General features: G+C 44.1%; 4 protein-coding genes, 2 long non-coding RNA genes and 4 pseudogenes across 21 annotated transcripts; 2 read left to right on the top strand and 8 right to left on the bottom strand.

Annotated features, from left to right (window-relative positions):
- Window positions 1-13,031: 13,031 nt before the first annotated feature.
- LOC110283687 (tetratricopeptide repeat protein 32 pseudogene) lies at window positions 13,032-13,472 on the top strand (annotated as a pseudogene).
- A 6,780-nt stretch (window positions 13,473-20,252) lies between these two features.
- On the bottom strand, window positions 20,253-20,643 carry LOC110312226 (cyclin-dependent kinase 2-associated protein 1 pseudogene; annotated as a pseudogene).
- A 2,233-nt stretch (window positions 20,644-22,876) lies between these two features.
- LOC110312206 (non-histone chromosomal protein HMG-14 pseudogene) lies at window positions 22,877-23,148 on the bottom strand (annotated as a pseudogene).
- A 3,336-nt stretch (window positions 23,149-26,484) lies between these two features.
- Rpp21 (ribonuclease P subunit p21) lies at window positions 26,485-28,739 on the bottom strand. The gene is made up of 5 exons (XM_021149192.3): window positions 28,579-28,739; window positions 28,401-28,501; window positions 28,237-28,319; window positions 26,767-26,892; window positions 26,485-26,616 (listed from the first exon to the last, which is right to left on the bottom strand). Exons 1-5 carry the CDS (start codon window positions 28,633-28,635, stop codon window positions 26,531-26,533), a joined length of 453 nt encoding a protein of 150 aa, XP_021004851.1. The 5' UTR covers window positions 28,636-28,739; the 3' UTR covers window positions 26,485-26,530.
- A 921-nt stretch (window positions 28,740-29,660) lies between these two features.
- On the bottom strand, window positions 29,661-42,293 carry Trim39 (tripartite motif containing 39). Of its 4 annotated transcripts, none has more exons than XM_021149171.3 (7): window positions 42,213-42,288; window positions 39,472-39,929; window positions 37,978-38,073; window positions 34,522-34,752; window positions 32,904-32,926; window positions 32,253-32,368; window positions 29,661-31,698 (listed from the first exon to the last, which is right to left on the bottom strand). In XM_021149171.3, exons 2-7 carry the CDS (start codon window positions 39,922-39,924, stop codon window positions 31,127-31,129), a joined length of 1,491 nt encoding a protein of 496 aa, XP_021004830.1. In that variant the 5' UTR covers window positions 39,925-39,929; window positions 42,213-42,288; the 3' UTR covers window positions 29,661-31,126. The 4 variants fall into 4 exon arrangements, with proteins under 4 accessions (XP_021004830.1, XP_085689283.1, XP_021004828.1 ...); XM_085833157.1 differs by having other exon boundaries at window positions 39,472-40,781; window positions 42,213-42,271; XM_021149169.3 differs by lacking the exon at window positions 42,213-42,288 and adding an exon at window positions 40,613-42,091.
- Window positions 42,294-42,549: 256 nt separating this feature from the next.
- Window positions 42,550-85,687, top strand: LOC147000424 (uncharacterized). 7 transcript variants are annotated; one of them, XR_015045959.1, is made up of 4 exons: window positions 42,550-42,832; window positions 81,264-81,491; window positions 82,620-82,799; window positions 84,377-85,687. It is a non-coding gene; the product is annotated as an uncharacterized LOC147000424 (long non-coding RNA). The 7 variants fall into 7 exon arrangements; XR_015045958.1 differs by having other exon boundaries at window positions 42,779-43,373; XR_015045957.1 differs by lacking the exon at window positions 42,550-42,832 and adding an exon at window positions 55,549-55,741.
- Window positions 51,293-53,102, bottom strand: LOC147000425 (uncharacterized). The gene is made up of 2 exons (XR_015045968.1): window positions 52,355-53,102; window positions 51,293-51,514 (listed from the first exon to the last, which is right to left on the bottom strand). It is a non-coding gene; the product is annotated as an uncharacterized LOC147000425 (long non-coding RNA).
- Window positions 53,409-56,817, bottom strand: LOC110283729 (class I histocompatibility antigen, Gogo-A*0201 alpha chain-like). 2 transcript variants are annotated; one of them, XR_015045954.1, is made up of 7 exons: window positions 56,689-56,817; window positions 56,178-56,447; window positions 55,672-55,947; window positions 54,837-55,112; window positions 54,612-54,714; window positions 54,348-54,400; window positions 53,409-53,697 (listed from the first exon to the last, which is right to left on the bottom strand). XR_015045954.1 is itself a non-coding variant. In XM_021149184.3 (6 exons), exons 1-5 carry the CDS (start codon window positions 56,756-56,758, stop codon window positions 54,614-54,616), a joined length of 993 nt encoding a protein of 330 aa, XP_021004843.1. In that variant the 5' UTR covers window positions 56,759-56,817; the 3' UTR covers window positions 53,413-53,697; window positions 54,612-54,613. The 2 variants fall into 2 exon arrangements, 1 of the variants encoding a protein (XP_021004843.1); XM_021149184.3 differs by lacking the exon at window positions 54,348-54,400 and having other exon boundaries at window positions 53,413-53,697.
- LOC110283727 (patr class I histocompatibility antigen, A-2 alpha chain-like) lies at window positions 53,652-93,233 on the bottom strand. 6 transcript variants are annotated; one of them, XM_085833180.1, is made up of 7 exons: window positions 93,106-93,208; window positions 92,840-93,013; window positions 92,599-92,739; window positions 92,088-92,363; window positions 91,241-91,516; window positions 91,012-91,114; window positions 89,851-90,243 (listed from the first exon to the last, which is right to left on the bottom strand). In XM_085833180.1, the coding sequence occupies exons 2-6, from the start codon at window positions 92,883-92,885 to the stop codon at window positions 91,014-91,016; spliced, it is 840 nt and encodes a 279-aa protein (XP_085689306.1). In that variant the 5' UTR covers window positions 92,886-93,013; window positions 93,106-93,208; the 3' UTR covers window positions 89,851-90,243; window positions 91,012-91,013. The 6 variants fall into 6 exon arrangements, with proteins under 6 accessions (XP_085689303.1, XP_085689306.1, XP_085689304.1 ...); XM_085833178.1 differs by having other exon boundaries at window positions 92,599-92,868; window positions 92,963-93,013; window positions 93,106-93,160; XM_085833179.1 differs by lacking the exon at window positions 93,106-93,208 and having other exon boundaries at window positions 92,840-92,868; window positions 92,963-93,013.
- LOC110283875 (cell division control protein 42 homolog pseudogene) lies at window positions 76,806-77,704 on the bottom strand (annotated as a pseudogene).
- Window positions 93,234-116,545: the final 23,312 nt, after the last annotated feature.

Below are 116,545 nucleotides of genomic sequence, written 5' to 3'. Positions count from 1 at the left end.
TTACAAATGAGTCCTGACAGAGTCAAGAGGCTGCTCAGTGCCTCCTCACCCCTCACCCCCTTTTTTTTTTCAAATATGACTTTTTTGTTTTGTAAGATTTGTTCATTATTAATTTATTTATCATAATTATTTTTTATTTTATCGAGACAGGGTTTCTCTGTATTGCCCTGGCTGTCCTGGAACTCACTCTGTAGACCAGACTGGCCTCAAACTCAGAAATCCACCTGCTTCTGCCTCCCAAGTGCTGGGATTAAAGGCCTGCAACACCACTGCCCAGCTAGATTTGTTTATTTTATGTATATGTATATTTATTTTATCTATATGACTACACTGTTTTCATGCACACCAAAGAGGGCATAGGGTCCCATTACAGGTGGTTGTGAACCACCAGGTGGTTGCTGGGAGTTGAATTCAGGAATTCTGTAAGAGCAGCTGCTGGGTGTGGTGGTGCACACCTTTAATCACAGCACTCAGGAGGCAGAGGCAGTCTGGTTTCTGAGTTCGAGGCCAGCCTGGTCTACAACGTGAGTTCCAGGACATCCAGGGCTGCACAGAAAAACCCTGTCTCAAAAACCAAAAGAAAAAAAAAGAAAAAAAAAAAAAAGAAAGCTATTGGTCTTAACTCCTGACCCATCTCTCCAACCTCCTGGCCCACACTGCTATCTACTGTCTTTGGTTTTCTTTCTTTCTTTCTTTTTTCTTTTTTTAAAAATTTATTTATTATTATATCTAACTACAGTGTAGCTGTCTTCAGATGCACCAGAAGAGGGTGTCAGATCTCATTTTGGATGGTTATGAGCCACCGTGTGGTGGCTGGGATTTGAACTCTGAACCTTCGGAAGAGTAGTCGGTGTTCTTAACCACTGAGCCATTTCTCCAGCCCTGTCTTTGGTTTTCTTGCTGATAGCCACCTGCTTCTCTTCATGTATTATTTCCTCTTACATCCTTGCCAGAGCTTCGTTTCTCTGTTATGTCCTCCTGCCTGAGATGACCTCCTCACTTAAGCAGCACACCCTGCTGCTTCAGACATCTCCTTTAAGCCTCCCTGTGGGAGCTCTTCAATGTCTCTGAGCCAGGCCAGCTCTCCTAACATTATTCACACAGCAATGTTTCCTGTCCCTGTGAGGTTCAGTTTGTGACTCTCCATAATCTTTGATTCTATGGCATGCATGCGTTGGTCTTGGTTTATTTTCCTGTGGTATGACAAAATCCTCAGACATAAGCAAGTGTGGAAGTGTGTAGTTGGGCACAGACCCAGGGCATGGCCATGGAGTTGGGAAGCTGGAGCAGCTGGTTTCAGTACATCCACAGGGGGCAAAAAGCTCCAAAGGCAGTGCTTAGGGAACTTTGTTCCTTCTATGAAGTGCTGTTGAGTTCTGAGTGGAGGTGGGGAAAAGCCAATTCAAGCTTAAAAATGAAAACTTTATTTTCTGAGTGCTCAGGGAGTTGGCCAGTTCAGGAGGCTGTATTGCTTATTTAAAGGGCCAAACCACAAAAATAGGTCAGTGGGGTGGGGACTAGGGAGAGCTTCCAGGTCATCCAAATCCCAGTTTGACATTAAGGGTTATGCAAGATAGCATATGAAGTAGACTGGGCCTTTTCTAGGACAACTATCTTCAAGGCCTTTAACTCATTCCCTTAGACACTCCATTGGGAAACAAGATCCTTAACTCATCCTCATAGTTCCTCATCCAGACCTCAAGATGATATCTGAACAAAAGCAGGTCAGCTGTGTACAGTTAATGATGGCTTGGCAAGCCATTGACTCTATTCTTACAATGTAGACATCTTGATAATAATGACATTAGGTTCTACATTCATTTACTGGTTTATAGACAATTAAGACAGTATTTGGAGGGCCAGAGTAGGAGCAGGCCCCTGAGTCTGGGAATGTAAACTCAACTTGATCCTGTTAAAGGAAATGGGGAGCTAAATGGGAGAGTTGCTGGCAGCTGTCTCATGACAGTGTAAGACAGGGCAGAGGTAAAGTCTGTCCATATTAGGAAAGAGGCTTCCAAACTCAACCTAATGAAGACAAAGCCTCCCAGGACACTACTTGTCCGTTGCTGAGCCTGTTTCACTATCAATATTTTTCCTACCTCTCCCTGCTCTCCTGGTGAGCCTGTTCACTCTCTCAGGGCTATAGGAACACCTCCATAGATCTCAAATCTTTGGTTGTTGTTGTTATTGTTTTGCCTATTCACAGCTTTGTAGAAAAATATTTCAATTATCTGAAATCATACTAGTTTAACTGGGATAATGTGGTAGGAAGAGGTAATGTTCATGGTTTACAATATTGATATTTCTTCCTCATTTACAGGGAAGGATTATCAACCGGAGATTACCTCATGAGCAGAAACCACTGGCGCTCCAAGAAGAGGATCCAAGCCAAGGGCACAGCAGCCCTCTTGATGAACAGAGGGACTAAATCTTCCCCAGGGGTTCCCCAGAAGACTGGAAAAAAAATTAGAGGCTGCTGGGGTGACTGCAAAACTCAGGGACATAGTCAATGTCCTCTACTACATTTACAGAAGATGTTGAATACATTCTTAAAACATCTCAAGATGCTGGCAGTTCTGCTTTTTGGGAGTTGGACAATAAGAGGAAATGGAGGAGAGACATAAGGAAGGACTAGAGTGCAGAGAATAGGGAAAGTGGAGGGGAGCCGAATGGAGGGGAGAGAATGGAGGGAAGCAGAGTACAGAAGAGCAGAGTGGATGGGTAAGAACAGCTGCCTGGCCTTGGTGACACACGCCTTTAATCCCAGCACTCCGGAGGCAGAGGCAGGCTGATTTCCGAGTTCAAGGCCAGCCTGGTCTACAGAATGAGTTCCAGGACAGCCAGGACAGCCAGAGAAACCCTGTCTCCAAAAACCAAAAAAAAAAAAAAAGCTTAACTCCTGACCCATCTCTCCAACCTCTGCTCGGTCTCTCTGTATACTCCTCATATCTCTGTAGCCTCAATGTCAGGGGACCCTCCCTGCATTGAGCTTGAGTGTCCTCCACCCAAGCCTGTGATCCTGGCCCACACTGCTATCCACTGTCTTTGGTTTTCTTTCGTTTTCTTTTTTTTTTTTTTTTAAGATTTATTTATTATTATATCTAAGTACATGCACCAGAAGAGGGTGTCCGATCTCATTATGGATGGTTGTAAGCCACCATGTGGTTGCTGGGATTTGAATTCTGTACCTTCGGGAAAGTAGTCGGTGTACTTTTTTTTTCCATTTATTTTATTTTACTTTACTTTATTTTATTGAGTGTATGGTGGAAGAGTGAAAATGGGTCAAAAGGGAGGGAAGGAGGGAGGGAGGGAGGGAGGGAGGGAGGGAGGGAGGTCTTTCTCATGCTGGGAAAGATCTGTGCCTTGGGAAGGAAGGTTAGTGCTAGTGCCTAGTCCATTGTGGTGCTTTATCCAAAAGACTTTGGTTCTGGCCTCTCATTTTATTCTCAAAGGGCAGTCTGGGAACCCTTTTCCTCCATGATTGTTCCTCACTGTGGCTGTGCCTGTGTACGTGGTTTATGAAAAATAGAAGGCAGGAGGAACTGGCCGACCTCCTTATTGCTTAAGAATTTAAGATGGGCTGGAGAGATGGCTTAGCGGTTAAGAGCACAGATTGCTCTTCCAAAGGTCCTCTTAACCATTTCATGCCCTCTTGAACTCTCTCTTCAAAGTTCAACTTTCCCTTACTGTACTTGTTGACTATCGGGCTCGAGACGGATTTTAGCCTTAGATGGAGTTTATCACCCGCTTTGGGCTGCATTCCCAAGCAACCTGACTCCGGGAAGACCCGAGCCCCGCACGCCTGGGGCCGCTACCATCCTCACACCGTCCAGGGCTGGGCCTCGATCAGAAGGACTTGGGCCCCCCACGAGCGGCGCCAGGGAGTGGGTCTTCCGTTCGACACATTTCCCCCGCGGCGGGATTCGGCGCTGGGCTCTTCCCTGTTCACTCGCCGTTACTGAGGAATCCTGGTTAGTTTCTTTTCCTCCGCTGACTAATATGCTTAAATTCAGCGGGTCGCCACGTCTGATCTGAGGTCGTGGTCCTAGCCCCGGGAAGAAGAGAGCGAGGAGGTGGGCGGTTAGAGAGGGCATCTGGCAGCACGGGAGTAGGAGCCCGTCTCAGAGATCCCCGAGAGGCTGGCGGGAGGGGAGGGCGGCGGGGGTGGAGGATCTTACTCACACGCGAGCCCCGGGACGCACAACCCACAGACGTCGCCCCCATGCCCCAGGGAAGCCGGGACACAACGGGTCAGCGAGGTCCTGTCCCTCCCCGAACTGGCAACCCCCGGAGGTGACTCGCTTCTGCACACGAAAGCCGCGGCGTACCGCGGGCCGGCGCCTGAGCGGGTACCGCCCGGGCGAAGGAGACCCGAGACGAAGAAGAGCCATGGCGGCCTCGGGCCCCCTAGCGGCCGCATGCGGCGCAAAGACGCCCACCGAGGGAGGGGGAGGACCGCCTAGTCTGTGTTCTAAACCACTGAGCCATTTCTCCAGCCCTGTCTTTGGTTTTTTTTTTTTTTTTTTTTTTTTTTTTTTTTTTTTTTTTTTTTTTTTTGGTTTTTACGAGACAGGGTTTCTCTGTATAGCTCTCTGGCTGTCCTGGAACTCACTTTGTAGACCAGGCTGGCCTCGAACTCAGAAATCCGCCTGCCTCTGCCTCCCGAGTGCTGGGATTAAAGGCGTGCGCCACCACGCCCGGCTGTCTTTGGTTTTCTTGCTGATAGCCACCTGCTTCTCTTCATGTATTATTTCCTCTTACATCCTTGCCAGAGCTTCGTTTCTCTGTTATGTCCTCCTGCCTGAGATGACCTCCTCACTTAAGCAGCACACCCTGCTGCTTCAGACATCTCCTTTAAGCCTCCCTGTGAGAGCTTTTGGATGTTCTGAGCCAGGCAAGCTCTCCTAACATTATTCACACAGCACTGTTTCCTGTCCCTGTGAGGTTCAGTTTGTGACTCTCCATAATCTTTAATTCTATGGCATGCATGCATTGGTCTTGGTTTATTTTCCTGTGGTATGACAAAATGTTCAGACATAAGCAAGGGCGGAAGTGTGTAGTTGGGCACAGACCCAGGGCATGGCCATGGAGTTGGGAAGCTGGAGCAGCTGGTTTCAGTACATCCACAGGAGGCAAAAAGCTCCAAAGGCAGTGCTTAGGGAACTTTGTTCCTTCTATGAAGTGCTGTTGGGTTCTGAGTGGAGGTGGGGAAAAGTCAATTCAAGCTTAAACATGAAAGCTTTATTTTCTGAGTGCTCAGGGAGTTGGCTAGTTCAGGAGGCTGTATTGCTTATTTAAAGGGCCAAACCACAAAAATAGGCCAGTGGGGTGGGGACTAGGGAGAGCTTCCAGGTCATCCAAATCCCAGTTTGACATTAAGGGTTAAGCAAGGGAGCATATGAAGTAGACTGGGCTTTTCCCAGGACAACTATCTTCAAGGCCTTTAACTCATTCCCTTAGACACTCCATTTGGGAAACTAGATCCTTAATGCATCCTCATAGTTCTTCATCCAGACCTCAAGGTGATAACGGACCAAAAGAGGGTCAGCTGTGTGCAGTTAATGATGGCTTGGCAGGCATCTTGATAATGATGACAGCAGGTTCTACATTTACTGGTTTATAGACAATTAAGACAGTATTTGGAGGGCCAGAGTAGGAACAGGCCCCTGAGTCTGGGAATGTAAACTCAACTTGATCCTGTTAAAGAAAATGGGGAGCTAAATGGGAGAGTTGCTGGCAGCTATCTCATGACAGTGTAAGACAGGGTAGAGGCAAAGTCTGTCCATATTAGGAAAGAGGCTTCCAAACTCAACCTAATGAAGACAATGCCTCCCAGGCATTCTAGAGAGTAACTTACTCTTGATAATTCCTCCAGGCACACCTGGAGCGGACTTTCCTTTAAGACTGGACTCAGGATTCTGTCAAGTTTTAGATCAGTTCTGACCATCACAGTGTCCTTTAGCATTGATCTGAGTAAATTATTTCTTCAATCCTGATGGTGTTTCTGAAGGTCAATTTTTGCTTTTCCCTTTGCCTACACTACTTGTCCCTTGCTGAGCCTGTTTCACTATCAATATCCCTCCTACCTCTCGCTGCTTTCCTGGTGAGCCTGTTCACTCTCTCAGGGCTATAGGAACACCTCCGTAGATCTCAAATCTTTGGTTGTTGTTGTTGTTATTGTTTTGCCTATTCACAGCTTTGTAGAAAAATATTTCAATTATCTGAAAACATACTAGTTTAACTGGGATAATTGTGGTAGGAACAGGTAATGTTCATGGTTTGCAATATTGATATTTCTTCCTCATTTACAGGGAAGGCTTATCAACCCGAGATTACCCCATGAGCAGGAACCACTGGCGCTCCAAGAAGAGGATCCAAGCCAAGGGCACAGCAGCCCTCCTGATGCACAGAGGGACTAAATCTTCCCCAAGGGTTCCCCAGAAGACTGGAAAAAATTAGATGCTGCTCGGGTGACTGTAAAACTCAAGGACATAATCAATGTCCTCTACTACATTTACAGAAGATATTGAATACATTCTTAAAACATCTCTGTCGCTTCTGTCTCTGACCAGCTGAAAAGAGCAATGACACAGCGTTTTTCTCAAAGCAGTTTATTCAGGAACCTTTCAACATGCAAGCAGGAATCTCTCTCCAGCCCCCAATCGCAATCCCTTATATAACCCCTCAACCCTGCCCTATCAGCCCAGTCCACATAATCTCAGTTCATTGGCCTTCGTCAAATGGCCTGATCTTGTGTCATGGTGCGCCTGTGCAGCTCTCACGATGGACGTGGCTTATTTTCGGGTGTATGAGGAAGTCAGGTGCAAGTCATAAGACATGGCTGCAGTCCTGGGCACCATCTTGGGACTACTGCCACACCCGTTCCCCACATCTCCCCCTTTTTTCTTTTTTGGCAGAGAGAATGTCTGTCTTAGGTTGCCCACTGTGGCAATGCCCCTTACTGTCATTGGGATACAAACAGCTTTGGTTTGATCCCTGTCTTAGGTTGGTGACATGCCCAGGGAGTCTTACCTGTCATTGACTACTTCTCTAGCATGCCAAGCCACACTTGAGGAGACTGTCCTGTCTCCACTGCTGCAAAAGCCTGTATCATCAAGACTTGGGTTCTGCGCTGACGAAACTGTATACGGCAAATGCACCAAAAGGCCAGAATGCTGATTAATATCAGACACAGGGCAAGTCCACCAATTCCGGCCCACTCTTTCAAGTGGGAGACAGCTGTAGATCCAGCTGGTAAGTCCTTAAGGTACTGAGATATCGGCAACACCTGCGGATAAATTACTCACAGCCACGGCAGTTTGTACCACAGAGGTAAAGGATATGGCCGCAGCTGTGGCTGCGGTGGCAGAAATTGCTATAGCAGTGACAATGGCCGCAGTAATGCTGAAAATTCCTCTTAGGTCTAAACAAAGTCATAGCAGAAGGAGCTTGAACAGGCCAAGGTACAAAGTGAGGCATCCTAGTAACAACAGCTAAATGATATTCAGATGCATTCCAGCACATACTATAATAACAAATATCACTACTACAATTAACTACATTATTCTCATTAACTACCATTATAAACAATAAACACAAAAGGAAGCCACAAACAAACAGGCGTAGCCTTAAAGGAAGCATTGCACCCTCCAGCAAGTTGAGATACAGAGGTTTCAAACACACTAGACCCATTCCAATAAAAACTTGCATTACCCATGCCCCTCCCACTAGCATACTCAGAGGAGAAAGATCTATGCAACTACCATTCACACCACACAACAACCACACATTTCTGAGAAATATTTTTGAATCATTTGAAAGCACAGCAATCCCCTCAACTGAAGCTGCATCGGTTCCTGCACAGGCGCTATTTCCCCATCCCATGGTAAAAAGGGTAACTGCAGCAAAGCATTAGATGTGAAAAATCGGGGGAACACTTGTGCCAAATGCATCAACGGCATGGGTTTGGGAAACACAGATAAGATTCCCCAATGTGGATCTTCAGTCATCACCACGGGAAGTATCCTCAGCACCAGGAACATCCACGCTGTCCCCATCCCCACTCTGCTCATTTTGGACTGCTCTGGTCAACCGCTCCGGGACCCACAGCGGCTGTCAATGACCCTGAGGAAACACACAAACAGACCCTCTCGCCCAGACCAATTGAGAGTGCTCCTCTCTTACCTGATTCAGCAACTCATTACCTCTCTGGAGTTCTGCGCCACATCTTTATCTTCTATGCAATTTCTCACTAACTTCCAGACGGGCAAAACCCCTTTTGGTAAAACCCCCTGTTCCTCTGCAAATCTCAAGTCCCCATGGTGCTTGGTGCAACTTGTCCCCAAACTGGGAACCTTATAGTCTCAATCCAAGAACTTAACTTGTCCCCAAACTGGGAACCTTATAGTCTCAATCTGAGAATTTAACTCGTCCCAAAACCGGGAACCTTACCTGCGAGCTGCCTTGACTGCGATGAGTTCTGAAGGAAGAGAAGGTTACTGTACGGGCCACCACTTGTCCCTTCTGTCTCCAGCCAGCAAAAAAGAGCAATGACACAGCGTTCTTCTCAAAGCAGTTTATTCAGGAACCTTTCAACATGCAAGCAGTAATCTCTCTCCAGCCCCCAATCGCAATCCCTTATATAACCCCACCACACAGTGTGGGGCTCCATCCTCAGAGTGTGTGGTTCACTAAACTGACTTCCATGATATGGGGCCGGTCCAGAGGCTGTGATGAGGGAATACCACAGTGAGTGTGAGCCTGTGACTGGCGGGACTCCTGGATGTTGCTGGCCAGGAGGGGAGCAGGGCATAGGGTTTGGGACCAGCCAGGTGGAGAAGGGGCTGAAGGTTCAGTGGGCGATGCAGGGGCGGGGCTTCCCCAGTGGAACCCCACTCCACCCAGCTGCTCCTCCCTGCAGAGGCCAATTCCATCAGGACCCTGCAGTCACCAGCTGTTGTGGGGGCTAGAGTGCCTGCCAGCCATAGGAGAAACCCACAGAGCGCCATCAGGCAGATCTAGAGATTCAGGGCGGGTTTGATTCCTGCGGATCTGTGTGGACTTTATAACTAGTGCCCTCAACCGCGGAAGTCCCAAATGTATGCTGCTGAGTGCCACACTGTCCATGCTGAAGCCAGAAACTTCCAGGCTGAAGTCCTAAGGGCGTGCTGCTGACTATAAAGGCCAAGTATGATTTCAGTCTGAGAATGAGAGACATAGAAGGCTTCTGTGACAACCTCCTCCTTATCGCCCCCCCCCCAAAAAAAAGAAAGAAAGAAATAAAGAAAAGGGAAAAAAGAGAAAGAAAAGAAAGAAAAGGAAAAGAAAAAGAGAACTTTTAAAAATTGTGATAAGGGGCTGGAGAGATGGCTCAGCAGTTAAGAGCACTGACTGCTCTTCCAAAGGTCCTGAGTTCAAATCCCAGCAACCACATGGTGGCTCACAACCATCCATACGAAATCTGATGCCCTCTTCTGGAGTGTCTGAAGACAGCTACAGTGTACTTATATATAATAAATAAATAAATATTAAAAATTTAAAAAATTGTGATAAGGATGCTGACCTGACACAGTTGATGGCTTCTGTCAGGGGCGGGGTGAGGAAGGAACCAGGTATCTTTAAGCCGCTGGCTACTGGGAGTTTGACAACATTTCAGTGAGTATATGGGCAACACAAATTAAACTTGGTATTTTTTTCTTTTTTCTTTTTTTTTGTTTTGGGGGAGACTATAAGGGAGGGTCCACTTGGGGGACTGGGACATGAATGGGATTGTGATACATCATGTGAAAATTTCAAATAATCAATAAAAACATTAAGTTATAGTCCTACTGAGTCATTTTTCATAAGATTGTATGCAGAAGAGCTTTCCAAAGCTGTTGAATGTGAAGGCAGCTTATCTGAAAGCTTCCTTTGATCATGGACAGTTGAGGTATGGACCTTAGAATTAGCTTTTATTAAGTGGAAGAATTGAATGCCATGAGAAATGCATGGCCAAATGAACTAACGTGCAGGTCCCATACCCAGTCAGGTGGTAGGCTATGTACAAGGTTCCCTTGTTCATAGCATCCTCATATGTCTGCCAGTTTGGGAGGCACAGAGTGAAGAGTAATTGCTATCTGCATGTCTGTTCTTGGAGACTTTTAGGATGTGGTGCAGACTTTGAAATCTTCCACAGGGCAAGAAAATCCATCCCCGACAGGTGAGACAGGAGGAGTACTCATCTTCCCTGTAGATAAGGAGGGTTTTCCTGGTCAGGTCTACACAGCCAGAGGCAGAAGCAGCAGGTTGCAGTCCCATGCAACCTGTAATGAGGCTAGCACACAACTTACTCCTGTGTGACTGTGCTCCATCGAAGGGAACTACTTGGACCCGGAGACATCCTGCCATGCAAGTGTATTGCACATTTAATCTAGTTTACTCAAGTATTCAATTTCTCATAACCAGTTTGTGTGTGTGTGCGCTTGCTTCCTTATTTTTGTTTTGTTTTTAGAGACAGTTTCTCTATGTAGCCCTGGGTGTTGTGGAACTTGCTCTGTAGACCAGGTTGGCCTAAACTCAGAAATCTACCTGCTTCTTCTTTCCAAGTGCTGAGATTAAAAGTGTGTGCTGCCACCATCTGGCATAACCAGATTTTTTTTTTAAAAAGTATTAATTAATTATTTATTTAATTAAATGTATGTGATTATGCTGTCATTCTCTTCAGACACACCAGAAGATGGCATCAGTTCCCATTATCCCATTACAGATGGTTGTGAGCCACCATGTGGTTGCTGGGAACTGAACTCAGGACCTCTGAAAGAGCCCTCAGTGCTCTTGACTGCTGAGCTATTTCTCCAGCCTGCATAATCAGTTTTTTACACATCCAATTTTGAAAATTATTTTATGTTTAACAAACTTTGAGGTTACTTGTTTTCAGTTACTTTCTTCAGGCTTCACTCTGACAGCAGAAACAGAAGACTATGACAGGGAGATGTAAATTGATCTCTCTGCAACTTTGTCTCTCAATGAAATACACCTTTTCTTAGCGTGAGCACAAATATAATTCTGAGCACATTAAAGAACTGGATCATTTTTAAGGTGACAAATTATTTGTGTATCTACAAATTATTAAATATAGTTTACAATAAACTAGTAACTTGTATAAGATTAAAATGTTGTTCTTACTCTTGCTTCCTGCTTGCTTCTCTCTCGCCCTCTTGGGCTCTTCTCTTCCCCTTTCCCTTTCCTCTCTCTCCATGGTGCTCATGGCTGTGGCCAGCTTCTACTTCTTTACTTTCTCCCTCTCTCTGCCTTTCTCTGCCTCTGTTACTCTCTTGACTCCCTTTCCCATGCCCTGAATAAACTCTATATAAAAAAAATTAAAATTTCATAGTTTTATCCCTGTTAAGTTTGAGATTTGCAAAGTATAATTTTTGAATTGAAGATAATTTAGTATCAAGATACTTATTATTATATCTTTTTGAGACAGGTTCTCTCTTTTACATAGCTCTCACTATCCTGGAACTTGCTATGTAGACCAGACTAGTCCCGAACCCACTGAGATCTGCTGGTCTGCCACCCAAGTGCTGGGATTAAAGATGAAGGGCTAGGATGCCAAGACCAGCCTCCTCTGGAATTTTCCCCAGGGAAAGTTTTCTGGACACGGGTGGGTGGCTCACCGCTCAGGCCAACCTTGCCACTCTCATAACCTTCATGGTGCCAGAGATTTAGCAGGGGCTATCAGCGGCCCCAAATGCATCTCCTCCTTTTTTCTTGAGCCTTGTTGTTACCTTGTCCACTTAGCTTGTTCTGGATACTTAAACTGACAGTTCTAGAAAGCACCTGTCTCCCTTTCAAAGGGCAATCAGGTGTTCTCATCTGGCCTTGTCACTGTGTCTTGTCCTCCACTTTGTTGGATTGGTAGCCTCTCAGGCTCAGAGAACTACCCACACCCCTCAAAAAGGCGGGGGTGGGGTGGGGTGGGGTGGGGGTGGGGCTTGTGGGTACCTGCTGGACTGGTCCCTCAAGCACTCACTTCCACCGCAGGGCAAGGCTGTTGGGGTTTGTTGAGGTCCTCTGGGCAGGCATTCTGCAGGCAAGAGCCTTCCCCACACCACTCTCTCCAATTCTGGTCTCTGAGTTTGGCTCAGTGTAAGAGCCTGAAGACTGCTTACTGAGAGGACCACCTGCGAGGAAGCCCACTGGGGATCAAGTTACATTTCTCCAGACAAGCGCCTCAGATGTGTTTTGCACTCTTCTTTTGGCGTTTCAGAGCCAGAAGTGCAGGTTTATCTCTGATAATCATTTGCAGAAGCAGCAGCTTTTGGGTCCTCTCAGGTACAGCAGCAGACACTGGGCAGACAGGTTCCTACTATAGGCTGGAAATTTCTCACCTCTGTGCTGATAGACTGGACACACAAAATATCAGCAAACACAGACCCAAGTGTCCCCAGCATGCCCTACATTCCGGTAATTGTAGAACAAGGCAGTGCATGAGACAGATTAACGGCTCAATTCCAAACCTCATCTGGGTGTGGGGGAAGAAAAAGAGAAACTAAACTAAACAAAACAAAACAAATTTCTGGATCTGTCTAGAGAAAGTTACCGTCTTTTGCAAATTTTGGTAAAATGGAAATGCTGAAGTTGAAATAGCGAAACGTAAGGAGGGTGGGAAGGGAAGAATGAAAGACAGAAAATTACCGAGAGGAGTTCAGCAGTTAGCACACATCTTGGGGCTGGCGAGATGGGTCAGCGGAAGTCCCACCGGGTAAGAGCACTGCTCCTGAGTTCAAATCCTAGCAACCACATGGTAATGAGCTCTGACACCCTCTTCAGGTGCATCTGAAGTCAGCTACAGTGTACTTATGTATAATAATAAATCTTTGGGCCAGGGGACCCAAGATCTTTTAGCCTTTATGGTCACCTGGGCTCGCGTGCGCACACAATTAGAAATAATAAAAACAGTTAAGAAAGAAAAGAGTATTACAGGCAGTCATCACCTCAGATTGTAGACACAAGGATCTTTCTTGAGCTTCCATCAGGGCGAGGCAGAAATGGCCATGCGGCTGGGCCGAGAGGGAGGAGAGAGCCTGGCCATCCTGGCCATGGCACAGGCTCGCCAGGGGCGAGTTTGCGAAGGCCTGGGAGCTGTACTCTGCCTTCATTGGCCAGTGCGCGAGTCGCGGGAGCAAATGTAGCCCAGAGGATTTGGCCACTGCATATAACAACAGGGGGCAAACTAAGTACTTGAGCGTTGAATTTTATGAAGCCATGGACGACTACACATCTACCATAGAAATCCTGCCCAGCTTTGAAGTTCCCTATTATAACAGAGGCTTAATACGCTACAGGCTGGGGTATTTTAACGAAGCTTTGGAAGATTTTAAGAGGCACTAGACCTCAATCCTGGATTTCAAGATGCTGTTTTGAGCTTAAAACAGACCATTTTAGACAAAAAAGAAAAGCAAAGACGAAATGCCGAGAAAAGTTACTGAAACCTTTAGCTTATTGAGATTTTAACTCAAGATCCTTAAATCTGCGTTTGATTGGCTCTAAGATAGGCATGGAACTATTTTGATTATATGTAAGAGACTGAATTTTAGAAGTGAAAGTAAAATAATGTGCTCATTAATTTTAAGAAAGATCATGTTTGATAGATCTCTTAATAGAGTAAATAAATGATACCGGTGTATGTATGCTATTACAGCAAAATATTTAAATAAATATGTATTATTTTTAGGAAAGGTTTTATTTTTACCACGTGGGGGAAGGGGAAAGAATCCTTCTTGAGCCTGGCGTGGTGGCGCACGCCTTTAATCCCAGCACTTGGGAGGCAGAGGCAGGCGGATTTCTGAGTTCAAGGCCAGCCTTGGTCTACAAAGTGAGTTCCAGGACAGCCAGGGCTATACAGAGAAACCCTGTCTCGAAAACCAAAAAAAAAAAATTCTTGAGAGTCTGTTTGGAGGTTTTAGCAGGTGGACCATAGACTGGTCCGCTTATATTTATGGAGGGTCATCATACTTGTCCTCTGAGCCTGCAGCTTGGGGATAAACCCAGGCTCGTGGAGAGGTGATGAAGGAAAGGAACATCTGCTGAGCTAGCCAGATCAGCAGAATCAATCAACCCTGTGATCAAAGGGTTGACAGATGTTGCAGTGGAATCATCCTCACAACCACAAAGTTCTCTCTCTCTCTCTCCTTTTCTTTCTTTCTTTCTTTCTTTCTTTCTTTCTTTCTTTCTTTCTTTCTTGCTTGCTTGCTTGCTTGCTTTCTTTCTTTCTTTCTTTCTTTCTTGCTTTCTTTCTTTCTTTCTTTCTTTCCGTTCCTCTCCCCTTCTGTTCTTTCCTCCCTCCCTCCCTCCCTTCCTCTCTTCCTCCCTTCTTTCCTTTCTTCCTTTCTTCCCTCCCTCCTTGTCTTCCTCCTCCCCATCCCAAAATGACTTATGGAAGAAAGATGTTCTTATGGTTCCAGAGGAAGAGGGAGGCACAACCTCAGGCAGCCAGAGTCTAAAGCTGAGAGCTCAAATCTTCAGTCATTAGAGCAACCTGGCAATGGGACAAGCCTATAAACTCCCAAAGCTTGCCCTCAGTGACTTACTTCTTCCAGAAGGCTGCAATCTAAAAGTCCCATGACTTCCCGAACAGTGCTACCAACTCGGGGCCAAGTGTTCAAATGCTTGAGCCTATGGAAGCATTTCTGAATCACTGGACAATCATGCTGCTATCGAGCTAATGGACACATCTCTCCTGAACGGTTGTATTACACGAGCCAATGGACACATCTCTCCTGAACGGTTGTATTACACGAGCTAATGGACACATCTCTCCTGAACGGTTGTATTACACGAGCCAATGGACACATCTCTCCTGAACGGTTGTATTACACGAGCTAATGGACACATCTCTCCTGAACGGTTGTATTACACGAGTGCACAGATTCCACCTGGGTGGTCAATATTACAGCTCTCAGGGTCTAAAGCTGGGACGACTGACCTTAGATGACACAGCAGCTTCCTTCCTGTGATGACACACCCAGATGGTTGTGAGCCACCATGTGATTTCTGGGAATTGAACTCAGGACCTTCTGAAAAGCAGTCCGTGCTCTTAACCACTGGGCCATCTCTCCAGGATGTCTAGTTTTAATGGGAATATAGGTAAATATTCTCTGTTGTAAACTTCTTATTCAATTTATGATTTGAATTTATGTTCGAACTTTTAGAGAAATTTAGTTAAAAAAAAAAAAGGATGCTTCGAAAAAGCATGTACTCTATTCCCCTAGAAAAATACAAAAAACTGGGAATGATTACATTGCATGGCATTAATACATCAAAGCAGGAGGAGAGAGCAAGATTGGGAGGAGAAAGAGTAGGACATCAGAGTAGAATAACTTAGAAATTAAAAGGGGACTTAGGGGCTGGAGAGAGCAGTTAAGAGCACTGACTGCTCTTCCAGAGGTTCTGAGTTCAAATCCCAGCAACCACATGGTGGCTCACAACCATCTGTAATGGGATTTGATGATCTCTTCTGGTGTGTCTGAAGACAGCAACAGTGTACTCATATACATTAAATAAATAATATTTTTTAAAAGAGGGGAGGACTTAAAATTAAGATAAATTATTATTTTTTTTTGGAGGATTTCTGGAGAGAGAATTTTTGGAGAAGTTTTAGAGAAGAGGAACTTAGGAATAAAGATTAAGAAACCCTGTTGCTCCTGCTGGGCCTGTTGGCACACGCCTTTAATCCCAGCACTTGGGAGGCAGAGGCAGGTGGATTTCTGAGTTTGAGGCCAGCCTGGTCTACAAAGTGAGTTCCAGGACAGCCAGGGCTATACGGAGAAACTCTGTCTCGAAAACAAACAAACAACCCCCCCCCCAAAAAAAAAAAGGAAAGAAAGATTAAGATAACTTTTCAGTGTTTCTTTTTCTTCCTTACACTTTCACTCACAGTCTGAGCTGCTAAATTACTTCAAGATAAGAACAAAGGCTACTTAATCTACCGCTGTTTTATACCTAGGTGCTAAACACAAGAGACTTGCGGTTTCTGGCCTCAAAGGAATTCAGTGAGGCGTGTCAGCTATCGCTGCAAAACCACTTAGACATAAGACAGGTAAACGTTTTAATATTAAAAAACAACCCTAATTATCTCGCTAGACCAAGTCTTGCCTCCGCTGCCACGCCCTCCCACCACCACCCCTAACCCCGCAACCCCAAAACGAGAACAACAACGTTGGCGCTGGACTCCAGCATCTAGTATTGAAAACGATGTGAAGATGAAGTATGTCACATTGAAAAATTTAAAACATGGTGCTCACAACAAACATACACGCAAACAAACCTGAGGCTAGAAAAGAGGTGGGTCAGAGGTTAAGAGCACTTGCTGATCTAGTAATGGACCAGGGTTCAGGTGTCAATTCCCACATCCAGCAGCTCACAATTTCCCATAGCTCCCGTTTTAAGAAGTGCTCCAGACATAATCTTGCTTACCTCCATTGTGAAGAGGTAATCCAATTTCCCCATGGTAATCTGGATCTATCACTCCTCCTAACACGGTTATTCCTTTTTTAGCCTGTTGGTTTAAGGGCATTAGAAGCCCAAAATGACCAGGGGGAAGTCTGAGCTTCCAATTCAATGGAATATTTGTTGTAGCTCCTGGTAGGAGCACTCCCCTCTCTGGAGCCAAAACTTCTAGGCCAGCAGAACCTAGAGTTATGGGGACAGGAAGCAAAAATTTTCCTAGAGGGTCACTAGGAGTGATAGTAAGTGGAACTATTCCCTTTTCCACCCCTTGATTCCTGGACCCATGAATCCTGGCTATGGGTGAAACTGTACCATATATCGAGCGCTGATTCAAAGCATATACTGCCTTCTGAAGCATATACTTCAGCATATACTGCCTTCCTTGGGCACACAAGGTCACACTGTGCACATATACTCAAGCGGGCACACACACTACCCATAAATACAATATTTGTTTTTGTTTTTGTTTTTTATTTCTCTGTGTAGCCCTGGCTGTCCTGGAACTCACTCTGTAGACCAGGCTGGCCTCGAACTCAGAAATCTGCCTGCCTCTGCCTCCCAAGTGCTGGGACTAAAGGCGTGCGCCACCACGCCCGGCTCAATACATAGGTTTTAAAAAGCAGTGTAGCCATGTCTTGAGTACGAAGTCATTTCCGGTGAGGGTTAGATCAGAGGATTCTGACCTAACAATATTAACCTCTTGATTAGTTCATACTATGATGGCATTGTTGAGAATTAGGGGGTGGTAGGAAGTGGTGTTGTAGTGCCAGGGAAGGGTTGAACACCCCAAAAATCATACAAGAGCAAATCATAACAGGGTTTTTTTATTTGAGCTAGCTCGGGCCCCAAAGCACACCGCTGTCACGCAGGACCGTTTTGGTGATGAGGAGCCCCAACCACCTATTAGGCCAAGGCTTTGTAGAAAACAGCAAGTCAGTGTGTGTGTGTGTGTGTGTGTGTGTGTGTGTGTGTGTGTGTGTGAGAGAGAGAGAGAGAGAGAGAGAGAGAGAGAGAGAAAGCATCTAATTGGAAAGTTGCTATGGTCTTCAGCATTGTCATGTCATAAACTTAATTTCTGTTTCCCTCTGCATTGGTCGTTGTTAGGCAGGGGGTGACCTTATAACCTGGGGGTAATAACCTGGTCTTGTTGGGGGTGTAACCTGGAGACACAGGTCTTGTTGGGTGTTAGCTAGAGACTGGCGCTAGGCTTGGGTTCTCTTAGCAGGTAACTTGGAAACTAAGTTAGTTAGAAACTAAGTTAGAAACCTGTTAGTTTGCCCGAGTTCAAACTGAGGCCAGGCTCTCTAAAATGGAATCTGAACTAAAAAGATTTGGCCTTTCATTGTCTATTTGGAGGAAGGATGCCTTTTGCCCTGGTCTCTTCCTGTACCTTTCTGGCCACCATGCTGTGAACTACTTGCTTCAACCATGACAAAACAAAATATTTCAAACCTTGAGCCAAAGACAAATAAATTCCTTCCTACCTCGGGAGTTTTGTCACAATGACAAGAAAAGTAAGACGCTTATGATTTCTTTTTTTCTTTTTCAAAAAGATCTATTATTATGTATACAATATTCTGCCTGCATGCATGCTTGTACACCAGAAGGGGGCACCAGACCTCATTACAGATGGTTGTGAGCCACCATGTGGTTGCTGCGATTTGAGCTCAGGACCTCAGGAAAAGCAGCCAATGCTCTTAACCTCTGAGCCATCTCTCCAGCCTGATGTTTATGATTTCTAAACCTGGGTATGTTTTGTAAGAACCCATCATGATGTCATTTTGTTTTTATTTTATGTGTTTATGTGTGTTCACGTGCATCTATGTTGTGTGGTTGTACCGATGCACATCAGGTACAGGGATGTGTGTTTGCTTAAAGGCTTATTTATTTATATGAATGTTGTCTGCATGATCGCCTAAATGCCAGTAGAGGGCATAAGATCCCATTATAGATAGTTGTGAGCCATCATGTAGTTGCTGGAAATTGAACTCAAGAGCTTAACCACTGAGCTATCTCTCCAACTCCCTTGTTTTGTTTTTTGTTTTTGTTTTTTAAAACAGGGTCCCAAATTTGTTGTGTAGGCTAGGGGCTGGCCAGCCAGTGATATCTAGGAATCCACCTACCAGAGATCCACCCATCTCTGCCTCCTCAGTGCTAAGATTACAAGCAAGTTCTATTAAACTTGTTCTTGCCTCCCCCAACTCCCAAACAGGATTTCTCTGTGTAACAACTTTGTAGACCAGGCTTGCCTTGAACTCTGAGATCTGTCTGCCTCTGCCTCATGAGTGCTTGAATTAAAGGTGTGTGCCATCATGCCTGGCCACACCTGGCTTCTTGTCTGTCTGTTTCTCTGTCTCTACTATCTATCTATCTATCTATCTATCTATCTATCTATCTATCTATCTATCTATCTATCTATCTATACTTGAATTCTGGGGACTAAATTCAGGTCCTTGTGATTACAAGTCAAGCACTTTACTGAGTTCTCCCCAGACCTTGTTTTGCATGTTGAGGTCGGCCCCCCTAGCATAGCTGTAGCCATTTTGTTCCATGCCTGCCAGCTATTTCAAATTGTTGCTATAACATGCTTGCCAGTCATTGACACAGAAAAATAGCTTGCCCCAGAGCAGGGTCTTGCTGACCTCATAACCTGTTAATGTTCTGTATGTTCTGAGGTTTGTCAAACTTAAGAAATTCAACAACCATAAGCTCCACTTAGGACCAATAAGAATACAGGCCAGTTAGAACTGTTCTGTCTAGTTAGTCAATATAGCCGGAGTCAGAGCTAACCACTGGGCTGCACTTCCTGCACATGAGCTCAATGTCGGTTTTTTTTTTTTTTTTCCCTTTATAACCAGGCCCAGAGAAATGTTTGGGATTGTAGCTTCAACCCCTGAATTCTGAGCTGTGGCCCTGATAGATCAGTCTTAGAGTATGTGTTCAATAAACAAACCACCCTTGTCTGACTGAGACCCGTGTTCATGTGGTTTGTGGGATGACTCCTGGACCCCAACAGCATGTCTGTCCTTTGCATTTTAATTTATAATAAAGGGCCAGCAAATTATCTTAAAGAGGAGAGATCAAGCAAATGTACAACTTAAGAATACCACTTTAGGGACTGGAGGGATGGCTCAGAGGTCAAGAGCACTGACTGCTTTTTTTTTTTTTTCCTTAATGAAAATAAGCGTTAATACATCAAGTTATAAATACAAATTTGCAACAGTTTCAGTCGTTTTCTTCCAGATGTTGTGATGGGCTCACAGTAAACATGAAACTGAGATCTACAGTCTCAGGATGGACATCTGCACGGTGCTTGGTAAGTTGGGTAGATTGCTCTTTCTTCTGCATGTGTAACCTGTGCATTTTAAAGACTGACTACAAAGCACTCAGTCATACAAACGCTTAGGCAGAGAAGCTCCATGAAGCAGGGTCTACATTGTACACAGGAGGGCCAGCTACTAAACTGGGGTTTGCACTCAATTCCTCGGAGGCTCAATTCCTGAGCTCAAGGAAAGGAAGTCAACAGGGGTGATACAAATGGAAAACGGATCCAAAGGGAGGTTAAAGGGGGCACTGGTATTTGGGGACAAGCAATAGCTTGCTGTGAAGTGGCTTCACAAAAGTCTTTCAAATGTTTGGAAAGAAAAAAAAAAAGAGCTGGGTCATTCCTAACTACTTAAAATGCACATTGTCAGTTACTGAAAAATGTCTTCCCAATCTTTTGAGTGTGGGCTTTTAGCTTAATGACTGTGGTAGAAAAATTACTGCCGTTTTGAACAAAGCCTCTCATCTCCATGGGGTAGCGAGAGATGGACCTTCAGTTCCGTTTCAGCCAAGCACTCCTGAACCAGGCTTCCGACATGAATGATGCCTAGTTTTAGCCTTTCCATGGCGCTCTTGCTCCCAGCATCCGTGGGTCTGATCTTTTCCCCCAACTTTTCAATGACCACCAGCAGCTCTGCATATTTACTCTGAGGCATCTGGTTATTTTCAGTTCCCTGGGTGTAGCCTAGCGATGGAGGCCCATAGTCACTCAGCACCTGGCGATATTGATTGGGAGGAGGTCGCCATGCTAGTAGACCGTGAGTGGACACTTCGGGCTTTGAGGGCGGCGGCGGGCATTTGCACGGTCAAATAAGGCTTGCACGACATTCCGGCGGGCGGCGGGCGGGCCGGGCAGAGCCGGGTCAGGCCCTGAGCCCGTGACTGAGGCCCGGGCCAGGCGGCCCCATGTCCCTGTCTGAGCGCCTGCCGGGAGACCGCGCACTCGGGCCATTCCTTACCCTGCAGCTGCCGCCACAGTATATCACCCATACATCGGGCGCGAGGCGCAGGGGCGGCCGCAAACTTTGAGCCCAGCCGGTGCCCGGCCTGGGAGCTTTGGGTTTTTTTGTTTGTTTGTTTGTTTGTGTTTTTTTTTTGGGGGGGGGGTTGTTTATTTCGAGACAGGGTTTCTCTATAGCCCTGGCTGTCCTGGAACTCACTCTGTAGACCAGGCTGGCCTCAAACTCAGAAATCCGCCTGTCTCTGCCTTCCGAGTGCTAGGATTAAAGGCGTGCACCACCACCGCCCGGCTTAACTTGTCCTTTCTAATATATTTTGCTGTTATTACTCTGAAAGTATTATGGTTGCTGCCGAGTAAATAAATGTCTTATAGCCAGCAGGATATGGTGGCTCAGTCTATAGTCTCTGCACTTGACAGGCTACATGAACAGGAGGCTATCATGAGTTCAGGGCCTCCCTGGACTCAATAATGAGTCCAGATCATCTAGGGCTAGTGAAACCCTGTCTCGAACACCATGCTCCCAGCCCCAAAGGAAAATCCCTACCTATTTCTAGTATGTACACATGCAGTATTTGATACTTCTAGGTGAGGCAGACAAAAAATGAAGTTATTTCCTTTGCTGAGAATTCAATTTTCCCGTTTCTGAATAGCAGTAACATATGGCCCTTCTCACTTCTGACAGTAATGACGCCCCTTTCACCGGCTCTCCCTCTTCCCCATCTCGCTCCACACCCACTTCAGGACTGGGGACTTAGCCCAGTCTTGGTCTTCTCTTTCTTTTTCTTCTCCTCCTCCACCGTTTCCTCCTGCTTCCCTCATTCTGTAGCCCTGGTTCTTCTGGAACTCATGACATAGATAAGGATGCCTCTGCCTCTCCAGTGCTTGGATTAAAGGTATGCACTACAACACCTGGCTTTTTAATACCAGTTTTCAAAGTGAATAAAGGGTATTTAACGGTTAGATAGTGATCAGTTATGTATAAGTATTGAGTGAAATGTTCTTCACTTGATCTAATTTAAATGGACTAATCTTGTTATCTTTTCTTTTACTTCTGAAGGGGCATACATCTTAAATTATTGAAGATGCTATCATATGCCAGGTACTTGTTCTCATAGTTGGTGCAGGAAATCCACTTTTGCACGCCATAACCTGTATCCTATGGAGTTGGAGCTTCTGTGTTTTTTTTTTGGAGATAAGATCTGGTTGTGGTCAAGGCTAGTCTCAAACTCCCAAGCTCAAGTGCTAGTCTCGCCTTAGCGTATCTCTCTCTCTCTCTCTCTCTCTCTCTCTCTCTCTCTCTCTCTCTCTGTTTCACAACAGATTTTATTGGTCGAGGAGCAGAGTACACAGACATTCCAATTCTTATCACGCATACCCCAAAAGAGCCATATACTGTGTTCATATACCCAAACTCTAAAGAGTAACATTATGTTCATGTACACAAATGAAGAGCTACGTATTGTTTTTCTTTGAACTTATTCCAGTGATGTTCCAGCCTCAAACTTGGCAAGTTTCCTAAGACCTCTCCTAACAACCAAGTGTTCATAATCCCAACTCACAGTTTCATGCCACACAGAGAACGTACTCAGAATTTCCATCTTTCACAGCACATTATCACAACTGTTAGGAAAATGAACTGCCACGGCCACAGACATCACAGTTCTGACAGGGCAAGGACCAAAGACTGGCTTTCTTATAAAATGGTTCTACAAGAAACACAGGACCAGATATAACTGAAAATATTCCAGACACAAATGCATGACTGAGACTCCAAATTGCCATTTAGTAGGTTTTTGTATTATAGGATATAAAACTAGCCCCCTCCATGGAATGTTATGTTGACTCCCGAGACAGTCACAGCCTCTCCTGATTCTGTATCCTGTATTTTCTGGTTGTACCAAAAATAAACAACCAGCAAATGATTTAAACTCTTAAAAAAAAAAATTCACACTTAAAAAAATGAGATGAAGTGGGATTCCCTCATCTTTTAAAAATGTTTCTAGAGCTACTAAAAAAACTCGCATTCACAAAATAGTTGATAAAAATATTCCTCTGGACTGTACAAGAAGGGAGGCGGGACCACTGACAGGTGATGGATGCTTAGTCAGACTTGGCTTTTTTCTCTTCTTCAGAGGCTGGACTCTGGTTTTCCGTCTCTCCATTTCTGCAGGCAGATCTGTGGTTTGCTGGTCAGCCGCTTCAGCCTGTTGTTTGCCCTCTGCTCACCTCTTCCCTTTTATCTGTACTTTTTCTTTGATGCTTTATCCTTTCCCGTGGCCTTTTTCGGCTTGGCAGGGGCGGGTTTGGTCCACAGCCTCGCGGAGCGGCGCTTGGGTTCCGCCTCCATCCCTGTTAACCTTTCTCTTGGGCATCCTGGCCGCGCGGGGTGGGAGACGCGTGTGTCACCGGATCTGTCCGGAGCTGTACTGCCAAGCCACCACCACACTAACTGCTGCGACCCATCGCGGGGGCGATGGGAGAACCGGATCGCCTTAGCCTCTTGAAAAGCTGGGACTACAGTGCTGATCAGGGTGCCAGGCTGAACCAAAGGTTTATTCTATTTGAAGTACTCTTTGATAACCACAGCCTGAGAGTCTTTGCTGTAGTCCTTAGAATATGCATATGACTGCAGCTGGCTCTTAGAGGAACCAGAACACGTGAGCAAACCACAAAGATTTATGAGGGAACTACATTCATGTGTATGTATGAGAGTATGCTATGTGCACTGTGTGTGCAGGAGCCCAAAGAGATCAGATGCTAGAGCCTCAGAACTGGAGTTATGGGCAATTGTGAGCTGCTATGTGGATACTGGGAACCAAACCCTGGTCCTGTGCAAAAGCAGCAAGCGCAGTTATCTCTCCAACCTTCCAGATTCTGTTTTTCCCTCCTGGAACTCTCTCTCTTAAAAAAAGTATATCGTGCCGGGCGTGGTGGCGCACGCCTTTAATCCCAGCACTCAGGAGGCAGAGGCAGGCTGATTTCTGAGTTTGAGGCCAGCCTTGTCTACAAAGTGAGTTCCAGACAGCCAGGGCTATACAGAGAAACCCTGTCTTGAGCCCCCCCCCCTAAAAAAAAAAAACCACTATATTGTAGCTGTTTTCAGACAGACATCCTAGAAGAGGGCATCAGATCTCATTACAGATGGTTGTGAGCCACCATGTGGGTTGCTGGGATTTGAACTCTGGACTTTCAGAAGAGCAGTTGGTGCTCTTAACCACTGAGCCATCTCTCCAGCCCAGGGAATCTCTTGATTGAACCATGGAGTCAAAACTCAAGTTTTCCTGCTCCCATGCTGGGGATGATGCAGATCAGTTGATAGAGTGCTTGCTTAGCATGCACAGGGTTCAATCCTCAGCACCACGTAAAAACTGTGCAAAGCTTTTGGGGCCACTTCTAGAAACGTGGCAGGAATTTGACCTTGGGCCAGGATACGGAAGTAAGCTCAGGCAGGAATTTGACTTTGGGCTAGAACAAAGAAATAGACCTCAGGCAGGAAATTGACTTTGGTCTAGGACTCCGAAGTAGGCAAAAGATGAATACAGCTGAGGAATGTGGTCTTTGTATCTTTTTTTTTTTTTTTTTTTTTTTGGTTTTTCGAGACAGGGTTTCTCTGTATAACCCTGGCTGTCCTGGAACTCACTTTGTAGACCAGGCTAGCCTCGAACTCAGAAATCCACCTGCCTCTGCCTCCCAAGTGCTGGGATTAAAGGCGTGCGCCACCACCGCCCGGCGGTCTTTGTATCTTGATGGTTCTTGTTAAGACCCTGTATACAGTAATCATGAAACCTTTCATCTATGTTTTGTTTGCTCCTTACCTACCCAGTCCATGCCTTGTTTGTTCCTTAACTACTTTAGGTCTTAGGACTGACCCTATTCTTTGTATATACCTAGAATGATATAAAAGCAGACTGGAAAAAAATAAATCTGCTTCAGCCTCTGAACAGACTGGGGTCAGGCTACAGTGTTGTCCAATGGTCTTTTTCCTTTTTAATCCTTCCTTCCTCCCCAGAGAACCGTTGACTGACTGAGCTGACTTGGTAAAAAAAAAAACAAAAAAAACCAAAAATACTACGTGTTTTGGTAAATGCCTGTAATCCCAGAACTGGAGGCAGGAGGGTGAGAAGTTCAAAATCATCAGTGCGTCATAGGAAGTTTAGGATAGACTGGGCAAGAGTTCCTTGAAAAAAAGTTTGGATATTATCCTATTTGGAGCATGTTCTATTGTGTGTAGACACACACACACACACAAAGTTATCCACAAATCAGATTTAGTGTGCAAGAGCCAAAGACCATCAGCTATGAGGCTTACTTGAAGAAGCCAAAAACCATGAGCTAAAGATGCAGGCTGCAGGTATGAATGAATTAGGTGTGCTTTTAGAGCGTATGCTCCTTGATGGCTGTCAGTTGATCCAGCTAGGCACAACTCTAGAAATGAACGGTCAAATCACCAATCAACATTGTTACCTGAACACTGCGAAGTACTTTTTTGTTTTGTTTTGTTTTTTTTTAGATAGGGTTTCTCCATATAACAGAGCCTGTCCTGGAATCTATTTGTAGACCAGGCTGGCCTTGAACTCAGGGTCCTGGAATCTGTCTGTAGACCAGGCTGGCCATGAATTTAAGAGATTCACCAGCCTCTTCCTCCAGAGTGCTGGGATTAAGTGTGTGCCACCACACCCAGTTTAGTACTTTTTTTTTTTTTTTTTTCTGAGATAGGGTTTCTTTGTATAGCCTTGGCTGTCCTGGAACTCACTTTGTAGACCAGGCTGGCCTCTGCCTCCCGAGTGCTGGGATTAAAGGCGTGCTCCACCATGCCCAGCGTCAGTTTAGTACTTTTAATGCAGAGAATTTACTGATTTGTGGAGTGAGTGGAAAGACTGAATTCAGGACATAGATAAATCTAGGGTAGACTGCTACAGCCATGGTCCACAGGAGACTGAGAAAGTTCATGTCCTGATACAGCCTCTTCCACATGAAACCTAGCCTTGGAGATGCATCTTGCTTTGGCCAACGGAACCCTGAGTTACTGAGTCTTCTGGAGCAGTTAGGGGACCATCTCCTTCCAGATCCCAAAAGCAGAATCATTGTTGCATTTTCTTATGCAGTATTAGGTTAACTGCAACACAGGGTTAAAGGGGAAGAAACTTCATTTCAGGAATCGTGAATTTTGTTTCCATGTCTCTTGGGGTAACATTGTAATCTGCAGGCAGCAAAGAAGTCAGTTCAGAAACTTTGTCCTGGAGTAGGCTTTCTAAAGCTATCAGAGGAGACATCTGAGTTTACCTAGAGAGCATACTTCAGGAGCCTGCCAGTGTTTAGCACCTTTTACTTTGTTAGCTCAGGCCTGAACCATTTACCTTATGACTTTATAGAAGACAATTCCTAGACGAGGAAAAGGTCAAGGCTGAGTAGGCCCAGGTTTATGAAGTGCCTGTTTCTCCTCAACAGCCAGGACCACCTCAGTATGGAGGCAATGAGCTTATCAGAAATGCTGACTCTTGATTTCCAAACATGGCATTGCACTGAGGATGCAGGGGTGGGGTGAAGGGGCCCTACAGCCTTAGACAGGGGCTGCTTAATGGGACCAAGTGGTGTATGGAAATTGGGGATTCCCTATGTGGTGGAGTACAAAGATAAAAGGAGACGTTAGGTGACCAAAACAAGAATACAGAGGAAGATGATATAACCAGTTGAAATACCACAGAACACAAAGTCAAACAGTGGAACTTTATTTATCTGGCAAGTGGAGTGAATTCATTCACTGGTGTTCAAAGCCTGAGTCTGCATGTTCTCTTTAGGGAGGTCGGCTATGTTTGGCAGGGGCTCTGATGGATTGATGTCTACATAGGAGGAGAATCAGAGAAGAATTAGTTGCCTAAGATTCCGACACACCTTATATTAAGCAGGCTTCCCCCCTTTCCTTTCCTACTCTCGGCTCTCCACTGTCCCATCTCTTGGAGGCTCCTTTATCTTTCCATACCACTGCTCACCTGCCTGATTTTCCAGCTGGGCTTCAGGCCGGTCACCCCAGAGCAGATGCTTAGGGTCATTGAGGAATCGCTGGCTTCGCTGGCATGTCAGACAGGTCTGCACTGTCCAGCGCTGTCCCTTTCGGCCTGGGGCATAAATGGGAAAGAAGAAAGTGCCCAGGGCTTCTGACATAAAGGTTTTGCTCTTTTTTTTTTTTTTTTTTTTTTTTTTGTATGTCTGCAGTCTTCCTTCCACCATCAATAGAAATTCCATCCCATCTGCACTTGGTTTGTAGATCTGATGTGTGTGGGAGGCCTGCATTCATATCAATCTCTTAGAACTCTAAGGTGAAGTTCAAACTCTTTAACACAGCCTAGCTTCTCGTCCAGTCTCACCTTTCTCCATCTTGCCCACCTCAAACTCCAGCCTCCTGAGCATTCATTTTCTTATAGCAGCACAGATTTTTAAAAATTCCTATTTTTATTTATATATTCATATTGTATATACACATATGTGTTACTGTTATATGCATGAGTACCTGTGTTTGTGTATGTGTGTGTATGCACACAGGAACACTCATCTAGATATATATGTGGAGGACAGAAATCTAGTTTGGGTGTCTGTCTTCCTTTACCACATTCCACCATGTTTTTGTAACAGGGTCTCTCACTGAACCTGGGACTAGATGTTTTCAGCTAGACTGCCTGGCCAGAGAGTGCCCTGGGATCTGTACGCCTTCACCTGCTCCCCAAGGCTGGCTGGGGTTACAACCTGCTTGTACACAGGTGTTAGAGATCTGAAGTCAGGCCCTCACACTTATCAGGCACAGTACCCACTGAACCATCTCCCGAGCCCCTACAAAGCACACATTCTCTCGTGTGGGAATCCCAGTGTCTAGAGTGTTTGACTCTTGTTTATCATGATAGACCTACCTCCCTGCTACTGGTAGGAATCAGCACTCTACCCCTACCAACTGAAGCATTTAAAATTACGACTCCAGTAGCTGGGTGTGTTGTCTCATGCTTGTAATCCTAGCTAGGGATGTGGGGGCAGGAGACTGCAGGGAATTGGAGGCCAGTCTGGGCTACTGGTGACATTTGTGAAAAAAAAAAAAAAATGAAGCCCCAAAGCAAAGAGACACAGGGTTTCTTTATGCAGACCTGGCCAGTCTGGATTATGTAGATCAGGATAGGCTTAAACTCATGAAATCCACCTGCTTCTACCTCTCAAGTCCTGGGATAAAAGGCGTGAACCTCCACAACCCACTCAGCTAGTTAGCAGTACTTAATGCACCCTAGGAATTAAATAATAACGAATTCGCTTTGTTTTTTGTTTGTTTGTTTTTTAAAAACTAAGGAGTGTCAAGTAGTCCAAGATGGTCTTAGGGACTAAGTCAGCTGCAGAAAGTCTCCACCTCTAGGTGGAGCTGCTGAGCCCTGCCCTGTCCTCTAGTGTCCCCACCTCACAAATGTCTCTGGGGCAGCACTCACGTCTCTGGCGCTGCGTGCAGGTGAGGCCCGGAATGAGGAGAGAGGAGCAGCTACGACAGAGCGTCCTCTTCACAGAGGGGTCCCTGGGTGAGGAAGAGAGGAGGTCGCTGCCTGCCTGCCTGCCAGCCCGAGCCCCGGGTCCTGCCCGCCACCCTGTGCCTTACTGCCGGAGGACCAGACGCCTCGCGATGGTCTTCTCTGTGTGGCAGTAAAACCTAGCCAGCTCCTGGTTCTCGGGGTTCTGAGAGAGGACGCAGTGTGCAGCCTGGGAACAAGGACGGCCATCCAGGTTACTCTGCGGCCGCAACACCGGGCTGCCACCCACCCCGAGCGCCGTCTCACCTGGTACAGGAAGCTGAGTCTCTGGAAGGCCTCCCGGTCCTTCACTGGGCCCGCCATGAGTGTCTGCCCCTCCTTGCGGATGTCCCGCCCCAGACGTGCGCAAGGTTTGCTGGGAACTGTAGTGCGGGGGCCCGCAGCCCCACACCAGCTTCTGTCAGAAACCAGACAACCCCACTGGTCTTGTGTGTGCAGGCAGCCCTAGTTTGGTATCCCTCACGTATTAGGTAGGGCCCAGCGTCTAGTGGAGCAGGCAAAGGATCTTAAAGCACATAAACATAACAGGACCGAAGTCCTGTCTTTTATGGTTGGAAAGAGGATTGTTTGCGGTGGACATTGGGTTAGACTTTGTCTTACTCTCCTGAAGCCAAGGGTAGATGCTTGGGACTTCTATGGACTGATGTAACATAACAAAACAGACAATGCCCAGAATAACTGGTGTTATATTCTGGCTATCACCATTGGAGAGGTTGAGGTAGGACTACCATAAATTACAGGACCCTGTCTCAAAAATAAAAAGCATTAGTGCCCATGGACCTGAAAGTATGAAAGATCAGATCACAAGGGAGGAAATAAGTTAACAGGACAAAACATCCCTAAGCAAAGAGCTCCTTGCCTTTCTCCCACTTCTCCTCATTAAAGGCACTTGCTGTTCCAAGGGCTAGTAGCTACAAGAACAGCACAAATATTTTATAGCACAAATAACCAAACAGCATGGCCGGTCTCCTCGGCTATTTATTAGTATCTACTTCACCCTCCTTCCTCTGACCTTTTCTCATTTATTCAACCTGGCTTGGTGTTTACTTCTGATTCCCAGTTACTGGCTAAGGTCAGAAGCAGAGAGATCCAGGCCCCTGCCGGGATCTGTGGAGAACCAGACCGCTGGCTCAGAGTTAGGCAATTAGTTGAAACGTACCCTGGGTGTTTTATATGGGCCTTCAGAGGCAAATGAGGGGAGTGTATTAAAATGTGGATTCCTAAGCTTACCCAAACTTCCATTAAGGACAGGTGAGTTTCAAGAACAGTTTCCACACCCATCCACTCTCATATAAGACCACTGCCAAATTACCACGCAACTCAAGAGATCACATTAGTGGATCCTTTGTTCCATATTTTCACCAACCAAATTATCTTGCCACAAAGAACCACAGTCAAGGCACAAAGGTAAGAGGAGAGTGGACAAAGTCCTGTTGAGGTGGTAGGAGGAACTGAATGCCCTCACTGCAGTTTCTTGTCTCAGTCTTGTGTGAAGATTACCCAGGCAGCAGATAATCCAGGTTGTTTGGTTTGGCATGCACTGGTACCTTTTGTGACAAAATATGTACCCTATGGGTTGTTTATTTTGGCCTAAAATTAAAATAATTTACATTCTCTGAAAAGGGGAATGTCAAAGGGTGAAGGATGGAAATAGAAGCTTAGCTGTCTTCTGGCCCTTTGCTACACAAACCACCCTCTTCTACCCTGTTCTCATGGGTGAGAAAGACTCCATCACTTTCCCTTCTTTCCTTAGATCTTTGAGCCAGGGGGCAAGGTGGACAACTTGTGAATAACCACTTAGTAACATTCCTTAAGACAAAGGCTTTGGCTACACCTTTCTCTCTCCTCTAATATCTGACTCCTCTCCAAGTTGCCTTGGGAAACAATGGAAGGACAGATGTATGTTTTTTTTTTTTGTTTTTTTTTTTTTTTTGAGTTTTTTGAGACAAGGTTTCTCTGTATAGCTCTGGCTGTCCTGGAACTCACTTTGTAGACCAGGCTGGCCCTGAACTCAGAAATCTGCCTGTCTCTGCCTCCCGAGTATGCCACCACGCCCGGCTCAGATGTATGTCTTGCAGAATTGCTTCCATCTCACCTTTAGAAGGAAGCAAGAGGAGCGTACTTTTTAGAGCCAGCCAACTGCAGGAAACAGGAATAACCCAAGCCTTTGGGACATGGAGTCTCCTTTTTCCCTATCCTTTCCTTCTCCCCAAATCTGAACCTCTGGCTAATCCTATGGGTAATGATAGCATTACCCTAAGAAGAAAAGAGACCAAAGAAATCCCCCTTCCATTCATTCATCCTAGAAACATTCCTTCAGCCTCTTCCCTGATCCTTCTCCTAACTTTAATGCTCAATCTCTGGCCCCAGAAAAGCCCCTCAACTTCTAGACTCATGACAGCAACTGCCACTCATCTTTCCAACACAGAGGTATACAGATCCCTATGCGCTCCCACAAGGAACAAGGCTATTCTGCGTCACAGAAGCCTTTTAAAGGTTTCTGTTTCCTGCATTTTAAGCAAGTTAAGACCCTTTCCTATAGACTTTGTTTCTGGAAAGCTTTTGCTTTCTCAACCTGTCCCCGTGCACTAGGAAACCCGCGGGACACTCATCTGTGCTTGGTCATGCAGCCCAGTCCTATCTTTACTCCTCACACAAACCATCCCAGATGCGAGGTGGTTTCTCAAGATGGCTCAAGACTGGAACCACGGAGACACCAAGATATTCTAGCAGGCCAGTTAGGAAGGCCCACCGCTCTTGACCCTGCCTCACCCCAATTACACTGCATCTCTTGTCATTCCCAATCTGTTGGGGGCCTAATGGTAAGTGGTGCAGCATTCTTCCGACCGGCCCGGATCCCTGGGTAGAAGAGGGGCCAAAGTTTTTCAGTAAAAGTATCAGTGAAGGTGTAGATATGTGAACGGTCTGTGACGTTGTAAAAGGACAGTGTGCCAGCCTCATAGTCTAGGAATATGCCTACCCGCTTGGGCTTCACCTTGATGTGCAAAGGGGTAAAAGGCGTGGTGGTGGCTGCATATTTGTCCCCATTCCACAGCCGCACACGCCAGTAGCCAGTCTCAGGGAGTGGAGTCAGTTCGCCCTTTCTGCTCACAGAGTCCCGGCATACTCCTACTGCCCAGTGGGTCTTGTCACCCACCTCCACCTCCCAGTAGTGTCGACCTGAGGTGAAGCCTTCAGTAGCTAAGACACAAGGGTAGAAAGTGAAACGCTGCGGTGTGTCAGGGAGGTCTCGGAGTCTTGTCTCCACAAACTTGACACTTTTCCGATCCTCTGACAGGACGAGGTTAGGATGAGCCGTCTCGGGGTCCAGAGTCACATCCGCTGGCGGAAGAAGCCAGAGTGGAGCTAGATGAGGATGGGAATAGCTAAACGTCCCTGCCTCACTTCCCCAGCCTCCCTGTGCACAGCCTGCAAGGTTCCCAGAACACTGTGGGTTGGTTGACCTCAAACCATGCTTGCTTTTGCTGAATGGAATAGTGAAAGGTACTGCCTGAGTGAGGGCCAGAGAAGGATCCATATCGAGTGGGCAGTAGGGGCTGGGGAGAGGATGAACAGGAACTTGCATCCTGAAATAGTCCTGCTTTGTGACTGTTCTTCTCTGCATAAATATTAACGATGAACGATGATGTTCCCTTTTATTTTCCTGGCTAAGATGGTAAATGCGGTCCATGCTCACTCCTCCTAATGAGTTAGGAACCCTTTACCGTGTTTAGGTCCCTATTTAGAGCAGATGACACCTAAGGCTTCTTCTCTGAACTCTACGATTCAAGGTGAGACAGAAAGCTGGTAATGGGGCAGGTGGAGTGGGCCTAAGAAGAGTGAGTGAAGCTCACTGGAAGGATCTGAACCTTTCACTCCTCTACATGCCCTCTGCCAGTATCCTTTTGGGAACAACTCACCAATTAGCTGTTTAAGAATTTTCCTTAGGGCAAAGTACTGCCGGGGGAAATTGCTGAAGTTCTTTTCCAGCTCTATGGATACTGAAGTCACCTCCATGGTCTTCACCTTCTCACATCTAGGAAGGATGGGAGATAAAGAAAGAACAGGGTCAGGGGAGCTGAAGCCAACGTAAGTGGTATGTAAGTGGTATCATCTTTACTGAAAAGAAGAACCAGACCTCTCCAACTTCCCTTCCTCCTTGAAAATTGCTGTTTTACTCTTTTATACTCAGAGAGCTATGTGGTTCCCTTGACAGATCTGTATCTTAAGAATGAGTCTTACATTTCATGCAAATGGACAGTTACCCCTCCACTACTCGTACTCCTGTGCTGCCACCTTGTTTGTTTGACCTCAGCTACGGGTACACAGCTGTGTACTACAAGTATACAGCCACCTATAGGCATAAGCAGAAGGTGGCTCCGTTCTCGCTGCTCTGGCCAAGCACAGCCTCATGTCAAGAGGGAGGTGAAGATTTATCACTCCCAATGGCTCATCCTCCCCGTATCCAATTCAGTGCATACTGTATGACTTCCCCTTTCTTACTTCCTCCAAGTCATTACTAAACCCAGTCTCTAAGCCATGACCCAACCCAGAGAGACAGAGTCACTTACTTTTCTAGGGTACTTTTCACATCCTAGAGAGAAAGAGAAAACAAAGTAAGATTGGTCCTAGAATTCATGGAACACGATGGCAAAAAGGTTCTCCCTCTTCTCTACAGTTCTAGATCTGCAAACTAGGCCCCAGGCAAAGTGAGGATCCCAGTCCGAGGGACCTAGTGCATGTCTCTCATGGAATGCCATAACTGCTGGTCATAACAAAGCGTGGTAATATCACTTCAAAATGGTTTCCTGTGTTTGACTTTGTTCCTCAAAGACACTGCAGGCTCCTTGCAAGGACAGAGGTTGTGTTTGCTTTTTCTTTGTCCTCCAAATCCAACCACACACCTTTGCATCATGAGGATCAGTACAGACAATTCCACCCTAGAGGCACTGGACATTTCCCACTGTGATCTAGACTCCCTTGTCTAGAGCACTGGTTAATGAACACTAATTTATACCAATCCTGATTTGAGACTCCTTGGGATCCAGATGACAAACACAATGAATCTCACCCTGAAGAATTTCCAGTTTAATGCAGTTAGCAAAGCACACACAATGAAGACACAGGGATAGATTCTAAGCAACATAAATGTACATGTAAATGTGCAGTGATACTTCACTGACTCAAATGCCAGTGATCTCTTCTGAGATAAGAGATCCGCTTACGATAGTAAGACGATTTTAAGCGTTTTAGAGGTAGCAACAGACTGACTACAACATAAACACATTTTGAGTATCCTTTATATTATAACCCCACCCCCTTTGGGCACTAGGTACAGTTAAGTTCTAGGACTGCAAAGTAATGGTAACTGCATTTACAAAATTTTGAGTGCACAGTGTATCTCTAAGTAGAACAGACTTCTATTTTCTGAAAAGAATGATCTTTTTTTGAGTGTAAATTATATACATTAAAAAAAAAGATTTATGTGTATGAGTGTCTTGCTTGCATGTATAGATTGTATGTATGTGCACCAGGTGCAAGCAATGTCTGAAGAGGCCAGAAGACGGTATTAGAACCCCTGGAGCTGTAGTTATAGAGGTTTGTAAGCTGCCATACGGGTGTTGAGAACTAAACCTGGTCTTCTTCTTCAAGAGAAGCAAGTGCTCTTGACCACTGAGCCATCTCTCTAGCTTCAAGCACATAATTTCTGAAAAGACAGAAGGATATTAAGGATGTAAAAAAAAAAAAAATTTAGGCTTGGTGTGGTGGTATATGCCTTTAATACCAGCCCTCAGAAGGCAGAGGCAGGTGGATCTCTGTGAATGAGGCTAGCCTGGTCTACAAGGTGAGTCCAGGACAGCCAGGGCTGTTATAATAGAACAGCCCCATCTATAAAAACCAAAAAAAAAGAAAAACAAACAAACAAATACCCCCCCCCCCACCTCCAAAGAGGGAAAAAACCCAACTAACTACCCCAAAACCAAAAAAACCCCAAACAAAACAAATGGAAGGGATAATAGAAACCTGAGCTGCCCCACTCTAAAAAAAATGCCCTTAGCACATACCTGGAAGAAAAACTTGGGATTACAGAAATAGAGTAAGAGAGGGTGCACTCCATACTGACAGCACGGCCTGCACAAAGCTAGATTGTATTTGACCTGAGGAACTATACAGGAGCAAAGGTCGAACCTTAAGCATCTCGAAGCCTGACTGTAAGCACTTGCCCTCCACCTCAGCAGCTAGGTGGGCAAGGTCCCGGCGCCTGTCCCCAAGGTGAGCAGCATTTTCTCGAAGTCTCTGTAGAATGTCCTGTTCTTCTTCCTCCAGTCGTGAAAGCAGTGTTTGCTGCTCTTCGTCCAGTCGCCTGTGCAGCTCCTCAAACTCCTTTAAGATCTGCTGCCGGCGGCTCTCCACCAGTCTCTGAGAACAAGGGAGGAGGCTATCAGGACCAGAAGGCATGAGGGAGTCTCTCCCAGATCCACCAGGCTCAGGACAGACTTCTTTGTCACTGGGAAGACTTTAGCAGCACACTTGCTTCTCTTCCTGTAAGGGACACTGTTACCTGCATGCTCCCAACAGACAACTCAGAGGGCAAATCAGTGGAAAGATTTAAATCAGTCAGTACTTAGCTTTATAGAATCTGAAACATGCTTTTGCTAATGGTACATACTTTACTTCTAACAAACATCCTTGAAGTTTGAGAGTTTAGGACTCAAACAGTAGTTGGATCACTTTGAGGGTTATCAGCATGCCCTCCCCTAGGCCTTCCTGCAAGTGACCTTCCCCAGTATAGCAGTCTCAAGTCTTTTGACTGAAAGGGAAGCATCAACTCAGAAGAGTAGCAGAGTGGATTGAAAGATGTAGACAGAGAGAGAGGTTGGGCTCAGGCTCAAGAATAGTGGGTGACACACCAAAGCCTGTAGGCCTCAGAAGGCAGCCATGGATCTGAAGCTATGCCAAGCAGATGGCAGACTAGCTTTCATTACAGGGTCACTAGTTGCTGTCTCAGGTAGGCAATGGCAGGATGCATTCTCACTTTTGTCCTGAATAGATTCTCAACATGTGTGATATTATGAGCACTCTAATGAATTAGACTCCTTAGCAGTATGTTTTAGGGGCCAGAGAGATGACTCAGTGGTTAAAAATTCCTTGGCTGGGTGTGGAGGCCCATGCCTTTAATCTCCAGAGGCAAATTCCTGAGTTGGAATCTCTAAATTCAAGGACAATCTGGTCTACAAGGAGTCCAGATAGTCAGGGCTCTGTAACACAGAGAAACCCTGTCACTGAAAAACAAACAAACAACAAACACTTGCTTCTCTTCTAGAAGTCCTGAGCTTGGTTTCCAACACTCATACTAGATAGTACATAACTGCCGGTATTCCTATTTCTAGGGGACCCCATTTGTCAACTTCTGGTCTCTGAGAGACCACACAAACAAAAATAAATCTTAAAAAGGAACACTGTATGTTGCCTCTCTTAGACTTTACATTGTCACCAAGAGCATGGCTGCTTGTGGTGTTGGGCTCACATCTGCTCAGGAGCCAGTACTTGGTGAACCCATAGTGTCACATAAGCTGTAAGCACAGGACAACCCTGCAGGGGCTTTTAGGGAAGTCAGAATCAAATAGTCACATATTGGATTAGTAATTAAAATCACTTTTAACTGGGAGTGGTGTGTATAACTTTAACCTCAGTATTTAGGAGGCAGAGGCAGACAGATCTGAGTCCCAGGCTAGCCAGACCCACACAATGAAACTCTATCACAAAAAAAAAAATTTAAATATTACTCTCTGATGTTACTGGATATTACAATCACTTTAGAATTATATAGGTAGGCTATCTTATCTGAACTTTTACTTAAAAATTTTTGATTTCGTTATAGCTAATTAGAAACTCCATCCCCACTCAGGATATACAATCTCACAAGCCCACACTGACCTGTGCTGGCTGTGAATTTGTGATTTGGATATTGGGGGTTCCAGCCCCAGCCTCTTCTGGTTACAGGTGTGAACGAACCATCATGCCTAGTTTACAAACTTGTGTTTCTGTCTGCTGTGTTGGGGAATGGATGCTATACCCTCAGCCTCTACACAGTTCAAAACTTTTACATTTTATTTTTGAGACAGGGTCTTCTGTAGTCTTGGCTATCCTTACTTGCAACCCTCCTGTCTTAAGTCTCCAGATTACTGGGATTAGATGTCTTCGTCACCAAGCCTTACTCCCACAAACTATTTTAAAAGGGTTAATGAGTCCAGTTCTGGAGAGGCTGGGATGAGAAAAAAGCAAGGGGGTAAGAAGGGGAGGAAGATGAATTCAAACAGTCATGAAAGGAATGTTTTGAATTGCAGTCTTAAAGATGACTGAATAAAAATTAATAATTGAAAACAACAACTGTTCTTTGGTTAAAATATTATCATGGTGAATGCCCTCCATGTTCACATTTCAACACTTGGTTCATAGTTGGTAGCCATTGGGATCTTTGCAAAGGTTATAGAACCTTTTGGAGGCGGAGCTTTGTTGGAGGAAGTATGTCACTAGGGGGCAGGCTTTGAGGGTTTACCCTACTTCCTGTTTAACTCTACTTCCTATGTAGGTAAAAATCTGATCAGCCGGCTTCTTGTTCCTGCAGCTATACCCTGCCTTCCCCTCCAAAAGAGAATGCTTCGCCCTTAGGTTACCTTTTTTGTCCTGACATTTTATCAGAACCTGCACAGGTGGAGGCTGAGGAGGGGACAGACATTCTGGCAATGAATCAACTTTACATTCGCTCACTTATAAGGATGTACTTCTGAGCCAAGTGTTACTGTGCATGTGTTTAGTCTTAGTACCTGGGAGGCAGAGGCAGGTGGATATTTGTGAGTTTGGAGTCAACTTGGTCTACATATTGAGTTCTGGGCCAGTGAAGTTGAGACTCCATCTCAAAATGTGGTTCTCTGGGGCTGGAAAATTACAAAGCATTGGTTGTTTGTTCTTCTAGGACTTGAGTTTGAATCCCAGCATCCACATGGCACTTGCAACCATTGGTAACCATGGGAAAATATCCATATACACACACACACACACACACAGAATAATTAAAACCAACCAAACAAAATGTTCCTGAACAGTTCTACGAGCTCTTGCTCAGCTCTCTCTATATCTCCTGTGAACTTTGCAAATTCTCTCTCCTTCAACATTTCTAAGTTCCCAGCACTGCACTCTTAGGAGATCCCCTTTCCTTGCTTGGGAGTAGGAAGAGGAGAATAGCGGGCAAGGACTCCATGGACTTAGCAGGAATAAAATGTTTCGTCTGTTAATTTAAAAAGTACATCTCCTTGTATATATAATGTGTGTATGAGTGGGTGAGCACATGGGGCACAGTGCACATGTGGAAGTCAGATGCTAACTCTGTGCATTCATTCACCTCTTTCTACCCCCACGTAGGCTTCAGGTCTTGATGCGCGCACAGCAAGCACCTCTATCCAGTGAGCCATCTCCCAGCTCCCTTTCTTCATTTCTTATGACCTTCTCCTCAGAACTGTACTCAGAAAAAGTAGCATCCCTCCAGTGTTTACTGGCAAGCCTGATGAAATAGCACTGAGAGAGAAAGGCAGCTTTCCCCTAGCTGTCAGATGAACTAAAGGGAAATGGCCAGCCATGCTTTACCTTGAGCTCCCCTGGCTTCTTCTCTTCGGAGGCTTTGCAGCAGGTGATCTCCTGCAGCTTCTGTTCCAGGGGCTCCAGGCACTTCTGAAGTTTCTCCTGAGGGTTGGAAGAAAGCAGGAGACGTGACATTTGGAGTTAGTTGGTACATCCATTACTCAAGAGGTTAACCTTTTGCTGTTGATATAGATTCTTCTTTTTAGTCGTGTGAATGTGTGTTTGCTTGAGTGCGTGCGTATGTGTGTCACTGCCCAGGGAAGCCAGAAGAGTGCATCAGATGCCCTGGAACTGAAGTTTATAGGCTAGGGAACCAAACTCGGGTGATCTGCCAGACTGGCCCACTTACCTGCTAAGCCGTTTCTCTACCCCTGATTATTTTTCCCTTGAAGCACTTAGGTCAAACCCAGAGCCTCCAGCATGCTGGGCAGGTGCTCTACCACTGAGATGCATTCTTCACTCCATAGTCATTCAATGTCTGCCCTTGCATCACTTCTTGATCCAAGTCCCTTCCTTGTCTAGAGCTAGAGATGTCATGTGGATGTTTTATAGATCCCCCTTTCTCTGCCACTAGTCACCATCATGCTTGTGGCTCCCCTGATTTTCCTCCCCTGAACCTAGTCGTCTGGCTGTCATCGACTGGGTCTGCTCCCATGCTGTTCTCTTATGGACAACTGAAGTTACCTGGGTTTTCGTTTGCTTGTTCTGGAGGTGCTGGGGATCCATGAAAGGTGTGTATGATAGAACATTTTCTAGTACCAGACTACACCTTCCTCCTGCCAGAAGCTGCCTTTTGCACTTTTATTTATTATTGTTATTTTACGATCAGGTTTCCAGCAGCCTGACATGGAGTCATGAATAACCAACTTCTGATCCTTCTGCCTCCTCCACCTGAGTGTTGGGATTACAAGTGTGTTGTATCACCACGCCTGCCTTGATACCCTTAACCCGTGCTTCTATTCAAATTTAACTACTTAGAAACAAAATAAAACTTGATTGTAAATAACCTTAAATATATTTCAAGATTTTGTTAAGCAGAATGTTAAGCAGAGTCCTAGGAGTAACATCTTTGATTTTTATTAGTAAAATATTTACCATGTGCCCTCACTAGTGATTTAAATGTTAAATGCTGTTACCCATTCTATGGGAAGATGCAGACTGGCTCAGCACAGTTTGCTGGATATCAGTCTCAAGTGGTTTTAGCTACCTCCAACAAATGGGGAAAAGAACTACATCCTAAGTAAAAAGGCTTAAATCAAAATCTTTTTTAGTTCTTCTAAAATATTTTCAGATCATGTGGTTCCACTCATTTATTTAAAATCTGATATATTTGGAAGACTCAATATTATTGCAGTAAGTTACAGAAGTTTTAGGGTACTCCTCACTGTTCTCAATGGAGGACAACTGACCAGATGTATACAGTTGGGAAGGGACTACTCAGAGTATATTCTCAGCTGCCCTCCCCAACTTCACCCTGGCATCATGGGCCTGGCTGCCTACCTTATATTCCTGTGTAGCATCATCCATCGGCACGACGGTGTGGGGCCGGTGGGTATGAGAAATTGCACATATCAGACAGACAGCCTCCTGGTCTTCATAGCAGAAAAGGCTAAGAGGTTCGTGGTGCTGGGAGCAGAGGCTTTCATCTCTGATCTTCCGCTTGACCGTCTGGAGCTGCTTGGCGATTTCCACCATACTGCCTAGCTGTCGGTTAGGCCGGAGACTCCGGTATCGGGATGTCTTCCGACAGACAGGGCAAGGGAAGTCCCGCTCTAGGTCTTCCCACCAGCGGGTAATGCACGCTTTGCAGAAGTTGTGCCCACATTCAATAATAACTGGCTCCTTCAGATATTCTAGGCATACAGAACAGCTTGCTTCCACCTGCAGGTTCTCCAGAGCAGTGGCTGTGGAGGCTGCAGAGGCTCCAGCCTCTAACAGACTTGTCTCTGCCATTATAACTTGGAGGCAGGGAGAGAGGAAAGAAGTGTTAGTTGGAGGGTTACTTTGTTTCCTGACATTAACTCCCAGTAAGCCAGAGGTCTAGATGTAGCCCTATCTTGGTATTCTCCCATTTCCACCTTTTTAACCGTTGGTCTATTTACAGTGTTTGTGACTTTTTCTCATCACTGTTATTATTTTTGAGTCAGCAAATATCAGCAGTGCCCAGAATTTCTTTACCTCTGCTTTCTCAATACCAGCAATGAAAAGGAACCTGATGTGGCGAATGAAAACCATTTCCCTAACATTTTTGAGGTCAAGACAGGGGGACTGTCATTAGCTGAAGGCCAACCTAGGCTACACAATGAGTTCTAGGTTAGCTTGAATTACAGAGATCTTATTTTAAACAGGGAGGGAACCATGGGAAATGAGATATGTCAAAGAAACCAAAGTATTAAGATTTTAGCTGGTCATGGTGGCTCACTATGAGGCAGGAGGATCAATACAAGAATGAGGCTAGTCTGGGCTATAGAGTAAGACTTGTAAAACAAATAATATACCTACATATCTATTAAAAATGACTATCAGCCCTAGAACTCATTACTACTTTAAAGAACTTCATATACAAGTACTGCATCGATTTCAAAGAACCCCAAACGACTTCTTCTAACATCATAGAAACTTTATTGTTTTAGAGTCTAACCTTGATTGTCTGCTGTTCCTCTTAATGAGTTACACTACAGTAACACACTGTTTCAGGGAAAACATGAGATGGTTCTTCCTTTCCCCAAACTAGCCCAAAGGAAGAACGTTCTCTTCTTGAAGATGCTCCTGCCACTCACCGCATTTCTATTTGTGTGCAGCTGGAATGGCTGCAAAGCAACAGATACATATCAGCTCTAAGGAAGCACCATTGAGTGCATTGAGGGCAGCAGCTTCTTGGAGAGAAAGTTGGCAAGTACATTCTAAACATTCAGCGGTGACTGTAGTCTTTCAAAGTCACTACTGATAACTAACTCCTTAGATAGTCAGTGATTAGGAAGGAAATTAGCCAGGTATGGTTAATACTAGGTAAGTAGCACATGTACTGAGGAGGCAAAGGCAGGAGCCTCAGGAACTCAAGGCCAGCCTTAATTATACAGCACACTCGAGGCCAGCCTAAATTAAATATAACCAATAAATATTTATTGGTCTCAATAAATGAATAAGTGTATGGAAAGAGACAGCCAAAGCACTCTTAGCTGGTCCACACTCCATTCTTAAGATGCCAATACGTAAGTTAATTTATCTGGTCCCATAACCCCCTACTTTCCTTCTGTCCCAAAAGGGGCCCCCAAAAAGATGGAAATTTGGTAGATCTACCCATCGACAGAAAAGTGGCTATGTAATGAATTTGGGGCAACAATGATTATTTCTGTATACTGGTGGTACAAATGGAATGATGTTAAGTAGGAGTTGGTAACTTATCCCCTTTTAATGGAGAAAAGAATTGATCCAGATAAGTCCACTTGGATGATTTCTTCTCTGCCCATTAGAATCCAGTTTTGACTAGTGACTTAGCCTCCTCCTCCTCAATCTTACAGATAAGTGGCATCCTCACCTAAAACTATTCACACTTGAGAGACCTGCATGTTTCTAATTAGCAATAGATGGTATGAGAGAGAAACGGGCTCAAGGTTAGTAAAGAACGGAGAGGATTTGGAGCTGGGGGTGGTGGTGTAGAGGGCAGCCATAATATGGCCTTGTTTGTGCTCCTCTGGCTTGGTCCTTCCTCTCACTCTCCATTACTCGATCTCAGTGGAAGTAATAGCGTTAGAGACGTCCACGTTTTGCCTTTTATCACTATTGGGTACCACCTCAGGAGCCTCTCTCAAGCACTGGCCACAACTCTGTCCCACCCGTTCTCCATCTTCTCCTGCCATATCGGGAGCGTGAGGACCAGAGTGAGGGGGCAATACGTCGTGGTTTGCAGGGAGGAACGGATGAGTGTCTAAGTGAGGGAGAGGTGTGACGTGAAGGTGGGATGCCCGCTGCCATGTCGCAGCCCAGACCCGCGATGACTGCGTCAGTTTCACCCGGGGAGACCAAAGGCAGCGGGACAGGGGAACGGCGGGGTAGCCAAGCAACGCCGGACGCGCTGACGTCGCCGGGGCGGCAAACGTCCTCCGGGCCCGAGGCGGGCGGAGGCAGCTGTGGTTGCGCGCCGGCCGGCTGACGCGGTCGCCGGGCGTAGGGCCGCGGCAAGAGGAGCCCGCTCGCTGGAGCCGGCTGCGGGACCCTTGTGGCGGCGGCGCAGCACCTACCTTCCCGGCTCCGGGTCCCGGAGTGCCGGGCGCGGAGCCGCCGGAGCACTGCCTCCCTCCTTCCTCCTCCCCTCACCCCCGCCCCGCGGCGCGACACACAATACTCGCCGGAAGCGGAAGCCGCGCTGCGGCGATGGAAGACAGCTGCGCGGGGCCGAGCCGCCCTGCCAGGGCTTAGTCGGGCCCGCGGCGGGCGGAGAGCCGGAGGCGAGGGCCTGCGCGGCTAGTTTACCGGGCGAGAGGGAACCCGCCGCGTCAGGTGGCTGAGGTGCTGGCGCCCAGGTGACCGGAGCGGTCCCAGGGAGACTGAGGGCCGCGCATGCGCATGGCGAGACGCGGAACCCCATGGCGGGCAGCGCGCCGTTTCTGGGCTGGCAGAGCTGCGCTGTCAGCGAGCCCGCAGAGGCTCAAGCTGGTCCTCGCTGGGGCTGGGAACCGCAGAGGCCTCGGCGGCTACGGGCTGTGGGCTTTGGGCCACACTTTCCCGGTCTCCGGGTCAATTCTGGGGGAGGGTTGCTGTTTAAGGCGGCGGTGTATTACGTGGCTGACCTGAGAGTCTATGCTGGCACGTCACTTCCGACTGGCTGAGGTCTGGCAATTTAGCCGGCAAGCTGTAGTAGGTGAGTTATCTTGGCTGCAGACCGAGGTGCGCCTTTTCATCTCTTCCGGTTGGGTGATGTATTAGCTAGGGGTTCTCTAGAGCTACAGAACCTAGTGAATGTTTCTCTCTCTATAATTAATCGTGATGACTTACAGGCTAACCCAGCAATGGGCAGCTGTGGATGGGAAGTCCAAGAATCTAGTAGTTGCTCAGTCCCACGTGGCTAGTTCTTTCAGCTGGTCTTCTGTAAAAGTAGGTTCCAACAGATGTGCTGGCAAGTAAGTGCAAGCAGGTGAAGAAGAGAATCTTTCTTCTTCCTATGTCCTTATGTAGACTTCCAGCAGAAGGTGTGGCCCAGATTAAGGTGTGTACCACCTTGTTTGGATTTGGGACTTGCTTTCTCCTGGGCTGACCTTGAACTCAGAGATCACCTTGCCTCTGTCTCCTGAGATTTAAGTCGTGTACTGCTTGCCTTGCCTGGTCCTAAACTTCCTGGCCACTGTACCTTAAGATCTCCATGTCAAGAAACTTGTCTTCCAGCCTCAAGATCTGGATCACAGGTGAGCCCTCCAATTCTGGGTTGTAGTTCCTTCCAGATAAAGTCAAGTTGACAACCAGGAGTAGCCACCACAGCTGACATTAGCGAAACGCTTTCCCTGGCTGGAGCTGGAGTGTAGAAAACCGGTCTAGTTCCGTGCTTTGCTGCTCCTGCATCTAGGATGCCAGGAGGACCAAATCCTGTGCTCAGGAAACACTGGGTGGGAACCAAAGCCTACTTCTTTCTCTTTGAAGACCTTGGCTTAAGTTTCTCTGGGAGAGCAGATGGTGTTTATGGAGAGACTCCAGACTTGCACTATGGCCTCCTTGTTGTGTTTTAAAAAAAGATAAGGAGAGAAGGAGTATGTTTGGTGGAGGTGTAGTCAGGTGTGGGAGGAGGGGTACCTCTGCAGGCCCATGCTGAGGCATCCCTTCCCCCTAAGGGACCAGCCACGATGACAGTATAGAATAGAGTTTTTTCAGGGAATGGGGAGGGGAGTTGAGAGGGTAGTAGAGACAGAGAAAGGTGTGTGGGAGGGAGGGGAGAAGAGAGGAGAGAAGAGAAGAAAGAGAAGTAGAGGCCAGCCGTGAGTGCCAAGAGCACATGGTGAGAGAGGGGGAGGCCAGTGGGGAGAGAGGGGGAAGAGGCTGGATAGGACAGAGTAAGAGCAAGAGAGGTAACTGGGGCAGAGCCTAGACAAAATGCTAACACTTGTTGTTTTTGGAAGTGCCATAAATCTGTGATGGTGAAGATTTTTGTGGAGGGAATGAGTTGATGTGGAGGGATCGTCTGCTGGTACAGATGTAATGGACTCAGGAGGAGTTAATGCTAGGATGCACATTCATACTACTGGATGCATAGGTAGCTTGTCCCTCTGTTGTGAGACAGACCTTTTCTGGGGAGATAAACACATGTCTGCTCATCTCAACGAACTGACACGGACCAAAGTATGAGTACCACTGAAGACTGATGTGGGGAAGCATGAGTTTTACTGGGGTTATTTAGAGGAATATGGGTGAGGAGTTACTTACAGGAGCAGAAATAACTCAAAGACAACACGATGTCACCGAAGTCCGCCCCCATGCAGTTGACAGCTCACATAGCTGGAAACCTGGAGCACACTGCACAGATAAACAGGCTGAGGGTGTCTTTCCAGTTAGTGTGCGCATCTTCCAGGCAGCTTGTTCTTATTTCTTCCAGTCGTCACCTGCTTCTGCTGGTCTGGTCTGAGAGTGGCTCTCAGCAGTGTCTACTGTTAATGTACTCGTAATATACTCGGGAGGAAGGGATTTTGGACTTCTGAAGCTGCCATGAGTTGTTTCTTAAGGTGCTTCCCTGTAGCACTTCACTTCTCTTTAGAATGTCTTGTTGCTTTACATCTCTGTAAACCTCTTGTTTTAGGAAGTTTCCCTCCATGGTGCAAGGTTTTAATCTCAGAGGAAGCCACTACAAAACACTCTCTCTCCTTCCTGCAACAGTTGGCATTCATCATATTTGCGTGTATTTGAATGTGTGCCCTCCTTTCAGAGGAAGTGGTTCTTCTGTTTTAGTTCTTCACAAACCCGGTGCAGTTTTGGCTCCTTTGAGGTAGCATTGTATGGAGTCAAGGCTGAACTTGAGCTCAGTAGGAAGTTCGATCCTCCTGCTTCACCTCAGTACTAGAGAACACAGGGGTTGGCTACTACACCTGAGATGCATATTTAACCCCTCATACTTAAAGACTTCAAAACTGTTTTAATGTCAGAAAACAGGCAGTGTCTGAGGTCAAAGATTTAGGACCACAAATGTCAAATACAACAAATTGACTTTAAAAAAATTGTCTTTACTGTTGTTTTTTGTTCTGTTGTTTTGTTGTTTTTGCTCTGCTTTCATTGTAGCCAGTGATTGTAAGAGTAAATTTGATAATTATTAATTTTTCCTCCACTTCATTTTGTCATATTTGTCCATTAGGGATTATAAACTGCAGCAGTTGCTACAGTTAATAAACACCTTATTTCTAACAGAGTAGCTTGAAACTAGTCTTTTATCACGGTCCCTTAAAATATCCCAGTGTGGCCTTTCCCATTGTATACCTTTCTGTTAGGAGGACTTGTCCCCTCCCCTTTTAGTCCTGTATCTTTGAGAATTTTCTATCATCTGCCCCTGTCCCTATCTTTCTTTTGAGTGTCCTTTGAAATGTATGGAGGAAAAGGCAAATAGGTTTGAATTACCATTGTGTCTGGGGTTCCCAGAAGTTCTTGCTGTACTTAATGTAGCAGTTCATAAATAAACAATAACTAACACTCCAGTCAGCATGTTCCCTGTTGCACTTTGGGCGCTTCCATGAGTGATGCTCACACCTGGTCTCTAGGAGCTCTTTTTCTGTCGTGGGAAGTTGAGTGGTGGGGATTTCAGTCTACTTGGATAGCTCTCTAAAAGGTTAAAGAGTTAGGGTTGTCTTGGTTATTCGGTTTTTCTTGTCTTCAGGATAGCAACAGTGTTTTGTCAAGCTTTGTGCATTGCCAGGGAAACTCCAAAATAAAAAAACAAAACGACAGTGTGTCGTACCATATGGAGCTGTTACATTTTTCAGTGAAGGGCTTCATTTCATAGAAATGTTTTTCCCTTGAGTTTGAATGTGTATCTTTACATCTGAAACTTGGTGGCAATGTGGATATCTTAAAGTGCTGCCAGCCTTGGCTGATTCAGTGTCTTCAGGTTTCACTTTCATGAGCTGGATATTTCTTGTCTTTCTTTCAAGATTTCCTGCAAGATTTATGCCTTTTAAAATTGCTCTGCTCCTTGGTCTTTGGCTAAACAGACTTTTACTTCTGAGCTAGTTCCATGTTGGAGTTTGAGACATCCTCCCAAGTGAGGGATTTCTGATGCACTTTTTCAGCTTTCCCTAAACTTTGGGCAGGGGTGTGCCTAACGGTAATGTAAACCATTGTAATGATATCCTCATATTTAATGTTGCTTTCAAGCCCTCAAATTGGTGAACCAGGTCACATTTCCATGCTGGTCTCTTCTCCATTCACAGCAGCTTCTCATGGTTGAATCCCTAATTGCTGAGAAGTTGTAAGGTTTAGTTTCTGGTATATCATGTGCAAAAAGCTCTTAGATTTCAGTAAGTATATGGTAGGGTGTGTTTCAGCTCTTCTGGAAAGAAGAGGCAAAGCCAGGTGAGATCGGTGGCAGGGACAGTGAAATGGTGGTGTGGGGGAAGCAGAGATGGGATGTATTTGGTTAGTGTCCAAACATATATCAGGTCCTGGGATCTCAGCTTTGGTCCCTTGATGTTCCTTTCCCTCTAGTTAAATAAGGGCCTCTTGGTAATTTCAGTGGTCTTTGGGCAACACATGTTAATTTATCCTAGACAACTTCCTCTGTTTTGGCCAAGAAAGTACTTCAGGATGTGTGTGCATTTTATAGGGTGCTACTCTGTCCTGTTTAACAGTAGCTTGCTTCTCCATCCTAACCGACCACTTAGCTGTCAGTTTTCCTAGCACTTAGTCCATCTGAAAGAAATACATCTAATGTAAAAACGTGACCATGTAAATTGCTGTTTAGCAGCCTTTAGTGACTGCTTTATCCAAATATGTCCAAATACAGGCTCGTTGTCATTCAGTTAATGAGCTGCCACACTTGCTGCCATGGTGAGGAGTCCAGGGGCAGCTTTAGATTTTTCTCGTTACACTTGATTGTTGATCTCACTGGCTACCCCATGTGTCCGAGTACTAGGATGCTTGTGAGTTGTTAAAAGGACCCAGGTCTCTCCCCAAGTCCAGTCCCAACTGTTAGGCATTTGAATTCCAGAATGCCTGTTGAGCAGTCTTTAGAGGAGACACTTCAGGGCCTGGGAATCCTGTTCTATGTCCTTGTTACTGTAGGAATCATCAGGAGACCAGCAGGATCTAGACCAACCTTGTCACAAACATGGGCTCTCTCACTTGACAGCTGACTTTCAGCAGGTTGTAGTGACATCCTGGTGATTGCTGTGCACAGGAAAGCTGTGACTCCTGCTCTCGGTGCCTTCTGGATGTGGCACTGGAATGAGGCAGTCTGCTTTGGTGTGGGTTCTAATCCCACTGCTGACACCGGAGCATAGGGCTCTGTCCTTGTTCTTTGTATCTCTGTGGCCATCACTCCCTTATCACTTCCTTAGGTCTAATACCTTTCATATGTGTCCCATCCAGATCCATTTCTCCAGCCCAGACATTGTTCCTAAGTGTCCCTCTGCCAACTTCCCACCTAAGCAAAGTATTAGTGGACATTTCAGCTCAGTATCTCCTACACTGTCTGCCACATCCCTTCCTCACATATGCCATTGGCAGTCTTTCCTTTTTTCCTGGTGGCATCTCTATCATTTTTCTGGCATAGTCTGCATCCCTGTATAATTCCTTCCTCATGCTTTGATAGAGCTCATTAGGAAGAGCTCTAGGTCCATCTACAGACCAGATCCACATTATTTCCTGCATCTCCACTGCTCTTGCTGGGAGGAGGGACTGACATTTCTATCCTTGTGGAATTTACTGCAGTGTCACAGTTCTCTTCTTAGGATATAACCAGGATAATCCTTTACACAGTAAAGTTGTTCGGGCTGGAGAGATGGCTCAGAGGTTGAACATACTGACTGTGCTTCCAGAGGTCCTGAGTTCAATTCCCAGCAACCACATGGTGGCCCACAGCCATCTGTAATATGATCTTGGTGCCCCCTCTTCTGGTGTGCAGGCAGAACACTGCACATGATAAATAAATAAATACATCTTTTTTTTTTTTTTTTTTTAAAGAGCTAATAGAATTTATTGCTTGGGGAAAAAAGTTGTTCTATGTTTTGCTCAACATTCACTCCCTCAAAGGGTTTAATCCCCCCCCTCCCCCCATCAGGGTTTCTCTGTGTAGCCCTGGCTGTCCTGGAACTCACTCTGTAGACCAGGCTGGCCTCAAACTCAGAAATCCGCCTGCCTCTGCCTCCCAAGTGCTGGGATTAAAGGTGTGCTCCTTCCCTCAAAGAAAGAAAGCTAGTAACCCCTGTCTGCCCTCTGATGTCAATAACTACCTCCTGAGCATAATTTATAATCAAATGAATTACACAACTTATCTTTTTCTTCCTGTTATACAGGTTGAATATGTTGTTGCTAAAATTTCTAATCACCAGAGGCTTTAGTGAGTTGTAATCTTTCTGGTAGGAGTTCTTGCTTTGGTGTTGATAGTTGCTGATCAAAGTGTGTCTGCTTAAAGTTGGGGTAGCTGTGACCTTTGATTGAAACTGGGTCTCATTTTGTAGCCCAGGCTATCCTCAAGCTCAGGATTCTCCTCTTAGACTTTCTAAGGTCTGGGGCTGTACTACTGTGACAAGCTAGGTGATAGAAGTAGACAAGACAGAATAATGTTGCTACATTAACTAAGTCTTCATTTCACAAAAGATTTCTCCTTAGCAGAGCTAGGTATGGTGATGCATATCTATAATCCCAGCAATCAAGATGCTGAGGCTGGAGGGTTGCTGTGAGGTCAGCTTGGGCTACATAACAAGGCTTTTCTTTTATCCCCATCACACCCCTCACCTCCATGGTGTGTAATGGTGTTTAGTGTCCTTTTACCCACAGCCTTACTCATTCTAGAGGCAGTGATGGAGTTCTTCAGAGATTCATAATTGGTTAGGTCCCTGAGAACAATTTTTTTTGGTTTTGTTTTTGTTTTTTGAAACAGGGTTTCTCTGTGTAGCCCTGGCTGTCCTGGAACTCACTCTGTAGACCAGGCTGGCCTTGAACTCAGAAATCCGCCTGTCTCTGCCTCCCAAATGCTGGGATTAAAGGTGTGGGCCACCACACCTGGCTCTGAGAACAGTTTTATTATGGCATCACAATGCTTAGCCATAGAGCATTGAAGTTGCATATCTCCCACACCCAAGGCTTAGAGACATCACCCACCATGCACAAAGAGAAGGAAAGAGCCAGATGGAGTAGGGTTTTGTATAGGTGTGGAACATTCTCTTCTGGAGAGAGGCCTCTGGGAGCTCTTGAAACTGTCAAGATTTACAAGACTTCCCCACAGATTACATAAGCAGTCAGGCTTGCTGGGGAGAAGAGAATCTCCAGCCAGCCACATTGCCTGTTGTTTGGGTGGGAATGATAAGGATTCGGCTTGTGCTGGGGTGGAGTTTTCAGGGATGCTTTTGCCTTTGAGCCATCCTTGGTCCCGTAAGTAACCCTCAACAATACTGTGAACACCCCAGCAAACTCACTGGTTCAGTGTGCTGCATTTCTAATCAGAAAGCGCTTGGTTGCACTGTAACACTGAGCTGATATTGCACCAACGGGATCATCTCTTGTCTTTCTTGAACGAATAGATGCCCAATCTAGAATGAATAGATGTCTGTTCCTCTTTTCTCAAGACACACAACAGTTCGATTTCTTTCTCCTCTTATTCACTTCTAGTCTTTTTGTTTTTGTTTTTGTTTGTTTGTTTGTTTTTTAGACAGGATTTCTCTGTGTAGCCCTGCCTGTCCTGGATCTCACTCTGTAGATCAGGCTGGCCTCGAACTCAGAAATCTGCCTGCCTTTGCCTCTCAAGCGCTAGGATTACCAAACTTTTCTTTTTTACTCTTTCTTATTTTTCTTTGTTTTCCTTTCCCTTTCTCATTTTTTTTTTCCATTCTGTTATTTCCCTTTGATTTCCCTCCTCTAACCTATACCTTCTCCTCACCGGAAGATGGCTTTCATGTTTCTTGTGCGACTCCTGTTGTTTCTGCTATCGTTGGCATGACACCAGAATGGTGCAGCCACCTCTGATCTAATCAGACCACTTGTTTTGGAGCACAGAGCTCAGTCAGCACTGTTTTTCTCTCCTGTAACCAACATTTTCTTTAGCTCTCATGAATTGAAATGGCTTTAAGTGTCATTAATTTGATGCCACTCCTCGCAGCTCTCTAGTTTCATCTTCAGTATTTTATTTATTTGTACAGCAAGCGCCTGCCATTTCCTCTGTGCACCAGGCCCTTCAGACTCTGGAAGGGAGATGCCTAGGGAGACGGTGTCTCTCAATTACACCATGACATCAGCGTCTTCTGTTCCTCTCTGTTTGTACCATAGAACCAATGCATTGAAAAATACTGTAAGGCCTGTCTTCAAACTGTGTGGAGAATTCAGTCCCTTCTGCTGTTTCACTTGCTCACTTGCCAGTTGAAGTGGCTGTCATGTCCAGCCTGGAAGGCCAGACTGTGCCCTACACTTTTCCCTTCCACCTCACTCAAATGCCCTCGCTTTAAGCAAGGCTGCTTCTATTATCCTCCAGACCTGTAAGACCTGGCTATACCTCACATCTCTCCATAAGACTACCCAACACATGCCTGGAGCCACTTTCTCCCTAGAACATAGGCTGGTGTCCTGTGGTGTAAGCACTGAAAGATCCTCTTGCTTATTAACAACATATCAATAGCCACAAATAACAAACACAGAAACAACTTCCTGAAGACACCTGACAGATTCCTCCACGTCCTTCAGGTCTTTACAGTCCACCTTCCCAGTGGGGCCTATGCTGAGCACCCCAGTAAAATAACATTCCTTGTTCCACATCCACATTTTGTAGTACCCATCACCTAGCACTTCACATGTCCTGTAGGAACACTTTCTGTGCTTGAGTGTCTTCTCCTCCACTAGAACATTGCTAGCCATACTGGCCTTTTAGACCTTTGGTGTATCCTGCTATAAAAGTTGTTTGCCATGTAGACGATGGGCAGCTGTGGCACAGAGTTCTCATAGACTGGGCACTCATCTTGGGCTTAATAAGTGCTGTATACCAGCACCTGCATGGAGGTCTGAGGACAACTTGGGGAACTGTTTCTCCGTCCACCATCAGATGATTGAATGCAGCAGACCCTTAGGCTTGGCAACAAGCACCTTTACCCACCGAATCATCAGCCCAGGGACTACTTTTAGTTTCCTTAGAAGAGATGATCCTTGATTTTTTTTTTTTTTTGATTTATTTATTTATTTATTATATGTAAGTACACTGTAGCTGTCTTCAGACACTCCAGAAGAGGGCGCCAGATCTCGTTACAGATGGTTGTGAGCCACCACGTGGTTGCTGGGATTTGAACTCCTGACCTTCGGAAGAGCAGTCGGGTGCTCTTACCCACTGAGCCATCTCACCAGCCCGAGATGATCCTTGATTAATGGACTGTACCTTCCAATCAAATAAAACCTAAGTCACATTATCGTTTTTGGTTTCATTTTTTTTTCTGCATGAATATGTGTGTACTATGTGCATGGGTATGTGTGTTCAAATGTGTGTGTGAGTAATGTGCACGTGGGGACCAGAGTTGACACTGAGTGTCTTCCTCAATCAGAATTCCCATTATTTGCTGAGGCATGGCCTCTCATTTTATCCAGAGCTCACTGACTATCCAGTCTATCCAGCCAGTTTGCCCTTGGATTTCCTCAACCTCCAATCCCAGAGGACCGTGATTGCTGTTGGTGATCCAGCTGTGCCCACTGGCTTTTATATGGGTTCTGGAGATCTAAACTACCATCCTCATGCTTGCTCAGTGAATGTTTTATCTGCTGAACCATCTTCCTAGGCCTTTGTTTTGACTTTTTGAGACAGAGCCTTATTTGACTCAGTGTTGTGCAGTCATATCCTCTAAGGAAGTGCTCCCTCTGAGTGGAGGAGGGAGACTCATAGGACTCAGGAAGCTAATGGAGTTTACAAGCTCAGGAGGCTCCTAAAGCACGTAGGGTTCCGTAGCCTTTTTCCCTGTTCATAAAAACAGTAAGCAATTGCTGGGAGAGGAGACTTTCTGGCTGGCTAAGCTGCCTATAAGTTGGGCTTTTGGTGCTGAAGCTGCCTTGGAATCATCATTCACGTTTTTGTATTGAACCTTCACCCAGGCCTCTGTAAGTGACCTTGTTGTACAGGACTATTTTCCCAGCCAAACTGTCTTCATGAGTTAATGAATACCCAGGAGCATAGTTGCATGTGAGGACAAACGAGCACGCAGCTGGGTTTGTTGACTGTTGACATTACCTCATAGATGGAGGTGGCCATTGGTTCCTCAGCTGAGTATCCAGCCACTTCTCTCAGCCAGTAGTATGCAATTCTGAAGTCTTAGTCATTGTCCTGTTACTGTGAAGAGACACCATGACCACAGCAACGTTTAAACAAGAAATCATTTAACTGGGGGCTTGCTTACAGTTTCAGAGGCTTGGTCTATTATTATGGTTCAGAGTACACTGGCACACATGGTGCTGAAGAAGTAGCTGAGAGCTACATGCTGACCTGCAGGCAACAGGCAGAAAGAGACCGGGCCTGGCATGGTCTTTTGAAACCTCAACAGTCCCCCCAACCCCCCAATAACACTTCCTCCAGCAAGACCATGCCTTTTAATCCTCCTAATTCTTTCAAAGAGTCCCACTGCCTGGTGACTAAGCATTCAAATATATGAAACTATGGGGGCCATTTTGATTCAGAGCTCCACATCTGCTTTTTATTACACATAGCCTTGGGGTCTCAGGAGGGATACAGTATATAGGCTGGGGAATATAGAGGATGGGGAAAGGAATCCATCTCTGGAAGGTAGAGACCATCCGGTCTATACATTAGATTTACTTACACTTCTGTCAGCAACCTCTCATACAAGCTCTCTAAATAAGCTCAAGAAAATTATTAATTCCTCACAGAGATTCAATCTTTTGATTTGTCATTGACACTCTATGAGAACAGGGGTAGACATTGCTTAGTCCCCCACCAGGAGAAAGTTTTCCCAACAGATGCCCAGTTTACAGGAGTAAATAAAACTGTGTTCACAAGAGACTTAAGATATCTCTCAACAGAGGAATGGATACAGAAAATGTACATCTATGCAATGGAATACTACTCAGCTATTAAAAACAATGACTTCATGAAATTCATAGGCAAATGGATGGAAATAGAAAATATCATCTTGAGTGAGGTAACCCAATCACAAAAGAATACACATGGTATGCACTCTGATAAGTGGATAGTAGCCCAGAAGCTCAGAATACCCAAGATACAATTCACAGATCACATGAAGCGCAAGAAGAAGGAAGATCAAAGTATGGATACTTCTGTCCTCCTTAGAAGCAGGGACAAAATACACATGTTCAACAAGGAAGAACAAATTTACAGCACATTGGAGCCCAAAGGTGAGTCTCTGATGGAGGTCAGCCAGACCTGCATCTCTTGGATCAGGAGAGATGACTGGGGAAGACATACAGGTCAGCGTGGAGAGTCTGGGCTGAACTCACTTCCTTAGTCATACTGACAGGAAACAGAGACCTGGACATAGATGCCAGCCATTGAAAGAAAAGTCAGGACCCTTTGAAGTCACAGAAGGCAGGTATCTCACACTATAGAAGGAAATAATGAAGAACAAATTCTGATTGGTGATTGTTAAACCATGATACCAAACAAGCATCTATACTAATAACAATTCCAGTCTAGCAAGTGACCCCAGCTCAGGAATATGTTATCTGAGTACTTCCTATCCCACTGGGAGAGATGCATCAGGTCTCTGGACACTGTCCATACCTATGGCAGTACAGCATCAGACCTGTTAAGGGCCCACAGCAATAGGACCCAGAGGGAAAATTTGTGAGCACACACAATGGGTACTTGTCTTCCCTAATTGCAAGGGGCTCAGTAACCAACTTCCATTTAATTACTGGCAGCTGAAATCTAGGAGGTGCCTCTTTCCCACCTGTAGGAAGAACACAGCCAGTGAGAGACTGTGGAAGCAGTCATATTGTGGGAGTGGAAAAATCCCTTGGTCAAACCCCAGGGAAGTTTCTTTCTTTTTTTTTTTTTTTTTCTCAAGCACAAAAGAGATTTATTTATCCCAGAGGGATAAAGAGCAGGGAATGAGAGATAAAGGCAGGAGAGGGGATGAGGGAGAGGGGAAGGGAACAAGAGGGGGTGCTAGGGAAGTTTCTTGAACTGTTACTGCAGCTCAGGGAACAGAAGAAAACACAATGGAAGATTGTATGTAAAGAGGACTAACTGGCGTTTGTAGGTCTGTTCTCAGCAGGGACCTTCTGTGTGACATCTCTCTCTCTGTGGGGAATCAGAATCAGGTTTCCATCACCTCCATCAAGAGGGCAATAAATCTTTCTATTATTTCCTTTATGCTTTATGATAGAGTTAATGTCAGCACATACGCCCCAGTGCCTTTGGATACATCTTTTCTCTAATGAGGCAGGGTACTTTTATATTTTGGCCTTGAGATCACTAGGGAGACAAGAAATTAGACCCTGCCCTTTCTTACCTTTATTTCTTCCACACCAGAAAAATCACCACAGTTCCTACCACCAAGGTTCCAAGAACCAGGCCGATGAGAATTGCTATGATGGGGATGGTTTGTGGAGGCTCTGAGGAGAGAAAGGAAGAGTGAGGAGTCTGACCCTAGCTATCAACCCTGATCCTGCTGTAGTTCATCAAAAAGCTCATGCAATTCCTGACAGCAGTATATGTGCTCACACCCACTCCTTACCCCATTTTAGAGTGAGAGGCTCAGGTAACCCTTCATGGTGCACATGACATGTGTATCTCAGCTCTTCTCCAGGGGGAACCACCACAGCTGCCCACTTCTGGAAGGTTCCATCCCCTGCAGGCCTGGTGTCTGGCAGCTCCATGTCCTGAGTGTGGTTGTTCCCATCTCTCTTCCAGGTCAGGGTGATGTCAGCTGGGTAGAATCTCAGGGCCCAGCACCTCAGGGTGACATTCCCTTCAGGTGTTACTTGGTGGGTCACATGTGTTTGGGGGGCATCTGATGGGAACAATTGGAAAATTCATGTATTTTGCACTCCTCCAGGGGCCTGAGCAGTGCTCATGGGATCATTCCTGGAAAGGATGGGAGACTTGGATGAGGGAGGGAGCAGAGTCCACACAGAAGCGTAAACTCAGGTTCTGGATGATCTATTCCTTGGATTATTTTACAATAACCATGAGCCAACACAGAACAGGAAATACTAGACAAATAGACTTCTCTCTGTGACTGGGGAGGGGGTCTAGGGACTCAGCAACCCTGGAGTCAGCCATTCAATGCCATCGTGCATGGACAGTGATCAGGCCTGAGAGAGGCCATGATGCACTATGCAGATGGAAGGGAACTGCTGCTTAATGGACACACTGAACTGTCATGGGAGAAGGCTGAATCCTCTGGAGAGTCCCTCTCTCATGTTGAGTCAGGACACCGAGGAGCTCTCTTTCCCCTTTGATGCAAGACAGTGTAAGCATTCCAGCTGCTCCCTGCTGAGGAGGAGGCCTCAGGGAGGCAGGAGCTACAATGTCAGAAAGCAGAAGGGGTTGTCAAAGGCCTCTCTTACCAGAACGCAGCAAGGTCTCCTTTCCAAGCTCCAGGCATCTAAGAAGCCTTTCTGTGCACTCCCCTAGCAGGTAAGTCCTCCAGCCTTCTGCTGAGCCTGCATTCACCAAGTCTGTCTTCATGCTTTCAGCTGCCTCTCCCTGTGTTGTCCAGGAGTTCAGGTCCTCATTCAGGATGATGTAATCAAAGCCATAGTAGGTGAACCGGTAGTGACCACCGAGGAAGCTCCCATCATTAGCCACATTGCAGCCAAACACTTCCTGCAGGAAGTGATAATCTGCCCCACCCCCATTAAGTCTGGTCACTGTGAGGCTTCTCTTCCATCCCGGGATTTGTCCCCAACTAAACCCCTAACCAGATCACAGTCTGTGGTTCTCTCAGGTCAAAGGTCTCCAGGGGTCCCTTCGACTATGGCTGAATCTATGATTTGGGGACCTAGAGTGGAGCTTATTGGGCCAGACCAGGGGGACATTGAGGGCTTATGACCTCAGCCCTGAGATGACTCACCCTTTTTGCTCTGTTCATTGAACATCACCATGTACCTAAGAAGTCTTTGGTTTGTCAGTGACAAGCGCAGGACTTGTGCTGTCTCCTTCTCCCAATATTCAGGTGGTTCCTGCTCCATCCATGCAGCCCGAGGTTGCATCCTTGCAGTCGGTTCTTTGCTGTCAAATCCCTGATACTGTATGGAGTCTATGTAGCCGACCTGGATGGACCGGGACTCCAACATGCCAGGCTTCAAAATCACAATATTGAAAGTCTGCAGCCAGTGTGAGCCTGTGGGTGGGGCACATCGAGACCCTGGCTCTTCAGCCTAGTCCCAGAGCAGGTTGGTAGGGAGCAGAGCAGGGGTGGTGGTGTGTGTCTGTGGACCTGACAAGCAGGAGAGGGTCAGGGGTGATCCAGCTCGGGGATCAGGAAGGGTCTGGTTATGCAAGGGAGAAGATGCAGAGATGAGAATTCCAGGTGCTGTGTTCTGCTCGCCCAAAATCCAATTCCCTCCAGTCCCCGCACCCACCTGCACAATACTGGGTCAGGTCCAAGGCCACCAAGAGGAGGAGGAAGTTGCAGGGTCCAGGGTTCATCATCTTTCAAGATGAGTGGAGTCTCAATGGGGACTGGTATCTCTTTATAACCCGGATGTGGCTGATGCTGATTGGCTTCTCTTAGATTTCCCAAGGGTAGTGATGTAGACCTGATGGAGTGGGCCTTCAAGAGATTAATTCCTGGGGGTCAGTGATTTCTAGAGTCCTGCTTCCCCATCTTGCACCCACTTCTGCAGCCTGGTACTCTGGCATCTGTGTCTAAGCACAAGTCTATCTTTCTGGTTCAGGTCACAATATCCTTGAGTCCTTGACTAGAGGCCAGTAAGTCAGCGGTTGTCAAATGTTTCAATGTCAGAATCTTAATACATGCTTAGACTTTGTTTATCCTTCTGTGGTGACTGTGCTTGTGTGGATTATATTAATCCATGTCTATCATGGTAGGAACTGGAGGTTTTGAGAGTTTTCATTCAATGCAGATATTGATAACTAATTGCATGTAAGCTGAATGAAAAGAGAAAGAACAATTTCCCGAAACGAAATGATGCTGCCAGAAGAACCTTTTGGATATTTAATATTTTTTTGGAGTCCTTATTTTCAGCTTCCCCACTGTAGATCATAGGATTTTGTGTCTTCCTTCTAGAATTTTTTTTTTTTTTTATATTTGAAACAGAGAAAAATGCAGGTTCACAGGTATATTTTAGGAGAAACAATCTTAAGGCTCCGTTTTATTTGTATGTATTTTGGTGAGTCTCTTTGTGTGTGCAAAGAACTCATAGGCTCCAGAAGAGATAGTTGGAAACCCTGGATCTGGCATTAAGGAGCATGTGACCTGCCTGACGCAAGGGCTGGGAAATCAGCTGTGGTCGTCTGCAAGAGCAGCAAGGGCCTTTCATGTTAGTTTTCTTTTGAAACATCATCTCAGTATGCAGCCTGGCTGGCCTGGAAGTGGCTATGTAGACCAGGCTGGCCTAGCACTCAGACATCCATGCTACTGGCTCCAAAATGCTTGTAATAAAAGGAATTTGCCCACCAAGTGGGTAATTGTTAATTTTTCACATTGATAAGTCACTAAATGGGCACAGGTGGTACTTCCTCAAGGTTGTTCTCACTGAGGACAGCAAACATCATTGAATCCTTCATTATTGGCTGCATTCACATCTGTAGGAGAATCTTGGACACTGAATGGATGCCAAGTTAATGAATGTTATTTTGAAGTAGAACATTCTTTGACAAAGTCCTTTCAGTAAAAATTTCAAAACCTCAGGCATCGGCCGGGTGTGGTGGCGCAGGCCTTTAATCCCAGCACTCAGGAGGCAGAGGCAGGCGGATTTCTGCGTTCGAGGCCAGCCTGGTCTACAAAGTGAGTTCCAGGACAGCCAGAGCTATACAGAGAAACCCTGTCCTGAAAAACCAAGAACCAAAAAACCAAAACCAAAACCAAAACCAAAAAACAACAACAAAAGACAAACCACCCTTAAGTTGTCAGTGAAGAAGTCAGAAGTCAAGTGTCCAAAATCACTAATGTTATCTGGGGAGCTTAGATATTATCTTTGTTGTAGTCAACTAGGTAAGGGATCAGTTGCTGATGAATGGAATTTTTTTGTTTGTTTTTATGCTGTGGGAGGAACAATACATTTCTAACTATATTGCAAAGGAGTTCAGGCTGGGCAGGACCAGCCCTGTGTGGCAGCAGATGCAGGTTCAACATTTTGGAGAAATAGTTGTTCCTTAGGCAGGTCCTTTATTCAGCTATCTGGAATGAGATCCACTACCTGTAAATGAAGAGAGTCTAGACTGGCTGCTGTACAGTTCTGTGCAGTTTGCAAAACCTCTGTTCATGCCACTTCCAGTGATGTGACTCTGAGTTCAGTCCTGGCTGGTCACAATTCAGTCCTGGTTGGAGGCTCTGGGCTCAGGGCAGGAAATGCTGCTTTGAGATGTCAGCTTCCAGCACTCTGCAGCCTATGATTTGCCTGGAGGGGAGGATTTCCTTTTGGGAGTCTTGGAACAGCTTGAGTGATTCCCTGGTGATCACCTGTTTTGTTTTCTGATCTCTTATTAACAGCCTTCCCAGTGCTGCTGGCATATGTGACTCAGTGGATTATCCAAAGCAGTGCTTCTCAACCTTCCTCATGCTGGAACACTTTAATACAGTTCCTCATGTTGTGGTGACCCCAACTGTCAAATTACCTTTTTTGCTACTTCATAATTGTCATTTGTATTTTAATCTCAATGTAAGTATTTTTGGATACACAGGTTTGCCAATGAGGTAGCAACCCACATGTTTAGGACCACTGATTTAAAGTGCTATGGTTAGGTCATTGTTGAGAACTAGGTCTTAATTAAGTGTGTAAGTCTATGGAATCCTTATTTCTCTGATTCTGTTAAATGACATGGATTTCATGAACATGAGACTGTTACAGTGACTCTTTATAGCAATACAAATCCTAAGACAGTGTAAAATACTATTTAATACTAAAAATATTCTCTAACAGAATTCTTCTAATGTAGCAGGGAATGGTGGTGCAGGCCTGTAACACCTGTCATTGGGAAGCAGAGGAGTTCAAACCTTCCTGAACTAGAGGGGATTCATTTCTTTTTTTTTTTTTTTTCCCTTGGTTTTTTGAGACAGGGTTTCTCTGTGTATCCCTGGCTGTCCTGGAACTCACTTTGTAGACCAGGCTGGCCTTGAACTCAGAGATCTGCCTGCCTCTGCCTCCCAAGTGCTGGGATTAAAGGCGGGTGCCACCACGCCTGGCAGGATTTCTTTCTTTTTTTTTTTTTGTTTTTTGTTTTTTGTTTTTGTTTGTTTTTTGAGACAGGGTTTCTCTGTATAGCCCTGGCTGTCCTGGAACTCACTTTGTAGACCAGGCTGGCCTCGAACTCAGAAATCCGCCTGCCTCTGCCTCCCGAGTGAGGATCTATTTCTTAAAGAGCAAAAGCATTGACAAAAATTCACATAGCAATTAAATACTTCCTGTCTACAAATCTCATCTGAAACATTACTGCATTTTTTTCCCCACACACATAAGTGGGCATGAAAGACTCTGAGAGGAGCCCCTCGCTCAGGCCTCAGGACAATAGCGGACACCCAAGAACTCACGATAGACCGACCTTGTTGCAGACCACATGAGGCTTTATTTGGGGAAAGCCAGAGCTCTGGGGAGGACTCATATCCCACGCAGGGGTAGAGGAGTCGATCCCGAGAGGAAAGAGGTCCCAGTTTTTATAGGCCCTCAGGGGAGAAAGGAGAAGGGAGGGGCAGTAGGGGATTTCCAGATCTAAACAATATCTATTCTCAAGAAATGGGTATGGGAGGGGTACAAGGAAGGAGTCTGGTGCAGGTGTAGCAACTCAGGATTGGCCGGGCTGTGGTTACTGGGGAGATTTTCTGACTCTTTCTCAGCAACCAATATCACAAACACCTGGCAATGGGCTTCATCAGTGGGCACACACATGGGTCAAGGAACGGTCAAAACATTGGCAGACACACAGGTTCAAGGAGTGGCCAGAGCATTGTGCACCTCTATTTTTCTAAATCAGTGAAGCTAGTTCTGCTAACACTGACATCTATCTTGCCAATTTCAGGGCTTCTGTGTCCTTTTACATTCTGTCAGGATGTTTTAGACACAGTTCAGATTGTTTCCCGAGAGCTAGGTGCCAAGGCACACCCAAGCAAACCCGGCATTTGGAAGGTTCAGGCAGGAGGATCAGGAGTTCAAGACCATGGTGGAGGGGAAGAGAGAGTCTCTTTCTGATGGAATCTCCAGAGAATGAACTGGGGAAAGTTAGTCAACAGCTGTCAGAGGAGGTGAGCAATGACCGGAAATCTCTAACTTATTTACAAAGAAATACAGGAAATAATACAGAGCAGACCAGGGAAGAGTCCTGTCCTGTACTTAAGTCTAACCCTCATGGTAGGATCCTGCAGATGAACTTGGTGGGTAGGCAGCAGTCACTGACCTCCATTTTTCTCCCCTGTTCTGAGAACAGGAGAGTGACACCTCCCTTCTCTGCAGCACTGAGTACACGTCTAATACTCTGTAGAAACATTAAACAAAACCGGATGGGGCCGGGACACTCGGGAACACACGGAAACATCTGCCAGGAATAAGTGAGGGTGGCTTGGATAAAAACTATCAGAAGCAGTATGTGATGGCAAGAATCATGCACCTTATTAGCAAAGTAGAAAAGGAAACATTAGAAAGCAGAAGGGAAAAGTCCAGAATTCATAAAGGGGGAACTGTGGGCCTAGCGAGCACCCACACTGAATAGAAGTGGCCAGAGCTATGGTAAAGACAGAAGGCTCCTAAAAAATCCATTGTGCTCCCAGTAACAAATTTTTTTTATAAATATTTTTTATTACGTATTTTCCTCAATTACATTTCTAATGCTATCCCAAAAGACCCTCCATACCCCCCCACTCCCCTACCCACCCATTCCCACTTTAATTCTGGAGAGAGGGAGCAAGATAGACAAGAATGTTACAAGCAGACTTAGCAGGAGAGATAGTGGAAAACACTCTCCAATCAGTACCCAACCAGAGCAGTTTTTTTTTTTTTTCCCAAAGACCTCTACTGAGCTGGTGGTTTGTTAGCCCCAGCTCCTCCAGTAACCACACTCTCAGGACAGTCAGAGCATTGGAATATATGCTGAAACCTGGCCAGATGGAAAACACAGGAAGGAAGAGGCTTTAAATCAGACAGTGCAGATTTCAGTGTGGTAGAAATCTTGTCAGACCCAGAGTCTGCACAGACCATTGACACAGGTTCCATCCAGTTTAAGTGTGTGCTCACAAGATGACAGGAAGATCCTTATAGAGGTCAGGCCATGGTTCAAAATGAGACTGTGGAAGACATGTCTAGAGTGTCAGCAGCATCGGAGAACTGACTCATGGGGTGTGCCTAGTGGTGGAATCTCTACCCTCTGTGGTGTGAAAACTGTGAATGATTGCCCAGGGGCACAGTAGACATCTGGGAATCCAGGGAGGACTCCCATGGGAGTCAAGGCTGTTCCATATCATTGGTCGCAGATTCTTGAACTTCTGACTTTCCTACTCCTACCTTTCATGTGCTGGCATTACAAGTGTATGCAGTGATACAAAAGCCTTCTTTGAAGTTCTATAGTATTTCCACTTATCCATGTCTATAAGGAATGGCAGGAATTTAGCAAGTAATGTAGTCTGGTAGTAAGTGTACACTTCCAGTGTGCAATTTTGCTTTGTTTATTGTTGTGTTGTGGTTATTGTTGTATTGGTTTAGGATCTAGTGTAGCTTGTCATGGTCTTCATCTCCTGGTATTTATGCCTCTTCTTTCAAAGTGCTGGTTTAGAGGCATGAAATGACCATGTGAGGTTCCAAAATAAGACGTTTGTAAATACAATGTTAAAGCATTTTTCATAAAAAGAAAAGATATTGAAGAATTTTTTTGAGCAGCACTAGCCTCCATTTTATAGAAGCCATGTAAAAGAATCAATGGCAAAACATTAGATTTGTTTACACTGAGAATGACAGGAATGGAGCATCCTACTAATTTTCCAACATTCGGGTATGTCACCAGCTCTGGACTCCTGTCCACCAGGTCTGAATAACGTGGCAGGAAACTACACACAAGAAATTTATTAAAATGGGGACTTTAGAGAACCCTACTGCCAGTGCTACTCAAAGCTTCTGGTTGTCCTCCTCCTACCCACCCTGCACTCCTTTGGAATATAATTATTGAATATATTTTCTGGTCTCTCTAATATACAATGTAAATCAATCAATAGCCCACCAATCCCTCTCTATTCAGCTAAAACAGGGATAAATTTTTAGCCCTCAAAGGGATACTTGTAATTCTGGACACTTGAATTCTTCACCATAAACTTAACAACTTAAAACTTAAAAAATTTATGGGAAATTTGTGGTGATATGGAAATTTAGGTGTTGGAGGATGATTTTGTGCACTGTGTTTTCAAATTCTGTTTTCTGTACCCAGATATCTGGTTTTAGCTCAGACATTGGTATTGTCACTATTATGAAGTTTCACCTGACTCAGTATTTTATAAAATGTTTTCCATAATGTTCTTCATGGGCAATTATCTTAGAACTAACACCCAAAGTTGTGCAGGAAAGGCAAAGGCTGCAATTTCTGGCACAAAGTGAGTGTGTAGGGTGTGTGCATGTGTGTGAAATGGGGATATAGATAAAGAAGCAGGGAAGAGCTTGGCTAAGATGGCAGGTAACAGGCCACATGGCTGAGAAGGGGTCTAGTCCAGCGTTCCAGGATTAGAATAGCTCAGAATGTGCCCAGCTACTGAAAGACTCTAAGACTCCCAAAGGGAGACACCCACTCAAGCCTCGGGACAGCCGCGCACCCAAGAAGACACTGAGACCGAACTTAAGATGTATAGAGAGTAAGATTTAATACAGCAACGACAAGAAAGCACATAAAAAAGCACATATACCAGATATCTGGGGTCGAAACTCATGCAGCCAGCAAGGTGCAGAGGAGATTCGGCACCCAGCCCAAATTTTCACAGGCTTTTATAAGAAAAGGGCAAGGGGGGAACAGGGTGGAGAAAGTACAAATTTACGTCACTAAGGGGTTCTGCCAAGGGGCTTTCCAAAGGGGCTTTACGTAACCAAGGGGTCGTGTCCTATATTTTGGCAATGTACTCGATCTATTGGAACATTCTGGGGTAGTACCAGGAGGCCCCTATCTCAAAAATGTTCTTGGAACAGTCTTCAGTTAGGAGGGGTAGGACTAGGTTTTTTTCCAGGAGACCCTTATCTAAAAAATGTTCCCGGAGCAGTTTCCAATTGGGAGGGGGTACCTTGGGGTAAAAAGTTCAGGTGTGTTCCGGGAACAATCTCCAGATGGGAGGGGTAAGAGGACCCTGAGCTGAAGAGTTCATGGAGAGTTCAGCTTTTCTTCTTTCACTACTGTACCTAAAGTTATTAATAAATATAAAGGTTTTTATGCAGGTTTATAATACTGATTTTTTTTTTACAATTTACAACTGACTTTCTTGATCATTTTTAAATGTGTGAATACTAAAACCTTTAAGGTCTTGGTCATACCTTGACCTTTAAAAATTACATTTATGGACACAGTACATATGCCATGTGCAATGCTCTCCTATGGATGTAGATGCAGCAGACATCAAATGATCCAATGATGTTGCCAGTCCACAGGGAAAACAACCTTGATGAAGTGCCATATGTGCCAATTTAGTAATGGATCAAAGGCAAACTCTACAATGGGTCCCGTGGAGTGGATCCTGCCATTTATCACTAAGTTTTAATGACTTTGCGTGCATGGGTATTTTGTCATTATGCATGTCTCTGTACCCCAAACTCTGTAGAAAGGAGGTTGGGGTCCCAGTAGACTGGAGTCATAGAGAGTTGTGAGCAGCCGTGTGGATACTAGGAATCCAACACAGTTTCCCTGGAAGACCAGCCAGTCCTCTCACCTGCTGATCTATCTCTCTAGCCCATATCTATTAAGCTCAGCATAGGAAGGCAGATGCAAAGGGATCTTGGTGTTCCAGACCAGCTTGAACTTCATAGCAAGTCCCATGCCAGGGCAGTTTATATAACTATACCCCATCTCCAAAAAGCATCCTGCTGGTAGTAACAAAAACCATTTAATTAGTTTATAAAATTATTTAAATTTCTTAAAATAATTTTTATTCCAATTATTTAATACTTGTAAAAATATTCTGTGTCTGCTGAGATGGCTCAGCAATTAAAAACACTTGCTGTTCTTGCAAAAAACTAGAACTGAATTTCTTGCATATACATGCCAGTCACAACCTTCTCTAACTACACTTTCAGTATTTGTGGTGACTCTTTTTCTTTCTTTTTTTATTGGTCTTTCTTTCTTTCTTTCTTTCTTTTTCTTTTTTTTTAAAGATTTATTTATTTATTTATTACATGTAAGTACACTGTAGCTGTCTTCAGACACACCAGAAGAGGGTGCCAGATCTCATTACGGATGGTTGTGAGCCACCATGTGGTTGCTGTGATTTGAACTCAGGACCTTTGGGAAGAGCAGTCAGTGTTCTTAACAGCTGAGCCATCTCTCCAACCCCTTTTTTTGTCTTTTGAGACAGGGTTTCTCTGTATAGTCCTGGCTGTCCTGGAACTCACTTTGTAGACCAGGCTGGCCTTGAACTCAGAAACCCGCCTGCCTCTGCCTCCCGAGTGCTGGGATTAAAGGCGTGTGCCACCATGCCCGGCGACTCTTTTTCCTATTACACACTCATAAACTTACACAGAGACAGGGACAATGAAATAGGCAGAGACAGAGACAGTGGCAAACATACTCACATACACATAGATATAGCTACAGATACAGAGACACACACACACATAAAAATATATATATATCTTACATGTTTCTGTTAAGCATGGTTCTGTTAATTTTCTAAAATTAAGTAAAAAGCTGTTTTAAATGAATAAACACCCTATTATTGATGGAAAAGGTAAAGTTCCTTGCCAGAATGTAAATTTCAAAAATAATATCTATTCTATCCACCATAATTATGCCTTGAAAATGTGTATTTTTCCTTTAAAATATCATTCTTACAAGCAAGTAGTTATGATATCTTCAATAAGCCTAATGTCTCAAACTCTCAGTTCATGGCATGGTCAGTGTGGTTTAGTAAAATCCACATAAGCAGAATTACCTTGAGGCTCATTCACTTTGTAAGTGAGTAGAGATCCTGTCATGAAAATGATTGGGAGTTGCTGACTTACTCTCCCCCAAGCTGGACTCAGAAGGATGTTGTCAACAGGACTAGCACAAGCTTTGGGGTAAGCATCAGGTCCCCAGACACGGCTTCCAGGATAATAGTCCACAGAGGTGGGTCTGAGCTGGGAAACAGGACTCTAGAGATGCAAAACCCAGGAGTTCATCTTTCCATTACCCACCTGCCTGTCCCTGTCACTTCCACAGACAAGTCTAGGAAGGACAAGCAGCCTCCCTGATGTCAGGTGTATGAAATGAAATGGGAAATGTTCACAGTCAGCCTCTACTCATCATTCAAGTTGAGTCTCAGCCAAAGATTCTCTGTATTGGATTGGAGTGGTGGGTGGTGCATCCTTGACTGTATCAGAGTGGAGAAGGTGAGCTGAGGACAAGCATGGAAACATGCAGTCATCTCTCTGTTTTTTCCTTTTATTGAAAATAGATTTTTTTCTCACATAGTATATTCTGATAAGGGTGTCCCCTCTCTCTACTCCTCCCAGTTTCTTCCCATCTCTCCAACCATCTGGATCTGCCCACCTTTTGTACCTTTTTAGAAAACAAACAGGCTTCTTAGGAATAATGATGAAATATTAGGGTAAATAAAATATTATTGTTGTGGTCTCAGAGACCACCACGGGCAGTGGAGTGATGATCTGTGGGAGGCAAGCAGGTAGTTTGGTTTAACAAGTCTAAGAACATAAAGTATTGGTTGAAACTTAGAGTCTGACCCCAATAGTTTATTTCAGGCATATTTAAACAAAACACAATTTGGTGAAAAATTTTCCTGGTGACAGTTGACCCAATCATATCTGCACAATAAGCTTAAGATGTGACTGTTGGGTTTGTGGGTTCAGGAGTTGCCCACAAACCACATGGAAACCAATCTCAGTAAGACAGGGATGATTTATGGAATATGCACCCTAATGCTGATCCATCAGAGCCACAGCTCAGTATCTGGGGACTGAGCAATGATGACGAACATTTCTCATGGCCGACTTATAAAGGAAAAGCCACAGTGAACTCATGTACAGGTTTAGCATGTGCTGCCTGGTGGTCAGCTCTGACTCAAGCTATTTTCCCTAACTAGACAGAACAGTTCTAACTGACCATTATTTTGATTGGTTCTAATTGGAGCTTACAGTTGTGGTAATTCTTAAAATTAACAAATATCAGGATATACAGAACATAACAAGCTAGGTTGAGTTCAGCAAAACCCTGCTCTATGTCAAGTTATTTTTCTGGGTCAATGACAGGGAGACATACTACAGCAACAATATGAAATAGCTGGCAGGCATGGAATAAAATGTCTACAGCTATTCTAGAGGGGCCGACCTTACAGTGACGACATTAAAACTCTTTGTAAACTACATATGATATCTTCCATAAAGATTGTTTTTATAAATTGACTATATGTGACACCTTGCCTATAGTCAGTTGTGTAGGTATTTTCCTCATCAATAGGGGCCTTGCAGTCTGTTTGTGGAGAACAATTTATACTCTTGGCAACAGCCTGGGTCGTTTGGGGGATTCCCTTGGGACCGTTTTGGCTAACAACTCAATTAGACAACTTCCCATACTAGAAGCTTCATTTGATGACAAGAATATGAACTTGGACCTCTGTCTTCCCCACTATTTGGTGATTTCATTTTCATTTCCCTCGTATATGTAAACATTTTAAGAATCTTATGTGTTAGGTTTCCATACTACCCCAAAATAGCCCTTAGTTTTAGCTGTCTCTCCATGTATTCCCTCCCTTATCCTCCTCTCCCTTCTACTTCTCCACTAGATCCTCCAGTTCCAGCTCCCCATCCATCTATTACTGTTTATTCCGCTTCCATTAACTATTTGCCCCCACCCCTACTTCCTTATTCTATCGAAGTAGAAATTTTAGGGTTCTTTGGAAAGTCAGTTGTATCTGATGGTGTTTTTCTGGGGCAAACATGTGAAGAACATTTCGCTGAAGCAATCACAGGTGAAAGGATATTTTGCTAAAGTAAGCATGGGAAAGAATGCATGATGGATTCTTTGCTAATGACATTCGTGCTTTGATCTGCCTCACATTGTCTGATTGAGTTCTTTTTGTCATGACTTCATAAGAGAGAAATGCACAAGAAAACTTGTGGTGGTATGTTGACAGCTTCTTGACGACTGGCATACTCATACTGATTGGCAGAGTAATAGCAACTGAGTGTGGTTCACACTGCTGAAGCAAGACAGGTGGTTGGGGAAGACCCATGGAGGATATGTGTGTTGGGGAAGACCCATGGAAGATATGTGATTTTTGGGGTGAGTATAAATAAGGATCAACGCTCTGTGAGAAGAGATTAGCTTGCTTGTAGAGTGCTGTTCAACTCTTGTCAGTCACTAGTTTTCACTGATCTTTTTGTTGTTGTTGCTGCAAAAAACATTTCCTCGAATTCCTGTTTGTCCTTGTCCAGCTTACTTGTGACATTTCAGCTGAGGCCCGGCAGTTCTGCTATGTTGTGTCACTTCTGCTAATTGTGTTTGCTATCCCTACTCTACTGAACTGGATTGCTGGTATTTCCATGGAGTGTTTGTGCGTATATCGAGCTGCCACTGGTGAGCTGTGAACTGAACTGCTGATTTCCTGACAATAAATGGGATTTGCCCAAAGAACCATTTCTAAACTCGTCTTCTTCCCCCCCCCCATATCCTTTCTTTTCCACTATGTCATGTGGATTGTGGGCTAGAAGGGAGATTAAAGCATATAAGAACCATCATTAAAAGTAGGCATCAAAAAATTAAATTTGGGAAGGATTAAATTTTCACTCTATCACTTGTTTTATAGATTGTTCTAAACAGTGCGAGATGCAATCTCAAAGTAGTTTTGATTTACATTGCCCTGATGGCTAAGACTGTTGAACATTTCTTTAAACAATCATTTGACTTTCCTCTTTTGAGAATTCTCTGTACCCCATTTTAAAATTCAGTTTTTTTCTTTATATCTCATTTTTTTTGAGTTTTATTTTGTCCATTAGCCCTCTATCAGATGGGTAGATGGTAAATATCTTTCACGTTCTGTAGGCCAACACTTTGTGTGAATGATGGTGTCCTTTGCCTTATAGAAGCTTTTGTGTTTCATGAAGTCCCAGTTATTAATTGTTGATCTTAGTGCCTGTGTTATTGGTGTTCTGTTTAGAAAGTCATCTCCTACAGCAATACATTCAAGGCTATTGCTCACTTCCTCTTTTATCAGGATGTAGCTGGTGTTTGCTACTTTGTGAGTTCTTATTTCTCCCACTCTCTTTGGAAGGGTTTTCCTGCTGTGGAGAGACACCATGACCAAGGCAACTAGTATAAAGGACATTATTTAATTGGGGCTGGCTTACAGGTTTAGAGGTTCAGTCCATTATCATCAAGGTGTGAGCATGGCAGTGTCCAGGTAGATGTGGGCCTGGAGGAGCTGAGAGTTCTATATATTCATCCAAAGGTAGAGAGGAGAAGAGAATTCATTTTAGGAAAGATTCCTGCTATTAATAAGTTTTTCTGTTACTATTAAACATATATCAATCACTAGGTATTAGCTCACCCCTTTTGAGCATATCTTTGCAGATCTACAAAGAGGTACTGTCTTGTAGTGATGCTATACAGCCAAATAGATTATTTCTTAATTCTTAATGATATGTTAGGTCCATGTGGTTTATAACACCAGTTAGCTGCAGCATTTCTCTGCTTAGTTTAGTTTTTGTCTGGATGACCTGTCTGTCGGCAAGAGTCAAGTAGGGAAGTCTCTCACTATCAGTGTGTGGTACAATATATGATTTAAGCTGTACTAATATTCTCTTAGGAATTTGAGTTGCAATATATTTGGGCCATATGCATCAAAAATTGCAATGTGCTCTAAGTGGACATTTCACTTGATGAGTATATATCCCTTTTGATTAGTTTTGTGTTGAAGTCTAGTTTGTCAGATATTAAAATAGCTATCCAGCTTTCTTCTTAGGTCTATTTGCTTAGAATATCTTTTTTCACCCTTTTTACCCTAATGTCCATCCTTGATGTCAAGATGTGTTTCTGCTTCTTGGATGCATCGGAAGGTTGCATACTGTTTTTATATCCATATTGTTGAGACCATTGATATTGAGAGATTCCTGTTATTTCATTGATGGTAGTTGTATTAGTCAGGGTTCTCTAGAGTCACAGAACTTATGGATAGTCTCTATATAGTAAAAGAATTTATTGATGACTTACAGTCGGCAGCCAATTCCCAACAATGGTTCAGTCGCAGGTGTGAATGGAAGTCCAAGGATCTAGCAGTTACTCAGTCTCACACGGCAAGCAGGTGAAGGAGCAAGAGCTAGACTCCCTTCTTCCAATGTCCTTATATTGTCTCCAGCAGAAGGTGTAGCCCAGATTAAAGGTGTGTTCCACCACACCTTTAATCACAGATGAAAGGTGTAGCCCAGATTAAACGTGTGTTCCTTAAACTCGGAGATTTAATCTTCTGGAATCCATAGCCACTATGGCTCAAGATCTCCAAACCAAGATCCAGATAAGGATCTCCAAGCCTGCAGATAAGTGTCACTGGTGAGCCTTCCAATTCTGGATTGTAGTTCATTCCAAATATAGTCAACTTGACAACCAGGAATAGCCACTACAGTAGTGATTGTTGTTGTTGTGTGTGTTTGTTTCCTATTTATTTATTTATTTATTTATTTATTAGTTTTTCGAGACAGGGTTTCTCGGTGTAGCCCTGGCTGTCCTAGAACTCACTTTGTAGACCAGGCTGGCCTCCAACTCAGAAATCTGCCTGCCTCTGCCTCCCAAGTGCTGGGATTAAAGACTGTGTTTCCCCTTTATTAATTTGTTGGTTTGGCATTATTTATTTTTGTGTGTGGTTCTTTATTTCTTGTGTGTGGATTATTTATTTCTTAGGTGTGGTTGGCTCAAGTTTTCCTTATCTTACTTTCTTTAGAGGTTGATTTTTAGCTAGATATTGCTTAACTTTTTTTGTGGTTTCTTGAGACAGGGTTCTCTGTATAGCCCTGGCAGGCCTGGAACTCATTCTGTTGATCAGGCTGGCCTGGCCTTGAACTCACAATTTCACCTGCCTCTTCCTCCCAAGTTAAACTTTGGTTTTATCATGGAATGTTTTTCTTTTTCCCAAATGCTGTGATTGTTATTTGATTGATACTTTTTCTTAGTATAGTAGTCTTAGACTGGCACTTGTGGTGTCTTCAGGTTTTAGAACGTCTGTCCAGGCCATTCTGGGTTTTAGGATCTTCATTGGCAATTCAGGTGTTATTCTAATAGATCTGCCTCTGTACGTAACTTGGTCTTTTTACCCATCCTCCTTTTAATGTTTTTCTTTGTTCTGTGAAGTTTAGTGTTTTGATGGTTATGTGACAGAGGGACTCTCTTTTCTAACCCAGTCTATTTGGTGTTCAAGATGCCTTTTGCACCTTTATAGACATCACCTTCTTCAGGTTAGGAAATTTTTCTTCTATGATTTTGTTGGAAATATTTTCTGTGACCTTGACCTGTGTTTACTTTTGGTTTTTGGAGGTACAGTTCCTTTGTGTATTGCTGGCTGTCCTGGAACCCACTGTGTAGACCAGGCTGGTCTGGAACTCAGAGAGCCACCTGCCTCTGCCTTCCTAGTACTGGACCTGAAGGTGAGCCACTCCCACCAGCTTGACATGTGTTTCTTCCCCTTCTCTTATTTCTGTTATTCTTAGATTTGTCCTTTCATAGTCCTGGATTACCTGAGTGTTTTGTGCCAGGATATTTTCAGATTTAATGTTCTCTTTACTGAAGAACCTATTTTGTCTATGATTTTGCTGAAACCCCTTAGATTCTCTCTTCCAGTCTTGCTATTCTGTTAGTGAGGCTTTCCTCTCAGGTTCCTGTTAGAATTCCTAAATTATTTACTTCCATATTTTCCTCAGCTTGAGGTTCCTTTATTGATTATGCTTCTACTTTCAGGTCTTGAACTGTTTTATCCATTTCCTTCCACCATTTGTGTTTTCATCTAAGGAATTTTTAAAAATTATTTTCCTGTTAAGAACCTCTATTCTATTAATAAAGGCAATAAAGCTATCTTAAGATCTTGTGTGTGTGTGTGTGTGTGTGTGTAAGAGTGTGCATACTTTAGCTGTGTTGTAGCACTTAGTGTCTGCTGTGATAGAGTTGTTTGGCTCTGTTGAAGTCACATTCCCCTTGGCTGTTACTGATTTGTCTTTATGTTGGCATATGGGTATCTGGGTTTGGAAAGATCATATTTTAGGTACCAATATCTGGTCTTTGTTGTGTGAGTATTTTGCTTTTTGTTTTTGTTAATATTTCTGTTTCATGTGAGACTGTAGTAACTGTATATCACCTGGTAGGGATTACTTCTAGAATCCAGATAGATGTAGCCACTGGGGATTCTAGGTAAAATGTATTTCTAGGTATTGCGAGCTGACACTTAGGAATAAGGAAGGGCTAGGAGGGGATGGGGCTGTGTGTGTGGGATCCACAGGAGGGAGGAAAGTAGGATGTTTCATCGGGATCTGCTTATCCCCTGGTAATAGATGAGGAAAGTGAGGAGAGGTCACAGAGAAGAAGATCTGCAACAGAGGTGGAGATGAGGATGATGGGTCAGACTTGGAGTAATGGAGGAGTTATGTAGATCTGAAATTAGCCTCCATGCTTTCCTGGTGAAAGTGGCCTGCAGATTCCCAAGGAATGCCTGCTGACTTTGGGGACTGGGATAAGCCATGAGTGGGAGAGAAAGACATATAGTTGGGGTTTATGGATACAGCTACTGATATTCCTAAGAGATGCTCTTTCACAGCAAACTCCCTGTCTCTTCCATTTTTCCCACCCCTTCTCTGTTTGAATATATTTTCTTACATGCAGGAGAGTCTAAGTTGCTCTTTTTCTTGTTAAACTTTTGTCACACCCACTAGAATAGCAACAGCAAAGGAGAGTCCATTCTCTGCTGAATAGGTCATCAGATTTCCCCACTCCCAGTGTCTTGGTTATTCCAGGAATAGTAATGTGTGAAAGACTGCTCACAATATAAGTGTCTAGAAGAGATTAATATTAATAGCTATTCCAGAGTTTAGCATGGCCTTACCTGTGTTCAACACCTGCTCTACATCTAGGGAGAGGTGGGTTCTTCTAATTCACTTCAGCATTAAAAAGCCCTCATTTACTAACTCCCACAAAGTGAAAAGTAATTTGCATGCATAGGTGTTCCTCATGCATGCTGCTAGCTCTCTTAAACCATTTGATTTAGGCCCCAAAGTAATCATAATTTAACCTTTGTATGGTAGCAGATTGTGAAGAATGGTCACAATCGTACATTTAATGTCACCATATGTTCAAGTCACCATAAGTCTGGGTATCAGAATTTAAACAATCTTTGAAATTTATTAATGTGTCTTTAATATACTGATTACAAAGCAAAAAACAAGCCAAAGAGCTTCATGAGCATTGCAGTGTAGCAATGCAATATTGATAGGTTGGTGATCTCCCTCTGATTTTTGTTTGCTACAAGGTTCAGGTATTGCTCTCATTGTGTGAGAAAGTATCTATGCTGCATCTCAGCTACAAAAATGATCCTGAGCCCTTAGTGATCTGTTCTTTGCCAGCTGACCCTGAAGCTTGTCCAGTAGATGGCAGTAGAGCAGCATGAAGGGAAAGCATGGGCTTTCTGTGTCTTGTAGGCTCCTTGCCAAGTGCCCGAAAAATGAGCCTCCAGCATCTGCTCCCATAACACCAGAAGCAGCTGCAGCACCCAGTGTGTGCAGTACACAGCAACTCCAACAAACAGCAGCTTCCTCAGATGCCCTCCAGGGGTTTCACTCAGGAGTGGCCTGCTGTGAACAGGTTTTGGTTGGACTCTACTATATTAGAAGTCCTCCATTGAGGTCCTCTCTTCTTAGCAAGGAAAAAAAATTAAAATCACAGATCCTCTTGTTTCTCATAGACAAACTGTAATGATTAATCTTTTTTGTCAAGGTGAATGGATTTAAGGTCATATAAGAGACAAACCTTATATGGGCATGTCTTCAAAGGCATTTGCAGAGAGGTTTAACTAAAGGAAGGTGGGGCTATAATCCTAGACTGTAGCCCTAGACTAAATACAAGGGGTGGGGTGGGCAAGATAAAGTCAGGTGACCATTGCATTCCTGGTTCTCAGTCTCCTGATTGGCTGAGACCAGAGCCAGCAACCTCATATCCTGCTGCCCCAGAGATGCTATCCTGAAGTGGAAACTTAGGGATTCTTTGGAAAGTAAGTTGTGTTGGCAGATGCTGTTTTAGAGGGGTATACACATGAAGGAATGCTTCCTGCAGTAGATACTAGTAAAAGGATGTGTTGATGAAGCAGACACATGAAGGAATGTTTCACTGAAGCAGATTTAGGTGAAAGGGTGTTTTGCTAGAGCAAACACTTGAAAGGACTTGTGCTCATTTCGTCACTCATTTCATGCATGTATTGATTCATCTTACATGCATTGTTGACTTCCTTTTCTCAGGAGTCCATAGAGAGAAATACACCAAAAGACTTCTGGTAGTGTACGGGGCAACTTCTTGTTTTATCCTCAGACTCCAAATGATTGGTAGAGTAATTTCAGCGGATACAGACTCATGTGGTATTTTGCTAAGACAGACTCATGTGCTAGGGAAGATATGTGATGGTTGGTGGGGGGAGTATAAATAGGACTCCACGGACTCTCAGAGGGACTTGTCTGTAGAACTAGCTTCTTGATCTTCGATTTGTTGAGAAAGGCACAGGTGAGAGCTTCTAGTGTTCCTGGTTGTCCTATTTTCTCTTGCTGACTCGTGTCAATTTGGCTGAGTCCTGGCTGTTCCTGCAAAGTTTGTGCCACCACTGCTGATTGGTGTTTGGTATCTGGGCTCTACCAAACTGACCTGCTGGTAGATTGCTCAAGGATTTGCAAGTGTATTGAGCTGCTGTTGCTGACTTGTGAACTGAATTGCTTATCTGACAATGCAGATGGGATTTGCTCCAAAGAACTATCTCTATACCAGCCCACTTTCCTGAATCCTAGTAACATTTCTTTCCCACTACCTCTGGTTGGTGGTGGGCTAGAAAGGATGTTAAAGAATTTAAGACACTATTAAAAGTCAGGTTGAGAAAAATTTAAGCCTACACTAAATCATCTTGTCTCCCCTCCTGTGGGCCTGGGTACCAGAGGTTTTCCATGTATATCTCTGTCCAGGATTGGTGCGAGGGTTCCAGGGAAAGGAAGTGAGTGCAGGCAGGGAGATGAAGTCTCTGCCTTGCCTTTCAGGTCTCTTGGTAACTCTGAACTGAGTCAGATCCGGCTGGGCTGAAGAAAAGCAAGTGCAGGCAGGGAGATGAAGTCTCTGCCTTGCCTTCCAGGTCTCTTGGTAACTCTGAACTGAGTCAGATCCGGCTGGGCTGAAGAAAAGCAAGTGAGGAGTGCAGTGGGACCTCAAGTGGCTCTTCCCAAGTGTTACATACAGCTCTTGGAACAAAAGACTCAGATGAAGAAGTTGTTTTTTCTTTCTTTCTTTTTTAAAATTTATTTTTTATTAGATATTTTCTTTATATACATTTCAAATGCTATCTTGAAAGTCTCCTATACCCTCCCCCTGCCCTGCTCCCCTACCCACCAACTCCCACTTGTTGGCATTCCCCTGTACTGGGGCATATAAAGTTTGCAATACCAAGGAGCCTCTCTTCCCAGTGATGGCCAACTAGGCCATCTTCTGCTACATATGCAGCTAGAGACACGAGCTCTGGGGATACTAGTTAGTTCATATTGTTGTTCCACCTATACGGTTGCAGACCCCTTTAGCTCCTTGGGTGCTTTCTCTAGCTTCTCCATTGGGGGCCCTGTGTTCCATCTTATAGATGACTGTGAGCATCCACTTCTGTATTTGCCAGCCACTGGCATAGCCTCATATGAGACAGCTATAACAGGGTCCCTTCAGCAAAATCTGTCTGGAATATGCAATAGTGTCTGGGTTTGGTGGGATGGATCCTTGGGTGGGGTAGTCTCTGGATAGTCCATCCTTTCATCTTAGCTCCAAATTTTGTCTCTGTAACTCCTTTCATGGATATTTTGTTCCCTATTCTAAGGAGGAATGAAGTATCCACCCATTGGTCTTCCCTCATCTTGATTTTCTTTTCTTTTCTTTTTTTTTTTTTTGACAGGGACAAAAGAACTTTTTTTAATTAGGAATTCAATCCATTTGGTGTATTTCAAAGGTGCAATACTTTTCATTCATCAATGAAAGAAGTTAGAAATTGTTCCCCTCCCTAAATCAGCAACTGGCAAACAAATACCCTTGAAAGTCACAGTCACATACAGAGTGCATCCTAGAAAGAGGGGCGAGACAGCGTCCGCCCACCTTCATGAGTTCCATCACAGACTGGACGCACTCCGAGGTGGAGAGAAAAGGCAACTTTCAACACCCAGGGAAGGAGTTACAGAGACAAAGCTCGTAGCTGTGATGAAAGGATGGACCATTTAGAGACTGCTGTATCCAGGGATCCGTCCCATAATCAGCTTCTAAACGCTGACACCATTGCATACACTAGTAAGATCTTGCTGAAAGGACCCAAATATAGCTGTCTCTTGTGAGACGATGCCGGGGCCTAGCAAACACAGGAGTGGATGTTCACAGTCAGCTATTGGATGTATCACAGGGCTCCCAATGGAGAAGCTAGAGAAAGTACCCAAGGAGCTAAAGAGATCTGCAACCCTATTGTTGGAACAACATGATGTACTAACCAGAACCCTGGAGCTCTTGTCTCTAGCTGCATATGTATCGAAAGATGGCTTAGTCGGCCATCAATGGAAAGAGAGGCCCATTGGACTTGCAAACTTTATATGCCCCAATATAGGGGAATGCCAGGGCCAAAAGAATGGGAATGGGTGGGTAGGGAAGTGGGGGGCGCTATGGGGGACTTTTGGGATAGTATTGGAAATGTAATTGAGGAAAATATGTAATAAAAATAATAATAAAAAAAAAAAAAAGAAAGAAAAGGCAACTTTCAAGAAGGAGTACGTTGTTAATCGAGGCGTTTCTACACTCCTTTCTAAGAGCACCAGGTGGGGGGACATGTTTGCTAAACTAGACCTAGGGAGTGGAATGTGGAAATACTCTGTCCTCCTCCCCACAGGCTGTCCTATGGTTAACAAATTTTAAAATACAAGTCTAAGAAACAACCCCATACACGCCTCAAAAGGAGAGAAGGGTTGAGGAAAAACAAAACAAAACAAAAACAAAAGACACTAAGATGCCCCAAATTACTCTCCAAAATGGAACCAGGGAGCAGCTTTGACAATCTGAATTAGTTTGTTACAGTCAATACAAGCATGCTTGCTTTTAAACAAAAAAACAACAAACGTTTGTGGGGATTTTTGTTTTTTTTTTTTTAAACAAGGAAAACAAAAACTAGCACTCATCGCTTTTCAGACAATACATAATTATTCAAAATTAACTATTACTGGAAGGGCAAGGAGGGGCCATACTAATGGGCCTTGTCTCACATGAGTGCATGTGGGTAGGTGCAGGGCGTTTGTCATTATTGCAGAAACGAATTTTAATTTTTAATCTTTAGTTTGATTTAAACATTGCTTTTAGTATGACGACAACACCAGCTGTGCAGAAAGGGCTCTGGAGATGCGTTCATAGCAGCACACACCTGCGGCTCTTCTTCGGTTCTGGAGGCTCCAGGGCAGCCAATATTGCTTCATCAAACACATTCTTTAGGCCTTTCTGTGTGAGGGCGGAGCACTCCACATACTTGACAGCCTTCAGATCCCGTGCCAGCTTTTCAGCAGTCTCTGGAGTAATAGGCTTCTGTTTGTTCTTGGCAAGTTTCTCAATAGTAGAGGGGTCATCTCTGAGATCAATTTGGGTCCCAACAAGCAAGAAAGGAGTCTTTGGACAGTGGTGAGTTATCTCAGGCACCCACTTTTCTTTCACAGTTTCAAATGAGGATGGAGAGACCACTGAGAAACATACTAGAAAAACATCTGTCTGTGGATAACTTAGCGGTCGTAGTCTGTCATAATCCTCTTGCCCTGCAGTATCAAAAAGTCCAAGAGTGTATGGCTCTCCACCAATCATAACTGTGACTGCATAGTTGTCAAAAACAGTTGGTACATATTCCGATGGGAATTTGTTTGTTGTGTAGGATATCAGGAGACATGTTTTACCAACAGCACCATCACCAACAACAACACACTTAATTGTCTGCATTTCGGAAACAGTTTTGTATCCACTTTTAATATTTCAAATTAGATGTTGGCAGCACTGCTCGGGGCCTCCTCGGCAGCCGGACAGGGGCCTCATCTTGATTTTCTTGTGTTTTGCAAATTGTATCTTGGGTGTTCTATGTTTCTGGGCTAATATCCACTTATCAGTGAGTGCATCTAATGACTTCTTTTGTGATTGGGTTACCTCACTAAGGATTATATCCTCGAGATACATCCATTTGTCCAAGAATTTCATAAATCCATTGTTTTTAATAGATGAGAAGTGCTCCATTGTGTAAATGTACCACATTTTCTGTATCCATTCTTCTGTTGAAGGGCATCTGGGTTCTTTCCAGCTTCTGGCTATTATAAATAAGGCTGCTATGAACATAGTGGAGCATGTGCCCTTCTTACCAGTTGGTACATCTTCTGGATATATGCCCAGGAGAGGTATTGCTGGATCTTCCAGTATTATGTCCAGTTTTCTGAGGAACCTCCAGACTGACTTCCCAAGTGGTTGTACAAGCTTGCAATCCCACCAGTAGTGGAGGAGTGTTCCTCTTTCTCCACATCCTCGCCAGGATCTGCTGTCAGCTGAATTTTTGATCTTAGCCATTCTGACTGTTGTGAGTGGAATCTCAGGGTTTTTTTTATTTAAACGCAGACACTATTGCACATGCCAGAAAGATTTTGCTGACAGGACCCTGATATAGCTGTCTTATGTGAGGCTAGGCCAGTGGCTGGCAAATACAGAAGTGGATGCTCATAGTCATCTTTTGGATGGAACATAGGACCCCCAATGGAGGAGCTAGAGAAAGCACCCAAGGAGCTGAAGGGGTCTGCAACCCTATAGGTGGAACAACAATATGAACTAACTAGTATCCCCAGAGCTCGTGTCTCTAGCTGCATATGTAGCAGAAGATGGCCTAGTTGGCCATCACTGGGAAGAGAGGCTCCTTGGTATTGCAAACTTTATATGCCCCAGTACAGGGGAATGCCAGGGCCAAAAAGTGGGAGTAGGTGGGTAGGGGAGCAGGGCGGGGAAGGGTATAGGGGACTTTCGGGATAGCATTTGAAATGTAAATGAAGAAAATATCTAATAAAAAATTGAAAAATAAATAAAGTAATTAAAAAAAAAAGAATCTATTTTGAACTTAGCTCTCTTCTTTTTTTCTTTTTTAAAAATTTCTCTTGCCGGGCTTGGTGGCGCATGCCTTTAATCCCAGCACTTGGGAGGCAGAGGCAGGCGGATTTCTGAATTTGAGGCCAGCCTGGTCTACAGAGTGAGTTCCAGGACAGCCAGGGCTACACAGAGAAACCCTGTCTCGAAAAACAAAAAGAAACAAACAAAGAAAAATTTTTCTTTTTTTTAAAGTTTTTCTTTTTTTTTTAGATATTTTCTGTATTTATATTTCAAATATTATCCCCTTTCCTAGTTTCCACTCTGAAAATCCTCTATCCCCTCCCTCTTCCCCCAACTCCCAAACCAAGCCACTCCTCCCTGGCCCTGGCATTCCCCTATACTGGGGCAAAGAAACTTCACAGGACCAAGGGCCTCTCCTCCCATTGATGACTGACTAGGTCATCCTCTGCTACATATGCAGCTAGAGCCACAAGTCTCACCATATGCTTTCTTTAATTGGTGGTTTAGTCCCAAGGAGCTCTGGGGTTACTGGTTAGTTCATATTGATGTTCCTCCTATGGGACTGCAAAACCCTTCAGCTCCTTGGGTACTTTCTCTTGCTCCTTCATTGGGGACCCTGTGCTCTGTCCACTGGATGACTGTGAGCATTCACTTCTGTATTTGCCAAGCACTGGCAAAGCCTCTCAGGAGACAGCTATATCAGGCTCCAGTCAGCAAGCTCTTGTTGGCATCTGCCATAGTGTCTGGGTTTGGTGGTTGTTTATGGGATGGCTCACCAAGTGAGGCAGTCTATGGATGGTCGTTCCTTCAGTCTCTGCTCTGTACTTTGTCTCTGTAACTTCTTCCATGGGTATTTTGTTCCCCCTTCTAAGAAGGATTCTGAGTTTCTGGGCTAATATTCACTTATCACTGAGTACATATCATGTGTGTTCTTTTGTGATTGAGTTACCTCACTTAGGATGATATCCTCCAGATGCATCCATACTGAAAGTCTTTAGTTGTGCAGAAGAGAGGTAGGCATTGTTTCATTTGCTTATCTTGGGACTGAGGAGTGAAGACAAGGGAAAAGAGGAGAGAGTGAAAAAGGGAGAAGAGACTTCTTCAGGTGGGTAGATCATGAAAGCCTGGCTCTGAGTGCCAGCCAGTTGTAGTAGGAGAGGCTCAGATGGAACTTGGGAAGTCTTATCTCCAGGTTATTGATAGAGAAGTAGATAAAATAGCATAGAAAGTTGATATCTTCCCAGCTCTAGTGCTTTTAAGGCTTATCATGAATATAAGGGTTTTGTGTCTTTTATTTGGGAGCTAAATAGTCAAAGGTGTTTAGAATCCTCTCAATTAATTTTAACGACCCTACACAGCCATGCCTGTCTAGTTGTTCTATTCATGTGTATACCAGTGAGTTTGTGTGGGTTTTGTAGACTAGGACAAGGTCACCCCCATCAAGGCCATATTGAAACAGCACCCTGCCAAGCCCTTTGCACAAGTGATGCTATGTTAGAGGCTCCATTCTGACCTAAGAACCCAGCATGGAGACCTCCAATACCTGCCAAAATGAGAGCAAAACCAAATCCACCATAGTCCATAGGTCTGGGAAAGTGCCTGACTATACTCATGTTACATTTGGCCTTTGTAGCTCCATTCTTTGCTAACTGTTCTTGCTAACTGAAGGGTGTCAACCACAATTTGTGTGTGTGTGTGTCTGTGTCTGTGTGCATAAAAACCTTTTGGCTATATCATTTGGGCCAGTTCACTCTATGGCCATGCCCAGACTTTCTTTATACATCTGAGATCCAGGCTATGATATTACAAACAGAGTCTCTTAGAGCCCTCTGCCCTGAACAAAAGCTATGAGGATCAGGGCTCACAGACACTGAGTCTGCAAAGTAAGACAATATTAGTTAAGGTTCTCTATAGAAACAGAACTTATGGAATAAATATATGTTTGTATATGTTATGTATATATATATGTATGTATGTATGTGCATTTTTGCATATGTATATATGAGTATGTACGTGTGTGTGTGTGTGTGTGTATTTATATGTAGGGAGCGACTCTGTTTAAATGTTAACTGCCTTGTCAACCATAAGTGCTTACTTACAAAGTTTTGGCCTTAGTGGAGAAATACTAGCTTAGTTGAGATTTCTGTAGGGAAAGTTGAGGCCCCTGTAGGAAAGTACTACCCCCAGTTAAGAACAAATAGCTATAGATCTTGTGGACAGGTACCTAGCAACCCACTCTGTTCTGTTTCTCCTGCTGAACTTTTTATCTAGCCAATATCCTGCTTTTGGGAACAGGTGGGTTCCCCCAGAATCAAAGCGATTCTGTGTCATCCCCCTCCCCATATCCTGCTTCTATGAGTATAAAACCTGCCTGGGAAAAATAAAATTTGTCAGCTTGATCAGAGGTTTTTTGACTTGCTGTCTGTTCTTTGTGTTTCTTTGTTCTCCATTCTCTCCACAGGTGGTTCCTCAGACCTGGTTCAATTGTCCTGCGGGTCGGACAAACTGGTGCCTGAACCCCAGGAGATCACAGAGGAGAGAATGCCGCTCTTCATTGGAGGATAGGCCTACCTCTCATCTTGTGAAGCGCCAGAAAGTGACTTTGGTTCAACATGAAGCCACTGAGCAACCCACCTTGAGACAGTCTGGGAGGAAAACATAAAGGGGCGCAGATCTTAAGAGAAGTACGGTAAGACATGGGACATGCTTTTTTTTTTTTTTTTTTTTTTTGAAGCAGTCACTTTTTGTGATAGGGCTCAAGGAGTCACTCAAAACGCAAAGAACTAGGGTTAATAAAAAGTATTTAATAAAATTTTTAGATTTTGTGTGAGATATTTGTCCATGGTTCCCCCAAGAGGGAACAATTGATGAGAAACACTGGTGCAGAGTTGGTGATTGTTTTAAAGATGATTATGAAGCATTTGGATCTACAAAGATACCCGTTACTGCCTTTATACTGGTTCCTCATTAATGATATTTTTAGATGGCCAGATTTCCAGCATTTAGTGTCTGAGGGAGAGCGATTTCTTAAGGAATCCGCCTCTCCCCATCCTCCACCACCGCAGTCATTGGAAGAACAGTTTCTTCTTTTTTTTTTTTTTTTTCTTTTTCTTTTTTTTTTTTTTTTTTTTTTGGTTTTTCGAGACAGGGTTTCTCTGTGTAGCCCTGGCCGTCCTGGCACTCACTTTGTAGACCAGGCTGGCCTCGAACTCAGAAATCCGCCTGCCTCTGCCTCCCGAGTGCTGGGATTAAAGGCGTGCGCCACCACGCCCGGCAATGGAAGAACAGTTTCTTAAAAAACTGGTCCCCTGTCCTCCTTCTGCTAACCTAGGGATTCATTCATTGCCTCCTTCCCCTTTAAGAGAGGATCTTTGCCCGCTTCGCCCTCTGTAAGTGATGTTATGGATCGTTCCTTGCCTCCACTTATGGAGGAAATTAGGATGGCTGACCTTTATCCTTCCCTCATTAATTTTGATAATGAGCTGCTACCCGCAGAGGAGGAGGCTCTCATAGGAGAGGCAGCTCCACCCAAACCGGCTACAATCGCCCTGGCCTTGGCTCCTCTGCTGAGAAATGTTGCTACACTCCCATCTTTCTGCCACTACCCTATGGGATTTTAGATGCAGTTTTTGATCCGTCTGCCATGCCCAGTGCCCGCCATCAGTTAACTGCTGAGGTGGCATTTCTGAGCAACATGGTAGAAACCGGAAATGAGCAAGTGCGGCTGCTCAGAGCTCTCCAGCAATTAGAGGATGAATGGCTTGATCTAACACCTCCCCACCCCGCCCCTGCTTCTGCCTTTCATGTGCACCTACAGTTGCTGCTATCCTGGAGCAATGTGTCTTCCTGAGATGTGTTCTGTGCAGGCTGTGTCAGTCGCTTCAAATCACTCCGTGTTTGACCTGACTGACATTCATTTGAATATTGTGGATTTCTTTTCTGCTGCCTTTTCTGATGGCAGTGAGTTCCAGGGCCAGCGGTGTATCCCCTGCATAAGGTAAGAGGAGTTACTAGGGAGAACTGTTTGCGAAGCTACCTCGGCCCCTAGGTATTGCTTTTAGAGTTTTTCTGATTTTTAGCAGCTGTCCTGAGATTCTTGAGTTTGAAGAAATTTAAAACCACTGCTCTGTAAGCATCCTCCTCCACTGCTAACTGGCTGAGCCAATCCAAAAGTCCCTCCCTCTCTTCTGCTCTGTTTGCAGCTGCTGCCTAATGATCCCCTTATACAATTTGTTAGGATGCATTCCTTGGTTTTCCCCAAAATTCCACTCCTTGAAGGCACCTTGGTGTTTACAGATGGTTCCTCAACAGGCAAAGCTGCCTATGTTGTACAAGATCGGGTTACTTCAGTGCAGTCCCCATATTCAGTCCCCAAATCCCCAGCTGGTGGAATTGTTTGCAGTTCTTCAGGTTTTTAAAATGTTACCAATGACCCCATTTAATTTGTATACTGACAGTGCTTACCTGGCTCATTCTACTCCTGTTTTAGAGACAATCCCTTATATTAAGCCTGCTTCCACTGCTTCCAAATTATTTGTGGAGATTCAATCCCTAATTATTAAAAGGACAGTGGCTTTTTTTTTTTTTTTTTTTTTTTTTTTTTTTTTTTTTTGTGGGACATTTGAGAGCCCATTCTGGCCTGGGTAGTCCTCTGTCGCATGGAAATGCCCTGACTGACAAGGCCCCTCGAGAAGCATTCCCTGCCCTACTTGATTCGATAGATTTGGCTAACCGGGCTCATGCTTTGCATTATTTAAATGCTTCTACCTTGTGCCAAATGATCAAGATTTCTAGAGATGAAGCAAGAGAAATTGTTAAGTCCTGTGGTGGATGCGCCACTCTGCTGCAGGTTCCTCATCAGGGAGTCAACCCTAGAGGACTCATTCCTGATGAACGATGGCAGATGGAGGTTACCCATTTTCCCTCCTTTGGAAGGTTAACATATGTGCATGTTACAGTTGATACCTATAGTGGATTTATACACATATCTCCCCTTTCTGGACAGGCATTGTGTGATGTGATAACACACACTTTATAGTGCATGGCTACCATGGGAAAACCACAGATCATTAAAACTAACAATGGCCCTGGTTATACAGGAACCAAGTTCCAACAGTTTTGCTCCCAGTTTGATATTAAACATGTCACTGGTCTTCCCTACAATTCTCACGGCCAGGGCATCGTAGAACGAGCCCATCAGACTCTAAAAATATGCTCCAGTGGTTGACTGAAGTTACAGATGCTTATTCTCCCTTGACGCCTTGAAACAGGCTCAATCATGCTCTCTGTGTTCTTAACTTCTTGTCCCTGGATAATGAAGACAGGTCAGCAGCTCACCACCTGTGGCATCCTAAGTCACGAGATTCTCACGATGGAAAGATCCCTTCACTGGACAGTGGAAAGGACCAGATCCCATCCTTATATGGGGACGAGGGTCTTCTTGCATTTATGACAAAAAAAAAAAAAATGCTGGCCCAAGATGGCTACCAGAGAGGCTACTAAAAGCTGTAAACCCGTCTGTGTCCATAATGGAGCGATCATCTCCTTCTGAGACATATCTCTTTTCTTTTTCAGACGCTGCTCCAGACGAAGATACTCATGATCCTGTGGCTGACTAGAATAACCACCAACCTTCAACTGCCCCCGCCCAAATCTTTTAATCATAGACACCACCCTTGGAATTACATTTGGGTGGTCCTCTCAGAGAGAAATGATGTTGTTTGGGCCCCTTCTAAGACCTCTACCAATTTGACTTATTCTTTTGGCAGCAGGGAGGACTGTGTGCAGCTCTTAAGGAAGAGTGTTGCTTTTATGTAGACAAGACAGGAACGGTTAAAGAGAGCATGAGAAAAGTTAGAGAAGGCTTAGAAAAAAGACAGAGAGAGAGAAAAAGAAGAGAGCTGGTATAAAAATTGTTTTTCAACCTCTCTGTGGTTGTCAATCTTATTTCCTTCCATTTTGGGACCGTTATTTGGATTGTTTTTGCTTATTTCTTTTGGTCCCTGGGCCCTTAATGGACTTACCAGTTTTCTGAAACATCAGATAGATGATTTGGCAGCAAAACCTATCCAGGTGTGTTATCATAAGTTAGCTACGGAGAACCAAGAGATTCGAGACGAGGTTGTTATTCCCTCTAGGGTGTTCCCAAAGGTCATCTCCACCCAACCTAAGGAAGGGGACTCCGACCCCAGCACCAAGTAGCAAGGGACCACCCAGAACCCCCTCTGACTGGTGATCTAAGTTCTTGCTTCAGCTGTGAGAGAATATAAAGCAAAAACTAAAAACATTTTTCTGGGTTCCCTGAGGGACAAGCCTGACTGCATAGGGGTTGGTGTACAAAAACTATCCCCTCTCCAGGAAAAAGACATCAGGATAAGTATTGTCCCCATGCTTCACTGGACAACACCAGGAGGATGGGAACCATTACAAGATCCCCTTTAGTCACTTGAGGTCAGGCCTCTATCCTTGCCTTAGCAAAGAATAAAATCGCCATGTTCCTTCTATACTAAAAGGAAGGGGGAGATGTTGGGAGCCACCCTGTTTTAATGTTAACTGCCTTATCAGCCATAAGGGCTTACTTACAAAGTTTTGGCCTTAGTGGAAAAGTACTAGCTTAGTTGAGATTTCTGTGGGAAACGTTGAGGCCTCTGTAGGAAAGTACTACCCCCAGTTAAGAACAAATAGCTATAGGTCTTGTGGACAGGTACCTAGCAACCCACTCTGTTCTGTTTCTCCTGATGAACTTTTTATCTAGCCAATATCCTGCTTTTGGGAATAGGTAGGTCCCCCCAGAAACAAAGCGATTCTGCGTCATCCCCTTCCCCATATCCTACTTCTATGGGTATAAAACCTACCTGGGAAAAATAAAATTTGTCAGCTTGATCAGAGTTTTTTTTGACTTGCTGTCCGTTCTTTGTGTTTCTTTGTCCCCCATTTTCTCCACAAGTGGTTCCTCAGACCCTGTTCAACTGTCCCCCTGGTCAGGACATGTATATAAAGGGGGTTTATTAGAATGTCTTTAAGGCTGTGGTCCAGCTAGTCTAACAATTGCTGTCTCATTAAGGAAAGTACAAGAATCTAGTAGATGTTCAATTCATGAGACTGGATGTTTCAGTGGGTCTTCTGTATACACCAGAATCCTGAGGTAGACTCTAATGCTAGTGAAGGAATGGATTTTAACCAGACTGAGGGGAGGCAGACAAGAGCAGAAAACATTCCTTCTTCCATGTTCTTTATAGGGGCTTCCAGCATAAAATTTGGCTCAGTATAAAGGCGTATCTGCCCAATTCAGGAGATCCAAATTAAAAGTGTGCCTTCCCCACATGCCAACGTTGACCCCAGACCACCATCCTGTGTCCTGGGTGGACAGAGCAAGCCCAAGATGACCCCTGCTGAGTGCCACACAGAGGCAGGGCATAGCCCTCCTAAGATGCCCTGAGATACTCAGATACCCAGATGTCCCAATCTGACTAAGAAAAGCAAGTACATGGTGGAGAGATGGAAGAGAAAAAGAAGCAGAAGGATGTGTGAACAATGAAGGGAGCCAGAACTGGAGACTGGAGAGTAGTGAGGAACAGCCTGATATGAGTAGCTGGTGATGTGATCTATGGCCATGTTGACGTCCTGGCCCATGTTCTGTTAAGGGCATGTCCAGAATCATGTCCCTGCAGGAGAGGGGATATATTTCCATCAATAGCTAGTGGACATCCCTGGTCTGGAAAGCCACCTGGGACCATGTTGATGTCTGAGGGCCCTGTGGATCTGGCCATTATTGCCTGGGAATCCTGAGAGAGCTGTCCTAAATGCCTTAGAGCACGAAAGCTGTCCCTGCACCTCAGCAGCTGCAGTACTCAAGAGAGCAGGCCTCATACCTCTCCCAGGAAGCAGTTTTCTGGCTGTTTGTTTGCAGGGGATGTGGGGGAGCAGGCCCCAAATATGTGAGCTTGGGAAAGCTGGCTCTGCCACACATCTGCCTTGCAATGGTGTTGTTGAAGGAAAGAGGCCCTCCCTTTATCTCTTGCCACCTGTGGCAGGTGGGGAAAGCTGGCCCTAAGGTCATGAAGCTGGCCCTTTTCCTCATTAGCTGCAACACTTGCCAAACTAGGCCCTGTACCTTGCCTGGGCAATACAATAGAGCCCTGTTCACATGGCTGCAGGTAAACCTGCACCAAGGGCATGAGAGCCGGAGAGCTAATTCTGTCTCTTGTTGGGTATAGCCCTGGGTGAGCTAGCTGGGGGCAGTGATGGAGAGTCCCTTTGGTTTCAATTAATTTCTGATATAATTTTGACAGTCATGAATAGTTATTAAGTAAATATCTTAAAACTTACAGTTCCTAATACAGTCAATATAAATTGATACAATGCACATGAGCATAATTATTATTGAGATCTACATAAATCCTAAGCATGTGTGGAGATTTTTCCATGAACTGGTTGAGAATTACTGACTTATTGGCCCCTTTGCTGGGACTCCCAAAGGATTGTGAACAGGACCAGGAGGACATGGATCTGGTTAAAGAAATTAATGTCCAAACACTACTCCCAGGATTCTATGCCTAATATTTGGTCTGTGTGAGGAAGAAAGCTGTAGTGATTCCTAGTTCCCTGAAGCTAATCTTTCTCTTATACAATACCTGTGCCTCTCACTCCTATTGGAAGTGTTAGAAAACTATGTAGTGTAGTTCTGACTCAAAGAGTTCAAAGGTTCGGTGGTTAAGAGCAGTTCCTGAGAATCTGAGTTTGGATCTCAGCATGCTTAATAAGGCAGTTTACAACTGTCTCAAATACCATCTCCTAGGGCTCCACTGCCTTCTGAAAGGAAATAAAACTTGAGACCTGTCAAATAGCCCGGTGCCTCCTGCTCACCCCCTTTTCTATAGTGAGCATAGTTAAAAGCTGAAACAAAAACCAGATACATTGTTAACTCAGATAAGCCCCCGGTTTTAGAATCCTTATACGCCTTGGTCTGCACGTACTATTCTTCTGACTCATAATCATGTTGCTGATGTTTAAATGGGCCAATTGTATGTAACAGCGCCAATTCCTCCCTGCTGATGTTTGAATGAACCAATCATGTGCAACCACGCCAATTCCTCCCCAGCCCCAGCCCCTTTTCTATAAAAACCCCTAGCTTCCAAGCCTCGTGGTCGATTCCTGTTTCCTGCACAAGATACGTATCAACCGGGAGCTCTGCCATTAAAGCTACCTCGTGCTTTTGCATCAAGGAAGTCTCTCGTGTTTCTTTGGGTAACCCCGTGTCCGAGACTTGAGTGGGGGGCTCTTTCTTGGGGTCCTACACTTCTACCATCCAAGGGCACTGTATTCCTGTACACAAATACTCATCTCCCATGCCTCTCTTTTCTCTCTCTTTCTCTCCCTTACATAGTCACATACACAGAAGGAGACATATACACAACACAAACACACACATAAACACACACACACACACACACGCGTGCGCACACACAATTAAAGGGCAGAAAGATATCTCAGTTGTTAGGAGCACTTGGTACTTGTCATTTGGTAAGAGCACTGGTTGTTATTTCCAGGGTGTACCCTTCTTCATTCAGCCTAGGCAGGCTGGTTCAGACCGTTTGCCACTGAGGCGGGGCCACCTGCCTTGCTACTTCTCATCCCTTTCCTTTGATGTGACACTGCCTGCCACCTGCCTGAGGCCCAACTGGTTCTCCAAGATTTTCTGGAGTTATCAGCAAACTGAATTTGGCAAGTTTTTGCTAAAAGGCTGTTCTGACAACTTCACAAGAAACTTGGCGTGTGACTGGGGATGGGCTTCCCTCTCTTTATGAGCGCAGATTTTATTATTAAACATTTGAGCCTTGATCAGAATCCTGTCTTGGTTCCACTCTCTCTCATCCACCTAGTTTCCCTTTCTTTCAGCTCCAAGTTGCCTCCCAGGCTCGAACCCAGACATGAGAGCCGCAGGCTGGCCCCAACACCAGGGGACCTGTGTTTGGTTTCTAATGTCTTCATGATAGTTCACAGCTGTCTGTAACCCCAGTTTGAGGGGACCTGAGGACCTCCTCTGACACCCATGGGCACTAGGCATACAAGTGTTACAGAGACAAACATACATGCAGATAAAACAACCGCAAAAATAAAACAAACCACTCTGTGGATCTTCGGATAGTGAAGCGGAAGGGTTGGAGGTGACAGGCAAAGCAAAAGAGCAGCTCAGTTATAGCCAAGCAACCTGGCCAACTTTGTTTCAGAGAGTCCTTCTGGTCAGCAGGAACAGTGGCAGACCCAGTGTGATGTAGGGTAGAGACAGCTCCATGCTGCTTGTGTAAGGACTTCTGTTTAGAAATTGTAGACGAATTTTAATCCAGCAATATGGTTTCTCTGGCAAGGAATCCTATCCAAAGATATAATCCGGCTGGAATGCAGACACACCATTAGTATACACTTTTTAGCCCCAGCAATGAAGGAAAGATTAGTTTGTAGAAGTAAGCAACCATGTTTGAAAGTGCCATTTAATTGAGGGCCAGACAAAATGACGAATTAGAGAAAGACTTGAAAGAACAAGTCAGAAATAGGATATGCTCAACTCTCATGAGAACAGCAGCAAGAGAGAAATGTGTGGTGTAGTATGTGGTGTGTGTATTGCAGTATTACCCTGACTGTTTTACAAAATTAGATTACAGAGAGAATAAACAAGACACAGGTGAAGACAGAAGTAGCCAGAGAATGAGAAGGAGCCAGAGGATTTAGAATAGATTGCCAAAGTTAGTACGAGGCCAACAAAGCAACTCAGTCAGAAGCTGAGAAAAGCCACATTGATTCAGTCAGCTTAGAAGATTAGATTGTATGGAGGCTGGAAGCTTTCAGGCCTAGGCCAAGGGAATAGTTATAAAAGAGAAGGACAGCCTCTGGGCTCAGACCGAGCCAGGAATTCCCACAGCTTGTGTCCAGCTCCAATCTTATCTTGTCATCTGGGGAAATAAAAGTTTCATTTACAAGAAACCTCTACTTAAGTGAAAATGGGACTCTTGACTTGGAAAGAAAAACAATTAAGACTACCAGTATGAATTAAAGTTCAAGTTTATTAGGAAGAGACATTAACAGAGAAATATGAAGTTTCAACTTCATATTTAAGAAAGAAAAGCACTCAGAAAAACTCAGAGAAGACCCAAATAATGAATTTCAACTTCTGAAGACGGAGTTTCTATGTGATTCATCTTGCTCTGATTGGGTTTACTCATTAAATAAACCACAGGAAAAAGCCATACATTAAAAAATTACCAAAATCCTCATGTTAAAGATGGCAGAATAAATGTACAGCTTACTGTAAACTAAAGGTCAGTTTCTGCTGGAGGTCTCCCAGACCTGCCTCTCCTGACAGGATACAGACACATGGACATAGGTGTCAGCCATTGAAAGACGAGCCAGGAGTTTTTGGAGTCACAGAAGGTTTGTATCTCACACTATAGAAGGAAATAATGAAGAACAAATTCTGATTGGTGATCGTTAAACCATGATAACAAACAGGCATCCATACTAACAAAAATTCCAGTTTAGCAAGTAATCCCAGCTCAGGAACATGTTCTTCGAGTACTTCCTATCCTACTGGAAATGATGCATCAGATCTCCGGGCACTGTTCATGCCGATGGCAGTACAGCATAAGACCTGTTAAGAGCCCACAGCCATAGGGCCCAGAGGGAAAATGTGTGAGCACACACAATGGGTACCTGTCTTCCCTATTGCAAGGGGCTCAGTAACCAACTTCCATTTAATTACTGGCAGCTGAAATATAGGAGGGGCCTCTTTCCCAACTGTGGAAAGAACACAGCCAGTGAGAGGCTGTGGAAGCAGTAAAGTTGTGGGAGTAGAAAATCTCCTGGTCAAACCCCAGGGAAGTTTCTTGAACTGGGACTGCAGCTCCATGGATGCAGAAGAAAACACAATGGAAGATAGTGAGTAAAGAGGACTAGTAGCCTTCTGTAGGTCTGTTCTCAGCAGGGACCTTCTCTGTGACATCTCTCTGACTGTGGAAATCACAATCAGGTCTCCATCTCCTGCATCAAGAGGGCAGTGGACCTTTCTATATTTCCCTTATGCTTTATGATAGAGTTAATGTCAGCATACAAGCCCCAGTGCCTGAGTGGATACATCTTTCCTCTAATGAGGCAGGGTACATTTATAGCTTGGTCTGCAGATCTGTAGAGAGACAAATATTCAGACCCTTTCTTACCTTTATTTCCTCCATACCAGAAAAATCACCACAGTTCCCACCACCAAGGTTCCAAGAACCAGGCCGATGAGAATTGCTATGATGGGGATGGTTTGTGGAGGATCTGAGGAGAAAAAGGAAGGAAGAGTGAGGAGTCTGACCTTAGCTCTCAACCCTGATCCTGCAGTGGTTTTTCAAAGAGCTCACAGTTTTCCCGATAGCAGTGTATGTGCTCATACCAACACCTTACCCCATTTTAGAGTGAGAGGCTCAGGTAACCCTTCATGGTGCACATGACATGTGTATCTCAGCTCTTCTCCAGAAGGAACCACCACAGCTGCCCACTTCTGGAAGGTTCCATCCCCTGCAGGCCTGGTGTCTGGCAGCTCCATGTCCTGGGTGTGGTTGTTCCCATCCCTCTTCCAGGTCAGGGTGATGTCGGCTGGGTAGAAGCCCAGGGCCCAGCACCTCAGGGTGACATTCCCTTCAGGTCTTACATGGTGGGTCACATGTGTTTGGGGGGCATCTGATGGGAACAATTGGAAAATTCATGTATTTTGCACTCCTCCAGGGGCCTGAGCAGTGCTCATGGGATCATTCCTGGAAAGGATGGGAGACTTGGATGAGGGAGGGAGCAGAGTCCACACAGAAGCCTAAACTCAGGTTCTGGATGATCTATTCCTTGGAATATTTTACAATAACTATGAGCCAACATAGAACAGGAAATTCTGGGTCTCCCTGTAGACAAATAGACTTCTCTTTTTGATTGGGGAGCTGGTCTAGGGACTCAGCAACCTTGGAGTCAGACATTCCATGTCATTGTGCATGGACAGTGATCAGGCCTGAGAGAGGCCATGATGCACAATGCAGATGGAAGGGAACTGCTGTTAATGGACACACTGAACTGTCATGGGAGGAGGGCGAATCCTCTGGAGAGTCCCTCTCTCATGTTGAGTCAGGATACAGAGGAGCTCTCTTTCCCACTTTGATGCAAGACAGTGTAAGCATTCCAGCTGCTCCCTGCTGAGGAGGAGGCCTCAGGGAGGCAGGAGCTACAATGTCAGAAAGCAGAAGTGGTTGGCAAGGGCCTCTCTTACCAGAGCGCAGCAAGGTCTCCTTTCCAAGGTCCAGGTATCTAAGAAGCTTTTGTATACACTCCCCTTGCAGGTAAGTCTTCCTCCTTTTTGCTTCACCTGCATTCTCCCACCTGCTCTTCGCGTGTTGAGCTCCCTTGCCCTCTGCAGTCCAAGAGCTTAGGTCCTCATTTAGGGTTAAGTAATCATAGCCATAGTAGGTGAGTCGGTAGTGACCGCCGAGGAAGCTCCCATCATTAGCCATATTGCAGCCATATACTTCCTGCAGGGTGTGATAACCTGCCCCACCCCCATTCAGCCCCTGGTCACTGTGAGGCTTCTACCCCATTCCAGGGATTTTGTCCCCAACTAAACCCCTAACCAGGTCACAATCTATGGTTCTCTTGGGTCAAAGGTCTCCAGGGGTCCCTTTGTCTATGGATGCATCTCTGACTTGGGGACCTAGAGTTGAGCTTATTGGGGTCAGACCATGAGGACATTGAGGTGTCATGACCTCAGAGCTGAGATGACTCACCATCCATTCTGTGTCCATTTTTTTTCACCATTAACCGCAGAACTTGTCTCTCTACCTGTGACAATTCCAGAACTCTTGATGTCTCCTTTTCCCAATATTCAGGTGGCTCCTGCTTTATCCATGCAGCTCGAGGTTGCATCCCTGCAGATGGGTCTTTGCTGTCAAATCCCTGATACTGTATGGAGTCTACATAGCTGACCTGGATGAACCGGGGCTCCAACATGCCAGGCTCCAAAATTACCATGTTGAAAGTCTGCAGCCAGTGTGATCCTGTGGGTGGTGTACATTGAGACCCTGGCTCTTCAGCCTGGGCCCAGAGCAGTTTGGAAGAGAGCAGAGCAGGGGTGGTGGTGTGTCTGTGGACCTGAGATGCAGGAGAGGGTCAGCGTGATCCAGCTCGGGGATCATTGAGGGTCTGGTTAGGCAAGGGAGAAGATGCAGAGATGAGGATTCCAGGTGCTGTTTTCTGCTCCCCCAAAGGCCAATTCCCTCCAGTCCTGCACCCACCTGCACAATAGTGGTTCAGGTCCAAGGCCACCATCAGGAGGAGCAGGAGTGTGCAGGGTTCAGTGTTCCTCATCCTCTCTGATGAGTGGAGTTTCAATTGGGCCCGGTATCTCTTCACTTTACAACCTGATGTGGCTGATTCTGATTGGCTTCTCGTATGTTTCCCAAAGGTAGTGACGTAGACCTGATGGGGTGGGTCTTGGAGAGACCAATTCCTGGGGGTGGGGGATTTCTAGGGTACTGCTTCCCCACCTTGCACCAGTTCTACACTTGGTATTGTGTCATCAGTGTCTAAGCACTTGTCTGTCCTCTAGTCCAGGTTACAACATCCCTGAGTCCTAGCCCAGAGGCCTGTAAGTCAGCAATTGTCAAACATTTCAATGTTAGAATCTCTGTACATGCTCAGACATTGTGTAGCCTCCTGTGCTGATTGTGTTTGTGTGGATTATAGCAATCCATATCTATCATGGTAGGAACTGGACATTCTGAGATTTTTGATTCAATGCAGATATTGATAACTATTTGCATGTAACGTGAATGAAAAGAGAAAGGACAATTTTCTGAAGTGGAAAATGCCATTCTAAGATCGTTTTGGATATTTAACATTTCTGGGAGTCTTTATTTTCATCTTCCCCACCACAAGTCATAGGATTTTGCGTCTTCCTTTTAGCACTTTTTTTTTTTTATATTTGAAACACAGAATAATGCAGTTGTACAGATATATATTCCGAGAAACAATTTTAAGACTCCTTTTTATTTGTATGTATTTTTGTGTGTCTCTGTGTGTATAAAAGGTACAGATACTCATAGATTTTTAGAAGAGATAGTGGGAAACCCTGGATCTGGCATTAAGGAACATGTGACCTGCCTGACGCAAGGGCTGGGAAATCAGCTGTGGTCGTCTGCAAGAGCAGCAAGGATCTTTCATATTAGTTTTCTTTTGAAACAGCATCCCAGTATGTAGCCTGACTGGCCTGGAAGTGGCTATGTAGTCCAGGTTGGTCCAGCACTCAGACATCCATACTACTGGCTCCAAAATGCTCAGAATAAAAGAAATGTGCCCACCAAGTGGGCTAATTGTAAATTTTTCTCATTGATTAGTCACTAAATGGGCACAGGTGGTACTTCCTCAAGGTTGTCCACACCAAGGACATCAAACATCATTGATTTTTTTCCCCCATTATTAGCTGCATTCACATCCAGAGGAGAATCTTGCACACTGAATGGATGCTAGGTTAATGAATGTTCTTTTGAAGTACAATGTTCTTTGACCAGGTACTATATGTACAATCGTCAAGAAGTCAGTCATTAACATGGCCACATATTCTCCATAGAAAACTTTGGAAACATTAAGAAGCTCTTAAGTTGACTGTGATGAATTCTTGTACTCAAAATCACCAATGTTATCTTGGGAGCTTAGATATTATCTTTGTTGTAGTCAACTAGGTCAGGGATCAGTTGCTGATGAATGGACTTTTTAAAAATTTTATGTTGTGGGAGGAACAACTCATTTTTCACTATATTGCAAAGGAGTTCAGGCTGGGCAGGAAGAAGAGCTCCACCAGCCCTGTGTTCCACATTTTGGAGAAATAGTTGTTCCTTAGGCAGGTCTTTTATTCAGCTATCTGGAATGAGACCCACTACCTGTAAATGAGAGAAGTCTGGACTGGCTGCTGTAGAATTCTGTGAAGTTTGCAAGCACCTCTTTTGATGTCACTTGCAGTGATGTGACTCTGAGTTCAGTCCTGGCTGGTCACAATTCAGTCCTGGTTGGAGGCTCTGGGCTCAGGGCAGGAAATGCTGCTTTGAGATGTCAGCTTCCAGTATTCTGCAGCCTATGGTTTGCCTGGAGGGGAGGATTTCCTTTTGGGAGTCTTGGAACAGCTTGAGTGATTCCCTAGTGATCACCTGTTTTGTTTTCTGATCTCTTATTAACAGCCTTCCCAGTGCTGCTGGCATATGTGACTCAGTGGATTATCCAAAGCAGTGCTTCTCAACCTTCCTAATGCTGGAACCCTTTAATACAGTTCCTCATGTTGTTTGACCCCCAACCATCAAATTACCCGTTTTATTACTTCATAAGGGTCATTTGTATCCTAATCACAATGTAAGTATTTTTGTATATAGAGGTTTGCGAAAGCAGTTGTGACCCACATGTTTGGAACCACTTATCTAAAATGCTGTGGTTAGGCCATTGTTGAGAGGTAGATTATAGTTAATTATGTAAATCTATGGAATCCTTATTTCTCTTTGATTCTGTTAAATTGACATGGAATTCATGAACATGAGGCTATTAGAGTGTGTCTTCCTAGCAATAGAAAACCTAAGACATTGTAAAATATTATTTAATACTAAAAATATTCTCTAACAGAATTCTTCTAATGTAGAAGGCAATGGTGGTGCATGCCTGTAACACCTGTCATTGGGAAACAGAGGAGTTCAAGCCTTCCTGTACTAGAGGGGATTCTTTTCTTAAAGAGCAAAAACAAGGACAAGAATTCACATTGCAATTAGATACTTCCTGTCTACAAATCGCATCTGAAATGTTACTGCAATCTTTTCTCCACATACCTAAGTAGACACACTTCAGATTGTCTCAGGTGAACTAGCTGGCATTGCACACTGGCATGAGGATTAGGAGTCAAGACCATGGAGATCCATGGTAGAGGGGAAACACAGGGTCACTCTGATAGACTGTCCAGAGAATGAACTGGGGAAATTTAGTCAACAGCAGTCAGAGGAGGTGAGCCATGGCTAGAAATCTCTAGTTTATTTGCAAAGAAATAAAGGAAATGATACAGAGCAGACCAGGGAAGAGTCCTCCTGTTCTGTACTTTAGCGTGACCTTCATGTTAGGATCCTGCAGATGAACTTAGTGGGTAGGCAGCAGTCACTGTCTTCTTTTTTCTTCTTCCCTGTTTTGAGAACTGAGCACAGGTCTAACTCACTGTATAAGCATGGTGGGGCTGGGACACTCGGGAACACATGGAAACATCTGCCAGGAATAAGTGATGGTGGCTTGGATAAAAACATCAGAAGCAGTGAGTGATGGCAAGAATCATGTACCTTATTAGCAAAGTAGAAAAGGAAACATTAGAAAGCAGAAGGGAAAAGTCCAGAATTCACAAAGGGGGGGACTGTGGGCCTAGCAAGCACCCACACTGAATAGAAGTGACCAGAGCTAAAGATAGATGGCCCCTGAAAATTCCATTGTGCTCTCAGTAACAGATATTTTTATTTTATTTTCTTCATTTACAATTCAAATGCTATCCCAAAAGTCCCTTATACCCTCTCCCGTCCTGTTCCCCAACAAACCCACTCCTGTTTCCTGGGCCTGGCATTCCCCTCTATTGGGACAAATAATCTTTGCAAGACCAAGGGCCTCTCCTCCCAATGATGGCCAATTAGGCCATCTTCTACGTATGCAGCTAGAGACACAAGCTCAGAGGGTACTGGTTAGTTCATATTGCTGTTCCTCCTATAGGGTTACAGACCCCTTCAGCTCCTTGGGTGCTATCTGTAGCCCCTCCATTGGGGGCCCTGTGTTCCATCCAATAGATGACTGTGAGCATCCACTTCTGTATCTTCCAGGCACTGGCACAACGTCACAAGAGACAGCTATATCAGGGTCCTGTCGGCAAAATCTTGCTGGTATATGCAATGGTGTCTGCGTTTGGTGGTTGATATGGGATGGAACCCCAGATGAGGCAATCTCTGCATGGTCCTTCCTTCCATCTCAGCTCCAAACTTTGTCTCTGTAACTACTTACATGGGTATTTTGTTCCCCATTCTAAGGAGGTACGAAGTATCCACACTTTGGTCTTCCTTCTTGAGGTTTATGTGTTTTGCAAATTGTATCTTTGGTATTGGAACATCTTCTGGGTATATGCCCAGGAGAGGTATTGCTGGATCTTCTGGTAGTACTATGTCCAATTTTCTGAGGAACCACCAGACGGTCTTCCAGAGGTGTTGTACCAGCTTGCAATCCCACCAGCAATGGGGGAGTGTTCCTCTTTCTCCACATCCTTGCCAGCATCTGCTGTCACCTGAATTTTTAATCTTAGCCATTCTGACTGGTGTGAGGTGGAGTCTCAGGGTTGTTTTGATTTGCATTTCCCTGATGATTAAGGATGCTGAACATTTTTTCAGGTGCTTCTCAGCAATTCAGTATTCCTCAATTGAGAATTCTTTGTTTAGCTCTAGGCCCACCCCACTTCTCTTTTTTTTTTTTTTTTTTTTTTTTTTTTTTTTTTTGGTGGTTTTTTCGAGACAGGGTTTCTCTGTGTAGCTCTGGCTGTCCTGGAACTCACTTTGTAGACCTCTGCCTCCTGAGTGCTGGGATTAAAGGCGTGCGCCACCACGCCCGGCTCTTTTTTTTTTTTTTTTTTTGAGACAGGGTTTCTGTGTGCCGTCCTAGCTGTCCAGGAGCTTATTCTGTAGATCAGGCTGGCCTCAAACTCAGAAATCCACCTGCCTCTGCTTCCTGAGTGCTAGGATTACAGGCAAGTGCCACCACTGCCCGGCCTATACCCCATTTTTTAATGGGGTTATTTTCTGGAGTCCAGCTTCTTGAGTTCTTTGTATATATTGGATATTAGTCCCCTATCAGATTTAGGATTGGTAAAAATTCTTTCCCAATCTGTTGGTGTCTTTTTTGTCTTATTGATAGTATCTTTTGCCTTACAGAAACTTTGCAATTTTATGAGGTCTCATTTGTCAATTCTTGATCTTAGAGCACAAGCCATTGCTGTTCTGTTCTGGAATTTTCCCCCTGTGCCCATATCTTCGAGACTTTCCCCCACTTATTACTCTATATGTTTTAGTGTCTCTGGTTTTATGTGGAGTTCCTTGATCCACTTAGACTTGAGCTTTTACAAGGAGATAAAAATGGATCAATTCACATTCTTCTACATGATAACCGCCAGTTGTGCCAGCACCATGTGTTGAAAATGCTGTTGTTTTTTCCCCTCTGGATGGTTTTAGCTCCTTTGTCAAAAATCAAGTCACCATGACCTGTCCAGCAGGTCCAGTTATTCGAGGGTCTCGAGGGGACCTTCTCCTAAGAACCAAATAGGGGGAAAAGAAGGACGGACACCAAGTGTGAGAAACGACACGTAAACAGTCTGAGAAGCATCAAGGTGTCAACTGTATCAGCCAGTCTCAAGGTTTAAATGCACAAGCAAAAGGGGAAGTGCCTTTTAGCAGGAAGGGTGGGACAGCAGAATTGCACAAGCAAAAGGGGAAGTACAGGTACTTATCAGCGGGAGGGGTGGGACAATAGAAATTTTTCTTTTGGCGATTACACGGGGAAGCAGGAACTTGGTGGTATCAGGATACATCTTGAGGTCAGGTCATCCTGTGCTGACTTAGGGCTGGAACAATCGGTGGTTGTTTTCGGAGCGGTGCGTCGGTGGCCTGCTTTTGACCCCCTTTTCTTCTTGGGGGGAGAGGCCCATTTCAGAGATCAGGACGATTGTGTTGTCTTAATGGCTCCCAATATGACCATAGGTGTGTGGGTTCATTTCTGGGTCTTCAATTCTATTCCATTGTTCTACCTGTCTGTCACTGTACCAGTACCATGCAGTTTTTATCACATTGCTCTCTAGTACAGCTTGAAGTCAGGCATGGTGATTCCCCCAGAGGTTCGTTTGTTCTTTCTTTCTTTCTTTCTTTCTTTCTTTCTTTCTTTCTCTCTCTCTCTCTCTCTCTCTCTCTCTCTCTCTCTCTCTCTCTCTCTCTCTCTCTCTCTCTCTCCCTCTTTCTCTCTCTCTTCCTTCCTTCCTTTCTCTCTCTTTCTTTCTTTTTTTCAATTTTTTATTAGATATTTTCTTCATTTACATTTCAAATGCTATCCCAAAAGTCCCCTATACCCTCTCCCCAACTTGCTCCCCTACCACCAACTCCCATTTATTAGTCCTGGTGTTCCCCTGTACTGGGGCATATAAAGTTTGCAATACCAAAGGGCCTCTCTTCCCAATGATGGCTGACTAGGCCATCTTCTGCTACATATATACATATATCATTACAGTTTGTCTATGAGAAACAAGAGGATCTGTGATTTTAATTTTTTTCCTTGCTAAGAAGAGAGGACCTCAATGGAGGACTTCTAATATAGTAGAGTCCAACCAAAACCTGTTCACAGCAGGCCACTCCTGAGTGAAACCCCTGGAGGGCATCTGAGGAAGCTGCTGTTTGTTGGAGTTGCTGTGTACTGCACACACTGGGTGCTGCAGCTGCTTCTGGTGTTATGGGAGCAGATGCTGGAGGCTCATTTTTCGGGCACCTGGCAAGGAGCCTACAAGACACAGAAAGCCCATGCTTTCCCTTCATGCTGCTCTACTGCCATCTACTGGACAAGCTTCAGGGTCAGCTGGCAAAGAACAGATCACTAAGGGCTCAGGATCATTTTTGTAGCTGAGATGCAGCATAGATACTTTCTCACACAATGAGAGCAATACCTGAACCTTGTAGCAAACAAAAATCAGAGGGAGATCACCAACCTATCAATATTGCATTGCTACACTGCAATGCTCATGAAGCTCTTTGGCTTGTTTTTTGCTTTGTAATCAGTATATTAAAGACACATTAATACATTTCAAAGATTGTTTAAATTCTGATACCCAGACTTATGGTGACTTGAACATATGGTGACATTAAATGTACGATTGTGACCATTCTTCACAATCTGCTACCATACAAAGGTTAAATTATGATTACTTTGGGGCCTAAATCAAATGGTTTAAGAGAGCTAGCAGCATGCATGAGGAACACCTATGCATGCAAATTACTTTTCACTTTGTGGGAGTTAGTAAATGAGGGCTTTTTAATGCTGAAGTGAATTAGAAGAACCCACCTCTCCCTAGATGTAGAGCAGGTGTTGAACACAGGTAAGGCCATGCTAAACTCTGGAATAGCTATTAATATTAATCCCTTCTAGACACTTATATTGTGAGCAGTCTTTCACACATTACTATTCCTGGAATAACCAAGACACTGGGAGTGGGGAAATCTGATGACCTATTCAGCAGAGAATGGACTCTCCTTTGCTGTTGCTATTCTAGTGGGTGTGACAAAAGTTTAACAAGAAAAAGAGCAACTTAGACTCTCCTGCATGTAAGAAAATATATTCAAACAGAGAAGGGGTGGGGAAAATGGAAGAGACAGGGAGTTTGCTGTGAAAGAGCATCTCTTAGGAATATCAGTAGCTGTATCCATAAATCCCAACTATATGTCTTTCTCTCCCACTCATGGCTTATCCCAGTCCCCAAAGTCAACAGGCATTCCTTGGGAATCTGCAGGCCACTTTCACCAGGAAAGCATGGAGGCTAATTTCAGATCTACATAACTCCTCCATTACTCCAAGTCTCCACCTCTGTTGCAGATCTTCTTCTCTGTGACCTCTCCTCACTTTCCTCATCTATTACCAGGGGATAAGCAGATCCCGATGAAACATCCTACTTTCCTCCCTCCTGTGGATCCCACACACACAGCCCCATCCCCTCCTAGCCCTTCCTTATTCCTAAGTGTCAGCTCGAAATACCTAGAAATACATTTTACCTAGAATCCCCAGGGGCTACATCTATCTGGATTCTAGAAGTAATCCCTACCAGGTGATACACAGTTACTACAGTCTCACATGAAACAGAAATATTAACAAAAACAAAAAGCAAAATACTCACACAACAAAGACCAGATATTGGTACCTAAAATATGATCTTTCCAAACCCAGATACCCATATGCCAACATAAAGACAAATCAGTAACAGCCAAGGGGAATGTGACTTCAACAGAGCCAAACAACTCTATCACAGCAGACACTAAGTGCTACAACACAGCTAAAGTATGCACACTCTTACACACACACACACACACACACACACACAAGATCTTAAGATAGCTTTATTGCCTTTATTAATAGAATAGAGGTTCTTAACAGGAAAATAATTTTTAAAAATTCCTTAGATGAAAACACAAATGGTGGAAGGAAATGGATAAAACAGTTCAAGACCTGAAAGTAGAAGCATAATCAATAAAGGAACCTCAAGCTGAGGAAAATATGGAAGTAAATAATTTAGGAATTCTAACAGGAACCTGAGAGGAAAGTCTCACTAACAGAATAGCAAGACTGGAAGAGAGAATCTAAGGGGTTTCAGCAAAATCATAGACAAAATAGGTTCTTCAGTAAAGAGAACATTAAATCTGAAAATATCCTGGCACAAAACACTCAGGTAATCCAGGACTATGAAAGGACAAATCTAAGAATAACAGAAATAAGAGAAGGGGAAGAAACACATGTCAAGCTGGTGGGAGTGGCTCACCTTCAGGTCCAGTACTAGGAAGGCAGAGGCAGGTGGCTCTCTGAGTTCCAGACTAGCCTGGTCTACACAGTGGGTTCCAGGACAGCCAGCAATACACAAAGGAACTGTACCTCCAAAAACCAAAAGTAAACACAGGTCGAGGTCACAGAAAATATTTCCAACAAAATCATAGAAGAAAAATTTCCTAACCTGAAGAAGGTGATGTCTATAAAGGTGCAAAAGGCGTCCTGAACACCAAATAGACTGGGTTAGAAAAGAGAGTCCCTCTGTCACATAACCATCAAAACACTAAACTTCACAGAACAAAGAAAAACATTAAAAGGAGGATGGGTAAAAAGACCAAGTTACGTACAGAGGCAGATCTATTAGAATAACACCTGAATTGCCAATGAAGATCCTAAAACCCAGAATGGCCTGGACAGATGTTCTAAAACTTGAAGACACCACAAGTGCCAGTCTAAGACTACTATACTAAGAAAAAGTATCAATCCAATAACAATCACAGCATTTGGGAAAAAGAAAAACATTCCATGATAAAACCAAAGTTTAACTTGGGAGGAAGAGGCAGGTGAAATTGTGAGTTCAAGGCCAGCCTGATCAACAGAATGAGTTCCAGGCCTGCCAGGGCTATACAGAGAACCCTGTCTCAAGAAACCACAAAAAAAAGTTAAGCAATATCTAGCTAAAAATCAACCTCTAAAGAAAGTAAGATAAAGAAAACTTGAGCCAACCACACCTAAGAAATAAATAATCCACACACAAGAAATAAAGAACCACACACAAAAATAAATAATGCCAAACCAGCCAATCAGTAAAGGGGAAACACAGCAGGGCATGGTGGCGCATGCCTTTAATCCCAGCACTCGGAGGCAGAGGCAGGTGGATTTCTGAGTTCACGGCCAGCCTGGTCTACAAAGTGAGTTCCAGGACAGCTGGGGCTATACAGAGAAACCCTGTCTCGAAAAACAAACAAACAAACAAATAAATAGGAAACAAACACAAACACCACCACCAACAACAACAATCACTACCATCAACGAAATAACAGGAATCAAAACCACCGCTCATTATCTCTCAATATCAACGGTCTCAACAATATGGATATAAAAACAGTATGCAACCTTCTGATGCATCCAAGAAACAGAAACACATCTTGACATCAAAGATGGACATCAGGGTAAAAATGGGGAAAAAAAGATATTCTAAGCAAATAGACCTAAGAAGAAAGCTGGTATAGCCATTTTAATATCTGATAAACTAGATTTCAACACAAAAGTAATCAAAAGAGATACACACTCATCAAATGAAATGTCCACCTAGAGCACATTGCAATTTTTGATGCATATGGCCCAAATATATTGCAACTCAAATTCATAAGAGAACATTAGTACAGATTAAATCATATATTGTACCACACACTGATAGTGAGATACTTCCCTACTTGACTCTCGCCAACAGACAGGTCATCCAGACAAAAACTAAGCAGAGAAATGCTGCAGCTAACTTGTGTTATAAACCAAATAAACCTAACATATCATTACGAATTAAGAAATAATCTATTTGGCTGTATAGCATCACTACAAGACAGTACCTCTTTGTAGATCTGCAAAGATATGCTCAAAAGGGGTGAGCTAATACCTAGTGATGGATATATGTTTAATAGTAACAGAAAAACTTATTATTAGCAGGAATCTTTCCTAAAATGAATTCTCTTCTCCTCTCTACCTTTGGATGAATATATAGAACTCTCAGCTCCTCCAGGCCCACATCTACCTGGACACTGCCATGCTCACACCTTGATGATAATGGACTGAACCTCTAAACCTGTAAGCCAGCCCCAATTAAATAATGTCCTTTATACAAGTAGCTTTGGTAATGGTGTCTCTCCACAGCAGGAAAACCCTTCCAAAGAGAGTGGGAGAAATAAGAACTCACAAAGTAGCAAACACCAGCTACATCCTGATAAAAGAGGAAGTGAGCAATAGCCTTGAATGTACTGCTGTAGGAGATGACTTTCTAAACAGAACACCAATAACACAGGCACTAAGATCAACAATTAATAACTGGGACTTCATGAAACACAAAAGCTTCTATAAAGCAAAGGACACCATCATTCACACAAAGTGTTGGCTTACAGAATGTGAAAGATATTTACCATCTACCCATCTGATAGAGGGCTAATGGACAAAATAAAACTGAAAAAAAATGAGATATAAAGAAAAAACTGAATTTTAAGATGGGGTACAGAGAATTCTCAAAAGAGGAAAGTCAAATGATTGTTTAAAGAAATGTTCAACAGTCTTAGCCATCAGGGCAATGTAAATCAAAACTACTTTGAGATTGCATCTCGCACTGTTTAGAACAATCTATAAAACAAGTGATAGAGTGAAAATTTAATCCTTCCCAAATTTAATTTTTTTTGATGCCTACTTTTAATGATGGTTCTTATATGCTTTAATCTCCCTTCTAGCCCATGTTCCATGCCTGCCAGCTATTTCATATTGTTGCTGTAGTATGTCTCCCTGTCATTGACTCAGAAAAATAACTTGACATAGAGCAGGGTTTTGCTGAACTCAGCCTAGCTTGTTATGTTCTGTATATCCTGATATTTGTTAATTTTAAGAATTACCACAACTGTAAGCTCCAATTAGAACCAATCAAAATAATGGTCAGTTAGAACTGTTCTGTCTAGTTAGGGAAAATAGCTTGAGTCAGAGCTGACCACCAGGCAGCACATCCTGCACCTGTACATGAGCTCACTGTGGCTTTTCCTTTATAAGTCGGCCATGAGAAATGTTCCTCATCATAGCTCAGTCCCCAGATACTGAGCTGTGGCTCTGATTGATCAGCATTAGGGTGCATATTCCATAAATCATCCCTATCTTACTGAGATTGGTTTCCATGTGGTTTGTGGGCAGCTGGTGAACCCACAAACCCAACAGTCACATCTTAAGCTTATTGTGCAGAGATGACTGGGTCAATTGTCACCCGGAAAATTTTTCACCAAATTGTGTTTTGTTTAAATATGCCTGAAATAAACTATTGGGGTCAGACTCCTTAAGTTTCAACAAATACTTTATGTTCTTAGACTTGTTAAAACAAATTACCTGCTTGCCTCCCACAGATCATCACTCCACTGACCGTGGTGGTCTCTGAGACCACAACAATAATATTTTATTTACCCTAATATTTCATCATTATCCCTAAGAAGCCTGTTTGTTTTCTAAAAAGGTACAAAAGGTGGGCAGATCCAGATGGTTGGAGAGATGGGAAGAAACTGGGATGAGTAGAGAGAGGGGACACCTTTATCAGAATATACTATGTGAGAAAAAAATCTATTTTCAATAAAAGGAAAAAACATAGAGAGATGACTGCATGTTTCCATGCTTGTCCTCAGCTCACCTTCTCCACTCTGATACAGTCAAGGATGCACCACCCACAACTCCAATCCAATACAGAGAATCTTTGGTTGAGACTCAACTTGAATGATGATTAGAGGCTGACTGTGGACATTTCCCATTTCATTTCATACACCTGACATCAGGGAGGCTGCTTGTCCTTCCTAGACTTGTCTGTGGAAGTGACAGGGACAGGCAGGTGTGTAATGGAAAGATGAACTCCTGGGTGCCGCATCTCTAGAGTCCTGTTTTCCACCTCAGACCCACTTCTGTGGACTATTATCCTGGAAGCAGTGTCTGGGGACCTGATGCTTATCCCAAAGCTTGTGCTAGTCCTGTTGACAACATCCTTCTGAGTCCAGCTTGGGGGAGAGTAAGTCAGCAACTCCCAATCATTTTCATGACAGGATCTCTACTCACTTACAAAGTGAATGAGCCTCAAGGTAATTCTGCTTATGTGGATTTTACTAAACCACACTGACCATGCCATGAACTGAGAGTTTGAGACATCAGGCTTATTGAAGATATCGTAACTACTTGCTTGTAAGAATGATATTTTAAAGGAAAAATACACATTTTCAAGGCATAATTATGGTGGATAGAATAGATATTATTTTTGAAATTTACATTCTGGCAAGGAACTTTACCTTTTCCATCAATAATAGGGTGTTTATTCATTTAAAACAGCTATCAGTGAGTACATATTGTGTGAGTTCCTTTGTGATTGTGTTACCTCACTCAGGATGATGCTCTCCAGGTCCATCCATTTGCCTAGGAATTTCATAAATTCATTCTTTTTAATAGCTGAATAGTACTCCATTGTGTAAATGCACCACATTTTCTGTATCCATTCCTCTGTTGAGGGGCATCTGGGTTCTTTCCAGCTTCTGGCTATTATAAATAAGGCTGCTATGAACATAGTGGAGCATGTGTCCTTCTTACCCACTGTGACATCTTCTGGATATATGCCCAGGAGAGGTATTGCTGGATCCTCCGGTAGTACTATGTCCAATTTTCTGAGGAACCACCACACTGATTTCCAGAGTGGTTGTAGAAGCTTGCAATGCCACCAACAATGGAGGAGTGCTCCTCTTTCTTCACATCCTCGCAAGCATCTGCTGTCACCTCAATTTTTGATCTTAGCCATTCTGACTGGTGTGAGGTGGGATCTCAGAGTTGTTTTGATTTGCATTTCCCTGATGATTAAGGATGTTGAACATTTTTTCAGGTGCTTCTCAGCCATTCGGTATTCCTCAGGTGAGAATTCTTTGTTCATTTCTGAGCCCCATTTTTTAATGGGGTTATTTGATTTTCTGGAGTCCATCTTCTTGAGTTCTTTATATATATTGGATATTAGTCCCCTATCTGATTTAGGATAGGTAAAGATCCTTTTGTAATCTGTTGGTGGCCTTTTTGTCTTATTGATGGTGTCTTTTGCCTTGCAGAAGCTTTGCAACTTTATGAGGTCCCATTTATCTATTCTCGATCTTCTAGCACAGGCCATTGCTGTCCTATTCAGGAATTTTTCCCATGTGCCCATATCTTCAAGGCTTTTCCCCACTTCCTCCTCTATACATTTCAGTGTCTCTGGTTTTATGTGAAGTTCCTTGATCCAGTTAGATTTGACCTTAGTACAAGGAGATAGGAATGGATCAATTCACATTCTTCTACATGATAACAACCAGTTGTGCCAGCACCATTTGTTGAAAATGCTGTCTTTCTTCAACTGGATGGTTATAGCTCCCTTGTCGAAGATCAAGTGACCATAGGTGTGTGGGTTCATTTCTGGGTCTTCAATTCTATTCCATTGGTCTACTTGTCTGTCGCTATACCAGTACCATGCAGTTTTTTTTTATCACAATTGCTCTGTGGTACAGCTTTAGGTCCGGCATGGTGATTCCACCAGAGGTTCTTTTATCCTTGAGAAGAGTTTTTGCTATCCTAGGTTTTTTGTTATTCCAGATGAATTTGCAGATTGCTCTTTCTAATTCGTTGAAGAATTGATTTGGAATTTTGATGGGGATTGCATTGAATCTGTAGATTGCTTTTGGCAAGATAGCCATTTTTACAATGTTAATCCTGCCAATCCATGAACATGGGAGATCTTTCCATCTTCTGAGATCTTCTTTAATTTCTTTCTTCAGAGACTTGAAGTTTTTATCATACAGATCTTTCACTTCCTTAGTTAGAGTCACGCCAAGAAATTTTATATTATTTGTGACTATTGAGAAAGGTGTTGTTTCCCTAATTTCTTTCTCAGCCTGTTTATTCTTTGTGTAGAGAAAGGCCATTGACTTGATTGAGTTAATTTTATATCCAGCTACTTCACTGAAGCTGTTTATCAGGCTTAGGAGTTCTCTGGTGGAATTTTTAGGGTCACTTATATATACTATCATATCATCTGCAAAGAGTGATATTTTGACTTCATCTTTTCCAATTTGTATCCCCTTGATCTCCTTTTGTTGTTGAATTGCTCTGGCTAGGACTTCAAGTACAATGTTGAATAGGTAGGGAGAGAGTGGACAGCCTTGTCTAGTCCCTGATTTTAGTGGGATTGCTTCAAGCTTCTTTCCATTTACTTTGATGTTGGCTACTAGTTTGCTGTAGATTGCTTTTATCATGGTTAGGTATGGGCCTTGAATTCCTGTTCTTTCCAAGACTTTTATCATGAATGGGTGTTGGATCTTATCGAATGCTTTTTCCGCATCTAATGAGATGATCATGTGGTTTTTGTCTTTGAGTTTGTTTATATAATGGATTACGTTAATGGATTTCTGTATATTAAACCATCCCTGCATCCCTGGAATAAAACCTACTTGGTCAGGATGGATGATTGCTTTAATGTGTTCTTGGATTCGGTTAGTGAGAATTTTATTGAGGATTTTTGCATCAATATTCATTAGGGAAATTGGTCTGAAGTTCTCTATCTTTGTTGGATCTTTCTGTGGTTTAGGTATCAGAGTAACTGTGGCTTCATAGAATGAGTTGGGTGGAGTTCCTTCTACTTCTATTTTGTGGAATAGTTTGGGCAGAACTGGAATTAGATCTTCTTTGAAGGTCTGGTAGAACTTTGCACTAAACCCATCTGGTCCTGGGCTTTTTTTGGCTGGGAGACTATTAATGACTGCTTATATTTCTTTAGGGGACATGGGACTGTTTAGATCGTTAACTTGATCCTGATTTAACTTTGGTACCTGGTATCTGTCTAGAAATTTGTCCATTTCGTCCAGGTTTTCCAGTTTTGTTGATTATAGCCTTTTGTAGAAGGATCTGATGGTGTTTTGGATTTCTTCAGGATCTGTTGTTATGTCTCCCTTTTCATTTCTGATTTTTTAATTAGGATGTTGTCCCTGTGCCCTCTAGTGAGTCTAGCTAAGGGTTTATCTATCTTGTTGATTTTCTCAAAGAACCAACTCCGCATTTGGTTAATTCTTTGAATAGTTCTTCTTGTTTCCACTTGGTTGATTTCACCCCTGAGTTTGATTATTTCCTGCCGTCTACTCCTTTTGGGTAAATTTTCTTCCATTTTTTTCTAGAGCTTTTAGATGTGTTGTCAAGCTGCTAGTGTGTGCTCTCTCTAGTTTCTTTTTGGAGGCACTCAGAGCTATGAGTTTTCCTCTTAGAAATGCTTTCATTGTGTCCCATAGGTTTGGGTATGTTGTGGCTTCATTTTCATTAAACTCTAAAAGTCTTTAATTTCTTTCTTTATTCCTTCCTTGACCAAGGTATCATTGAGAAGTGTGTTGTTTAGTTTCCATGTGAATGTTGACTTTCCATTATTTATGTTGTTATTGAAGATCAGCCTTAGGTGGTCTGATAGAATGCATGGGACAATATCAATATTTTTGTATCTCTTGAGGCCTGTTTTGTGACCAATTATATGGTCAATTTTGGAGAAGGTCCCGTGAGGTGCTGTGAAGAAGGTATAGCCTTTTGTTTTAGGATAAAATGTTTTGTAGATATCTGTTAAGCCCATTTGTTTAATAACTTCTGTTAGTTTCACTACTTTCCTCCACAGAAGGGAGGAAAGTAGGGTGTTTCATTGGGATCTGCTTATCCCCTGGTAATAGATGAGGAAAGTGAGGAGAGGCCACAGAGAAGAAGATCTGCAACAGAGGTGGAAATGAGAATGAAGCGTCAGACTTGGAATAATGGAGAAGATGTGTAGATCTAAAATTAGCTTACCTGCTTTCTTGGAGCAAGTGACCTGTAGATTCCTAAGGAATGCCTGTTGGCTTTGGGGACTGGGATAAGCCATGAGTGGGAGAGAAAGAAATTTGGACTAGAAGATCTGTGTGGTCCACTGGAGAAAGGGGTAGACCAAAAGGGGAGTCACAGCAGATGGTTGACTGTGGAACAGGGAATGAGCCTGGGAAATTGGATTTTGGGTAGCTGAAATAGAGGTGAAGATCTGTAGTTAGCCTCTCTTTTTCCCAGGCTGGAATCTCTCTTCTTGATTTACTAGTCATTTGAAGATCCTTCCTTGACTTCCTTGCAATGATGGAGGGAGACCTGGAATTGTAACCTGCAATAATTCTCATTATACTCTAAGTTGCTTTTTAAACATTTTTAGTTTTTTTACTTTGAGATTATAATTGACTATATTTCTCCTTTCCTTCTTCTCTACCCCATAAAACTCTCCTATTCACTTCCAAATGGATGACTTCTTTTTTAAAATTACTGTTATTATGTGCCTGCTCCACGTGTGTTTGTGTGTGTGTGAGAGAGAGAGAGCACGCGTGCACATGCTCCACATACCACCCCTCCACTCCTATATATTACCTGCTCAGCCTATATAACAGTATTCGTATATATGTTTTCAACCTGCCCATGTGGTATTGGATAACCATTTGATGCTTTCCTCTGTGGAAGACTATCCCTCCCACTCCAAGATTTCCTTAGGTGCCTGTTGTTCTTTGTGGATGCCTGAGGCCTCCTGGACTTTTCTTTGGTCACTTTGTCATGAATATTGGCATTGTCTCATTCAGCCGAAGTTTGGGCAGACATGTTGGTGGGATTTTATGGATACAGCTACTGATATTCCTAAGAGATGCTCTATCACAGCAAACTCCCTGTCTCTTCCATTCTTCCCACCCCTTCTCTGTTTGATAATATTTCCTTACATGCAGGAGTGTCTAAGTTGCCCTTTTTTTTTTGTTAAACTTTTATCACATCTAGTAGATTAATGGCTTTATTCCAGGTGCCTCCAACAGCAAAGGAGAGTCCAATCTCTGCTGAATAGGTAGTCAGATTTCCCCACTCACAGTGTCTTGATTATTCCAGGAATAGTAGTGTGTGAAAGACTGCTCACAATGTAAGTGTCTAGAACTAATTAATATTAATAGCTATTCCAGAGTTTAGCACAGCCTTACCCATGTTCAACATCTGCTCTACATCTAGAGAGAGGTGGGTTCTTCTAAATCACCTCAGCATTAAAGGACCCTGATTTATTAACTCCCACAAAGTGAAAAGTAATTTGCATGCATAGGTGTTCCTGATGCATGCTGGTTGCTCTTTTAAGCCATTTCACTTAGGCCCCAAAGTAATCATAATTTAACCTTTGTATGGCAGCAGAGTGTGAAGAATTGTCACAATCGTACATTTAATGTCACCATATGTTCATGTCAGCCTAAGTCTAGGTATCAGAATTTAAACAATCTTTGAAAATTATTAAAGTCTCTTTAATATACTGACTACAAAGCAAAAAAACAAAACAAAACAAAACAACCCCCCACCCCCCCCCCCCAAAAAAAAACCCAAAAAACAAGCCAAAGAGCTTCATGAGCATTGCAGTGTAGCAATGCCATATTGTTAGGTTGGTGATCTCCCTCTGATTTTTGTTTGCTACAAGGTTCAGGTATTGCTCTCATTGTGGGAGAAAGTATGCTGCATCTCAGCTACAAAAATGATCCTGAGCCCTTAGTGATCTGTTCATTGCCAGCTGACCCTGAAAATTGGACAGTAGATGGCAGTAGAGCAGCATGAAGGGAAAGCATGGGCTTTCTGTGTCTTGTAGGCTTCTTGCCAGGTGCCTGCAAAATGAGCCTCCAGCATCTGTTCCCATAGCACCAGAAGCAGCTGCTGCACCCAGTGTCTGCAGCACACAGTAACTCCAACAAACAGCAGTGTCTTAGTCAGGGTTTCTATTCCTGCACAAACATCATGACCAAGAAGCAAGTTGGGGAGGAAAGGGTTTATTCGGCTTACACTTCCATGCTGCTGTTCATCACCAAAGGAAGACAGGACTGGAACTCAAACAGGTCAGGGAGCAGGAGCTGATGCAGAGGCTATGGAGAGATGTTCTTTACTGGCTTGCCTCCCCTGGCTTGCTCAGCCTACTCTCTTATAGAACCCAAGACTACCAGCCTAGGGATGGTCCCGCCCACAAGGGGCCTTTCCCCCTTGATCACTAATTGAGAAAATGCCTTACAGTTGGATCTCATGGAGGCATTTCCTCAACTGAAGCTCCTTTTTCTCTGATAACACCAGCTGTGTCAAGTTGACACAAAAATAGCCAGTACAAGCAGCTTCCTCAGATGCCCTCCAGGGGTTTCACTCAGGAGTGGCCTTCTGTGAATAGGTTTTGGTTGGACTCTACTATATTAGAAGTCCTCCATTGGGGTCCTTAGCAAGGAAAAAAAATTAAAATCACATCCCCTCTTGTTTTTCATAGACTAACTGTAATGATTAATCTTTTTGTCATGGTGAATGGATTTAGGGTCATCTATGAGACAAACCTTTGGGCATGCCTTCAAACGCATTTACAGAAAGGTTTAACTAAAGGAAGGTGACACTATAATCTTAGACTGTAGCCCTAGACTAAATATAAGGGGGGAAAAGAAAAAGCCAGGTGAGCTCTGCATTCCTGGTGCTGAGTGTCCTGATTGGTTGAGACCAGAGCCAGCAGCCTCCCATGCTGCTGTCACAGAGATGCTATACTGAAGTGGAAACTTAGGGATTCTTTGGAAAGTCATTGTGTTGGCAGATGCTGCTTTGGTGGGGTAAACATGAATGAATGCTTTCCTGACGCAGATATTAGGAAAAATATGGTTTGCTAAAGCAGACATGTGAAGGAACATTTTTTTCTGAAGCAGACACAGGTGAAAGGGAGTTTTGCTAGAGCAAACATGTGAAATGATGGAGGATTCTTCACTCATTCCATGCATGTATTGATTCATCTTACATGTGTTGTGGAGCTCCTTTCGTCTATCAGGAGTCTATAGAGAGAAACACACCACAACCTCCTGGTGGTGTGCTGGCAGCTTCTTCTTATATCCTTGGACTCCAGCTGATTGGCAGAGTGATGTCAGCTTATAAAGACTAGAGTGAAGATTTGCTAAGACAGACTCATGTGCCAAGGCAAGACACTTGATGGCTGGGGTGGGGGAGTATAAATGGGACTCAATGGATGATGAGAGGGGCTTGCCTGTAAAACTAGCTTTGCAAGACTTCTTGATTTTCAATTTGTTAAGAAAGGTACAGGTGAGAACTTCTAGTGTTCCTGGTTGTCCTAATCTCTCCTGCTGACTCGTGTCAATTTGGCTGAGTCCTGGCTGTTCCTGCAAGATTGTGCCACCACTGCTGATTCCTGTTTTGTTTCCAGACTCTACCAAACTGGGCTGCTGGTAGATTGTTGAAGTAGTTGCATATATTTGCAAGCTGCTGTTGCTGACTTGTGAACTGAACTGCTTATCTGACAATGTAGGTGGGATTTGCTCTAAATAACAATTTCTAAACAGGATCACTTTGCCTGAATCCTAATAACCTTTCTTTCCCACTCCCTCTGGTGGATAATGGGAAGAAAGGAGGTTAAAACACTTAAGAAACATTATTAAAAGTTAGGGTTAGAAAAATTTAAGCCTACACCATATCATCTTGTTTCCCCTCCCATGGCAGACTGTTCTTTCCAACTGTGAGCCAAAATAAGCCTGTTATCTTAGGCTGTTCTTGTCATATATTTTGTTGTACCAACAAGAAACATAACTAATTTTTCTGAATGCAACTATTTTTCTGATCTCTAATTTCCAGCGTCAGGATAAATTAGCTCAAAATTCACTCTTAATCTCCTAAGGTACATTTTTCATTCATGCATTATTAAAGATTAGTTGTAGATCTGAACATTAGGGTCTAGGATGGCATAGGATTCTTTGGGAATTCCCTGGTTGTCATGACAAATCTGGAAGAACAGCAAGTGCTCTTGTTCCCTGAGGCATCTCCCCACCTCCAATGGTTTGTTATGGTTAAATGAGACAAGTTCCATGGATCCTGATAGCATATCTGTCTTATGCTTTCTGGAGATGAAATCCAGGTATTTTTGTGTGTTGGACAAAGCACTATACTAATTGAGCTACATCCCAGCCCTCCTCTCCCCTGTTGTCTCTGCTTTAAACTATATGATTTCTGTACCACAACTCTTTCTCTCATCCTATAGTTCATAAGATGAATTAAATACCTGTCTTCTGTGGACCCCAGTATAAGCCTGATAAACCCTCAGTAAGTGCCTGACACCTTTTAAAATTTTGATTTTACTTTGCATGTATGGATATTTTGCCTGCATGTTTGTCAGTGTACCACATGCATGCAGTACCACAGGAGACCAGAAGATGGCAACAGACATCCTGGAACTGGAGTTCCAGACTGTTGGGGTAAACTAAGATACTGACTGATACAATGAATTATTTAATAGTTTATGTAAAGCACTGAGTGATACTCAGTTCTAAGATTAACCTCACTTGCCACCTGGAACAGAATGACATGGAGAAATAGCTGAAACAATGCCTTATTGTCCTTAATATCCTGCTGGCTCACAAATTGTAAAATTGCTTGTCAGCCCCACCTTGTGGTCTTAGAGTACAGAATGAGAATGCAAACCAGAAATAGGCCTTTTTAGGAGCTATCCTGGTTTTTAAATTCACAGGTGCCTATGCCTCTCTTGCGCTGTGGTGTTGGTGTGCTTTGTTCAGAGATTCCTACGAGGCTGTGTGGTACAAGGTAGGTGCTGGGAATTAGACCACAGTTCTCTGGAGGATCAGCCAGTGCTGTTCAGCTGAGTCAGCTCTCCAGCCCCCACCTGACACCTTTATAACCCTTACACAGTGACTGTCTTATCTTCATACCACTAGAATAGCTGTTTTTTTTTTTTTTAAAGACAGGCCACTTATCCCATTTTATTTCTTAGATATATTTCGATTGAAGTAGAATTGCATCATCTCCCTGGTTTGGGCTGCCACCTGGGGCCATGTTGTTGTCTGAGGGCCCTGTGGATCTGGCCATGTTGACTGGGGCATCCTAATAGAGTTGGCCTAAATGCCTGAGAGCAGGAAAGATGGCCCTGAACCTCAGCAGTTGCAGTAGTCAGGAGATCAGGCCACATACCTCCCCCAGGAAGCACAGGTTACTAGTAGTTTGTCTGCAGGGATTGTGGGTGAGCATGTCCCAAGTATGTGAGCATGGGAAAGCTGGCTCTGCCACACATCTGCCATGCAGTGCTGTGGTTGAGGGAAAGAGGACCTCCCTTTATCTCTTGCCACCTGTGGCAGGTCAGGAGAGCTGGTCCCAAGGTCATGAAGCTGGCTCTGTTCCTCACTAGCTGCAATTCTTGGCAAACTAGGCTGTCAACCTTGCCTGGGCAATACAATAGAGCCCTGCTGGCATGGGTGCAGGTAAACCTGCTCCAAAGGCATGAGAGCAGGAGAGCTAACTCTGTCTCTTGCTGGGTATAGCCCTGGGTGAGCTAGTTGGGGGCAGTGATGGAGAGCCTGACCTAATGGTGATGGTGCAGAATATCTGGCAGGTTAAACACCAACTCAGATAAGACCCAGTCCAAGGTCCAGGGCTTTGAGTTGGCTCACCCCAACATGTATCCCATCTATGAAGCACATGAAGGGGTTGACCAACAGATCTCAAGCTGCAGGATCTTCTTGACACAGGTCAATCACAAGGTATCCAACAGGAGTCCTGGTGATGATCCAGGATTGATAGTGTGGTAGAAGCCTGTGGTTTTGACCCAGACTAATGACTCATTCCAATGAATATTTGCAAATAAAGAAGTGTGGACAAATATACTGTGAGATACATTGAGATACACTACAGTTTCCACAATGAGCCTCTTTCCCCCTTTTTCTTCTGGGAGCGAGAGTTTGCAAGGAAAGAGGGTGGGTATGGAGGGACAGGAGAGGAATGGGATTGCGGTGCATGATGTGAAGTTCAGAATGAATCAGTAAAAAGTTAAATTAGCAGTGAGTCTTTCTACCTCAAGATTTAGTGAGGAAGGAGGAGGAGGAGGAGGAGGAGGAGGAGAACAACAACAACAACAAGAACGACAAGAACAACAAGAGGAAACAAACAAGCAAACACACACCTTCCAAGGTTACCTAGTCCCTTGAGTTTCAGTTAATTTCTGATGTAATTTTGACAGCTATGAATAACTAACTTGATGGCCCTGGGTCACTGAGTCCCACTTTTTTCCTCAGATTATGGTTATTTGATATCGTCTTTAATGAAGTATATATCTTAAGACTTGCACTTCCTAAGGCAGTCAGTATAAATTGATACAATACACATGAACATATTTATTATGGAGACCTACATAAACCCTAAGCATGTATAGGCATTTTTTCCATGAACTGATTGAGAATTAGTGATTTATTGGGCACTGTGCTGGGACTGCACAGGACTTGTGAAAGGACCAGGATGACATGGATCTAGTTAAAGAAATTAATGTCCAAACACTACTCCCAGGATTCTATACCTAATATTTGGTCTGTGTGAGAAAGAAAGCTGTAGTGACTCCTAGTTCCCTGAAGCTAATCTTTCTCTTATACAATACCTGTGTCTCTCACTCCTATTGGAAGTGTTAGAACACTATGTAGTGTAGTTCTGACTCAAAGAGTCAGAAAGATGGTTCGCTGGTTAAGAGCATATCCTAGGAATCTGAGTTTGGTTCTCAGCATGCTTAATAAGGCAGTTTACAACTGTCTGAAATGCCATCTCCTGGGGCTCCACTGCCTTCTTCTACCATCCAAGGGCACTGTATTTCTGTACACAAACACTCATCTCACACCTCTCTCTCTCTCTCTCTTTCCTCTCTCTCTCTCTCTCTCTCTCTGTCTTACATAGTCACATACACAGAAGGAGACATATACACAATAAAAGCACACACATAAACACACACACACACACACACACACACACACACACACACACACACACAATTAGAGGGTACTTGTTATTTGGTAAGAGCACTGGTTGTTATTCCAGAGAACTTGTGTTTGGTTTCTAATGTCTCCATGACAGTCCACAGCTGTCTGTAACCCACATTCCAATGAAGGAAAGATTAGTTTTAGAAGTAAGCAACCATGTTTGAAAGTGACATCTATATGAGGGCCAGACAGAATGATGAAATAGAGAAAGATTTGAGAGAACAAGTCAGAAATAGGATATGCTCAACTCTCATGAGAACAGCAGCAAGAGGGAAAAGTGTGGTGTGGTATGTGGTGTGTGTATTGAAGTTTTACTATGACAGTTTTACAAAGTTAGATTACAGAGAGAACATGCAAGGCACAGGTGAAGACAGAAGTAGCCAGAGAATGAGAAGGAGCCAGGGGATTTAGAACCGATTGCCAAAGTTAGTATGAGGCCAACAAAGCAACTCAGTCAGAAGCTGAGAAAAGCGGGATTGAATAAGTCAGCTTGGAAGATTAGGTTGTATGGAGGCTGGAAGCT

This window comes from Mus caroli, unplaced genomic scaffold (genome assembly GCF_978045245.1).
Source record: "Mus caroli unplaced genomic scaffold, Mus_caroli_1 scaffold_18, whole genome shotgun sequence".
In the NCBI taxonomy this organism is placed as follows: domain Eukaryota; kingdom Metazoa; phylum Chordata; class Mammalia; order Rodentia; family Muridae; genus Mus; species Mus caroli.
The sequence above is the reverse complement of the archived record's forward strand: the minus strand, read 5'-3'. Positions and strand labels throughout refer to the sequence as shown.

Coding starts and splice junctions, on each gene's coding strand:
- Trim39 (XM_021149171.3), bottom strand. CDS start 39,924: ATGGCAGAGACAAGTCTGTTAGAGGCTGGAGCCTCTGCAGCCTCCACA. Junction 34,753..37,977: donor AGAAGCCAGGGGAGCTCAAG/GTAAAGCATGGC, acceptor CCTTGTTCTCAG/AGACTGGTGGAGAGCCGCCG. Junction 32,927..34,521: donor CAGGCTTCGAGATGCTTAAG/GTTCGACCTTTG, acceptor CTTTCTCTCTAG/GATGTGAAAAGTACCCTAGA.
- LOC110283729 (XM_021149184.3), bottom strand. CDS start 56,758: ATGATGAACCCTGGACCCTGCAACTTCCTCCTCCTCTTGGTGGCCTTG. Junction 55,948..56,177: donor CAATGAACAGAGCAAAAAGG/GTGAGTCATCTC, acceptor GGGGTGGGGCAG/ATTATCACTTCCTGCAGGAA. Junction 55,113..55,671: donor GGAGACCTTGCTGCGTTCTG/GTAAGAGAGGCC, acceptor TGTTCCCATCAG/ATGCCCCCCAAACACATGTG.
- Rpp21 (XM_021149192.3), bottom strand. CDS start 28,635: ATGGCGGGCCCAGTGAAGGACCGGGAGGCCTTCCAGAGACTCAGCTTC. Junction 28,320..28,400: donor AGGCGTCTGGTCCTCCGGCA/GTAAGGCACAGG, acceptor TTCCTCACCCAG/GGACCCCTCTGTGAAGAGGA. Junction 26,617..26,766: donor CCAGCTGGAAAATCAGGCAG/GTGAGCAGTGGT, acceptor CCTCCTATGTAG/ACATCAATCCATCAGAGCCC.
- LOC110283727 (XM_085833177.1), bottom strand. CDS start 93,178: ATGAGGAACACTGAACCCTGCACACTCCTGCTCCTCCTGATGGTGGCC. Junction 92,869..93,105: donor CCTGAACCACTATTGTGCAG/GTGGGTGCAGGA, acceptor CACCACCCACAG/GATCACACTGGCTGCAGACT. Junction 92,364..92,598: donor AAATGGACACAGAATGGATG/GTGAGTCATCTC, acceptor GGGGTGGGGCAG/GTTATCACACCCTGCAGGAA.